Below are 144,179 nucleotides of genomic sequence, written 5' to 3'. Positions count from 1 at the left end.
AACTTCATACTGTTGTTATTTATAGATCCCCAGACTCCGATTTCACAACATTTTTGCTAAAGCTAGAGGAGGTTCTTGGTTCACTTTATAGGAAATACAAAAAGTTAGTTATATGTGGTGACTTCAATATTAATTGTATAAGTGATTGTGCAAGGAAAAGGATGCTGGTAGACCTCCTTAATTCATATAATCTTATGCAAACCGTATTCTTTCCAACGAGAGTGCAAGGGAACAGTAGAACAACCATAGACAATATTTTTGTTCATTCGTCATTATTAGAAGGGCATTCTGTTAGCAAAAAGGTGAATGGCCTTTCAGATCATGATGCACAAATTTTAAGTCTAAAAGATTTTTGTGCTGCAACACATGTTAAATATAGTTAGCAACTTTTTAGGAAAGCTGATCCAGTTGCTGTACAGACTTTTGTAAACCTTATCAAGGAACAAGAGTGGCACGATATTTATAGTGCTGATACAGTAGACGATAAATATAATGCTTTCCTCAAGACTTTTCTCGTGCTCTTTGAAAGTTGCTTTCCGTTAGAACGTTCAAAACAGGGTACTAGCACAAACAGGCAGCCTGGGTGGCTGACTAAAGGGATAAGAATATCTTGTAGAACAAAGTGGCAATTATATCAAAACGTTAGAAACAGTCACAATCTAAATGCAGCAGCCCATTACAAACATTATTGTAAGGTGCTTAAAAAAGTTATTAGGAAGGCAAAAAGTATGTGGTATGCAGATAGAATAGCTAAGTCTGAGGATAAAATTAAAACCATATGGTCAGTCGTAAAGGAAGTGGCTGGTCTGCAGAGACAGGTCGAGAATATAGAATCAGTGCGTAGTGGGGATGTCCGTGTTACTGATAAGTCGCATATATGTACAGTACTTAATAATCACTTTCTGAATATAGCAGGTGAACTAAATAGAAACCTAGTCCCAACAGGGAATCATATAGCGCTCTTAGAAAAAAGTGTTCCGAGACTGTTACCTGAAATGCTTCTCCATGATACTGACAAGAGGGAGATTGAGTTAATAATTAAATCACTAAAGACCAAGAACTCTCATGGATATGACGGGGTATCTAGCAGAATACTGAAGTATTGTTCCACGTATGTTAGCTCAGTACTTAGCCATATCTGTAACTTTTCCTTTATGAGTGGTCGGTTTCCTGACCGATTAAAGTACTCGGTAGTGAAGCCACTTTATAAAAAGGGAGACAGGGATAATGTTGACAACTATAGACCTATTTCTATGCCATCGGTGTTTGCTAAAGTTATCGAGAAGGTTGTATATACAAGGTTACTGCGGCATTTAAATTCACAAAATTTGCTGTCAAATGTACAGTTTGGTTTTAGAAATGGCTTAACAACTGAAAATGCTATAGTCTCTTTTCTCTGTGAGGTTTTGGACGGATTAAATAAAAGGTTGCGAACGTTAGGTGTTTTCTTTGATTTAACGAAGGCTTTTGACTGTGTTGACCACAAAATATTACTGCAGAAGTTGGAACATTATGGAGTAAGGGGAGTAGCTTACAATTGGTTCGCCTCCTACTTTAAGAACAGAAAGCAGAAGGTAATCCTCCGCAATATTGAGAGTGGTAATGATGTTCAGTCCCAACGGGGCACTGTTAAATGGGGCGTTCCCCACGGGTCGGTGCTGGGGCCACTGCTGTTTCTTATTTATATAAATGATATGCCTTCTAGTATTACAGGTGATTCAAAAATATTTCTGTTTGCTGATGACACCACCTTGGTAGTGAAGGATCTTGTGTGTAATATTGAAACATTATCAAATAATGTAGTTCATGATATAAGTTCATGGCTTGTGGAAAATAATTTGATGCTAAATCACAGTAAGACTCAGTTTTTACAGTTTCTAACTCACAATTCAACAAGAACTGACATTTTAATCAGACAGAATGGGCATGTTATAAGCGAGACGGAACAGTTCAAGTTCCTAGGCGTATGGATAGATAGTAAGTTGTTGTGGAAAGCCCATGTTCAGGATCTTGTTCAGAAACTAAATGCCGCTTTATTTACCATTAGAGCAGTATCTGAAATAAGTGACATATCAACACGAAAAGTAGTATACTTCGCATATTTTCATACGCTTATGTCATATGGTATTATTTTTTGGGGTAATTCTTCTGATTCAAAAAGGGTATTTTTGGCTCAAAAACGGGCTGTTCGAGCTATGTATGGTGTAAGTTCGAAAACCTCTTGTCGACCCCTATTCAATAGTCTGGGAATTTTGACATTGCCCTCACAGTATGTATTTTCTTTAATGTCGTTTGTTGTTAGCAATATTAGCTTATTCCCAAGAGTTAGCAGCTTTCACTCAGTTAATACTAGGCAGAAATCAAATCTGCATGTGGATTGCACTTCCTTGACTCTTGTGCAGAAAGGAGTGCAGTATTCTGCTGCATCCATTTTCAATAAGCTACCACAAGAACTCAAAAACCTTAGCAGTAGCCCAAACACTTTTAAGTCTAAACTGAAGAGTTTCCTCATGGCTCACTCCTTCTATTCTGTCGAGGAGCTCCTGGAAGAGCTAAAAAATTAAGCAAATTCCAGTGTTACATTCTTGATTTTCTTTATTTAAACTAACGACTTGTCGCCTGAATATGTTTCTTATATTTCATTTCATTCTGTTTCTACAATCGTGTTATAATTTCATTTATTGACTCGTTCCATGACCATGGAGACTTCTCCTAAATGTGGTCCCACGGAACAATAAATAAATAAATAAATAAATACTTTGAAAAACCCTATATGTGGCTGACATTTTTCAGGATTTGTCGTCCATACTTTCTTCCACTATTTGAACAATTAATACAAAGGAATTATAATTACAGTAAAAAAGGCGTTTTAATTTAGATAACAAATCCAAAGTGTCAACGTTAGGATCTAGCATTTTTCTGCCATTTATAACTTTTTTCGCCCAAAGCAACACTTTGTATCTGTGAAATATGACAAGCTACTCTAGAGGTTTTGGTTTTAAGTGAAATTACAGATCCGCCTCCAACTATTATACTAGCAAGACAGTCACATCCTCGTGATTATTTTACTAGCATTGCTGAAATGCTTAAGTTTTGAATGATGTATCTTCTAATGTACTCGTATACTATATTTACATTTTTCCAGCAATACTTGTTCAGCTAGCGTAGCAATACGAATTTTACTTGTTAACATAGTTTCTTACATAACTGATATTCCTCACTGTACTTGACAGAAACAAAATGAAGGATCTGTTTTTAGTGTCACTAATATTGTTTTGAGTATAAAAAAACTACCTTTGTTATTACAAAGGTGTTATTTTCTAGATCGAACTGTAGCTGTGATATAGTTGCATAAGTTAGTCAGTTCACAAATTTCGATACGTTATTATTTGAGATATTGTACTCTGGATAGCTCATAATCAAAATAGGGGATCGTCTGCACACATAGGACAACAGGAATTCTATCCAGTGCTCTATACAGGTTGAAGAAAAAATGCTGCACTTGAAGGTCGACATACGATTCGTCATTAAGACTCAAAAAAAAAAAAGCTTATCTAGCAAAATCACATCGGTTGCATTTTGAAAACACTTGCATGAAAACGAGGAGCTGGCGGTACCGTCACATCGTGCAGCCCATCAGAATGTACAGTGGAAGGTGTCTCACCCCACACGACCGTACCTACTGTCGCAGCTCACAGAACACAACGCTGGAACTATGGTTCGAGTGCTTGACGGGTTTCCTTTTTTATTTTTTACACGTCCGTTCCCTAGTTCTCGTCGTTTATACGCTGGACGACGTTTTGTCATATAACTATAGCCTATCACATGACAGTGGCAGCCATTAAACTTCACGCAGTGCACAACCATAACTTGTCCTGTCAAGTTCATGTAGGATGGCTTCCCGATGGAGTACACAAATGATGAATACGTCGATATGCTTTTGGTGTTGGGTGCATCCGATAACCAAGGTCCTACTGCTGACCGTCTGTATGCTGTACGGTATCCTCAAAGGCGCCATCCCGATAAGAATGTTTTTTGTCACCTGGGGCTACGCCTTCGGGAAAGCAGTAAGCTTAGCCCACAAGTAATGGGCAGAGGTCGTCGAAGGACTAGACCTACTCCACAAACAGAGGACACGATTCTTGAACAGTTCACCAATCATCTCGGCGAAGTATCCGTGACACTGCAAGGCAGTTCCAGGTATCTCCAAGACTAGTAGTTGAAGTGTCGCACGATGAAGAACTGCATCCATAGCATTACACTTTAGCTCAACACAAGCCGCCAAAAGACCGCATTCGACGAGTACAGTTTTGTGAACGGCTTTCGCACCAAGTGGAAGGTAACGAACATTTCGTAAATAATGCGGTATGGACTGAGGAAGCTAGCTTTACTCGTGCTGGCATTTTCAACCTCTATAACAGCTATTACTGGTTGGAAGACAACCCACATCTCACTCATGAACGTGGCTTTCAGGCACACTTTGGCATCAACCTGTGGGCTGGAATCGTGGGAGGAGTGCTTTCGGGCGCTTACCTATTGGGGTTGTTTTTGGGGAAGGAGACCAGACAGCGAGGTTATCGGTCTCATCGGATTAGGGAAGGACAGGGAAGGGAGTCGGCCGTGCCCTTTCAAAGGAACCATCCCGGAATTTGCCTGGAGCGAATTAGGGAAATCACGGAAAACCTAAATCAGGATGGCCGGACGCGGGATTGAACCGTCGTCCTCCCGAATGCGAGTCCGGCGTCTAACCGTTGCACCACCTCGTTCGGTCCTTACCTATTGCCGGACAATTTGAATGTGCCACTGTGTTGTACATTTCTTTGCTATAATTTGCCTGACGCATTAGAAAACGTTACAATTGGTGTTCGGAGACAGCATGATGGTGCACCGCCACACTTTGGAATGAGTGTGAGTAACTATTTAAATGAGGCATTTGAAAGATTGGTCACACAGGTCCAATGTTCTAGCCTGTACGTTCCCCTGACTTTAATCCACTAGATTTGCATTTGTGGGATCACTTAAAGGAACAAGTTTACTGTACTCCACCCATGGGTGTACACGACCTAATGTCTTGCGTGCATGCCACCTCAGCAATAGTGGATGCTGGTGTGTTGCGTAGGATCCAACGAAGTATGATCCACCGTGAGGGGAAGTGTTTGCAAATGCAAGGTGGTCGCTTTGAACATCCCCTCTAAACTGAATGTTGCTCGTACGTGTACGTACCGTCTCTGTGAAGATAAGCCTGGACGCCAACCATACAGAATGGAATTATTGTACGTCGCAAAATTTGCGATCTAGTGTAGCCTAGGTATTGCGTTTTTTGTGCCTCATTAGATACAGGCGATGTACTGTACCCATTGCTATATTCTATTGGCTTTGCACCTGTCATGGACGAAACAAAGTAGTCGCTTACGTCTATAAGAAGTTCACGTTTTGTCTTAATGTTTAAACAAAAGGAAGAGTAACAGAAATAAACTCTCAAGCTACCGCATTGTGGAGGTGTAACTTGGACGCAATTTGATGCTTGAACTGAAAAAAAAAAGAAAAAATTGTTTGGCGCGAACGCTATTTGAACATCGGCAAGTCCGTATACTCGTCCCCCACACCATTGCCTCGTTTCACTGAGCTAGTGCAGCGTTCATGGCGCCTACCGCTGCAAGCTGTTACAGCGTTGCCAGAGACTTGTTTTTTAAATAAAATTTCTATTAAGCTTATAGTCGGGACTAGGTGTGGCTAGATACACTTTTGTCTTGAATTGGGATGAGGAATTGTATGCCAACCGCCAAGTGGGGCATTGTTTCTGCGTCCTGTATACGCACACCCTACAAATACGGTTTCATGCAGTTAACAGTACAAACAATAGCTCATCCGTGCTATTTGAGTGAGAAGTAGCTACTCCTGGGTCTGGGAAGCTGACAAGGGCCGGGAGAGCGGTATGCCTGTCCCACGCTCCTCCATACTGCATCCGAATGCCGCCATTGGCAGAGAATTACACAGCGGCAGGGGTCGTTACTGAACTGCCCTCCAGGACCAGCAGACGGAGCGTCACATCGCATAATCGGGCAGGTAGGTTAGAAAATTTAAAGAGGGAAATGCATAGGTTAAAGTTAGATATAGTGGAACTTAGTGAAGTTCAGTGTAAGGGCGAACAGGACTCCCGGTCAGGTGAGTAAAGGGTCATAACTAAAAAATCAAATTGGGGTAGTACAAGAGTAGGTCTAACAATGAGGACGAAAACAGAAATACTGGTAAGCTACTATGAACAACATAGTAAACGCATTATCGTAGTCATGACAGACGCGAAGCCATCAGCCACCTCAGTAGTACAGGTTCATATGAAAACTAGCGCCACTGGTGATGAAGAGATTGAAGGACTGTATCGTGAGATGAAAGAAATTATTCAGATAGTCAAGGGAGAGGAAAATTTAATTGTCATAGTGGACTGGAATCCGATAGCGGGGAAAGAAAGGAAAGGAAATATAGTAATGGACTGGGAGAAAGGGATGACAGAGGAAGCCGTCCGGTAAAATTTGGCACAGGGCATAAATTAATCATAGCTAACACTTCGTTTAAATAAAGAACTACGGAAGAAGGTTATACACGTGAAAGAGACCGGGAGACACCAGAAGGTTTCAGATTGATTATATAATGGTAGGGCAGAGATTTCGGAACGAGTTTTTAAATTGTAAGGCATTTCCGGGGGTAGAAATTCTCACGACGGTTCAAACCCGCCTCCAGACATCCAGATTTAGGTTTTTCGTGATTTCCCTAAATCACTTCAGGTATATGCCGGGATGGTTCGTGTGAAAGGGCACTGCCGACTGCCTTCACAATCCTTCCTGATAACCTCACTGTCTGGTCCCCTCCTCCAACCAACTAGGGGCAGATGTGGACGTTTGCCACAATTTATTGGTTATGAACTGCAGATTAAAACTAAAGAAACTGCAGAAAGTCAGGAAATTAAGGAGATGGGACCTGCATAAACTGAAAGAACCAGAGGTTGTAGAGAGTTTCAAAAGGGAGCAGTAGGGAACGATTGACAAGAAGAGGGGAAAGGAATACAGTAGAAGAAGAATGGGTAGCTTTGAGAGATGAAGTAGTAAAGGTAGCAGGGGACCAAGTAGGTAAAGAGACGAGAAATAGTAGAAATCCTTGGATGGCACAGGAGATATTGAATTTAATCGATGATAGCAGAAAATATAAAAATGCGCCAAATGAAGCAGGGAACAAGGAATAAAGACGTCTAAAAAGTGAGACTGAAACAAAGTGTAAAACATTTAAGCAGGAATGGATAGAGGACAAATGCAAGGCTATACTAGGGGAAATGTAGACACCACCAACGGCAAAATTAAAGAGGTCTTTGGAGCAAATAGAAGCAGTAGTATGAATATCAAGAGCTCAGCACTAAGCAACGAAAGGGAAGCTCAAAGGTGGAAGGTTACATAGAGAGGCTATGCAAGGAAAATGAACTTGAAGGCAATATTTCAGACAGGGAAGATGAATTGTGAGATAAGATATTGTGAGAAGAATTTGACAGAGCACTGAAAGACGTAAGTCGAAACAAGGCCCCTGGAGCAGACGACAATCCCTCCGAACAACCGATGTCCTTGGGGGAGCCAGTCAAGACACAGTTCTTTTACCTGGTGTGCAAGATGTAAGAGACAGGGAAAACACCCTAAGACTTCGAAAAGAATGTAATCATTCCAGTTCCAATGAAAGGAGGAGCTGACACATGTGAATATTACCAAACTATCAGTTTAATAAGTCATGGTTGCAAAATATTGATACGAATTGTTTATAGAAGAATGCAAAAACTGTTAGAAACTGACCTTGGGGAAGGTCAATTTCGGTCCGAATAAATATAGAGATACACAAGGCAACATGGACCTTCTTCTTCTCTTAAAGATAGGTTAAGCAAGGCAAACCTACGTTTGTAGACTCAGAGAATGCTTTTGACAATGTTGACTGGAATTCTCTCTTTGAAATTTAGGAGGTAGCAGGGGTAAAATACATGGTGCTAGAGGTTGTTTACAGTTGGTACAGAAACCAGACGGCAGTTATACGAGTCGAGGGCCATGAAACGGAAGCAGTGGTTGAGAAGGGGGTGAGATAGGGTTGTAATTTACCCCGATGTTATTCAGTCTGTACATTGAGCAAGCAGTAAAGGAAACCAATGATAAATTCGGGAACTGAATTAAAGTTCATGGAGAGGAAATAAAAACTTTGAGGTTTGCCAATGGCATTGTAAATCTTTCAGAGGCAGCAAAGAACTGAGAAGGGCAGTCGAACGGAGTTGGCAGTGTCTTGAAAGGAGGACATAAGATGAACATCAACAAAAGTAAAACAAGGGTAGTGGAATACAACAGAAGTAATTCAGGTGGTATTGAGGGAACTAAAAGGTAGTAAATGAGTTTTGCTATTTGGACAGTAAAATAACTGATGACGGCTAAAGTAGAGGGGCAACAAAATGTAAACTGACAATGGCAAGGAAATCATTTCTGAAGAAGAGAAATTTGTTAACATCGGAGGTATTTGCCTGGAGCGTAGTTTTGTATGGAAGTGAAACGTGGATAATTAGTAGTAGAGAATAGAAGCTTTTGAAAAGTGGTGCTATAGAAGAATGTTGAAGGTTAGATGGATAGATCGCTTACTTCCTGAATTAGGGAGAAAATAAATTTGTGGCACAACTTGACTAAAAGAAGGGATTGGTTGGCGAGACACATTCTGAGACATCAAGGAAACAATAATTTGGTATTGGAGGGAAGTGTGTGTTTGTGTGTGTGTGTGTGTGGGGGGGGGGGACGAAGGTAAAAGTTGTAGGAGACTAAAAACTGAATACAGTAAGCCTACTTTGCAAGCAGCATCACAGTTTGAGAACCGTCCTGTAAGCTCAGTGCGTTAGATCCCCTTGTAACTAACAGCTTTCTTTCGATTTACTTAACGCAGAAGAGGGAATCAGTGAACATGATGCTGGTACGTCATTAGTGGCTACAGATGCTAAAAGGAATATTAAAAATCGGAGCAAAGATCTATTCTAATTAAATGTGGCAAATATTCATCTCTGAAGCGGAAGCTGTGGAGCATCAAAAGATAAAATTTTGAGGAATTGTAGAACAAACTTTGGAGATATTTTGACAACGTTGTGAGAAACGGGAGAAAATAGTAGCCCTGTCAGAAAGTTGTTACGAATGCAAAAGAAACTTCATCACAGACTGAAACAAATAAAAGCCTTGTCCACAAATAAAAGGAATCTATCAATGCTTTCTCAGAAAATTATTTTGAACAATTAGTTCAGGAGGTTACTCGAAGTGTACATGGGTGCGAAAACATAACCTGACGTGTTAGCAACAATAATACAGAGCAAACAGGGAGCATCATGACGAAAACACGGATTAGCGACCACAACGTTGTAGTAGCGAGACTGCATACCGTAACAGCCAATTCCATCAAAAATAACCACAAAATATATCGGTTTAAAAAAATCAGATGATAATTCATTTGACGCCTTCCTAAGAGACAGTCCCCACTCCTTCCCAGCCGACTATGTAAGCGTAGCCCAGATGTGGTTTAAATTCAGGTAATAGTATCGACAGCAACAGAGAGATTCAGTGTACACGAAACAAATTAATGAGAGAGAGTGCTGATCCCCCATGGTACACAAAACATGTCGTGGCACTATTGCAGAAGCAACGTAAAATCCATGCCAAACTGAAAAGAACACAAAATCACCAAAGTCGGGGAAGTTTTACAGAAGCTCGAAACTTAGCGCGATCTTCAATGCGAGATGCTTTTAATACAGGGTGATTCAAAAAGAATACCACAACTTTAGGAATTTAAAACTCTGCAACGACAAAAGGCAGAGCTAAGCACTATCTGTCGGCGAATTAAGGGAGCTATAAAGTTTCATTTAGTTGTACATTTGTTCGCTTGAGGCGCTGTTGACTAGGCGTCAGCGTCAGTTGATGCTAAGATGGCGACCGCTCAACAGAAAGCTTTTTGTGTTATTGAGTACGGCAGAAGTGAATCGACGACAGTTGTTCAGGGTGCATTTCGAACGAAGTATGGTGTTAAACCTCCTGATAGGTGGTGTATTAAACGTTGGTATAAACAGTTTACAGAGAATGGGTGTTTGTGCAAAGGGAAAAGTTCTGGACGGCCGAGAACGAGTGATGAAAATGTAGCACGCATCCAGCAAGCATTTGTTCGCAGCCCAGGAAAATCGACTCGCAGAGCTAGCAGAGAGCTGCAAATTCCACAATCAACTGTATGGAGAGTCCTACGAAAAAGGTTAGTTATGAAACCTGAACGTCAACTACCCGAGGCGATGGATCGGCCGCCAGGCAGCCCGTGACAGAGCACTTCATCACTGGCCTCCAAGAAGCCCTGATCTTACCCCCTGCGATTTTTTCTTATGGGGGTATGTTAAGGATATGGTGTTTTGGCCACCTCTCCCAGCCACCATTGATGATTTGAAACGAGAAATAACAGCAGCTATCCAAACTGTTACGCCTGATATGCTACAGAGAGTGTGGAACGAGTTGGAGTATCGGGTTGATATTGCTCGTGTGTCTGGAGGGGGCCATATTGAACATCTCTGAACTTGTTTTTGAGTGAAAAAAAAAACTTTTTAAATACTCTTTGTAATGATGTATAACAGAAGGTTATATTATGTTTCTTTCATTAAATATACGTTTTTAAAGTTGTGGTATTCTTTTTGAATCACCCTGTATTTTGCACAACGAAGTTTTGTCTCGAAATCTGGCATAGAACCCAAAGACATTCTCGTCATATGTAAAATACACCAAATGTGTACACTATGGGAGAGCAATGGTAATGTTACTGATGACATTGCCATTAAAGCAAAGTTATTAAAAACGGTTTTCCCAATTTTCTTCACCAAAGACGACGAAGTAAACATTGCAGAACTCGAAACAGGAACAACTGCCAACACGAGCATCTTAGAAGTAGATATCCTAGGTGTAGCGAAGCAGCTTAAATCGCTTAATAAAGGCAAAGCCTCCGGTCCAGATTTTATTCTAGTTAGGTTCCTTTTAGCAAGCATACACAAAAGCTCGCTCGCCGAAAGATTCGTAGCTAAAGACTGGAAAACTGGACAGGTCACATCAATCCCCAAGAAAGGAAATGGGAGTAATCCGCTGAATTGCAGACCCATGTCACTAACATCGAATTGTAGTATTAATTTGGAACATATAATGTATTCAAACATTATGAATTACCCCGAGGAAAATGAGTTATTGACAATTTGCCAGCGAGGATTCAGAAGATATCGTTCTTGTGAAACACAACTAGATCTTTGTTCTCATGAAGTAATGAATGCTGTCGATAGATGTCAAATTGATTCCATATTTTTAGATTTCCAGGAGGGTTTTGACGCTGCTGCGCACAAGTGACGCGTAATCTAATTGCATGACTACGGAGTATCGTCTCAGTTGTGCGACTGGGTCCGTGATTTCCCATCAGGAAGGTCACAGGTCGTAGTAACTGACGGAAAATCATCCAATAAAACAGAAGTAATGTAGGGCGTTGCCCAAGGTTGTTTTATAGCCCCCTTGCTGTTCCTGATCTACGTAAATGATTTAGAAGACATTATGACTAGGCCTCTTAGATTATTTGTAGATAATGTTGTCATTTGCCGTCTTGTAAAGTCATCAGATAATCTAAAGCAAATGCAGAATGATTTGGACACGATATCTGTATGGGGTAAAATGTGGCAATTGACTCTAAATAATGAAAAGTCATTCACACAAGTACCAGAAGGAATCCGCCTAATTTCTGGTAAATTATATATATCCAATGGATGCGAATTCAACTAAATACTTTGCGATTACAGTTACGAATAACTGAAATTGGAGCGATCACATAGATAATTTTGCGGGAAAAGCGAACCAAAGACTGCGATTTATTGGCAGAACACTTAGAAGTTGCTACAGATCTACTAAAGAGACACTTGTCCGTCCTCTTCTGGAATGTTGCTGAACGGTATGGGACCCGCATAAGATAGAATGGACGGTGGACATCGACAAAGTTCAAAGGAGGACGGCTCATTTTTTACTATCGCGAAATAGGGGAGAGATTGTCACAGAAATGATACGCGAATTGGGGTGGCAATAATTAAAACAAAGGCATTTTTCGTTACGACAGGATCTTCTCATGAAATTTCTGTCACCCACTTTGTCCTCAAAATGCGAAAATATTTTACAGGTGCCCGCCTACATGGGAAGAAATGATCCCCATAATAAAATAACAGAAATCAGAGCTTGTACTGAAAGATTTAAGTGTTCTCTTTTTTCCCGCGCTGTTCGAGAGAGGAACGGTAGAGAAATAGCTTGAAGGTTGTTCGATAAATCTTCTACCAGGCACTTGATTATGAATTGCAGAATAATCATGTAGATGTAGATGTTGATGAAAGAATGTAAGGTAATCAGTATCAGAGCATTTAATGAATTCGAAATGAAAATTTTTCCAACCGATGTGTCGCAAAATGCTGAGAAGTTTACGCCCTCTTGTTTACGCCGTTAATGGCTCAAATTCATCTACACAATCGCTCAAAGATCACACTGGCATCGAAATGGAATATGATACATGGATGGACGAAATACTGTATTTGGTCTTCCGGAATTGTTTCACTGCGGAAAATTGTAATATCATTCTTTCTTTCAGTCATCACTCGATCACCTAAGTAGAAGATACTGAGATAATATAAAGTCAACTAAAATTACTCAACAGAGAAAGCCAACTGGACGTTATGATATACCTGCACGATACAATGCTGATTGTGAGGAAAAGAACTTGCCACTCCTCCCCAGCGTATCGGAAGAAAGAACTCACCATCTCGTTTTTTACGGGATCGTTGGATGTAAAATTAATTCGGGAAGCACCCCAAAGTAGTGCTGTGCGTCCGTAGCTGTTTACAATCTACGTGTACATAATCCGATGGATAGCGTTTTAAGCTTGGTGAGACTGTTGGTGGATGATACTAAAGTACGCATGGAACTCGCAACGCTATTAAACTGTAGTGAAATGCAAGAAGACCTACATACTACGGACGCTTGGTCTAGGGGATAGCAGGTGGCCCTCGTCGTAAAGAAATATAACGTATTGCGCTGAATTAGCCCTAAGGCCCATTATTGTTCGAATACTCTATTAGCGATAAATAACTGGAACCAGTAACAACCGTAAAATAACTGGGAGTAACCGTGTGGAGCGATTTACAGTGGAACGATGACATAAAACAAATTGTAAAAAAGGGGATACCATTCTGAGATCCATTGGAAGAAAATGCAATTCGCCCGCGAAAGAGGTAACTCACAAAAAAAAAGTTGCTCTATCGATTTTTCTCCCTAGTCTTGGACACTTTCCGGTTGTGATTAATAGACGCTTCGTCACAGGTTCGTCCAGCTGTCGCGATAGAATCACTCAAATGTCCATAAAACTCCAATGGCAGACGCTTCAAGACAAGCAGTTTACTGTAAAACTTCCGTGTGCATATACTCCAAGCATCCAGGCAAAATATTACTTCTTCCCATGTACATCTCGCGAAAATCAAAGACGTGTGAGCTCATACGAAACCTTACTGGCACTTATTTTCCGCGCAGTCTCTTCGCTACTGGAAAGGTTGGTACCAGAAGTTCCCTCTGTCGCGACTTGCATGGCATACGTGTCGATGTGACGCAGTTATTGCTGCTGCTCACTTTTTTCTGCAGGATTCTTTTCTTCCCTCTTAGGTCGCCCTCGTGCCCTCACAATCCTATTCCATTGTGAGAAATTTAGGATATGAAAAAGAAAAAGACTTTATGCTAGTTACTTTTCCAGGATGTCTTTTCTTTTACTGCGAGGCGAGAACCGCATTTTTAAATATATTAACAATACGAAATAAAAATTCACCAAAGCAAAGGCTGTCTCGAGATATTTATGAAAAAGCGTCACATGGAATTTTACTAGAAGAGAAGCTCTGATCGTACCTTCTACTGAACTGAGATTTATTTGGGAGGCAATGGGAAAGATTAGGAACACATACCGTATTGAGTACAATAAGTGAGTACAGGCATGATAATCCAATCCGACTGCCCCCAAGCTACATCGCAGAGAAAGATTGGAGGTACTGAGCTACCGACAGAAAATATTTGGAACACCAAGGAAAACAATGGGAACCGATACTAACTAATTAGCTTAGCGTTTGCATGGTGTCATTACTTTGTTCACTGTCAAGTAAACCGGTAATAAATATGAGGAGGAAAGTTTCACTAATATCGCCTCGGGTTTGACTGTTATCGAATCCTTATTAACCACTGTTCTTCACTATTAATGTCTCTGGCTTACTCGTTTGAGTCGACTGCGGCCGGTCGTAAGCCAGTCTGTTGCTGACCACCAAGTCTCCTATTTCCTTGCCCAACGCAGCGCTCCGATGGACGAAGAGGTAAGTTGTCGCTGTTTCTTACGGCAGCAGAGCTTGTAATAACGAGGAGCAGCCTAGAGTTCTGTCTGTATAAACAATGTCATAGCTATAGAGGAAAAAAAGTTTGTCTGTGGCAGTTTGGTACGTTTGTGTTGAGGCGCTTTAGATGGACGCTGTCAAGGAAAACACTGGCTTCGTATGAATTTTATTTTTATTCGCCAGATAAGGAATGGTGATGGATGGAGGATACTTACGTATTAAATAGAATAAGTTCGGTAAAGACCCAATGTGATAAGTTAACTCGCAGTGTTAGTCCAGTGCTGTTCGTGATGGGAAATGCAACCACAAAGTAGATGCTAGGAACATGCAATTCCTGTAGTTAGGGTGTGTAGGGATGTTGAAGCTGGTAAAAAATTTAACTTTTTCGTATTTATCAAACTAGACTTCGATAAAACTGTCGTGAGATCGTTTTCATTGCACCCCGAAGTGCATTTGACCTAAGTTAGGATGCCCAAAAGTACCATAGCGTAAGGGCACATAAATCCGTGGAACACAAACCTTGACCGTTTGTTTTCATGCTTCTAATTCGCACTTGAAATATTTTTAAGAATATTCATCGGTTACTTTCCGCCGAAAAAGTTATTTTAAGGTAATTTTTGTCTTTCGGAAATCGAAGTTTCCATATTTGGGGAGCTGAATATAAAATGTAACTCATTTTCAAACTGTCTGGCGGATCCTACACCTGAAAACAAGCTTAAAACTTGATTTTTCCTAAATAGCCTTTGATCAGAATTACATCGGGAAATTACTAAATTTTACAAACGTGTGGAAGTGGACATTCCTTCCTTTTCTTGGAAGGAAAAATATGTAGTTACATGGAAAACGCACAACTGAAATCTATTTTTATGCCTGTTGATAGAGCAGCAGTCTACCTAGCAAGTCTGACAACCGCGTGAGTCACTGTTTCGTGTCATTGGGACATTAAAAATGAAGCCTAAGGGAGCTGAGAAACGCGTTCTGCAAGTTCTGTCTTATTTTACTGTAAAGATTAATTTTACACTATTCTTGTCTACGCAATTTTCTGCATTTTCAGGATGTAATATAGTGCAGATTATCTGCAAGAGTATCGAATCAATTTCATAAACATAACTACCTCGCCAAATGGAGTGCTCCGGCCAATTTAAGAGTATTGAATGTTTGCAAATTCGAAGTCAACTTGTTCTGCTTTAACGATTGACATTTAGTTGACTATTTCACAATAACCGCCTTTCCCAAAGGTGAACGGAGTTTTGCGCGCTCCTGTCAAAGGTTGTTACCGGAAAAAGCAGAAGCCTTAGAGCAACTTATTAGTTTCATATTATAGAAAGTGCGAAGGAAAGCAAGCGAAATTTCTTGAACTCCTGAAAAACTTATTTATCGCCAAACATACTAATTAGGTATGCCTTCTGTCTACGTTCTTAATGGAATAGTTTGTATGATATTTTGAGTATATCGCATTCTGGTAAGAACAGAGACAAAGCTCAAATGCAATCCTAGAGAACTAGTCTTAAGGAATTCTTTAAAACTTACAAAGAAACAGTATAAGTAACTATTGTTTGCAGTAAATTCCATTATATATTTCGCACACGTTGGGACACTTCACACGTTTTTCAGTGACCTAAACTGCAACTGCTGTTTCTGGACTTACCAGTTTTCTTGCTGGGATGCTATATTTTTTCCAGGCAAGGACTGTCAGGATACCTGCGAATACGTCCTATATTCATTTTTAGTAATGGGACGCTGGTTAACACGAGAAAACATAGTACCAGAACCTTTTAGAACCCAGAACCACCAAGCATTCAGTTGCAAGGATAATGGCGAGCGGTGAGTTTCCGGATGTCCAGGTGAGACTCGGGGCAGACTTCCTACTAATAATATCGGTGCTGTGGCTCTACAAACTCAGTTGATAAAAAAGCTATCGGTGTGCAGGGGCAGGACGGTCCTCTCCTGCACGACCTGGGTATGTCCTACATATGCGTATATTTACAGCAATGGAGCTGAGGCATAGTTTACTGTTAGCCGAAAGTTATGGTAGTACGATTTGTGTTAAACTAAGCTGCACTCGTGTACAGTGATTTTATTCCTAATGTTCTTTGGCTGTCGCTAATGTAAAGTACGCTGTAAATGGTAAACAGGTGGGACTGACTTGTTACGCTGTATGAGGGTCGACAGAAGCGTCCGATCCCACGCGTCGGCTTTTGGTTTGTGAGTGTGGCGGGTTTGTAGATGACGTCGTGTTGTGGTTTGTTGTGGTTTCTGGTGGTATGTTCAGGATTTTCGGCTGTGTGATGTAATGGGCTCAATTTGCTTTTGCTCATTATCCAGAATTGTTAGTGTGTCGGCTGTGTTAGTAGTGGCATTCGTTTCAGTGAGTTAACGATTTTGTGTGAAGGTTAATTTAGTGTTGTTCGCTGTACAGTGTGGTAATTTTAGTAAAATTAATAAATTGTTGTTTTTGTTCAGGAATGGATATGACGGATAAAATTAACAGTGCGCAGGTCAAGTGAAGTGTTAGATACCAATGTGTGGCTGTGTATGTTGATATTGGTATCGGGAGATGTTTTTGAGCTATATAGGCCAAGGGAAGTGTTGGATCCTAATTTATGGGATCGGGAGCTGCTGAGCTATATAGGTCAAGGGAAGTGTCCGATTGAGATGATACTGTGTTTAGTGGTATTTGGGGAGTTTTGTGAAGTCGGTTTTTTCGTAGTTTTGTGTGGTTTTGTATGGGGGTGGGTGTCTAAATTTGTTTATATTTAGTTTGCCCCCACCCAAAACACCCCATTATCCGCCCTTGTCCCGTTAATGTCATTAGGCTTTTTGTGGAAAGTGTGTGTGTTTGTTTTTCGATGTATTTTCGTCCTTATAACGTGTACGTACAGACTTTATGTGCGCCATATTGGAATCGTGGTTTATGGTCGTTTCCGCCATATTTGTGACGTCATGGGTCAAAGCAGACGGGTGGGATCGGACGCTTCCGTGTTTCCGCTGTATGACTACTTGCTTGGTTATCTATTAACTTTGTGTAGTGTGCACTTTGCAGGAAGTGCAGAATATCCCGTGGGATAGTAATAGAACTAAGAAAAAAGTTTGTTTAAACCATAAATAAAATTTGCCGACTGCAGACTTCGAGTATGTGGGTTTTTCTAATTGGTCAATATGCACTAATGTTGAATTCTAGTGGCATTTCATGGTTTTCCCTGAGATATTTGCTACTTACTGCTTTGTACAGAATTACCTGTTTTCCAAGTCAATCCACTTGTAGCAAACGAAATTTTGACGAAAATGTTTCCTCGTGATCATCATGACTCTGCTGGACCAGATGTAAACATGTGTAAAGGAAGATTTCTACTATATCAGCAACTTTTAAATATGAGTGCACATTTCCGGTCGTGTTGTGTACGAAATATGTTTACCAAAAGATGGTGCTAGCAAAGTGCTTCCTGTTGAATATCAACCAATTATTTGCGCCTATTCACTGTACAGTAATTCTCACATATTCATTAGAATAAATGGTCACAATTAAAATAAATTTTGATCGTTGGCATTAAAATAACATTTCTTAAATTGAAAATGGCTGTTGAAGGCATCTGCACTCACAATAGCTTTTGCTTTTGGAAATGGTCGTGAATTCATTAACAGAATGATATATGGATTTAAGAGAGCATTTCTCAAATAGTGTAAATTCTAACATGGAAGTCTGTTACATACAGTCACTTGTATGTATTTTAGGTTGCTGCTAGATACTAATTCGCACAAAGTTCATACAAACTTTGAATTTTCTCGGGTCGTGTCATAAGTGATGCACTTATTAGCAATATGAGTATGTTTTCAGTGTTGTCAGCTGTTCTAAGCAATCTAGATTACTAAGCTGCTAATCCAGGGCATAGCTCAGTTGCCTAGCTAACGTCTTCCAGGGCAAAAAATTTCATTTCAGTAGTCCATACCGTTAACAGAATTTAAAAATTTGAGATGCTGTCGTCCAGCACTCATTGAGCTGTAATCTTACTTTTAATAAAAGTATTACTCTTAGAGGTAGTGTAACTCGTGGTGCACAATTACTCAGTCTGCAAATTTTGTTTATGGTTTAAACAAACTATTTTCTTAGTTCTATTACTATCCCACGGGATATTCTGCACCTCATCCAGTATTTGAAAAGAAAACTCTTGGCGATTTTAAACAAACTTATAACTAACTTCAAACCTTTGCAAAATCTCTCCCCCCCCCCCCCCCCCGCCCAAATGGACACGAAAAGTTATCGCTTAAAGTTTCGCTGTTCATGCAATAAAGCTCTGCGTCGGGCTTGGCGCTTCTATGTATTGCTTCTTTACTAGCAACTCTATTTGCGACAATTCTTGCTGAGAGTATCCATTTATACCACCGAAAGTACCTGCAAGATTTTCATTGACTCCGTTTTGGGAGACGTTTGATGCATGGGAGTTTGATTCTTTAAAGAATCAGCGGCGGGGCATCACATGTATACGGTACATCAATCGTTAATATATGCGTGTACTTATCCGTGCATATGAAGTTTCTTCTGAGGCTTGTTTATGCATATATGTTAGCACGCTGAGAGTTAACCCTAGAGTGTAAGTTAGTAGGTATCCAACACTCCTCTTATTATTAAAACTTTCTTGCCGTTCAACTGCAGGTTAATGAAAGTTCAAATATTAACCATTTTAAGTTTACAGTGTTACTATTAAAGAATGAATGAGTATACAGACAAATTTCTTTAGTATGTGAGACTAAAATTAAGAAACATTGCTATCCATTATGGCGGTGATTCCCTTATTACACAAGTTACATTTTTGTACCAATCTCTTATAGTGTTGATTACTTCTGTGGCATGAAATGTTCTGTCAAGTTTCTGTGGCAGTTGAATCTTAGCAGTTCGTCTGCTTGTGATGGTATCCAGTTTGCTCACAAGGCACATCGGAGACACGGAATACACGCTTCGGTGCAACGAACCCAATTATCGATAAATATCACTGCGTAGGTAGTGCATAACTGACTCGATATTGGCTGTTCAGAGCAGTTCAACAAACGTAATTTATATTCGATGAAGATAGAAGCTGAAAATATAGATTAAAATTTGTGCCACGACTTGACTTGAACCAGGGTCTCCTGCTTATTAGGCAAATGTAATTTCTTTGCTGACAAATTTTTCAGAGTCCGAAAGAACTGAATAATGAAGAAAAGAAATGTAGATAGGGTGTAATAGGTTCCTGTGTCTTCCCAGGGTTAACAAACTTCGAAAGTTGGCTGACAACAGGCGCACGACGCAAGATCATGTCGTAAATGAGGGAAGTGTCTAAAGTGGATCTTAATTATTGCATAAACGATTATTTCAGCGCGTAAATAGCTCCACTGGACAATGGACGAACGGACGCCACGTCGTCTCAGCAGTTTTCGGATATCAACGCTCTACAGAGTGAGGCTGCTGCTTCAAAAACAGTTCTAAGACTGTAAGGAGCATAAGCTTCAATCTAAAAGACGGATATAAGTGTCTTTCAATGACTTTCAGCCACTCAGTTAACAAGGGTTCGCTTACGTTCTATGAATTTTTAAAAAATATATTCGTGGTAATTCTAATTAAACCATTTTTATTACGGACTTGACACATTGTTGGTGATAGCGACTGATCGCTTTACAGTGTTAATAAAGTTTGCCTGAAATTCTTATACCTTTGCAACAAGACTACGCAAAACAGATGAATAGCGACGCTGCTTGACCCTACTTACAAAAGCTGCCCTACACATTGTCTTAGTCAACATACATTCCTAAAAGTGCATCATACCTTTTCTCACTTCCATCCAGTACCAGATGTTGATCTTGGATTTGATTCATCTTCCGAAATAGTATGTAGTTTTTCGCATGGTCAGCCTGTGGGCGTTGAACTACGAATGCAAGGATTTGATGACTTGATCAGTTGGCGGCAGGTTCCTTAGCTTCTCACTACTACGCTAGTGTCATCTCCAAACACGATTTTGGCTGCAGTTTCCGGTGTATCATTTATATAAATAAGGAAGACAGGGGGTGTGAACACACTACTCTGGGTTACACCTATTTAGACTTTTCTTGCATCAGATTAATTTGATTTAACGATTAGTATGAGCTATTGTGAGCTACACAACCTGTGATCATATTTTACAAATATGAATGAAACCACTTATTTTGTTCCTTTTATCGCTGTCGCTTTCAACATATCTAAAAGAATTTCATGAACCATATCGAAAGCTTTAGAAAGGCCTAAATTAACTCAACATTGTTATCCAAATTTCTAAGTACTGAATCATCCATCGCTGTTTCTGCACTACTTGTTCTAAAACAATATTGATCATTATTCAGTAGGCTATGGTCGTCTAAGTACTCAGTGATTCGTTATTTCGTTAATTACTTTAATTGTGCCGAGAAGAGTGAAATAGGTCGATAATTTTCAACTTAATGCCTATTCGCAGTAGTCAGTGAAGGTATAACTTTACTTTTTAATATTTGGAAACACTTACATGAATGATACATTAACAATGAGTGAAGAGCTTTGTGTCTTGTGAAACAGTATGGGTAACTGACACTGGTACATCAACACCAGTTGACTTTTTCGTTTGAGGCTTTAATCACATCTAATTCGCGCTCGCTAGTTGCACTTTACCCCGTACTTTATGCTGGTGAATAAAACCAAAGTTTATCCTGATTCGTGAAATTTAAGCTAAGTGTTTCTATATCGTTTATGAAGTTATCCTTTTTATGATTCTGCAGGTAATTTTTTTTTTGCCAATAGTGATATCAGCATTTGTGCTCTTCATGTCACTTCCCTGTTTCACTTTTTGTAATACCCCATAAGGATGTTCATTTATTGCCTGATATTCTTGTTACCACTTCTAGGTAGCTTTACCTTTGCAATTACCTATCGATACCTTAAGTCCTTACATATTTTATAAACCTGGTCTGTGGATCTTTCCATTTGAGGACTGAGTATTTCTGAAGTCTTACAGGAAATATCACTGCCTGATGAAATCTAGGAACTAGATTTAGTGATCACACAGTGGGCCAGTCAATCTATTACGGAAAGTAATTTCAGTATTGGACATAAATATTGAAAAGTATCTTAAGGATAGTTCGCACTGGAACGTGAAAGCACTTCTAACTGGGATTCATTACTCAGGCTACTAACAACTCACAATTTTCTGCAGAAAAAATTCTTATAGAAGAAACTCTTCTTTCATAGGTACAACTGGAATTATAAGGATGAGGGAACTGTGATTAGATAACCCTAAGTCAGTATTATTAATACGTCTCTGTGGTGTAAACATTTGAAAGTACAGCGTCTGACTTAAATTTACGCTTGTGGGGCTATTTATGAGAACGCATGTTTTTGTGCGATATATTAAACATTTTCAGCAGATTTATGCGCAAGGTCTATATTGAAGACCCCATATACAATTACAGTCGCTCTTTCAGTATAAAATACGTCCAGCAAACTACAATTTATAGTGAACTAGCAACCTGGTACGGTTTCGCAGGATTCCCTAGGGGGTTCACGGTTCCATCGCGAGTTTGTGTGGTGCACACGGGGCCCTGAGCCGCTACAGCCCATTCTTCTTTCCTGGGCTGCAGTTCCTTTCCCATGGTTCTGCCTCCCTCTCCCTGCTCCTTAGCTTCTGCCTCTCCTTCCATTCTGTGTTCTTATTTAGGTCGACCTGTATATCCACCTGGATTCTTGTATTCCTTTTAATTTTTGTTACCCTTGCCTTTCCCTTTTTATCCTTCGTTTTTGGCATTTTTAGTCTCAATTTGGGGTCTACATCTACTTCTAAATTTTCTTTGTAGTGTCATTTTGGGATAACTCCCCCTAGCACATATGGCGTGGATTTCTCTACCATTCCTCCTCCCCCCCCCCCCCCCCCCCCCCCTACAGGCCTGGGAGTTGGAATAGGTCTGAAGTATTCCGGCCTGTTGTAAGAGGCGACTAAAGAGTCGCACCTTTCGGCCTTTGTGTCGGTCCCCTGTAGGGTTTGACCTCCATTTTTCAAAATTTTCCCAAAGAGCGAGCCAATTGGGAAGGGCGCCTTACATAGTGCATAGTGTCTATCGTGCATAAAGATCTTTAGCCTGCTTTCTCGCAGAGGCATTGTAGTCCCGCTCATCATCAATCTCTTGGGTGAGGACACCTTCCTGGGTGTTTCCCTCCACCCACTATGCAGTGTCGTTTTCTGCACCAACGATGACCATGGAAATCTTCGCACCTCATATCCAGCACGTTAGTTTGTTGTGGTGGGGCCACCATGTTCCCTTTGGGTCATAGCCCCCTGACTACACAGGGATTGTACTGGTGATGCCTGCACTGTTAACTCACTATGTATGCCAAAGAGTAGATGCCAACCACGCTGGGGCATCGGGACTCCTGGCAATGGGCATCCTGCCAGGTGGCCTTCGCTGTGGCTGGGTGGTGACCATGGGGGAGGGCCTGTGGTAAGAGTGGGTGGCATCAGGGTGTATGTCTGAAGTGTACCATGTCATTACTTGCTGGTGATCAAACGCCAGCAGTCTCTAAGCGTTCAGTCTCAGTACAATGCAAGGAAGTATAATCCTAAATTGTTTCCCCCCTGGCCAAAAGATGGGAGGAATGCCAGGCTAAGGTTGCCAGCGAAGCTTACCCGCCTGGTACCTTGTGTGTACGAGAGCTGATAGGGACTCAATTGTCTTGATAAAGCCTCATGTGGTCAGGGTAAGTCTTGATAAAAACAGCATCCCCTGCCTGGTCATGGGCATTACTCGCTTGTGACAATGTGGGGGATGTTTGTTACCATTAAACTTCATAAGAGCTTAAATTTGGTCAAGGGTATTATTTCACAGGGACCTTCTTTTGCAGTCTGACGACGAGCTGCGCGCCAACTTAGTGACGAGGAGTTGGTTTCGTCTGGCACGTCCATCGGCGTCCATTGTTGCCTTAGAGGGTGACATTACCTGAGGTCAAGGTGGTCTACTACTGTGATGTCAAGCAATATATCCCTCGCCTTATCCAGTGCTTAAAGTGCTGGAAGTTCAGCCATGTCTTCCCACTGTAGTCACATGTCAAGATGGACTTCCATCCCATCCCAATACTCCATGTGCCCTTCCTCCCATCTGTGTCAACTGTGGAGAACATCATTCGCCCTTCCCCCTGCGGGTCCAGGGGTTAGAATAGGCCCGAGGTATTCCTGCCTGTCGTAAGAGGCGACTAAAAGGAGTCCATCCCCCTCAAGGGGGTAGTTAGCGCCTGCGTCCGGAGACGGACGGTTCCACGACCTATATTTGTGGTCTTTTTGGTTTCTCACTTCTCGTTTCGTCCTTCCTTTGGTTGGTTCCTTTCTTTGTTCTTCTCCATCTCACTGTCTTCCTTACTCTTTCCGTGTGCCTTCTTCTCCGTGTGCCTTCTTCTCCGTGTGCCTTCTTCTCCGTGTGCCTTCTTCTCCGTGTGCCTTCTTCTCCGTGTGCCTTCTTCTCCGTGTGCCTTCTTCTCCGTGTGCCTTCTTCTCCGTGTGCCTTCTTCTCCGTGTGCCTTCTTCTCCGTGTGCCTTCTTCTCCGTGTGCCTTCTTCTCCGTGTGCCTTCTTCTCCGTGTGCCTTCTTCTCCGTGTGCCTTCTTCTCCGTGTGCCTTCTTCTCCGTGTGCCTTCTTCTCCGTGTGCCTTCTTCTCCGTGTGCCTTCTTCTCCGTGTGCCTTCTTCTCCGTGTGCCTTCTTCTCCGTGTGCCTTCTTCTCCGTGTGCCTTCTTCTCCGTGTGCCTTCTTCTCCGTGTGCCTTCTTCTCCGTGTGCCTTCTTCTCCGTGTGCCTTCTTCTCCGTGTGCCTTCTTCTCCGTGTGCCTTCTTCTCCGTGTGCCTTCTTCTCCGTGTGCCTTCTTCTCCGTGTGCCTTCTTCTCCGTGTGCCTTCTTCTCCGTGTGCCTTCTTCTCCGTGTGCCTTCTTCTCCGTGTGCCTTCTTCTCCGTGTGCCTTCTTCTCCGTGTGCCTTCTTCTCCGTGTGCCTTCTTCTCCGTGTGCCTTCTTCTCCGTGTGCCTTCTTCTCCGTGTGCCTTCTTCTCCGTGTGCCTTCTTCTCCGTGTGCCTTCTTCTCCGTGTGCCTTCTTCTCCGTGTGCCTTCTTCTCCGTGTGCCTTCTTCTCCGTGTGCCTTCTTCTCCGTGTGCCTTCTTCTCCGTGTGCGACAGTCTATCCTCTCTCTTCCTTCCTCCCTGTGCGCGCCTGAAGGCCGACCCACGCGTTCGCACATGTAGTCGGTGACGGGGTAAAGTGTAATTCCCCGCCTTGGGTAGACAAGTAAGGCATGCACGTACCCCGTGGTAAAGGCCAGGCCCAGGGAGGGGTGATTGCCTGAGCTGATACCTTCTGACCATGCCGATTGGTCCCTCAGTCTGTTTCTCGGGAGGTGTGACCTGAGGTGTAACCATTCACCTAAGGCGGGAGTGCCCTCTGAGAGGGTCTCCATAAGGAAGGAGAGCGCCATCGGAGACGCTGGCAATCATGGGGGATTCCTCTGCAATGGATTTCTTCTTCTCTCGCGACTTCTGCCCACAAACTGAAACATGACCAGCCACCAGTGACAAAAGTACTACCGCCTGCCCCACAGTTCCTCTTCGTTTCTCGATCTGAGGACGGAAAGGATTTTTCCCGTTAACCCTTTCATTATCCAGAAGGGCGTAGATGCCATAGCCGGTACTGTAAAGTCTTGTACAAGGTTGCGTAATGGTACCTTGTTACTAGAAACTGAGAGCGCCTTTCAGGCACAGAAACTGCTTCGAGCCACAATCCTGTACATATTCCCTGTCCGGGTGGAGGCTCACCGAACATTGAATTCGTCTCGTGGTGTGGTCTATACTAGATCCCTCGACGGATTGACTGACGAAGAGATTGTCTTTCCTCGCTGAGCAGGGCGTGACGGCTGTCCATAGGGTCATGAAAAAGGTCAACAATGACCTTGTACCGACACGGACACTTTTCTTGACCTTTGATAGTGTTCAGCTGCCATCGCGCATCAAAGTGGGCTACGAGGTTATTTTTGTTCGCCCCTATGTCCCGACACCTACGCACTGCTACCAGTGTCAGCGTTTTAATCACACTCGCCAGTCTTATTCCAATGCGGCTAAATGTGTCACTTGTGGCAGGGATGCCCATGAGGGTGACCGTCCACCTCCGTCTCCTCGTTGTGTGAACTGTCAGGGTGACCATGCAGCGTCCTCCTGCGACTGTCCCATCTATAAGGAAGAACGCTGTATCCAAGAAATTCGGGTCAAAGAGAAAATGTCCACCTCGGCTGCTCGCAAGCTATTAGCTAGTAGGAAGCCCACGCTGCTCCCAGCGGGGAAATACAGTACTGTCTTCGCCTCTCCTCAGACTACCAGGGAGGTGGCAACCCAGAGATGCGATCTGACCTTCAGCACCACGGTCGTCCGTTCGGCCAGTGCTGAGATCGCGCGGTCGACGTCTCCTCTTCCTCCCATCACCCCACAGACACAAGCCCCTTCATCAGCTTCTGCTAAGACGAAGACCCAGAAGTCAGATACACGGGCCTTCAAGAAGGAACTGTCCCGTGCAGACTTCCTACGTACCTCGACCTCCCAGCCATCGACCAGGACTTCCACTAAACGACCTTCCAAGAAGGCTCATAGGAAGCACAGTTCTCCTTCTCCGCCACGGCGCATTTCTTCTCCTGCGCCACCCAGCGGTTGCCGCCCCAGGCCGTCATCCGTTTCGCCTGGCCGCACCGCTGGTAGCCGAACATCTGGCCGTTCACCGGCGGAGGAAGCTCCCCCTCCCGGCCATCTTACCAAGATGGCCGATGAACCTATAGAACCAATGGACGATGACTGTCCGCCTACTGAAAGCGGCGGCAGTGCTCGCTCGAAGCCAGGCCCTCAGCGGCCTTCGAGGTGACCCCTCCTTTCATCTTCCTTTTCTTCTTACGATGGCACTTATTCACTGGAATATTCGCAGCATTCGCTCCAACCGAGAGGACTTGAAGTTGCTGCTCCGCTTGCACCGTCCGCTCGTCGTAGTCCTCCAGGAAACGAAGCTACGCCCATGCGATCAAATTGCCTTGGCACACTACACCTCTGTGCGTTTTGACCTACCCCCTGTGGTAGGTATTCCGGCTCATGGAGGGGTTATGTTGCTGGTCCGGGATGATATTTACTATGATCCCATCACGTTGCACACCGGCCTGCAGGCAGTTGCCATCCGAATTACTCTCCCCACTTTTACATTTTCCATTTGTACCATTTACACTCCATCGTCGTCTGCCGTTACCAGGGCAGACGTGATGCAACTTATTGCTCAGCTACCTGCACCATTTTTGTTAACTGGAGACTTCAATGCCCACCATCCCCTTTGGGGCTCTCCAGCATCCTGCCCCAGGGGCTCCCTGTTAGCAGACCTTTTCAACCAGCTCAATCTTGTCTGCCTCAATACTGGCGCCCCTACTTTTCTTTCGGACACATCTCACACCTATTCCCATTTAGACCTCTCTATATGTACTCCCCAACTTGCACGCCGGTTTGAGTGGTATGCACTTTCTGATACATATTGGAGCGACCACTTCCCGTGTGTTATCCATCTCCTGCAGCATACCCCCTCTCCGTGCTCATCTAGTTGGACCATCTCCAAAGCAGACTGGGGGCTCTTCTCTTCCAGGGCGACCTTTCAGGATCAAACCTTCACAAGCTGCGATCGTCAGGTCGCACACCTCACGGAAGTCATTCTCACTGCTGCTGAATATTCCATCCCTCACCCTACTTCTTCTCCACGTCGCATACCTGTCCCCTGGTGGACCGCAGCACGTAGAGACGCTTTACGTGCTCGTCGACGTCCTTTACGCACCTTTAAACGCCACTCTACAGTGGCGAATTGTATTAATTATAAACGATTACGTGCACAGTGTCGTCGTATTATCAAAGAAAGCAAGAAAGCCAGCTGGGCTGCTTTCACAAGCACCTTCAACAGTTTTACTCCTTCTGTTGTCTCGGGTAGCCTGCGCCGGCTATCTGGCACTAAGGTCCACTCACCAGTTTCTGGCTTGACGGTCGCGAATGATGTCCTTGTGGCCCCTGAGGATGTCTCCAATGCCTTCGGCCGCTTTTTCGCAGAGGGTTTCGAGCTCCGCTCATTACCACCCTGCCTTCCTCCCCCGCCAACAGGCAGAGGAGGCTAGGCCACCTAACTTCCGCTCCTCGAATCGTGAAAGTTATAATGCCCCATTCACCATGCGGGAACTCGAAAATGCACTTGCCCAGTCACGGTCCTCCGCCTCAGGGCCTGATTCTATTCATATGCAGATGCTGAAGAACCTTTCTCCTGCGGGTAAAGGTTTTCTTCTTCGTACTTACAATCGCATCTGGATTGAGGGACTTGTTCCCGCATGCTGGCGCGAGTCTATTGTCCCGATTCCTAAGCCGGGGAAGGACAAGCACTTGCCTTCTAGTTATCGACCTATCTCGCTTACCAGCTGTGTCTGTAAAGTGATGGAGCGAATGGTTAACTCTCGTTTGGTTTGGCTGCTCGAGTCTCGACGCCTACTTACCAATGTACAATGTGGATTTCGTAGGCGCCGCTCTGCTGTTGACCATCTGGTTACCTTGTCGACCTTCATTATGAATAACTTCTTGCGGAAGGGCCCGATCGCGGCTGTGTTCTTTGATTTGGAGAAGGCTTAAGACACCTGTTGGAGGGCGGGCATTCTCCGCACCATGCATACATGGGGCCTTCGCGGTCGCCTCCCTCTTTTTATTCGTTCCTTTTTAATGGATCGACAGTTCAGGGTACGTGTGGGTTCTGTCCTGTCAGAGACCCTTTTGCCAGGAGAATGGGGTGCCACAGGGCTCAGTTTTGAGCGTCGCTCTCTTCGCCGTAGCGATCAATCCAATAATGGATTGCCTCCCAGCTGATGTATCAGGCTCCCTTTTCGTGGACGATTTTACCATCTATTGCAGCGCGCAGCGTACATGTTTCCTGGAGCGCTGTCTTCAGCGTTCTCTTGACCGTCTTTACTCCTGGAGTGTCGCCAATGGCTTCCGTTTTTCTGCCGAGAAGACGGTCTGTGTTAACTTCTGGCGCTACAGAGAGTTTCTCCCACCGTCCTTACGACTCGGTCCCGTTGCTCTCACATTCGTGGAGACAACAAAATTTTTAGGTCTTACATTTGACAGGAAACTTAGCTGGTCTCCACATGTCATATTTGGCTGCCTGTTGTACCCGTTCTCTAAATGTCCTCAGAGTTTTCAGTGGTATGCCGTGGGGAGCGGATCGAACCGTCCTACTTCGCCTATATCGGTCGATCGTCCGCTCCAAGCTGGATTATGGGAGCTTCGTATACTCCTCTGCACGGCCATCCATCTTACGCCGCCTCAACTCCATACAACATCGGGGTTTACGACTTGCGATCGGAGCGTTTTATACTAGTCCCGTCGAGAGTCTTCATGCTGACGCTGGTGAATTGCCACTCACCTACCGGCGCGATATACTGCTTTGTCGGTATGCCTGTCGGCTACTGTCAATGCCCGACCACCCGTCTTATCGTTCCTTTTTTGACGACTCTCTCGACCGTCAATACGGGTTGTATGTCTCTGCCCTGCTACCCCCTGGAGTTTGCTTTCGTCGCCTCCTTAAACACCTTAATTTTTCACTCCCTGCAACCTTCCGAGTGGGCGAGAACCACACGCCACCTTGGCTCTAGGCTCAGGTTCGCGTTCACCTTGAACTCAGCTCGCTCCCAAAGGACGTTACCCCCGGTTCGGTCTACCACTCCCGTTTTGTCGAACTTCGTTCGAAGTTCATTAATATGACCTTCATTTATACAGATGGCTCTGACCAATGACGGGGTCGGGTGTTCTTTTGTCGGGGCACAGTTCCAAATACCGGCTCCATGGCCATTGTTCGGTCTTCACAGCTGAGCTCTTTGCCCTCTACCAGGCTGTTCTTTACATCTGCCGCCACCGACATTCTGCTTATGTCATCTGCTCCAATTCCCTGAGCGCCATCCAGAGCCTCAGTGATCCATATCCGGTTCACCCTTTCGTGCACCGGATCCAATGCTCTCTTCAGGAGGTGGTGGACGTCGGTTCTCCGGTTAGCTTTATGTGGGTTTCTGGCCATGTCGGTATCCCTGGGAACGAAGCTGCAGATGTCGCGGCCAAGGCTGCGGTCCTCCAGCCTCGGACAGCTTCTTGTTGTGTCCCTTCGTCAGATTGTAGCAGGGTCGTTTGTCGGCGCATTTTATCGCTGTGGCATGCCGATTGGGCTGCACTTACGGACAACAAGCTTCGGGCCTTGAAACCTCTTCCCGCGGCTTGGACGTCCTCCTCCCGCCCTTCTCGACGGGAGGAGGTCGTTTTGGCCCGGTTACGAATTGGACACTGCCGGTTCAGCCATCGCCATCTGCTGACGGCTGCGCCGGCGCCGTTCTGCCCATGTGGGCAATTGCTGTCGGTCTGCCACATTTTAACGTTCTGTCCGGATTTTAACACACTGTGTCTTGATCTTGGCCTGCCATGTACTCTAGATGCCATTTTAGCGGATGACCCACGCGCAGCTGCTCGCGTTCTTCGTTTTATCAACTTGACAAATCTCTCTAAGGACATTGATTATGCGTTTTTTAATCCTGTGCCTGTCAGTCTGTCTTTTATTGTTTTCCCTTTTAGTTGCTGTTTTAAACTTGTGCCTCGCGGTGCATTCCTAATGTAGTCTGGGCGCTAATGACCATTGAAGTTGTGCGCCTTAAAACCACAAAACACATCATTCGCCTTGCTCACTAGACTGCAGGATATTACAGTGAATAAGGAAAATAATGGAGTAAAAGAACCTGGACCGCCTGACCTACACTGAGGCTAAGTGGAAATTCAAGGCCTACGTCCTGTGGCTATGACCTCCCCTTGTGCCCCTGCTCTGAGAACAGTTGTTGCCACATCATTTCAAACACGTTCCAGTTGGCTCTGAGCTGAAAGACTACACCTGCCCCTTGATGGTGAGGGCACTTCCCTCCAGTGCTCCTGCACCACCTACCTCAGAAGCACTGTCCCCATAACCATTGGGGACACCAGTCCCCACTTCTCAGCCAGAGAAGTCTTCTTTGGCTCATCTCGCTAGTAAGGGGTCCCTTGGGTCACTCCCTTCCCAGGTTTCTGCTAGTGGGAAAGATGAGAGCTGCCAGTGGCTGAAGTGCCCAAAAGCAGCTTTTTGTAGGGCTTCATAATCCTCAGTCCTAGAGACTGAATCATTGAAGTCCTCTGAGCCAGAGAAACCCAACGATCAGAGCAATCTAGAAAGAAGACCATAAGACCAAGGGAACTGCAGTGGCACCCACACCGCTGCTGCCTACAAGCTCTGCGTCTGAGGATGAGGTGAAGATTCTGGCATCTGCTGAGGATGTGATCTCGGGAGACCCTCAGACACAATGTATATAGCCTGTTTAGGAAATAAGTCGGTGGCAGTAGGTGACTGGAGGTGTAGACTGCCTCATGGATTGTTTCATGCCTTCCCAGTCTCACAAACACGTCGTCCTCCAGTGGAATTGCGGCGGTTTTTTCCACCACCTGGCTGATCTATGGCAGCTATTAAGCTTTACACCTGCTTTCAGCATTGCCCTCCAGGAAACCCGGTTTCCCAGCAATGCAAACCCCCTGCCCTTCATGGCTACAGGGGATATTAAAAGAACTGTATCGAATATAAGTGTCAGGTGGAGTTTGCGTTTGTCCTGAACTCTTGACGATGTGACTGTTAGGGTATGGATGATGCAGGTAATGACTGTCTGCAACATACCTCACTCCAGATAGTGCAGTACTCATGAATGTATTATCTCCACTGATCGACCACCTTCCTAAACCTTTCTACATTTGATTTTAACGCCCATAAAACCTTGCAGGGTAGATCCGTGCTTACTGGCCATGGCAGGGATGTCGAAAATTCACTGTCCGAACTCGACCTCGATTTCTGCCTCTTAAATACTGGGGATGCCACATGTTTTAGTGTTGCTCATGGTAGTTACTTGGCTATTGATTTATCAATTTGTAGCCCAGTACTTCTCCCATATATCCACTGGAGAGCACGTGACGAACTGTGTGGTAGTGACCACTCCATCTTCCTGTCACTCCCCCGGACGTAATGCCCATGGTCGTCTATCCAAATGGACTTTAAACAAGGCAGACTCACTGTTGAATGTCCCACACGTGGTGCCATCGATGTTGTGATTGAGCAGGTCACTAGAACGATAATTTCTGCGGCGGAAAATGCGATCCCTCGTTCTCTAGGGTGCCCCTAGCGAAAGGCAGTCCCTCAGTGGTCGCTGGAAGTTCCTGAAGCAATTAAGGAGGGTCAGAGAGCTCTACAGCAGCAAAAGCGGTACGCTTCTGTGGAGCACCTCAGTCTTTAAACAGCTCTGTGCCCATGTTCGCCAACTTAACTGATGGAAGCAGGAGTGTTCAGAGAGAAGTCTCGACCACTGGGTGCCATACTTGACCTTACCAAGTCTGGGTAAGGATCAAACGTGTTATTGGGTACCAGACCCCCCCCCCCCCCCAAAACAGATGTTCCTGGTGTTTACATAAATGGCGATTGCTGTGAGCACTTTGCTGAGCACTATACTCGAGCCTCTGTCATAGAATTATCCCCAGCCTTTCGCACTCTCAAATGGTGGCTGGAAGGGAAAGTCCTCTAGTTTACTACATGCCACAGTGAATCCTATAACGCCCCATTTACAGAGTGGGAACTGCTAAGTGCCCTTGCAAATTTCCCTGAAACTGCTCCTGGGCCAGATTGGATCCAGAGTCAGATGATTAAACATCTCTCATCTGACTGCAAACGACATCGCTTCGTTATCTTCAGCTGGATTTGGTGTGACGGCATCTTTTCATCGCAGTGGCGGGAGAGCGTCAATCTGGTGCTCAAACCAGGTAAAACCCACTTGATGTGGATAGCTATTGGCCCATGAGTCTCAGCAATGTTCTCTGTAAGCTGCTGGAATGTATGGTGTGTCGGTGGTTGGGTTGGGTCCTGGTGTCACATAGCCTACTGCCTCCATGTCAGGGTGACTTCCACTAGGGTCGCTCTAACAATGATAATCTTGTCCCTTGAGTATGCTATCAGAACAACCCTTTCCAGACGCAAACACCTGGTTGCCGTCTTCCTTGACTTACGTAAAGCTAATGACATGACCTGGTGACATCATATCCTTGCCACATTGTATGAGTGGGGTCTCTGGGCCCAGCTCCTGATTTTATCTAAAACATCCTGTCACTTCCCCCAAGGGATCCACAACTCTTGTGGATACGTGCGTGGTGAGCATGGGGCCCCTAGCTATTGCAGCCTTCTCTCCAGGGCTGCATTTCATTCCCCTTCCCCTCCTTTCCCGTCCTTGCTCCTTTCCCGTCCCCCTCTCCCTCTCTTGGTGTCCTTGCTTATGTTGGCACCCGCTATCCTCCTGGTTCCGTTGGTTTTACAATTCGGCTTTGTTGTGTAATCATCTCCTCTGGGCATTCCTTGGTCCCCCTCTGGTGTTTGACTTCCATTACAAAATTTCTCCTCCGTAGTGTGAGCCATTTGGGGCAACCGAGCGAGGTGGCGCAGTGGTTAGCACACTGGACTCGCATTCGGGAGGACGACGGTTCAATCCCGTCTCCGGCCATCCTGATTTAGGTTTTCCGTGATTTCCCTAAATCCTTTCAGGCAAATGCCGGGATGGTTCCTTTCAAAGGGCACGGCCGATTTCCTTCCCCATCCTTCTCTAACCCGAGCTTGCGCTCCGTCTCTAATGACCTCGTTGTCGACGGGACGTTAAACACTAATCTCCTCCCATTTGGGGCAGAGCACCTTACCTAGTGTCTCAGGCGTGCGCCCTCCTAGTACATTATACCTCTTTCACATAGTTTTCTGATGCTAGGGTGCATAGCCAGCACGGTAGCCAGCCTGTGTGGTGGGGTCGCTATTTACCCTTTTGGTTGAGCCCTGTGAACACACAAGGATCACACTTCAGATACCAGAGCTGTGACCACCTCATGCATGCCTAGGAGTGGTTGCTCGTCATCCTGGAGCATCAGAACTCCCGGCAATGGCCGCCATGCCAGACGGCCCTTGCTGTTGCTGGGTGGTGCCCGTGAGGAGAGTCCCAGATTGGAATGGGTGGTATCAGGCGGACGCTATGCACATGAAATGCATACAGGTCCAGAACTCTGGCCGTTCTTCTGCGGCTGTCTCTCTGTGTGGAACTGATTCTTAAAGTGCTGCTTCTCTTGCCCCTTCGGCCTTCCCTTCCATGGCTACCCTGTGGGAAGAGGGTCAGGCCCGTCGGCTAGGGGCCAAACCTTTCCCCCGTTATCTAGTTTGCACCAGGACTGATGGAGATACTTTCACCAATATCAAACCTTTATTCTTTGTGGAACAGATTGAAGACAAGTTTGGCGAAGTGGACTCCCTGAGCAAGATGCGGTCGGGTTCGTTGCTGACCAAAACTGCTTCAGCTGCCCAATCTGTGGCCCTTCGTGCCTGTACCCATCTCGGCACAATTCCTATGTCCATTACCCCCCACCAGTCTCTAAATATGGTACAAGGTGTGATTTTTCACAGGGACCTCATCGTTCAAACTGATGAGGAACTTCGGGACAATCTCGGATGGCGGGGTGTTCACTTTGTTCGGCGTGTTCAGAAGGGTCCTAAAGACAATCGTATTGATACTGGTGCCTCTATCCTGGCCTTTGAAGGGATACCCTCCCTGAGAAAGTTAAGATTATGGTTTATCGCTGTGATGTAAAGCCGTACATCCCACCTCCTATGAGGTGAGATGTTTTAAGTGCTTGTGTTTTGGACACATGTCTTCCCACTGTTCACAGGCCCCTCTCTGTGGTGACTGTGGACGTCCACTCCACGAGGGGAGTCCCTGTTCCCCCTACTGTGTGTAAATTGTCATGGTAGTCATTCTCCACGTTCACCAGATTGCCCAGTATATAAGAAGGAAAAGAAGATACAGGAGTAAAAGTCCTTCGATCGTTCAACCTACACAGAGGCCTGTAGGAAGTATACACGTCTTCACCCTGTGTCCATGACAACGTTACGCCTTGGTTACGTCTTCACCCCTTCCTTCCTCCCTCCCTGCGGGTCGGGGGTAAGAATAGGCCCGAGGTATTCCTGCCTGCCGTAAGAGGCGACTAAAAGGAGTTTAAACTGTTTCGGCCTTCCATGTGATGGCCCCCCCTTGGGGGTTTGACCACCATTTTTCAAAATTCTACAGAAGTAAGAGCCTTTTGGGGAAGGACGCCTTACGTGGTGTACCACTGGTCCTCAGTGCACTAAGACCTTGGCACTCAGCATTGTACTGGCGTTGTAACCATACCCACTATTCAAGTTGGGCCTAAACGCCTGATGGGTTGTACAGGTTACGCCCATAGTGCGTCCCCATCTGCACCTACGATCATGGACTTTCCATGGCACCAGAAATCCAGCACGGTAGCCAGCCCATTGTGGTGGGGTCGTCATGTACCCTCTAGGTTGTAGCCCCCTGACAACACAGGGATCGTACTGCCGATACCTGAGCTGCACCCTCCCCACGTCGGCCAAGGAGTAGAAGCCCATCTCCTTGGGGCATCAGGACTTCCGGCAACGGTCATCCTGCCAGGTGGCCCTTGCTGAGGCTGGGTGGCGCCCGTGGGGAGAGCCCCTGGTCGGAGTGGGTGGTATCGGGGTGGACGTTTCGCAGACGAAACGTCAACACGCATCAGGTCGCTCTGCGGCAAAGTCTTTCAAACGGAAAGGTACTGTCTCTAGTTCTGGTTCTCCTGCCCTTTCCCCCTTGGCCACTCCCTGGGAGGAGGGACAGGCCCACCAGCTTGGGGCGAAGTACTTCCCCCGCTATTTAGTCTGTTCTCGAGCCGATGGGGGGACGTTCGCCACCTCCAAGCTCATGTTCTTTGTCCAGCACATTGAGGACATCTTCGGGGAAATCGAGGCTCTCAGCAAAATGCGTTCGGGGTCCATTCTTATAAAGACCACCTCTGCCACACAGTCGGCGGCGCTCCAGGCGTGCGACCGCCTAGGGGATATCCCAGTGTCCATTGTCCCGCATCTGGCACTAAATAGGATGCAGGGGTTATTTTTCATCGGGACTCCCTGCTGCAATCTGATGAGCTCAGGGCCAACCTGGAGCGCCGAGGCGTGCATTTCGTCTGGCGAGTTCAGCGCGGCCCCAAAGACCGTTGCATAGACACCGGGGCCTTTATCCTCGCCTTCAAGGGGGATGTTCTCCCGGAGAAGGTAAGGGTGATGTACTACCGGTGCGACGTGGACATTACGTCCCGCCTCCTATGCGCTGTTTTCGGTGTTCGCGCTTTAGGCACATGTCGTCACGGTGTGAGGCTGAGCCCCTATGTGGCGATTGTGGACGTCCTCTTCGTGAGGAACATACATGCACCCCACCACCTCAGTGCGTTAATTGTCCTGGCATCCACTCGCCTAGATCTTTAGACTGCCCCGCGTATCAGATGGAGAAGAAGATTGAAGAATTAAAAACTTTGGATCGCCTCTCTTATTCTGAGGCCAGGAAGAAGTATGACCGCCTCCATCCCGCGCCGTTGACCACTTCGTTTGCTGCAGTTGTGTCCCCTCCTTCTGCGGTATCCTCACCCCTATCCTGTCCCCCCTCCGCCTCCTCCCCCCCCATCCGGGGTCTATGCCTCCACCTCCCAAATCCCTCCCTTCCAATCCCTCCCTTCCAAATCCTCCTCCCCGTGACCCCCGCCCCCTCTGCCCCAGGGGCCACCATTCCTCCTCCTCCTCCTCCTCCTCCTCCTCCTCCTCCTCCTCCTCCTCCTCCTCCTCCCCCGCCGGCTGAGAAGCGATCCTCTTCTCAGGCATCCATCTGGGAAACGTTCTGGACCCCAGTTTCCGAGGTCCGGCGTTCCAAAACGGACCCCGCGCGTGAGGACCTTCTTCGGGTCCAGCCCACCACCCCTGTGCCTCATCGGACTTCCAAGAAGGCCTCCAAGAAGAAGTCTCTATCCCCCTCTCCACCCCGGCGCGTTTCGTCTCACGCTCCATTCGTGAGTTGCTGCTCCCAGCCGCCCTCAGTTTCGCCGGGACGTTCTGCTGCCAGGCGCTCAGCTGGCCTCTCGTCGGCGAATGATGCTGCCCCTCCTACGCAACCTGGGAAAGCGGCCGCAGCTGGCAACGACTCGATGGAACAGGATCCGCCTTCCGCCGGTTGTAGCGTTGTTCTCTCGAAACCTGGCCCTCCGCGGCCGTCGAGGTGACCAGCTCTTCCCCCGTCTCGTTCCCTCTTTTTTGACTAGCGATGGCCTTGTTACAGTGGAACATAAGAGGTATTCGATCTAATCGGGAGGAATTACAACTGCTCCTCCGCCTGCACTGTCCGCTCGTCCTTGGTCTCCAGGAAACCAAGTTGCGCCCGACTGACCGTATTGCCTTCACCCACTATACCTCGGAGTGGTATGACCTCACCCCTGTGGACGGTGTCCCAGCTCATGGTGGGGTCATGTTGCTCGTTCGGGACGATGTCTTACCATCCCATCCCATCCCATTGACCACCCCACTCCAAGCGATAGCTGTCCGTATTACTCTTTCTGCCTTTACTTTTTCCGTTTGTACAGTCTACACTCCGTCATCCACTGTTAGTCGGGCTGACATGATGCACCTGATTGTTCAGCTTCCCCCGCCGTTTTTGTTTGGCGACTTCAATGCCCATCATCACCTTTGGGGCTCTCCTGCATCCTGTCAAAGAGGCTCACTCTTGGCGGATGTCTTCAACCATCTCAATCTTGTCTGCCTCAATACTGGCGCCCCGACTTCCCTCTCGGACTCTACTCATACCTACTCCCACTTGGACCTCGCGATCTGTTCTACCACTCTTGCCCGTCGGTTCGAGTGGTATGTCCTTTCTGACACCTATTAGTGACCACTTGCCCTGTGTCGTTCATCTCCTGCACCACACCCCATACCCACGTGCTTTGAGATGGAACATACCGAAAGCTGACTGGGGAGTTTGCTCCTCCCTGACGACCTTTCCGGACCAAGATTTTCTCAGTTGTGACAGTCAGGTCGAATACCTCACGGCTGTTATCATCAATGCTGCCGAACGTTCCATTCCTCATACTACCTTTTCTTCACGTCGCGTTTCCATCCCATGGTGGAACGAGGCTTGTAGGGACGCTATCCGTGCACGACGAAGTGCTTTACGCACCTTTCGCCGCCATCCTACGTTGGCGAATTGTATTGGATACAAACGACTCCGAGCGCAATGCCGTAGGGTCATCAGACAGCAAAAAAGCTTGTTGGGCCTCTTTCACCAGCTCCTTTAACAGTTTTACTCCCTCTTCTGTCGTCTCGGGTGGCCTGCGCCGGCTGTCGGTCATTAAGGCCCACTCCTCGGTACCTGGCCTGACTTCAGGTAATGAGGTCCTTGTTGATCCTGTGGATGTCCCCAACGCCTTCGGCCGCTTTTTCGCGGAGGTTTCAAGCTCCGCCCATTACCACGCTGCCTTCCTTCCCAGGAAAGAGGCGGAAGAGGCTCGGCGACCTTCCTTCCACTCGCTGAATCTGGAAACTTATAATGCCCCCTTTACTATGAGGGAACTCGAACGTGCACTTGCACTGTCCCGGTCCTCTGCTCCGGGGCCAGATGCCATTCACGTTCAGATGCTGGCCCACAATCGCATCTGTACTGAAGGTCAAGTCCCCATGTGTTGGCGTGACGCTGTCGTTGTTCCTATACCCAAACCCGGGAAGGATAGACACGTTCCTTCTAGTTACCGCCCCATTTCTCTTACAAGCTGTGTCTGTAAGGTGATGGAGTGCATGGTCAACGCTCGGTTAGTTTGGATTCTTGAATCTCGACAGCTACTTACCAATGTTCAATGCGGCTTTCGTCGCCGCCGCTCCGCTGTTGACCACCTTGTGACCTTGTCGACATTCATCATGAACAACTTTTTGCGAAAGCGCCAAACGGTAGCCGTGTTCTTTGATTTGGAGAAGGCTTATGATACCTTTTGGAGAGGGAGGTATCCTCCGCACTATGCACAGGTGGGGCCTACGCGGTCGCCTGCCCCTTTTTATTGATTCCTTTTTAACTGATCGAAAGTTTAGGGTATGTGTGGGTTCCGTATCGTCCGACGTCTTCCTCCAGGAGAACGGAGTGCCTCAGGGCTCCGTCTTGAGCGTAGCCCTTTTTGCCATAGCGATCAATCCAATTATGGATTGCATTCCACCTAATGTCTCGGGCTCTCTCTTTGTCGATGACTTCGCGATCTACTGCAGTGCCCAGAGAACATGCCTCCTGGAGCACTGCCTTCAGCGTTGTCTAGACAGCCTATACTCATGGAGCGTGGCAAATGGCTTCCGGTTCTCTGAAGAGAAGACGGTTTGTATCAACTTTTGGCGATATAAAGCGTTCCTTCCGCCATCCTTGCATCTCTGTCCCGTTGTTCTCCCATTTGTGGAAACAACTAAGTTTCTAGGGCTCACGTTGGACAGGAAACTTTGGTCTCCTCATGTCTTATTTGGCTGCCCGTTGCACACGTTCCCTTAATGTCCTCAGAGTTCTTAGTGGTTCATCTTCGGGAGCGGATCGCACTGTCCTGCTTCGCTTGCATCGGTCCATAGTCCGATGGAAGCTGGATTGTGGGAGCTTCGTCTGCTCGTCTGCTCGGCCATCCCTCTTACGCAGTCTCAATTCCATCCACCATTGGGGGTTACGTCTTGCGACTGGAGCCTTCTTCACTAGTCCTGTCGATGGTTTTTATGCTGAAGCTGCCGAATTACCATTGACCTACCGGCGCGACGTACTGCTGTGTCGGTATGCCTGCCGGCTGTTGTCTATGCCCGACCACCCGTCTTACCAGTCCTTCGCCGATTCTCTCGACCGTCGGTACGGGTTGTGTGTGTCTGCTCTGCTGCCCCCCCCCCCCCCCCCCCCCCCCAGGAGTCCGCTTCCGTCGCCTGCTTCGACGATTGGATTTTGCCCTCCCTACCACCTTCAGAGCACCCCCTGCGGGTCCGGGGATTAGAATAGGCCCGAGGTATTCCTGCCTGTCGTAAGAGGCGACTAAAAGGAGTCCATCCCCCTCACGGGGGTAGTTAGCGCCTGCGTCCGGAGACGGACGGTTTCACGACCTATAATCGTGGTCTTTTTGGTTTTTCACTTCTCGTTTCTTCGTTCCTTTTGTTGGTTCCTTTCTTTGCTCTTCTCCACTTCACTGTCTTCCTTACTCTTTCCCTTGACTCCTCCTTGCCTTCTCATTGCCTTTTTCTCTTTGCCTTCTCATTGCCTTCTTCTCCTTGCCTCCTTCTCCTTGCTTTCTCATTGCCTTCTTGTCCTTGCCTTCTCTGGTCTCCGCCTCGGCGTTTGAGACAGTCTGTCCTCTTTCTCCCTCTCTCTTCCTTTTCCTCTTCTTCCTTCCTCCCTGTGCGTGTCTGAAGGCCGACCCACGCGTTCGCACGCGTAGCCGGTGACGGGGTAACGCGTAAGTCCCCGCCCTGGGTAGACATGTAAGGCACGCGCGTACCCCCTGGTAAAGGCCAGGCCCGGGGAGGGGTGATTGCCTGAGCTGATACCTTCTGACCATGCCGATTGGTCCCTCCGTCTGTTTCTCGGGAGGTGTGACCTGAGGTGTAAACATTCACCTAAGGCGGGAGTGCCCTCTGAGAGGGTCCCCACAAGGAAGGAGCGCGCCATCGGAGACGCTGGCAATCATGGGGGATTCCTCCGCAATGGATTCTACTCCATCGCTTTCGACTTCGACCCACAAACGGAAACGTGACCAGCCAACAGTGACAAAAATACTACCGCCTGCCCCACAGTTCCTCGTAGTTTCTCGATCTGAGGACGGAAAGGATTTTTCCTCTGTCAACCCTTTCGTTATCCAGAAGGGCGTAGATGCCATAGCCGGATCTGTCAAATCTTGTACCAGGTTGCGTAACGGTACCTTATTACTAGAAACTGAGAGTGCCTTTCAGGCACAAAAACTGCTTCGGGCCACACTCTTGTACACGTTCCCTGTCCGGGTGGAGGCCCACCGAACTTTGAATTCGTCTCGTGGTGTAGTCTATAGTAGCTCTCTCGACGGATTGACTGACGAGGAGCTTCAATCTTTCCTCGCTGAGCAGGGCGTGACGGCTGTCCATCGGGTCATGAAAAAGGTCAACAATGACCTTGTACCGACCCGGACACTTTTCTTAACCTTTGATAGTGTTAAGCTGCCATCGCGCATCAAGGCGGGCTACGAGGTTATTTCTGTTCGCCCCCTATGTCCCGACACCTACGCGCTGCTACCAGTGTCAGCGTTTCAATCACACTCGACAGTCTTGTTCCAATGCGGCTCAATGTGTCACTTGTGGCAGGGATGCCCATGAGGGTGACTGTCCACCTCCGTCTCCTCGTTGTGTGAACTGTCAGGGTGACCATGCCGCATCCTCCGACTGTCCTGTCTATAAGGAAGAACGCTGTATCCAGGAAATTCGAGTCAAAGAGAAAGTGTCCACCTCGGCTGCTCGCAAGCTATTGGCTAGTAGGAAGCCCACGCTGCTCCCAGCGGGGAAATACAGCACTGTCCTCGCCTCTCCTCGGACTACCCGGGAGGTAGCAACCCAGACATGCGATCTGACCTTCAGCACCACGGTCGTCCGTTCGGCCAGTGCTAAGATCGCGCGGTCGACGTCTCCTCTTCGTCCCATCACCCCACAGACACCAGCCCCTTCATCAGCTTCTGCTAAGACGAAGACCCAGAAGTCAGATGCACGGGCCTTCAAGAAGGAACCGTCCCGTGCAGACTTCCTACGTACCTCGACCTCCCAGCCTTCGTCCGGTACTTCCACCAAACGACCATCCAAGAAGGCTAATAGGAAGCACAGTTCTCCTTCTCCGCCACGGCGCATTTCTTCTCCTGCGCCACCCAGCGGTTGCCGCCCCAGGCCGTCATCCCTTTCGCCTGGCCGCACCGCTGGTAGCCGAACATCTGGCCGTTCACCGGCGGAGGAAGCTCCCCCTCCCGGCCATCTTCCCAAGATGGCCGATGAACCTATAGAACCAATGGACGATGACTGTCCGCCTACTGATAGCGGCGGCAGTGCTCGCTCGAAGCCAGGCCCTCAGCGGCCTTCGAGGTGACCCCTTCTCTCATCTTCCTTTTCTTCCGATGGCACTTATTAACTGGAATATTCGCAGCGTTCGCTCCAACCAAGAGGACTTGAAGTTGCTGCTCCGCTCGCATCGTCCGCTCGTCGTAGCCCTCCAGGAAACGAAGCTACGCCCATGCGATCAAATTGCCTTGGCACACTACACCTCTGTGCGTTTTGACCTACCCCTGTGGTAGGTATCCCAGCTCATGGAGGGGTTATGTTGCTGGTCCGGGATGATATTTACTACGATCCCATCACGTTGCACACCGGCCTGCAGGCAGTTGCCATCCGCATTACTCTCCCCACTTTTACGTTTTCCTTTTGTACCGTTTACGCTCCATCGTCATCTGCCGTTACCAGGGCAGACATGACGCAACTTGTTGCTCAGCTACCTGCACCATTTTTGTTAACTGGAGACTTCAATGCCCACCATCCTCTTTGGGGCTCCCCAGCATCCTGCCCGAGGGGCTCCTTGTTAGCAGACCTTTTCAACCAGCTCAATCTTGTCTGCCTCAATACTGGCGCCCCTACTTTTCTTTCGGACACATCTCATACCTATTCCCATTTAGACCTCTCTATATGTACTCCCCAACTTGCACGCCGGTTTGAGTGGTATGCCCTTGCTGATACATATTGGAGCGACCACTTCCCGTGTATTATCCATCTCCTGCAGCATACTCCCTCTCCGTGCTCCTCTCGTTGGACCATCTCCAAGGCAGACTGGGGGCTCTTCTCTTCCAGGGCGACCTTTCAGGATCAAACCTTCACAAGCTGCGATCGTCAGGTCGCACACCTCACGGAAGTCATTCTCGCTGCTGCTGAATATTCCATCCCTCACCCTACCTCTTCTTCACGTCGCGTACCGGTCCCCTGGTGGACCGCAGCATGTAGGGACGCTATACGTGCTCGTCGACGTGCTTTACGCACCTTTCAACGCCACCCTACAGTGGCGAATTGTATTAATTATAAACGATTACGTGCTCAGTGTCGTCGTATTATTAAAGAAAGCAAGAAAGCCAGCTGGGCTGCTTTCACCAGCACCTTCAACAGTTCTACTCCTTCTTCTGTTGTCTGGGGTAGCCTGCGCCGGCTATCTGGCACTAAGGTCCACTCACCAGTTTCTGGCTTGACGGTCGCGAATGACGTCCTTGTGGCCCCTGAGGCTGTCTCCAATGCCTTCGGCCGCTTTTTCGCCGAGGTTTCGAGCTCCGCTCATTACCACCCTGCCTTCCTCCCCCGCAAACAGGCCGAGGAGGCTAGGCCACGTGACTTCCGCTCCTCGAATTGTGAAAGTTATAATGCCCCATTCACCATGCGGGAACTCGAAACCGCACTTGGCCGATCACGGTCCTCCGCTCCAGGGCCTGATTCTATTCATATTCAGATGCTGAAGAACCTTTCTCCTGCGGGTAAAGGTTTTCTTCTTCGTACTTACAATCGCATCTGGATTGAGGGACATGTTCCCGCATGCTGGCGCGAGTCTATTGTTGTCCCGATTCCTAAGCCGGGGAAGGACAAACACTTGCCTTCCAGTTATCGACCTATCTCGCTTACCAGCTGTCTGTAAAGTGATGGAGCGAATGGTTAACTCTCGATTGGTTTGGCTGCTCGAGTCTCGCCGCCTACTTACCAATGTACAATGTGGATTTCGAAGGCGCCGCTCTGCTGTCGACCATCTGGCTACCTTGTCGACCTTCATCATGAATAACTTCTTGCGGAAGCGCCCGACCGCGGCTGTGTTCTTTGATTTGGAGAAGGCTTACGACACCTGTTGGAGGGCGGGCATTCTCCGCACCATGCATACGTGGGGCTTTCGCGGTCGCCTCCCTCTTTTTATTCGTTCCTTTTTAATGGATCGACAGTTTCGGGTACGTGTGGGTTCTGTCCTGTCAGACACCTTTCGCCAGGAGAATGGGGTGCCACAGGGCTCAGTTTTGAGCGTCGCTCTCTTCGCCATCGCGATCAATCCAATAATAGATTGCCTCCCAGCTGATGTATCAGGCTCCCTTCTCCTGGACGATTTCACCATCTATTGCAGCGCGCAGTGTCCACGTGTCTTGGAGCGCTGTCTTCAGCGTTCTCTTGACCGTCTTTACTCCTGGAGTGTCGCCAATGGCTTCAGTTTTTCTGCCGAGAAGACGGTCTGTATTAACTTCTGGCGCTACAAAGAGTTTCTCCCACCGTCCTTACGACTCGGTCCCGTTGCTCTCCCACTCGTGGAGACAATCAAATTTTTAGGCCTTACCTTTGACAGGAAACTTAGCTGGTCTCCACATGTGTCATATTTGGCCGCCCGTTGTACCCGTTCTTTAAATGTCCTCCGTGTTCTCAGTGGTATGTCGTGGGGAGCGGATCGAACCGTCCTACTTCGTCTATATCGGTCGATCGTCCGCTCCAAGCTGGATTATGGGAGCTTCGTATACTCCTCTGCACGGCCATCCATCTTACGCCGCCTCAACTCCATACAACATCGGGGTTTACGACTTGCGATCGGAGCATTTTATACCAGTCCCGTAGAGAGTCTTCATGCTGACGCTGGCGAATTGCCACTCACCTACCGGCGCGATATACTGCTTTGTCGGTATGCCTGTCGGCTACTGTCAATGCCCGACCATCCTTCTTATCGTTCCTTTTTTGACGACTCTCTTGACCTTCAATACGGGTTGTATGTCTCTGCCTTGCTACCCCCTGGAGTTCGCTTTCGTCGCCTCCTTCAACACCTTCATTTTTCACTCCCTGCAACCTTTCGAGTGGGCGAGAGCCGCACGCCACCTTGGCTCCAGGCTCAGGTCCGCGTTCACCTCGACCTCAGCTCGCTCCCAAAAGAGGTCACCCCCGGTTCGGTCTACCACTCCCGTTTTTTGGAACTTCGTTCGAAGTTCAAGAACATGACTTTCATTTATACAGATGGCTCTAAGACCAATGACGGGGTCGGGTGTTCCTTTATTGTCGGGGCACAAAGTTTCCAATACCGGCTCCATGGCCATTGTTCGGTCTTCACAGCTGAGCTCTTTGCCCTCTACCAGGCTGTTCTGTACATCTGCCGCCACCGACATTCTGCTTATGTCATCTGTTCAGATTCCCTGAGCGCCATCCAGAGCCTCAGTGCTCCGTACCCGGTTCACCCTTTCGTACACCGGATCCAACGCTCTCTTCAGCAGCTGGTGGACGTCGGTACGCCGGTTAGCTTTATGTGGGTTCCTGGCCATGTCGGTATCCCTGGGAACGAAGCTGCAGATGCCGCGGCCAAGGCTGCGGTCCTCCAGCCTCGGACAGCTTCTTGTTGTGTCCCTTCGTCCGATTTTAGCAGGGTCATTTGTCGGCGCGTTGTGTCGCTGTGGCATGCCGATTGGGCTGCACTTACCGACAACAAGCTTCGGGCCTTAAAACCTCTTCCCGTGGCTTGGACGTCCTCCTCACGCCCTTCTCGGCGGGAGGAGGTCGTTTTAGCAAGGTTAAGAATTGGACACTGCCGGTTCAGCCATCGCCATCTGCTGACGGCTGCGCCGGCGCCGTTCTGCCCATGTGGGCACTTGCTGACAGTTCGTCACATTTTAATGTCCTGTCCCGATCTTAAAACACTGCGCCTCGATCTTAACCTGCCTACTACTTTAGATGCCATTTTAGCGGATGACCCACGAGCAGCTGCTCGTGTTCTTTGTTTTATCGATTTGACAAACCTCGCTAAGGACATTTGATGTTTTTTAATCCTATGCCTGTCAGTCTGTCTTTTATTGTGTTTTCCCTTTTAGTTGTTGTTGTCAACTTGTGCCTCGCGGTGCATTCTTAGAGTAGTCAGGGCGCTAATGACCATTGAAGTTGTGCGCCCGAAAACCACAAAAAAAAAAAAAAAAAAAAAAAAAAAAACTTCAGAGAGGGTGAGAGCCCGACACCACCTTGGCTCCAGGCTCTGGTTCATATTTATCTCGACCTCAGCTCACTCCCGAAGGAGGGTACTCCGGCTGCAGTGTATTGCTCACGGTTTGTCGAACTTCGTGCTCGACTTGCCGGCCACACCTTTATTTACACCAATGGCTCCAAAACTGACGATGGTGACGGCTGTGCCTTTGTCGTTGGGGCCGCCACCTTTAAATACCGGCTCCTCGACCAATGTTCCAGCTTTATGGCCGAGCTTTTTGCTCTCCATCAGGCCGTTCAGTATGCCCGCTGCCACCGCCATTCATCGTATGTACTCTGCTCTGACTCGATCAGTGCTCTTCAGAGCCTTGGAGCTCTCTATACGGTCCATCTGTTAGTTCAACGGATACAGCAGTCCCTCCATTCTTTCGCTGATAATGGTTCTCAGCTTTCTGTGGGTTCCCGGACATGTAGGAGTGCCTGGGAATGAGGATGCGGATGCTGCAGCCAAGGCTGCAGTCCTCCTGCCTCGGCCAGCCTCCCATTGTGTCCCGTCATCTGACGTTCGTGGGGATGTTTGTATGAGTCTTGTGTCGTTGTGATTGGATGCTTGGTCATCCCTCCAAGGAAACAAGCTCTGGGCAGTAAAACCGTTCCCAACTGCTTGGACAACCTCCTCCCGACCATCTCGGCGAGAAGAGGTCCTTCTGACCAGGATGCGGATTGGGCATTGCCGGTTTAGCCACCGCTAGCTGCTCTCCGGTGACCCAGCCCCACAGTGCCCTTGTGGTCAGGCATTAACAGTGCGCCATGTTTTATTGTCGTGTCCCCACTTTAGTCAATCTCGTGTTGTCCTGTCCCTGCCATCTACTTTACCGGATATTTCAGCTGATGACGCTCGAGCAGCTGCTCGTGTTCTGCGTTTTATGACTTTGACTGGCTTGTCCAAAGACATCTAACCTTTTTACTTATTTTATCTACATCTTTGTCAGGTCTTTCTGGTTTCCCCCCCCCCTCCCCTTGAGTTTTACTAGATTCCAAGTGCTCTAATAACAGTGACTGGGCGCTAATGACCTCAGTAGTTGAGCGCCCTTAAACCCCACCAAAAAAATCCCCCTTCCTTAGCCCCATCCTGGACCCCTCTCCTCCCCCCCTCCCCTGCGGCTCCAACACCACTTCTGGGCGCTGCTCCCCCTCCCCAGCCGGAGAAGTGTCCCACTCCTTCGGCGTCTGCCGGTCAAGGGCGCCTCTCCCGGGATGCCCCTTCCCGGCACCTTCCAGGCCAAAGGTCTGCTGCCGCTCGACGACCGCGAGAGCCGCGGTCTGTCGGCCACCAGGTCGCCTGGTCTCTTTCTGCTCCTGATCTTGATGCAGCTGGCTCCTTTATGCCACACAGCCCTCCTCGATCTCAGCCTGAAAAGAGGAAGAAACAAGTCCTGGGACAAAGAGCCTCTGGTGTCACTGGGGGTCCCATCCCCGACTTCACAACCGGATTCTGACCTGCCGTTTATGGATGTCGCCCCCTCCTTGTCGGTGACGGGTGGGGACCTGGCGGTATGACTGGATTTAGCGTGTTCAGCCCTCATTTAAATTATTGTGCTGTGGTTCTCCAATGGAATTGTAATGGATACTATCGTCACCTTCCGGAATTGAAATCCCTTCTTTTTTCTTACTATGCAGCTTGTGTGGTTCTCCAGGAATCTCATTTTACTGATGCTCACTCACCGACCCTCCGTGGGTTCCGTGTTTTCTGTCGAAATCGGGTCGGACCCCTGCAGGCTTCTGGTGGCGTTTGTACGTTCGTCCGTACAGACATTGCTAGCACGTGTATTCCTCTTCAAACTACATTGGAAGCGGTTGCTGTTTGGGTCCACTTAGACTCTGCGGCCACAGTTTGCAATCTTTATCTCCCTCCTGACAGGACTCTTACACCTGCTGCCTTAACTGCTCTTCTTCAGCAACTTCCTCCTCCCTTCCTCCTCCTTGGGGATTTTAATGCTCGTCATCCCTTGTGGGGCAGTGCCTTTCCGTCTAGACGAAGTCTTCTTATAGACCTATTTATTGCAGACCACGACCTGTGCCTTCTTAATGATGGCTCCCCTACTCATTTCAGTGCCGGTCATGGTACCTTTTCTGCCATTGATCTTTCTCTTTCGTCTCCCTCTCTCCCCCCTTAATTACACTCATCGCCACACGATGACCTTTGATAGTGACCAATTCCCGTTGATTAGCACGCTCCCTTCCCGCTCCCTGGTGGACAGGTTACCTCGTTGGTCTTTCCAACGTGCCGATTGGCCTCTATACACTGCACAGGTCGTGTTTTCTCCCTCTTCGTCGGGTTGTATTGATGACGTCCTACGTGACGTGTCTGACGCGATTGTTCGCGCTGCTAGCCTTGCTGTCCCGCGCTCATCTGGACCATTTCGTCGCCGGCAAGTCCCATGGTGGAGTACGGGCATTGCCATTGCAATCCGTGATCGCCGTCGAGCTTTGCAACACTTTAAGAGGCACCCATCTATAGCCAGCCTTACTACCTTTAAACGCCTTCGCGCTAAAGCCCGTTATTTAATCAAACAGAGCAAGCGGATATGTTGGGAACGATTAGTTTCTTCCCTTGGTTCCACTTTCTCTCTGTCACTGGTATGGGCTACACTTCGCTCTCTCCAAGGTTGCCATCGGCAGTCCACCCTCCCAGGCCTTCACCTACCAGATGGCCTTTGTATGGACCAATTAGTTCTTGCAGAACATCTTGCGACCCATTTTGCAGTGGCATAAGCGTCAGTCTCCTATCCAGCTGCTTTCCTTCACCAGAAACAGCGGGCTGAAGCTTCCACCTTATGTTTCACCCCTTGTGAGTCAGAATCTTACAACGAACCTTTTACTGAATGGGAATTTTTCTGCTCTATCTTCTTCTCATGATATGGCCCCTGGCCCAGATTCGATTCATAACTAACTGCTTCAACATCAGTGCTCCACAACGGCAACATCTTCTTTGGGTGTTTAACCGTATCTGGCTCCAGGGTGAGTTCCCTTCTCAGTGGACGGATAGCATTGTGGTTCCTGTCCTTAAGCCTGGTAAGAACCCCCTATCTGTTGACAGCTATCGGCCAATTAGTTTGACCAATGTTGTTCTTAAGTTGCTTGAATGGATGGTAGCCCGTAGGCTCAATTGGGTCCTCGAATCTCGGGATCTATTGTCCCCTTACCAGTGTGGCTTTCGAGAGGGACGGTCTCCAATTGATCATTTACTTCGCTTGGAATCTGCAGTTCGGCAGGCTTTTTCCCAGAGCCGCCATTTGGTTGCAGTGGCTTTTGACCTTCGCAAGGCCTATGACACGGCCTGGCGCCATCACATCTTACTCACCCTTCATCAGTGGGGTCTTCGGGGCCCACTCCCGATTTTTATCCGCCAGTTCCTGTTCCATCGGTCATTCAGGGTTCGAGTTGGTACTGTTTTTAGTTCTCCATGGACCCAGGAGACGGGCATCAGACAGGGTTCTGTCTTGAGTGTCCTTCTTTTCCTCATTGCTATCGATGGACTTGTGGCCTATGTCGGTCCCTTGGTCAATCCTGCCCTGTATCTGGATGATTTCTGCATTTGGGTTAGTTCCTCCTCGATGGCATCAGCCGAACGGCAGCTCCAGGTAGCTATACGGCGTGCCTCTGCATGCACCCTCTCACACGGGTTTCAATTCTCTCCTTTAAAATCGTGGGTGGTCCACTCCTGTCGCTCCCACTGCGGGTCTGGGGTAAGAATAGGCCCAAGGTATTCCTGCCTGTCGTAAGAGGCGACCAAAAGGAGTTTCAACCATTTCGGCCTTCCATGTGATGGTCCCCCTTGGGGTTTGACCTCCATTTTCAAAATTCTACAGAAGTAAGAGCCTTTTGGGGAACGACACCTTACGTGGTGTCTCACTGGTCCTCAGTGCACTAAGACCTTGGCACTCAGCATTGTAACGACACCCACTATTCCTCAAATTGGGCATAAACGCCTGATGGGTTGTACAGGTTACGCCCATAGTGCGTCCCCATCTGCACCTACGATCATGGACTTTCCATGGCACCTGAAATCCAGCACGGTAGCCAGCCCGTTGTGGTGGGGTCTTCATGTACCCTCTAGATTGTAGCCCCCTGACAACACAGGGATTGTACTGCCGATACCTGAGCTGCACCCTCCCCACGTCGGCCAAGGAGTAGATGCCAGTCTCCTTGGGGCATCAGGACTCCCGGAAACGGTCATCCTGCCAGGTGGCCCTTCCTGAGGCTGGGTGGCGCCCATGGGGAGAGCCCCTGGTCGGAGTGGGTGGTATCGGGGCAGATGTTTCGCAGATGAAACGTCAACATGTATCGGGTCGCTCTGCGGCAGTCTTTTAAAAAGAAAGGTACTGTCTCTGGTTCTCCTGCCCTTGGCCACTCCCTGGGAGGAAGGACAGGCCCGCTGGCTTGGGGCGAAGTACTTCCCCCGCTATTTAGTCTGTTCTCGAGCCGATGGGGGGACGTTCGCCACCTCCAAGCTCATGTTCTTTGTCCAGCACATTGAGGACATCTTCGGGGAAATCTAGGCTCTCAGTAAAATGCGTTCGGGGTCCGTTCTTATACAGACCACCTCCGCCACTGTCGGCGGCGCTCCAGGCGTGCGACTGACTAGGGGACATCCCAGTGTCCATTGTCCCGCATCTGGCACTGAATATTACGCAGGGGGTTATTTTTCATCGGGACCTCCTGCTGCAATCTGATGAGGACCTCAGGGCCAACCTGGAGCGCCGAGGCGTGCATTTCGTCCGGCGAGTCCAGCGCGGCCCCAAAGACCGTCGCATCGACACCGGGGCCTTTATCCTCGCCTTCGAGGGGGACGTTGTCCCGGAGAAGGTAAAGGTGATGTGCTACTGGCGCAACGTGCAACCTTACGCCTCCTATGCGCTGCTTCCGGTGTTTGCGCTTTGGGCACATGTCATCATGGTGTGACGCTGAGCCCCTTTGTGGCGATTGTGGATGTCCTCTTTTTGAGGAACATACATGCACCCCACCACCTCGGTGCATCAATTGTCCTGGCATCCACTCGCCTAGATCTTTAGACTGCCCCGCGTATCAGATGGAGAAGAAGATTGAAGAATTAAAAACTTTGGATCGCCTCTCTTATTCTGAGGCCAGGAAGAAGTATGACCGCCTCCATCCCGTGACGTTGACAACCTCGTTTGCTCAGTCGTGTCCACTCCTTCCACAGTATCCTCACCCCTATCCTGTCCCCCCTCCACCATCTCACCCCATCCGGGGTCTATGCCTCCGCCTCCCAAATCCCTCCCTTCCAAATCCTCTTCCCTCGCGGCCCCTGCCCCCTCTGCCCCAGGGGCCAATCCTCCTCCTCCTCCTCCTCCTCCTCCTCCTCCTCCTCCTCCTCCTCTGCCGCCTGAGAAGCGATCCTCCTCTCAAGCGTCCATCGGGGAAATGTTCCGGACCCCGGCTTCAGAGGTCCGGTGTTCCAAAACGGACCCCGCGCGTGAGGACCTTCTTCGGGTCCAGCCCACCATCCCCGTGCCTCATCGGACTTCCAAGAAGGCCTCCAAGAAGTAGTTTTATCCCCCTCTCCACCCCGGCGTGTTTTGTCTGACGCTCCATCTGTGAGTCGCTGCTCCCGGCCGTCCTCAGTTTCGCCGGGACGCTCTGATGCCAGGCGCTCAGCTGGCCTCTCGTCGGCGAATGATGCTGCCCCTCCTACGCAACCTGGGAAAGCGGCCGCAGCTGGCGACGACTCGATGGAACGGGATCCGCCTTCCGCCGGTTGTAGCGTTGTTCCCTCGAAACCTGGCCCTCTGCGGCCGTCGAGGTGACCAGCTCTTCACCCGTTTCGTTCCCCCTTTTTTTTGACTAGTGATGGCTTTGTTACATTGGAACATAAGAGGTATTCGATCTAATCAGGAGGAATTACAAGTGCTCCTCCGCCTGCACTGTCCGCTCGTCCTTGGTCTCCAGGAAACCAAGTTGCGCCCGACTGACCGTATTGCCTTCACCCACTATACCTCGGAGTGGTATGACCTCACCCCTGTGGACGGTGTCCCAGCTCATGGTGGGGTCATGTTGCTCGTTCGGGACGATGTCTTACCATCCCATCCCATCCCATTGACCACCCCACTCCAAGCAATAGCTGTCCGTATTACTCTTTCTGCCTTTACTTTTTCCGTTTGTACAGTCTACACTCCATCGTCACCCACTGTTAGTCGGGCTGACATGATGCACCTGATTGTTCAGCTTCCCCCGCCGTTTTTGTTTGGCGACTTCAATGCCCATCACCACCTTTGGGGCTCTCCTGCATCCTGTCAAAGAGGCTCACCCTTGGCGGATGTCTTCAACCATCTCAATCTTGTCTGCATCAATACTGGCACCCCGACTTTCCTCTCGGACTCTACTCATACCTACTCCCACTTGGACCTCTCGATCTGTTCTACCACTCTTGCCTGTCGGTTCGAGTGGTATGTCCTTTCTGACACCTATTAGAGTGACCACTTGCCCTGTGTCGTTCGTCTCCTGCACCACACCCCATACCCACCTGCTTTGAGATGGAACATACCGAAAGCTGACTGGGGAGTTTACTCCTCCCTGGCGACCTTTCCGCACCACGATTTTCTCAGTTGTGACAGTCAGGTCGAATACCTCACGGCTGTTATCATCAATGCTGCCGAACGTTCCATTCCTCATACTACCTCTTCTTCACGTCGCGTTTCCATCCCATGGTGGAACGAGGCTTGTAGGGACGCTATCCGTGCTCGACGACGTGCTTTACGCACCTTTCGCCGCCATCCTACGTTGGCGAATTGTATTGGATACAAACGACTCCGAGCGCAATGCCGTAGGGTCATCAGACAGCAAAAAAGCTTGTTGGGCCTCTTTCACCAGCTCCTTTAACAGTTTTACTCCCTCTTCTGTCGTCTCGGGTGGCCTGCGCCGGCTGTCGGTCATTAAGGCCCACTCCTCGGTACCTGGCCTGACTTCAGGTAATGAGGTCCTTGTTGATCCTGTGGATGTCCCCAACGCCTTCGGCCGCTTTTTCGCGGAGGTTTCAAGCTCCGCCCATTACCACGCTGCCTTCCTTCCCAGGCAAGAGGCGGAAGAGGCTCGGCGACCTTCCTTCCACTCGCTGAATCTGGAAACTTATAATGGCCCCCTTTACTATGCGGGAACTCGAACGTGCACTTGCACTGTCCCGGTCCTCTGCTCCGGGGCCAGATGCCATTCACGTTCAGATGCTGGCCCACAATCGCATCTGGACTGAAGGTCAAGTCCCCATGTGTTGGCGTGACGCTGTCGTTGTTCCTATACCCAAACCCGGGAAGGATAGACACGTTCCTTCTAGTTACCGCCCCATTTCTCTTACAAGCTGTGTCTGTAAGGTGATGGAGTGCATGGTCAACGCTCGGTTAGTTTGGATTCTTGAATCTCGACAGCTACTTACCAATGTTCAATGCGGCTTTCGTCGCCGCCGCTCCGCTGTTGACCACCTTGTGACCTTGTCGACATTCATCATGAACAACTTTTTGCGAAAGCGCCAAACGGTAGCCGTGTTCTTTGATTTGGAGAAGGCTTATGATACCTTTTGGAGAGGGAGGTATCCTCCGCACTATGCACAGGTGGGGCCTACGCGGTCGCCTGCCCCTTTTTATTGATTCCTTTTTAACTGATCGAAAGTTTAGGGTATGTGTGGGTTCCGTATCGTCCGACGTCTTCCTCCAGGAGAACGGAGTGCCTCAGGGCTCCGTCTTGAGCGTAGCCCTTTTTGCCATAGCGATCAATCCAATTATGGATTGCATTCCACCTAATGTCTCGGGCTCTCTCTTTGTCGATGACTTCGCGATCTACTGCAGTGCCCAGAGAACATGCCTCCTGGAGCACTGCCTTCAGCGTTGTCTAGACAGCCTATACTCATGGAGCGTGGCAAATGGCTTCCGGTTCTCTGAAGAGAAGACGGTTTGTATCAACTTTTGGCGATATAAAGCGTTCCTTCCGCCATCCTTACATCTCTGTCCCGTTGTTCTCCCATTTGTGGAAACAACTAAGTTTCTAGGGCTCACGTTGGACAGGAAACTTTGGTCTCCTCATGTCTTATTTGGCTGCCCGTTGTACACGTTCCCTTAATGTCCTCCGAGTTCTTAGTGGTTCATCTTCGGGAGCGGATCACACTGTCCTGCTTCGCTTGCATCGGTCCATAGTCCGATCGAAGCTGGATTATGGGAGCTTCGTCTGCTCGGCCATCCCTCTTACGCCGTCTCAACTCCATCCACCATTGGGGGTTACGTCTTGCGACCGGAGCCTTCTACACTAGTCCTGTCGATGGTCTTTATGCTGAAGCTGCCGAATTACCATTGACCTACCGGCGTGACGTACTGCTATGTCGGTATGCCTGCCGGCTGTTGTCTATGCCTGACCACCCGTCTTACCAGTCCTTCGCCGATTCTCTCGACCGTCGGTACGGGTTGTGTGTGTCTGCTCTGCTGCCCCCCCGGAGTCCGCTTCCGTCGCCTGCTTCGACGATTGGATTTTGCCCTCCTTACCACCTTCAGAGAGGGTGAGAGCCCAACACCACCTTGGCTCCAGGCTCTGGTTCATATTTATCTCGACCTCAGCTCACTCCCGAAGGAGGGTACTCCGGCTGCAGTGTATTGCTCACGGTTTGTCGAACTTCGTGCTCGACTTGCCGGTCACACCTTTATTTACACCGATGGCTCCAAAACTGACGATGGTGTCGGCTGTGCCTTTGTCGTTGGGGCCGCCACCTTTAAATACCGGCTCCTCGACCAATGTTCCAGCTTTACGGTCGAGCTTTTTGCTCTCCAGCAGGCCATTCAGTATGCCCGCCGCCACCGCCATTCATCGTATGTACTCTGCTCTGACTCACTGTCCTCTTCAGAGCCTTGGAGCTCCATATCCGGTCCATCCCTTGGTGCAACGGATCCAGCATTCCCTCCATTCTTATGCTGCTGATGGCTCGGTCAGCTTTCTGTGGGTTCCCAGCCATGTCGGAGTGCCTGGAAATGAGGCTGCTGATGCTGCAGCCAAGGCTGCAGTCCTGTTGCCTTGGCCAGCTTCCCATTGTGTCCCGTCATCTGACATAAGTGGGGTTGTTTGTAAGAGGCTTGTATCTTTGTGGTGGGATACTTGGTGATAACTTCAAGGAAACAAGCTCTGGGCAGTAAAACCGTTCCCAACTGCTTGGACAACCTCCTCCCGACCATCACGGCGAGAAGAGGTCCTTCTGACCAGGTTGCGGATTGGGCATTACCGGTTTAGCCACCGCTACCTGCTCTCCGGTGACCCAGCCCCGCAGTGCCCTTGTGGTCATGCATTAACAGTGCGCCATGTTTTATTGTTGTGTCCCCGTTTTAGTCACTCGTGTTGTCCTCTCTCTGCCATCTAGTTAAAAGGATATTTTAGCTGATGATGCTCGAGCAGCTGCTAGTGTTCTTAGTTTCATTACTTTGACTGGATTGTGAAAGACATCTAACTCCTTCACTTATTTTATCTACATCTTTGTAAGAACTTTCTGGTGTCGTCGTCCCCCCCCCCCACCCCCTTGAGTTTTACTAGATTCTATGTGCTCTAACAATTGTGACTGGGCGCTAATAACTTCAGTAGTTGAGCGCCGTTAAAACCCCCAAAAAAACCTGTTTCTTGTGTTTCTGTGTTTTCTTCTCCCCTTTTTTCCATTTAAGTGTTCGTTGCAATTGCGTTGTTCTTGTGGTTTTTACTTTCTCTCCATTTTGTGTCAGTCTTGCTTCTTTATTCTCACTATTACAACATTGTTTTATTCAGAACAAGGGACAGATGTCCTAGCAGTTTGGTGCCTTCCCTCTCTTTTAAATGAATGAACCAACCAACCATTGTGGTGCCAGGTACTCCATATCATTGACCTCAGTTGGCACTAGGCATCGTGAGAGAGCAGAATGGGGCACTCCACGAAACTTGTGCACTTCAAACGTCAGGTGATTTTGGTGTCACTTAACATATATTTGTACACGAGATTTCCTCACACCTAAACATCTCTAGGTCCATCAAATGATAGTGAAGTGGAAATGGAAAGGGACACGTACAGACTTACATCTTCTAATTGACTTACAGTTGAAGAGGGTTGTAATGTGTAATAGGCAGACATTTATCCAGACCATCACACGAGAATTTTGAACTGCATCAGGATCCATTGCAAGTACTATGACACTTAGGTGGGAGTTGAGAAAACTTGGATTTCATGTTGATCGGATGCCCATAAGCCACAAATCACACTGGTAAATGCCAAACACTCTTGGTGTAAGGAGGGTAAACAATGGACAATTGAACGGTGGAAAAACATTGTGCGAAGTGACAAATCACTGTACACAATGTGGTGAACTGATGACAGGATGTGTGTATGGTGAACATCTGCCAGCATATGTAGTGCCAACAGTAAAATTCGGAGACACTGGTGTTATGGTGTAGTCGTATTTTTCATTAAGGGGGCTTGCACCCCTTCTTGTTTTGTGTGGCACTATCACAGTACAGGCCTACATAGATGTTTTAAGCACCTTCTTGCTTCCCACTGTTGAAGAGCAATTTGAAGATAGCAGTTGCATCTTTAAACATGATCAGGCACCTGTTCATAATGCATGACCTGTGGCAGTGGCTGCACGACAATAACATCCTTGTGATTGACCTGCACAGTCTTGACCTGAATCATATAGAACATGCCTGGGGTGTTTTGGAATGCTGACTTCATGCCTGGCCTCGCCAACTGACAGATACCTCTCCTCACTGCAGCACTCCATGAAGGATGGGCTGCCATTTCCAAAGAAATCTTCCAGCACCTCATTGAAAATATGCCTGTGAGAGGGAAAGCTATTATCTAGGCTAAGGGTGGGCCAACACCATATTGAATTCCAGCATGACTGATGGAGTGCACCACGAACTTGTAATTCATTTTCAGCCAGGTGTCCAGACACTTTTATCATAGTGTCTATGGACCAAGGGATTGATGGCTTCACTGTTTAGTCCATTAATCCCTAACCCACCAACCAACCATGACCTGGTGGAGGGCCACCACCTGGCCTCCCCTGTAAACACGTGTATTCTTTGCTTGTAATGTTTGTGGATAATATACACAAGGTTTTGAACTGGTTCTTCAGTTACTCAGTGTTTTCTATACTTAAGTGCTTTTGGGTTGGGTGGTTTAGGTTGTTGTCTTCTGCTACATGCCAAGTCTGGAGGCCACAGGCTATACATCCTCCAGCAGCTGCTCTGGTAATTCATCTTTCTGTTTTTAGTAGTCTATTCCTGTCTTTAATGCACAATTGGATTTGGTGAGAGATAGAAGGGGTAGACATGTAATACTGCCTTCTAGGCTACACCAAACTCCATCTGCCAACTTGATTCTCATATCATTTGTCAGTTCTTTCAGGCTTCCCTCTTTTACTATTGCAGGAATCACTTCCACCCAACTAGAAGAAATGCTTTATTCCAATTTTCCTTATCCTTGTGCTGGATTGATGCGCAGTAAAGTCAGGGAATAATCCTTGGTGTTGATCGCACAGTGGTGGTTCATCTGTTCTGACACGTGTGCCCCTTTCTTGCCCTGTTCTTTGTTGTCAATATTGCCTTCAGTGGGTCAGTTTCATCACTGCTATATACTATAACTGACGTCTGGCTGATGTCACTAATTGCATCTGGACTATCATATGAATGAGGGACTGATGATACTGCTGTTCAGTCTCCATATACCCAACCATTCACCTTCATGTTGAATCTCAGAAAATAGTTGGAACCTTGAAAGACCAATCGGTGTTAGACATGTTATCAGACAGGGTAACTAATCTAAAATTTGCACTCCAAATATTGCAGAAATGTAGTGTTCCTAATCTGTGGTTTTTTCAGTAAATGCATTGGTAGTCAGGAGCTTGTATTGTTAGCCAAAATGCAGATTGTAATATTACTTAGGAAGTGTGTTATTTGTGCAAACGTCTACTCTTTAAATGGAACAATACCTATTGAGACAAACAAACTAAAAGTAGGGTAAATTGGAATGTCAGTGATGTTTGTTGCAGGATTCTAGTCATTTACAAGATTTTGTTTTGGAAAGTTCCCACCCTGATAATTATACAATACCTGTGGTAGCACACACTAAAGCCAAACAGGAGTGCATACACTAGTTATGTGGATTCTAACCAGTAATGAGATCAATACACAGAAGTTGTGTTCAAAATGACAACCAGCAGTGGTAATACATGCTTCCAGTCTCATATGGAAAAACTGTTGCACAATAACTAGCATTTTGGTGGAGATGTCCAAGCAGGCTGCAGTAATACATCATTGCATATCAGGTGTAGTTGATGTTTTTGTAGACCTCTTTCAGCTTTACCCACAAAAGAAATCTACAGTGTCCAATCTGGGAATGGGCTGTTTAAGGTAAGTCCTCTGCATCCAGGACAATGACTTGAAAACAATTCATGAAAACATGCTGTAGTACCTTGTGTGCTATAAGCTAGGCAGCAATCATATTGCTATCACAGGTTCCTCCTAGTCTGAAGAGGAACATTTCCTAGCATCCCTTGAAGATGGTCTGTTAGATGGCTGGGATGCTTGGTCAGTGTTCAGTCCATGAAACACTGACCTTTGGGCTGATGGTTCCCTATTGCACATCACCTGTTTACACTAGATGGACACTGATGTTCCATCTGATGAAGGCAGTGGGTATTGTAAACAGTGTGTGTCTGTGCAGTTTACCTGGCCATCACTGGTAAATGTGGCTTCATCACTAAAGATACATGATACAGCTGGAGTACTGCCGCTATGCCCATGTACAGACGTTAAGATGATTTGCATGATTATTTACATGCAGCTCAGATATGAGGATTACCAACTGTGATAATCAGTTGGTTTGCAGGTTGTAGCCTGCCTATTTGTATCCACACATTCAGTTGTGTACAGCTAGGGTACAGTAAGCAAACACAACCTTTTAAAGAGAGACTTGCAATGCATTCTAGCAGAGCTATGTGAAAAGGTTCAAATAGTCTTTCCTGTAATGTAAAAACTTCATTTAATCATCTATTAATTTTGCTACAGAAAGTTTCCATATGCTAAAGGAAACTGGACATAATCAAAATTAGCCATTCTAGCACTATCTAAAGAAGGAACTTCACAAATACTGTCGTTCTCAGAGCAAAAGGTCTCTGGGAGAGCTTGGTCATGTGGTCTTTCCAGTTTGTCTTGGTCAATGTACATTCCTAAAAGTTTTGTGCATTGTACCCTTCCTTAGGTCTGCTCAGTATCAGTATTAAGAACTCGTTATCTTAAGCATTATTTTCATGTGAGAACAATAAAATTATTAAAATATATTAATTCAAGTGTTGAATTTGTTACTTTTTCATTAACATCTACTGTTTTCCAGTAATGTTGCTGTTGTACACATTATTCAGAAGGTATTCTTTTGTCTGTTTATAAATGTATTTTTCTCTTTAATCTTCTTGGGCAAGTTGTTTACGGAGTTAATCTGGCAGATATTGTTGTTTATTCCTTAGTATGAAAGTCTAAATTTGTTCTTGTTCCATGATTGTGTATGGAATGAATACATTTTCCCTTATGTGCACAAGTGATGAATGAAATCTTTTGCTACTGTAAGGAGATGCAACTTTTAAATTTCCTTAAAATAAACATTACTTCTACTTTATTATTCTGCCCTATTTCTGCAACTTGAAAATAGTATTCGGTATTTGATATACAGAAAAGAATCACATTGCTAAGAATTGTGTGCATAGGAGCAGTATCACCACAAGACACTGGGTGTTACACATTGATACAGGACTAACACAACAAAAAACACCTTTGTGTTGATTCCTTGCCAGTTGGGAAACAATATTCATCCTTAGAAACTGTCTGCTATAGTTTATATATGTTGTTCATTGAATAAAAGTTGTACTTATTGTTTCCTTGTTGACCTATACTTGATGCCACTTAAAAGCTGTTTATCATACATCCAGTACTTATATTTGCAGTGCTGCTCATGTTGAAATTAGCTTTGTTCATTTGAGAAATATACTTTTATGTTTGAAGGGTTACACTTGGTCAACATGTAAATTTCAAATGTGGTTGACCAAATATTTGGTTAATTTGGATTTGTTTCAATGCTTTGTTTTAATATGCACTTGGTACTTTCATCTGCATGCAGTGATGAATGTCTGAGAATTGTATGCTTTAGTTATGTTCAGTCAGGAATCAGTTATGGTATAAATTTCTGGGGAAATAATGCTCAAAATTTACAAATGGAATTTAAGATGCAAAAGAGAGCAGTAAAAATTATAATGAAAAGCAGTAAGTGGGCTCACTGCAGAGAACTTTTCAAAATGTTAGAAATTCTGTTCCTTATGAATTTACATGCCAAAACATATTGTATATCAAGAAAATACAGAAAATTATAGTACAAATAGTTTTCATAACTATAGTACAAGTCAGTCTTCAAACTCACTGAAACCTATTTTTCACTGCCTCATATAGTATGTTTGAGTTTTACGTGATTGAGCTACCTGATGGCCAATGTATGGTGAAGTGTTGTGTAATGCTAGCATGTCATGTTCCACGGTTTTGAAAAATTACCTATAGTAAATAAATTTTATCCTTTCACCAGAAAATGGCTGAACATCCAGGAAAGCATGTGCCAGATTATGAATCAAGTGGAGAGTCTATGCAAATTAGCAGTCCGAGGTAAGAAAGTTAAAGAACTATTAAAGACCTACATAAATAACTCAAAATAGCCCTTAAGTTTTGATCTCCACTCTAAAGGGTGTTTCTGTTTGGTGTTAGATTGAAAGTATGTAACAGATACTCTTTTTTAGTAAGAACTAAAGTTGGCCATACCATGTGTAGTTGTTACAGTGCCACATATGGCCTAGAAGAAACAAATAGAGCTAGGCAATCATTAGAAAATGTTCATTACCTAAAATAGAATTTTAATAGTAATAGTGTTTTATTCATCTCAGTCCCGTGGTTAGCGCGAGCAACTGTGGAACGAAAGGTCCTGGGTTCAAATCTCCACTCGAGTAAAAAAAGTAGCATAATATTTCTAATCATATGATTAGTGTACAGGAGACACGTCAAAAAATGGATAACACAACTTAGGCCTAATCGGTACAAAGAATTTTAACATTGATATAAACTTTTTTCTTCCCTCCCTTTTGTGAAGGACAGCTACATTTACACAAAGGACTATATGTAAATTTATCCTGCTCAAATGTTCAGTTCATTCTTCATGAACTCCTCAACAGTGTAGTAGCAGCATTTGACAAGTATATCATATAGCTTTGTTTTCAGTGTGTCTAGGTTCATACTCGGAACATTCTTTCCTTCTAGCTTGTTATGAATTTTCATTGCCATATACTGAGGAGACTGCGCATATAGGTTTAAGTGATGAGTGGCAAGCATAAAATTGTTTCTCGTGTTATATGTGTGATTGAAACAGTTTTCTCTAATAACTCTAAATTGCTGTGTAGAAAGATATCCTAGATGTATAAGGAGGGAACTGTTAATAACTGTTTTTCCAATAGTGGGCGACATGATGTCCTTAGATAAGCAGTACACATGTTCCTTATTCTTTTCTGTAACTTTAGTATGCACAATATATTGCTTGAATTTCCCCAAAAAAATACCATACCTTAAAACTTGATTGAAAGTAGCTGTGGTATGCAATTTCCTTGTATTCATCTCTGTTGCACCAGCTAATATTCGCATAGCAAATGCAAAGCTACATAATGTTATTGGGTTATTGTACATTTCAGTAATATGCACTGAATTTAAAAAAAAAATGCAAATTATAACCAAAAGTCAGTGTCAGGTGGCTTAAACATTGTTTTAAAATACCAAATACTTTATTAGGAGTTTCCTATAAACACAAGTAACAGATAAGGTTTGCTGTGGGGTCTGCATTTAGGTGCAATGTTATATATGGCTCATAAACAAACATTAATTTCTCTTGGTATGAACATCTGGTCTTACAATCTTAGTGTGTGCATTGAGATGATACTTCATTTTTTTGCTACCAGTTCTAAAACAGATCACCTGCAGGAGAAGGCTTCACTAAATATGAAAAGTGGAAACAATTATTTCAAGAAAAAGATCTCTTTATAAATGGAAACAAAACATCATATATGCAGATACATGCAAACACACACTTTGGACAATGTCAGGCAGGCTTGGAGACCTAAAACTAAAGGAGACAGACAGCTATAAATTTCTAAGTGTAATAGTGGATTGGTATGACATGGGAGAATCACATAACATGTGCAGCAGAAAGGTTAAAGCATATTTCTGATGAGAAAAATGTCAGTCAGTAAACACACACTCTACAATCAATGTACTAAGAACTAGTCCATTCACACCTTTCATATGGCATCCTGGCTTGGGGAAATGCTGCAAATGTGCACACACAAGATCACAAGAGTCATACAATGCATTGCAAAAGTATCACCTAGAGAATTCTGCAGATATATTCAGGCAGCTAAAAAGTTCAACAGTCAGTGTCCTCATCTGCTCACACATTGTGGTTGAAACTGTTCATATGAAACAATTATCACTTTAAAACTGCACTGCATTGCCAAACAAAGAATATCATGAACATAATAGAAGAATAAAAACTATCATATAGAATGAAGTAGGCTAAAATTAACAAAGAACCTGTAAATGCTAGGTGCATTCTGTAAAACAGTTTACCACAATGTATAAATATTATAGAAAGTGTCCCATATTAAAAGAAAATCAGACATCTGATCAATATTTGCGCTTAGTGTTAAAGAATCTTGAAATAAATTAGTGTCGGTATAAATTTTTATAATGTACTTAAATAACATTTTCTGTGAAAATTCTATAAAATAGATGTACATGTACTACCTTTTTGTAGCTAGCAAATATATGTAATGGACTGACTATAAATGCAATCATACATATTGATATATATCACTATTTTTTCACTATGTAAATTCGATATTTGTTAACATGAAGTGTCAAATATCACTGCATGAAATCATCCACAGACAAAGAACAAAGAATATTTCCATTGGCTCCATAATCCCTATTGACAATGTGATAAATTAGAATTATAATTTAGGAAATTTACCTTCTAGATTAACATTGACAGCCATGTAGCCACTAGCAGCAACAGGTAGCTCTGCTGTGTTGCTGCCAGTCTCATGGCAGTCAGTTAAGATTGGACTCCAATTGAATCATTTGATTAAAAAAAATGTTGACAGTGATTTACCAATGGCCGCCTTGGCAGCTTGGAATGATCTTCCTGAGAAAATTAAGAAGGATCCCTACTTGGCACCTTTCCGAAGAGGCTATGAAAAACACATTGCAAAAACATCTCACAGGTATGTGCCTTGGATATTACCGGCCTTCAAAATTTGAGAATTTGCTGAGAAATTGATATCTGCATAGTCATTTTAGACAATTGTCAAATTCTAGTGTCTAGCTACAAAAGTTTAAGTTCAAAAGAAACAGAAAAAGATAATTAAGTTTGTGTACTGGTGGTTAAAATTATTTAAAAATGTGGGATATGACTCTGTTAATCACACAGCTTTGAGGATGTTTAAGATTTGTAGAAGCATTTCTTGCTTTTCCACTCCATAAAATTTGGAATTTAATGATTGCATTGTTGCTTTTATCAAAACCATACTAGTGGAAGATATTTCAAAAAATTCTTCTTTTACAAGTCTTTAATGTGAAAACTGTTCAAAGATGTCTGAAGCTATATGTTTGAAGGCAGTCAGATGGATAATAATAGTAAATTTTCAATAATAATTGAAGTAACACACTGGAACTAAATTGCACAAACGAATTAAAGGGCAACTTTTGAAGTCATTTTATCATCACCCTTAGGCTTGGAAAAACTTCAAACAGCAGGGTGTCAACATGAGTGAAAAGTCAGAGCTCTGAAGTTCATGTGAGGTTTAAGGTGAGAATTTACTAGCACCAAATTTCACAATTCTGCTTAACTCCACCATAGACATGTGATAGGTTGTTACTTCCTGTAGTCCACAATTCACACTCTTGATGCCTCTGTGATGGTCAGAACTGTAACACCCATGGTTGAAATAAACCAATTTTGTTACTGGCAGCAGAGGAAAAAAAAATTAGGATAGTCACTCATAATGGACACAGTCTCAGGGTGGTACAAAGGGTGTAAATGAAACAACCCCTTGTCTTGGGGTGTTCATTTGCACACATGCACACATTGTGGTTCAAAATAAGTTTCTAGTGTCATTTGCAACAGAACGAAATCAGTTAGCAGGAAGCCCAACATGGAGCGAAGTGGGACTGTTTGTTGCGGCGGAAGGTCAAAGTGGTCACGGCGGTTGCTTGACAGGTTATTATGCAATTGGTCCTCCACATCTGTAGTGAAATTGTCCACCACAGAGTAACTAATGAGCTTGGTGGAACCTGACTCGCTCAAATTACTGCACTCAACACTCGGAGTCACAGGCTGGTGAATGTCATTCACGTAGAGTGTGGAAGTGGCATGGAGTGATATACATGTGGAGCTTGCACATTATAAAAGGCGTCCTGTTGTGATACATTATGAAAACTATGCTCCCCACTATTTACAGTACTTGCATTAAAGTTCGGTATCAGTGTGTAGTGGTTTCTTGTACAGGTGTGTGGCGGAAACTGAAGCACTTCAGGGCTAACAAAGCTGGAGTCAGACCGCTGGTGTCATGTTAAAAACCACTGCACCTGATGATGTTGTAGGAAGCAGCCTACTCACGCCGTAGTAAATTCACATAAGTCTTTCCATTGTGTGCCAGCCAGTCTGCTGTAACTAGCTCTTACGTCATAAATGTTGCGCAATACTTTTAAAATCAAGTAAATAACCTGAAACGGTTCTAGCATGTCAGGAGTAATACTAAATTGTGTTGAATATCAGTTCCATAACTTTAATCATTTTCAAAATTTGGACGTTTTTCTGTAAAAATCATTGGCGCAACACAAAAAAGCTAGAGACTTAAAAATTTATATGTAGATTCCTTTTCCATAATAATTTAATAGAAACAGTACTTTGGATCTCACAAATTAAAAATTTTGTTGAAATTCATAATTTTCTGGTTTTGTCTTAAATTAAGGAAGCAAGATAAAGTAGGCTAATAAATAAGGCTAGGAAGTTTAAGTAGAATGGAGATCCGCTATAATCATAAAGATGTGAGAAATTTCAATTGAATAACTATAAAACTATAGTGATAGCGTATATCTAAAGGGCAAGTTCAGAGCTCGTCTACTGCGTGTAGTGTAATTAAATTAATTCTCTCGCCCAAAATATTTAACTTAGCCGCGTCAAACTTTTATTAAGATGACTTACCTGTGTGCTGAATGCACATTTAAATTGAGAGCTTCATCGGCCATCAGAAAAAGAAGCTATGATTCATTCAATAACTTAATGTGGTGCATTACTAGCCCAGTGCCAGTTGGGAGAGCCGATTTGATCAGGCGTTCCCTTAGCCGTCCGCACCGCGGCTTTATATATAAGAACGCTGCGTGAGGAAGCAAGGCCCCAGTTCTCTCCAGACGCTAAATAGCAGACCATCTGTGTCGGGAGTCGCGTCGCGTCGGTATCATTGCTATAAACAGCCTCGGATGCCGTATTAAGTTACTCGGGATACACGTAACCATGAAATCATTTTCGAGAAGTGTTAATTCTGGGATGACTTTATCTTCAGTTTTCATATGTCGTATTTTCACGTGCCGTCGCGGGACAGACATTCTACCATTATTTAGCATGGTGTTTGATGATCATCATCAAATTATGGCGAGCATTCATTTAAATATTTAATGTAGACAGTTAGTCACCCCAGCGCATTAGACTCAACTGCTCTGGCAGTTGGATTGTGTGGATTCCTTTTTTTATCTGTGACTTTCAGAATATACTGAGCAATTTTTAGAAAATAGTTTTTTGATTATGAATCCCAGACAATATCCTAATTTCTCAGAGCTATAAGCTGCAGCTATAAGTGTTTTTCTCAGATGAAGTGGGCACTAGGAATTCTAATTACAGGCTCCACGTTTTGCTAATCACGTTCTGGTTGCCAATATTGTAGTTAGAGAGCCAGTTTTGAGAACGGCAAGACAGCATAAATAATAGGAACATTAAATAACAATTCCACTCGCCACCCGACATGGTTAATCGTCTGTGAAGTGTTTCTACATTACATTTAAACAACATAATTCCACCCGCAGCCCCACATACGGTTAAATGGCAGGGAATTGTATCTTTTCCCCATACAAAACATTTTCATTGAATAACATCATTAATAACCACCTGCTGCCCCACAATGTCCCTGGGTTCTTGAGGCTATAAGACTGCTAAAATTCATGATGGGCACAGGCTACAGTTAGCGTGCTTGAATTTAGTTGCTGTTGCTGATGAAAATGGGGCAGTGGCGGTGGCGGCATGTTGAAGGCCATTGTGTAGTGGAGAAAGGTCCACGTGGAACGCGGAAGCTGGCGCGGTCGTCACTTTGTACTCGGTTCGACAGATTATTCAAACTTCGGGGTCACCACTGAAGGAGATATCAAGGTGGTAAGGTAATGACCACAGTTCTCTCTTCTAATCATAAATACTTTCATTACACGACAAACGTGCGGGTCGATGACTAGGCCAGAACTGAGGTCCCAGAGGGTGTACAAAGATCAACTCGAATACATAATACACATACACTCCTGGAAATGGAAAAAAGAACACATTGACACCGGTGTGTCAGACCCACCATACTTGCTCTGGACACTGCGAGAGGGCTGTACAAGCAATGATCACATGCACGGCACAGCGGACACACCAGGAACCGCGGTGTTGGCCGTCGAATGGCGCTAGCTGCGCAGCATTTGTGCACCACCGCCGTCAGTGTCAGCCAGTTTGCCGTGGCATACGGAGCTCCATCGCAGTCTTTAACACTGGTAGCATGCCGCGACAGCGTGGACGTGAACCGTATGTGCAGTTGACGGACTTTGAGCGAGGGCGTATAGTGGGCATGCGGGAGGCCGGGTGGACGTACCACTGAATTGCTCAACACATGGGGCGTGAGGTGTCCACAGTACATCGATGTTGTCGCCAGTGGTCGGCAGAAGGTGCACGTGCCCGTGCCCGTCGACCTGGGACCGGACCGCAGCGACGCACGGATGCACGCCAAGACCGTAGGATCCTACGCAGTGCCGTAGGGGACCGCACCGCCACTTCCCACCAAATTAGGGACACTGTTGCTCCTGGGGTATCGGCGAGGACCATTCGCAACCGTCTCCATGAAGCTGGGCTACGGCCCCGCACACCGTTAGGCCGTCTTCCGCTCACGCCCCAACATCGTGCAGCCCGCCTCCAGTGGTGTCGCGACAGGTGTGAATGGAGGGACGAATGGAGACGTGTCGTCTTCAGCGATGAGAGTCACTTCTGCCTTGGTGCCAATGATGGTCGTATGCGTGTTTGGCGCCGTGCAGGTGAGCGCCACAATCAGGACTGCATATGACCGAGGCACACAGGGCCAACACCCGGCATCATGGTGTGGGGAGCAATCTCCTACACTGGCCGTACACCACTGGTGATCGTCGAGGGGACACTGAATAGTGCACGGTACATCCAAACCGTCATCGAACCCATCGTTCTACCATTCCTAGACCGGCAAGGGAACTTGCTGTTCCAACAGGACAATGCACGTCCGCATGTATCCCGTGCCACCCAACATGCTCTAGAAGGTGTAAGTCAACTACCCTGGCCAGCAAGATCTCCGGATCTGTCCCCCATTGAGCATGTTTGGGACTGGATGAAGCGTCGTCTCACGCGGTCTGCACGTCCAGCACGAACGCTGGTCCAACTGAGGCGCCAGGCGGAAATGGCATGGCAAGCCATTCCACAGGACTACATCCAGCATCTCTACGATCGTCTCCATGGGAGAATAGCAGCCTGCATTGCTGCGAAAGGTGGATATACACTGTACTAGTGCCGACATTGTGCATGCTCTGTTGCCTGTGTCTATGTGCCTGTGGTTCTGTCAGTGTGATCATGTGATGTATCTGACCCCAGGAATGTGTCAATAAAGTTTCCCCTTCCTGTGACAATGAATTCACGGAGTTCTTATTTCAATTTCCAGGAGTGTATGTTGTGGCCTATCGATCCGTGGATCGACACCATACACGTAACAGCTTTTACATAGACAAGAATTTCTTTGTGTTCTGTGAAAGATCATTTATCATTCTTCTACAGTAGTCAGAGAAGGCATCATGCCTTGCTCTTGACAACCAAACATTTTTCATTCAGTGTATCTATAGTCCTACATTTTGTTTGAAATCTGTTATGCAGTATTCCATATCTTCAGAAGTTCCTTTGCAGTGACTGTATACTATAGAGGCTCACTCGTGTTATGAACTGTTCTACTGGGTATATATATATCCAGTGCATAGTTAGCTATCCTTTTAAACTTGAGCCATACTTCCTCTAGCTGAACTGCTGACTTCTATTAAGTTAACTGAACTATTTTTCTACTTGATTTCATTGTCCTTTGTACTTCAGCCATTTTTGTCACAACTGCAGCATAGTCACTGATACTAGTTTAGCTGTAGACCACCTCAGAGGTCAGGTCTATTTGTTGCCATTAGAGCCACCATATTTCAATCATGAGTGGGGTTCCTTTCTACCTGTTGTAGGTAACTTTCTGAGAAGTTAATGTTCCACAGGATGTTCCACATCCACCACTAACAAACTGAAATATTCACAGTTAATTGTTGAATGAGTAGAGACACCACTGATGGTTACTGTATGATTGGGGAACTTAAGTACAACTAAACTGAAGTTTTCTCTAAAGTTTTCATTTACGTCAGGAGCAGAGTCTGATGGGTCATAAAAGTACCCAATTATTTTCTGCTCACCACTGATAGTGAGACCCACCCAATCAATCTCACAAGAAGTTTGTGTGGATCTGAGTTTTACTGTGAGAAATACACCACCTCCATCTTCCATTTGCCTGTTCTTTTGATATACACTTAGTTTGCCACAAAATCTATAAATTTCAGGCTTCAACCAGCTTTTTGTACCTAGTATTATGTGAACTTCAGTGCTTTCCAGGAGCACTTCAGACTCTGACACATCCTTGGAAATGTGTTGACTGTTAAACATTAGGATTTTAATACTCAGCTGTGAGAGGCATGTCCTTTAATCTTACAGATACTTCTGGTTTCCTACAGCTGTTGTTATCTGGGTAGGATGGAGAGCTGCCTAATCAAAAAGACCCTTGTGTACACCCCAGTCAGCTACCTGAGTAGTAGTTTCTGATGTGTAGTGCATACCTGACTCATTTAGGGGACCCTATAATTTTCAACCCTACGGCACAATTCCAGAAAGTTGTGTCTTCACTTGTCATAGAACCTTGCCTTTAGTTCAGTCCTTCCACTTGACTCTGAACCAAAGGGCCATGATCATTTCTGAGGACAATGCTGCAGATTGTAAGTTTTGTTGAACTACCATACATAAGGCTTGCCTTCTGTTCATGCCTTCTGTTCATGCACATCATATACTGTATCACAGAGTTCTCTCAAAGCCATAAAATTGACATAATTACTGGTTAGTACTACTAGTTCTGAAAGGGAGGCTTGTGTATGTACTTTAGTTTGTATTGGCAGTAATAACATGATGCACTGTGAAATTTTCTTACTTAACCATTAAAATGTTTGAACATATTTTATTAAATGTTAAAGTAGGAGTAACATACATTATTTCTGCAATTTAGGAGTCTGCCTCTTTTTCCTGAAGCTGTTGCAACAAAAAGTATCATTGTACCTGGACCAACAATGCTCACAGTCCCATCAACAAGGTAAGAAATTTCTAGAAGTAGTTACAGATTTGCTTTGTTAGGTTATGTTCTCAGTTTTACCAGAGGGGCATATGTACAAATTAGTGTACAATAATGTGGTGGTGGTGGTGGTGGTGGTGGTGGTGGTGGTGGCAAAGTCAAGGGTAACAAAAGCATACATTCGTCAGTGTATTAAGCTGAATCTTTCCTTTATTTATATTAATGATTTCGCAGTATCAAATGTGAAGGCAAAAGTTTTCATGATGACAGCAACATAAGTTAAAACAATGACAGAGAAAGCTAATGCAGCCCTTAAAGATGTCCACAACTGTTAATTCAAAAATTTTAAATATAAAGAAAAGGTTTGTGCTTGACTACCACAGGACATCTGCCTTTGCAGCACTTTTTCTCTTCCATGCTGCAGGTCTATAGTCTTTCTGTTCTTTTCCTCCCATGGGGATAATGTCTGGGCTGGTTTTGGAAATGTAGTGTGCATTTTCAGTTGTAAATATCAGAATACTCTTCAAGGTTTTCATTCTTTTTCTTTGTTCATCTTCTCCTGTCCTTCCTCCGTTTCAGCATTTGAGGTTCCTCTTTCTCCTCCCTGTGTGCTCCTGAAGGCAGGCCATGTCTGCTGTGTAACAGGTGAGTGGGTAACACAATTCCCAGGCCTGGGTTGACAGGTAGGGTTCGCACATACCACCAGTACGCATCAGGCCCAGGGAGGGGTGATTGCATCAGCTGTTACCTTCCCAAACTGCCAATTGGTTCCTCTGTCAGGTGTTTGATAGGTGTGATCTGAGGATGAGCCCTTTCTGAAGTGGGTCTCCAGTTGGAAGGGCCATGCTATTGGAGACGTTGGCAATCGTGGGATTTTCTCACAATGAGCCAATAACCTTCATAGCCAATGGCTACGAAACAGAAAGAGGCTAATGATGGGAAGATTCTCCCAGCTGCACCATAGTGCCTCATGGTTTCATGTAATGAAGATGGTCAGTCCTTTGCAGCAGTAAATCCATTTTACTCAGAAAGATGTTGATGCAATTGCTGGCTCTGAAATTCTGCTCTCATTTATGCAATGACACTTTGCTTTTGGAGACTACTTCTGATTCTAAAGTGCAATTGCTTCTTGCAGCTTTGCTCCTCCATGGCTATCCTGTTAGAGGCCCATCAAACACTGAATTCTTCATGTGGTGTTATTTACACTAAGCTGCTTGATGATCTGACAGAGGTAGAAATCCAAATGTTCCTCACGGATCAGGGTGTCATTGCAGTCCATTGGGTGAGAAAAAAAGTAGATGCCTCCTTAGTGTCCACAGGCACTCTACCTCACTTCTGATAGAGGTTCTTACATCAAAGATCAAAGCAAGTTATTAAGTTATCAAGTTATCACTGTCAGACCATATATTCTGAAGCTGATGCACTGCTACAAGTATCATTACAACCAGGCTAGTGTCCTGTTGACACCCAGGAAAATGAAACCTATGGTACAGATGCTTAGGATGATTGTCTGCCTCCTCCTCCTCCTCCTCCTCCTCCTCCATGCTGCATCAACTGCAACAGCAACCATGCTGTCCTCTCCTGTGATTGTCCCATGTATCTCGATAAGTGGGCTGTCCAGGAGATCTGGGAAACCTTACCTGGTCACTCGCAAGTTGTTGGCTAGTCAGAAACTGCGCATTATACTATCTGGCACCTACAGTACTGTTCTTGCTACATCTTGCTCCACAAAGGACATGGCCTTGGCCATGCAGATGTGCAACCTCAAATTTAGCACCACAGTTGTGAAATCACCCAGTGTTGTGGCAGAATCCCAGTCTCCTCCCCAACTGTGTAACATTTTACCAGACTTTTACCTCACTGTGCAAAGTTACCAGCTACACAACTGGCAGGCTGGAAAGGACAGAAGAAACACTCCCGTGAAGATTTCCTACAACCCTGCAGCCAAAAAACACCTGAGTCTTCCTCTACCAAGTGAAAAGGCTCTAAGAAGTCAAAGGCAAATGGTCTTCTTGTTCACTGACTTGAAGATCCTCCTGGAGGGTGTTGCCACATGATACCCTTGTCTGGCCTACCTCCATGGCACTGGTGCACACTACCGTGCCACTGCCCTGGACTTCATAGGGTGACAATGCTTCTGTAGACCTCGTGGTGCAGGATGCCCCTGCCTCTACCCTGTATCAGCGAGTCTTTGAAGGCTGGCACATGGCAACTGTGACAACCTTTTTTTTTTTTTTTTTTTTTTTCTCCTTAACTCTCCTCCAATGGAACATTCATGTTCTTAGATCCAACAAAGATTATTTATGGCCGCCCTTAGACTCACAACATCCACTTGTTCTCTGCCACCAGGAAACAAAATTGCTCCTCATAACCACTTTCAGCTCACATTTCCTCCTGGCCGCATCCCCCCTCCCCCACACTGCCGTTGACGGTTTTTATCCTTTTACTGTTTATATCCCTCCATCATTTGATGTCACCAGGGCAGACTTCCTCCAGATTCTTTGGCAGCTACCTCACCCCTTTCTGCTGCTTGGTGACATTAACGTGCACCTTTCCCTTTGGGGTTCTCCCAGAACCTTTCAAAGGTGCCCTCTTGGCTGACCTCAATCAACTTAACCTCTCCTGCCTTAACACAGGAGCACTCACATTCCTTTGGCTCCTCGCACACCTGTTCCCATTTGGACCTATCCTTCTGCTCTTCCCAGATTGCCCATTCTCTGGAGTGAGTGGTCTGTTCTGACACATACTTAAATTTCCTGTGTGGTATCTGTTTGCTGACAGTGACCCCACCTACATGTACACCCAAATTGCAGTTTACTAAGGCAGAGTGGAGGCTTCATGCCTCCCTGGTGACCTTTGATGAAAATTTCCCGAGTTGTGATCAGGTAGAATATCTTACAAATGTTTCCCTTACCACTGCAGAACATTCCATTCCTCACCACTATGCTGGTGTCGAGTCTCGCAATTTACTATCCACTGCACAGTGTGGATTTAGTGTGCTGTTCTGCAGTTTCTGTGGAAATCCCAGACTATGGGAATGTTTTTCTATTTGGAGAAAACCTAAGATACCTGTTTTAGGACTAGTATCCTCTCTACTCTCTAAATGTAGGGCTTCCATTGCCACCTGTCTCATTTCCTTCAGGAATTTTTGAGACAGACTTTTCGAGGCATGTGTGGGTTCTGCCTTGTTGAACACCTTTATCCAGGAAAACAGTGCCTCAAGGTTTCATCCTGTGCATTGTCCTCTTTGCTGTTGCCATTAACCCCATTATGGCCTGTCTCCTGTCAGGGCTATCTGGCTCCATTTTTGTTAACGACTTTGCCATCTATTGCAGTTCCCCATACTAGTCATTGAATGGCACCCTCAATGGTGTCTTGATAATTATTACTCATGGAGCATTGACAATGGCTTTAATTTTTCCACTGACAAAAGAATTTGAATTTCTTGTGTGCAATTGGTTTCTTCACCATCTTTACATCTTGGGTGTGTTGCTCTTCCATTCATTGAAACTATGAAGATCCTGGCGCTCCTGCAAGATAGGAAAGTTTCTTGGTCCTCGTGTGTGTGTGTGTGTGTGTGTGTGTGTGTGTGTGTGTGTGTGTGTGTGTGTGTGTGTCCTGGCAGCCCACTGTATGCAGTCCCTCAATGTCCTGTGTGTCCTTAATGGTACATAGTGGGCTGCAGATCAAACCACCCCGCTCCTTCTGTATTGGTCCCTTTTCCATTTGAAATTAGACCATGGGTGTTTTGTTTGTGCCTCTGCACATCCATTCCTCTTACACTGTCTAAATACTATTCACCATCATGGAGTCCATTTGACCACTTGTGCATTTTACACTAGTTAGGTTCTGTGTTTGTATACAGAAGCTACTGAACTTCTGCTAGCTTACCATCTCAGCAGATATGCATGCTGTTTGTGTGCCATGCATGGCCACCCATTCTATTCCTCCTTCAATGATGGCTTTGATCACCAGTATGGGGTGCATCCCTCTTCTCTGCAATCTCCTGGAGTTTGCTTTTGACTCTTGCTCCGGCAGCTTAACTTTGTGCTCCCTGTGACTTTCCTGATGAGTATGAACACTTCACCACCTTGGCTTCATATGGTCGCGTGTGTTCACCTTGGCTTTCATTCAGTTACTAAGGACACTACTCCACCCTTGCTCTATTGCTTTCACAACCTTCGCACAAAATGTCACATAGTATGTTTGTATACACTGATGGCTCTTGGATTGACTGGTGTCAGGTGTGCCTTCATCATTGGTGCCAGAATTTTTTAGTATCAGCTTCCAGAACACTGCTCAGTATTTATAGCAAAGCTCTTTGTCCTGTATCGGGTCATGCAGTACATCCAGTGACACAGGCTTCTCAATTGTCATCTGCTCGCTCTGTGGCCTTCAAGATCTCTGCTGCACACTGTCCATCCCTTAGTGCAATGGCTCCAGAAAAGCTGTCACTTGCACACTCTTGATGGAGCCACGTTTGTTTGTGGGTTCCTGGTTGTGTTGATCCGACAAGAAATGAGGCTGCTGACACTGCTACGAAGGGTGCAGTCCTTGTACCTCTGCCTGCTAGTTTTTATGTGCTATCTGATCTCTGTGTTGTCTGTCAGCAGATGTCACTTTGGCATCACCACTGGTCCTCCCTTCATGGAAACAAACTGCAGGCTATTAAGCCTCCCCAATGGCTTGGACAACCTTCTCTTGGCCATCTTACTGCAAGTTGATTTTTAACTAGGTTGTATATAGGGTATTGTTTTCTTAGCCATCACCAATTAATTGGTGCTCCCCCACCACTTTGCTCTCACTGTGATCAACCTTTGATCTGTCACTTCCTGACAATTCACTTTTTAGCCCCCATATGTTCTAATTTGTTTGCTGTTATTGACTGTTTTAGTGAATGATGTGTGGGTTGTTGGTTGTTTTTTACTTTGTATCCATCATAGCACTGGCATCTAATTTTTAGTTCAGGACCTCTGTTTCTCTAGTGTATTTTATACAGCTTTCTCCTTGTCACTGTATTTAGCTGTCTTCTCTACTGTTGATAGGGATTGATGCATAGGTTTATTCCCCCCTTTGTCTTAGTGTTGTAGTTTCAACATGGACATGTGACCCTATTTGTTTTTGTGTCACAAAACAAAAGTCCTTCATTATGGAATAATGTCAGATCCAGATGATACATAATGTGTATTCTACATAGTCAAGTATTGATCATGAAACTAGACACAAGATAATATACCTAAATGAAAAATCACACACACAGTAGTATGCTATGTCATCAGCCAGTTCTATCACTTAATGATGTAGTTTCTTTGAGTCAACATGTAACAAAGCATCCCACTAAGATCTTCCATTTCTTCCAATCCTGAGCTTCCCACTCCCTTCCTTATATCTCTGTCCCATCTGTATGGTGGTCTTCCTCTAGGTTTTTTTATATAAATTGGACTCCAGTGTAGGACTTCTTTAGACCACCTACCATATTTTGTTCGAGCAACATGACCAGCCCACTGACATTTCAATGCATTCACTCTTTCCATTATGTCAGTGATCTTCAATGTTCATCTTATTTCAACTGCTCTCTCTCTCTCTCTCTCTCTCTCTCTCTCTCTCTCTCTCTCTCTCTCTCTCTCTCTCTCTCTGTGGTGTGTGGTGTGTACATGGCTTTTTCTAAGGAGATACAGAATCACCGTGCTTTACACCCTTTTCAATGGAAAATTCATAAGTATTATCAGCAACTCTCACAAAGGCTGTGGAGGTTTTGTAAATGTTACATAGGATTTTGATATATGCTATATAAGGGCCTAAACTGCAAAACAGGCTGCCACAGTAAACTAAAGATGTGAAAACTGTAATGTCAGCCAAGCTATTACACTGTAAATATATATTTGAAAAATATTCCTTCAATAGTGATGACTATCCCATGTATTAACAAATGGAATGACATAATATTGCAAGACTAAGAGCTGTAAAATTTGTGAAAATGTGTATGTTTGGTAAGAAACATTGTACCAACAATTAACATCTGTACAAATTGTTGCTCTATGGCTAAATCAAAAAGTATAAAAAAATTGTGAATTTGAAATGCTTATCAGCCTTAAGTTTCAGTATCTGTACTTCAAAATATCAAATCCCAATAGCTTACTTAAAGTACATGTCGTAGGCACCACTGCAATGTGAAGTTAGTGCTACAGAAAAGTTTCATAAATTTCAATATGAAAGAAAACTTGGAATTTCCTGTGACTCATCTTAACTTATTGGCCAGAACAGTCATTCTGTCAATTTTCTGGTTCTATACAAAAATTGTTACTGAAAGGAAAAAATTCCACAATACTTAAACTATAAATGCATACATGAAATTATCAAAAAACCTCCATGTTCCCTTACTTCACTATACATGTACCTAAGCATAGAATACTAAAGAAATATTGGTTGTAAGAAGTACACACGAAAGTGTACAATGTACTAATAAATACTGGTATTACTTACTAGATTTTATAGATGTAACACAGTAGTGGAAGATACATTTAGTGTAATGTAGTATAAATTAAAAATATTGTATTCTAAAAATCAGGACTTCACTTTAATCAATTAGGTTTTAAATAGCTGTTTTTTAACACAAATACTTACAGGTTTCCTGTACCTAATATTTTCTGTGTAGTGGGCCAATAAATTTCATTTCTCCACTATTTGCAGCAACACAGTTGGTTGTATTCATACGTAAAAGTTTTTTTAGCCAATGCTAAATTTTGAGGACTGGGGTAACCTTCATAATACTCAGAAATTGCAGAGGCTATTAAAGATCTTGAGCACGCACTCCAATGCTGTTAAGTGGTGCCCATCAATGGATCACCATATTGCTTTTAAGTGGCTCTGTACATGGGTCCACTGCCTAATAAAAAGATGGAAGTGAAAATGCTGGGAACAGTATGTTTAAACTATAGGCCCATGTACCTCTCCTCTGCAGGTTTGGGCAAAGATGCCATGTGTCTGTAGATACCAGACAGCTGCAGGTGTACCTGGTATTAACTCGAATGACACAGTCAACACTGACCCAGCCACCATCACTGTAAATTTTGCTCTGCACTTGATAATTAACACTGACTCTTGAGCAACATGGCTTTAGAGTCCTAAAACAGAAGTTAAAGTGAAAGCAATTATATTTAAATAATTGCTACCGGGAGCCATACAATGCTCCCTTCAGTGAGTGGGAATTGGTCGGTGTCTTAACCCACTGTTCTGATACAGCTCCAGGGCTGGACTGCATCTGCAACCATATTGACAAAGTACTTACCAACAGACTGTTGGCATCATATCCTTGCTAGTTTTAACTGCATCTGGAGCAAGGGCAAATTCCCATGGCAATGCTGAGAAATCATTTTCGTCCCAGTACTGAAACTGGGTAAGCACCATCTAGAGATACAGAGAAAATTAGTGATACTTATTGAGTGATAACTGTAAGTTGCTTCAATGCATGGTGAGGGGCTGCTGTGTTGGTTCCTTGAATCTTGGGTCTTCTGGCTCTTTCCCAGGGTGGTTCTTGCCAAGGCCATTCCACAACTGATCTGGAATACCTGGAGGCTGCCATCCAAACAGCTTTTGTTTAGTGTCAAAACTTTATAGTAATCTTCTTTGACCTGCGAAAGGCTTGTGGCAACACCACATCCTTGCTACCTAGCAAGAGTGAGGTCTCAAGTGTCTGCTCCAGATTTTCATTCAGAATTTCCTGTTGCATTAAATGTTCTGGGTTAGAGTTGCTGCTTCCCACAGTACCTCCATGTCCAAGAGAATGGGGTCCTGCAAGGCCCTATACTGAGTGCCCTCTTTCTAGTAGCCATCAATGGTCTAGCAGCAGCTGTGGGGTCCTCAGTACCTCTCCTTGCATGCTGATGACTTTTGCCTCCAATATTACTCCTCTAGTGTGGGTGTCACAGAATGTAGACTGCAAGGCACCATATGAAAGATGCAGCCATGGGCATGACTAGGTTTCCCTTGCCAAGACTAAAATTGTACACTTCTGTTGAGTCATACCATTCACACCAACCAGAACTTTACCTCAGCGTCCAGTTACTCAATGTGGTGGAGACTTACCACTTTTAAGACTTGCCTTTATTTGTTGATTCCCCATCTTTGCCAGCTTAATTAAAAGGGATGGCTGTACCTTAACACACTTAACTGCCTGAGTAACACCAGCTGGGGTGCAGACTGCACTACCCTTCTGCAGCCTTACAAAGCCCTGATAAAATTCCACCTCGATTATGGAAGTCTGGCATACAGTTCAGCATCACCCTCAGCATTGTGGATACAGAATCTGATAAACTGCTGTGGGGTTTAACTTGAACAGAAGCCTTCTGAACTAGCGCTGAGAGAAGCTTAATCGTGGGGGCTGGGATCCCTCCATCGTGGATCAGGCACCAAGAGCAGCTTGTAAATTATGCTACCCATGTTCACAGCTCCCCTAAGCATCCAAACTCAGTAATCCATCTCTTGCAATGGTGGCCTTGTCCATAGCTTCATCTTGACCTATCACAAGGTCCTGAAGCATAGATTTATCCTGAGGCTCTCTACTGCTGAGTTTTCTCCATCCTTCGTGTATCTCAGGGTTCAGAAGTCATCTACACTGGTGGCTCAATTGTTGCTGGTCATGTGGATTTTGCTTATATTCTTACAGGACATACAGAACTGTGCTCTTTGTGAATGGCTGTAGTGTGGAGTTCATAGTCATTTCTTGTGCCCTGGAACATATTTGTTCCTACACTGGTGGGTCCTTTCTCATCTGCATGGACTCCTTGAGCAGGCTGCAAGCTCCTGACCAGTGCTACTGTTGTCATGCCTTGGTTATTGCTATCCAGGATTCCCTGTATGCCCTTGAACAGTGTGGATGCTCAGTGACCTTTGTCTGGACCATGAGCAACATCTAGATTCCAGAAAATGAACATAGCCTAGCCAAACAGGCTACCAGTAAAGACTCAAGATCAGTAGTCTGGAAACAGACCAATTGTTACTATGCCATCAAGTTTTAGATGTCTGGAATACAGAATGGCTCACTCTGACTTCACCAAACTAAAAGTGATAAAGAACACTATGAATCTGTGGAAGTTCTTAAAGCAGGCCTCTCACAAGGATTATACCACTCTCTACTGGCTCCATATTAGCCATACTTGCTAATTCATGATCATCTCCTCTGTAGTGAGGACCCACCGCCCTGTCATTGCGGTGCCCCTGTCACAGTGGTCCTAATTTTTCTGGACTGGCTCAACCTAGCCACCTTGCAGTGGACTCTCAATCTTCCTTATAGAGAGAATGCCCCAGTGGCTGACCTTTGCGTATTTTTGTGAAGTGGGTTTTTACCACAATCTTAAAGAATGGGCCACACAACCATATTGGCCCATTGAGGGGTTGGCAGAAAACTGTTGCTGCCTCTGCTCAGACTGGGCTGTGGTTGTCTGGGTTTGGTGGTCCAGGTTGATCTTCACCCTCCCTGCTCTTTACTCTTCTCCCTTCCTCCTCATGTAGTCTGATTTATCTTCTCTCTCTGTGATTCTCTAGCTGTCCGTGTTGCTAGTCTTTCCCAGGCAATCTTGGAGTAGAGTACCACTGGTAAGTAGCAGGGGCTGGGGGAAGTATGTCCCCTCCATGTACTCCACTTTGAACTTCTGGCTGTTCCTTAGAAGTGGCATGTTGCTTGGCTTTCTTCCTGTCTTCTGTCTCTTACCTTGGTCACTGACATTGGTAGATGTTTTTCTTTTCCCCAGGGGTTTGTGTTGTAAGCTCTCTGATCTAGTCATGTAGCCCTGTCTGTTCGAGGGCAAAAGGAATGATTACCTAGTAGTTTCACCCTTTTCAGTGTCCAGCCACTGAAGATTTGAGGGAAAACAACAAAAGAAAGTGAGCTCAGTGTATGCAGGGATGTTTAACAAATTGCATGCTGAAGACAATTTTCTTAATAAAATTGTTCAATGAGCTGCCAGCAGTCCCAGCAGTAAAGTGAATTGGCATAATGTTTTGATGTGGGGTGAGCAGAAACTGTTAATCAACCATGTATTGGAATCACTTAGGGTAAATATTTTCTGTGCTGTAAGCTGTAAGATATTTTAGTTCTTATTTTTTCTTAAAGTCAACTGGCATATTGAACCTGGATGTACTTGAAAATTATCTAATGTCTCAATTAAGACAGTATATGGGCACAGAATTTATCAGCAAGATGGTGCACCACCACAATTCCATTGTGAAGTTGTCATTTATCTCTGTAGGAATATGGGTTAGATATGATGTAACAGTCTCTTGACCACCACAATCACCTTATTTAACCAAATAGATGTCTGTGTATGGGGTTATGTTAGAGTATTTGGTCTTCCATTTCTGGAAAATGTTGATGAGCTGTGACAATGGGTAGCAACAGTTGCTACCATACTTAGACTAGCTTCATAAGATTTGGTGGGGAACTGAAAACAGATGGGAAATTTGTTGTTACAAAATGTAGCTGTACTGGACATTTGGAAAAATGAACTTGAAGATACACTGCACTTAGTGATGCAGGAAACATTTCTGAAAGTTCCTTAGTGTTCATTAACAATTGTCAGCAGTTAAAATATTTTATTAGGTGACCAATTCTGAACCTTACAGGTTCACTTTCATGAATGTCCTAATGAGGCTGTATTAACAGTGCCTAATAACAAACGCCCAAGTGGCAACACATGATTTACAAATATTTGCAGAATAAATGTCACAATCTACACACACCTCTGTCAAACTTCTGTACGTTACTTTCTTTCACAATTAAGTCACTTTGTATAATTTCTAAACACAGTATTCTTTCAGCAACTGATAGTATGAAATCTCTAGTTTAATACCACATCAATCTAAGAAACATTTGACAGACTATTTTAGCTTGTACATCCAGAAAGTTTAACATTTTTCTCCATTTATTTGCAAAGGCTCTGAAACACACTAAACATGAATTTCCATAATGTCTTAATTTTGAATTAATAAAGCAATTTTTAACTAGAAATGATTAACAGTCTGAAGACTTTCCACTTATTTTATTTGCTATATGAAAGCTTTTAAGGCAAAAACAATTGTAAAAGACTTTCCCAGTATTTTGCACATAAACATGATGTGCACATGTCTAAACTATTCTGTGATGTTAGAGCTCATCTATATTGTCCATAAATTTTGTTGTAAAGTAAATCATATTTACTGCTAAACTTATCATTAGTGACAAGTGTTACTTTTGTCTTGTTCCAGTTCAAAAGTGCAGTATAAAGAAGAAGATACTGAAGAAACTGAAGAAATAAAGTGTGATGCACCAGCTACACGTTGGATACGCTGGCTGAAACTTTGTTGCCTTGTTGCCATCTGGGCAACCTTTACGGTTTGCTCTCTCTCTCTCTCTCTCTCTCTCTCTCTCTCTCTCTCTCTCTCTCTCTATATATATATATATATATATATATATATATATATATATATATATATATATATATATAGTTTTTGGTAATAGTTACCTCAATGTTGTACTATATTTTCCACATTTAGCTTATTGCAAACCATTTTTAGGGTCAAAATAAGAATGATCTGTGATCCAAATGTAGCAGTTAAGATATTCTGAAATCTGAATATGGTGAAAAAGGAATATTTTCACTGTGTAGGTAAAAATTAGTACTGTTAACGAACTGATCCTTGGCAGCAATTAAGTCATTAAAGGAAGCAAATCAAAGTTGAAATTGAATAACTTTTAAACTTAAATCATATGAAAATTAAGAAATATTTTACAAATAGTGCTAAGTATTATAAAAGTTACTGAACATTTTCACTGAAGTACTGATCTTTTTTACAGATGATACTCATGATAAAAAGTGAGAAAGTATTAAACACTTACCAAATATCGGTACCTCCTAGAGAAGCAAAAAGTATCCTTTAAAATTACATATTAGTGTGTATAAATTAAGATTTTTGTTTCTCAGCCTGATATACTTCTGCCAGTGACCTGAAAATTTTCCACTCAAGCACATAAAACATTACATACTTAGTGCACCTTCATTTCACCAAAGTCAAAACATAAAGTTGAAGTACAGGGGTGGACAAAGATATGGTACAAGAAATACTTTCTTAAACATACGTGCAGATGCTAGCCCTTTATTAATGGCATCTGTGCAAGTCAGAGATCAGAACAATGTTCTTTTAGTTGAGGGCATTGTTGCTCAGTGCATTTGCACATGGACAATTTTTTTTTTTTTTTTTTTTTTGGGGGGGGGGGGGGGGGTGTCTGAAAGATAGCATTACTGCCAAACACTTAACCCTCTTGGCTGATCAGGCCATTCCCGTGGTAAAAGTTTGGTTATCCAATGGCAATACTATGTCAAAGGTCAACAGTGCCCCTCTTAGCACAGCTTCCATCCTCCACGAGTGGATTTGGTGTGCATGGGGATGAATGTGCACACCTCCCCTGTTTATACTGAACCTCTGATTCTAAAGAGAAGAGAGCATAAACACTATCCATCTCAATCATTGTTAGCTGAGCTTGCCATCCTCACATGGGAAGAATGGTAAGATTCCCTTGAACCATAATGGATCTATATTTATATATTCAGACTGGAACCTGTTTAGAATGCCAATAAGTTTCCTAAACCATTAGGCATGATAATGTATTGTCTCCATTTTTTTTGTAAAACACCTGTATTTTGTAGGTCAATTGGAAGAGAACATCTTCAAAGATAAGTTTCCTGGCTTATCTTAGTCTGCAAGTGTTGACATGTACACATATTGTAACACAAGCTGACAGTTTTTTTACTATGATCCCTTGCCACCAAAAGGGAGAGGACATTGGCATACAAATGGTATGAAGTAATTTATAGTGCTCAATAACAAATCAGTGGTAGCTTATATTCTGTGCAATCATTAGAATCTGCAGTGATACTGGTAAAAATACAGTAGAAAACTGTACTTGTAATTCACACTGCTGGTGGCTCATGTCTCTTTCATGGGTCCATGCATGGTGCATAAGGGGCTCAGACATTGCAGCCCATTCTTCCTTCCCATGCTGCCCCTCACCCCCCTACTACTTATTGTCAACCTGGCTATCCACTTGATTTCTTGTGTTCCTTTTAGTTTCTCCCCTTGCTGCATTTTCTTCACTTTTCATGTTTGGTATTAGTGATTCTCCTATGGGTTTTGGTGTCCACTTACTAATTTTCTCTGTAGTGTGGGCCATTTGGGGAAGAACTCTCTCCTTGCATCTGTGGCATGGACTTGTCTTACTCCTCCTTCCCTGGTGTAGACCTTCCCTTCCCCTCCCCTCCCACACCACACTATATTTGTAGCCAGTCTGTGGTGAGATTGTAATTTTCCCATCTGGCTGAGCCCGCAGACACCACAGGAATCAAACTTCTGATACCTGAGATGTTTCCTCCCCATGTATTCCAAGTAGTGTTTGCTTGTCATTTTGGGACATTGGACCTCTGAGTAATGGCTGCCATGCCAAGTGGCCCTTGCTTTGGCGGGGAGGCACCCATGGGGAGAGCCCCTGAGCAGTCAGTGATATTGGGGTGGATGCTTTGCATAAAGAATGTATAAACCTCCAAAAAACTGGCTGTTCCATTGTCAGTCAAATATACAGAACTATAGGATCATTTAATGCTGCTTCTTATGACCCTGTTGCCTTCCCTTATCTTGCTGCACACTCAGATGAGGGCAAGACTTGCTGGTTTGGGGTGAATCACTTTCCCTGCTACCTGGTCTGCTGTAGGATTCTGGAGACACATTCACCACCACCACCACCACCACCAAGATGTTAAATGTTGTGGAAAATAGGAATGTCACTGCTGTTAAACATTCCAGCATATAAGGTCATCGTCCATGAAACTCTTGTTCCGAACATTTCATCCAGAACTGTGCAGGACATCTTCAGAGGGTTTGCTGCTCTGTTGAGTCTTGCTGACTGAGTCAGACATCTGAGAGTGACCAACTTACTGTAGAAAAATGATGTGGCTGGAGTTACAAATAAGTAGTGATAATTCTTGGGGAACTGCGCGACTGCTACGGTCACAGATTCGAATCCTGCCTCGGGCATGGATGTGTGTGATGTCATTAGTTAGGTTTAAGTAGTTCTGAGGCCATCAGTCCCCTAGAACTTGGAAGTTAAGTCCCATAGTGCTAGGAGCCATTTGAACCAATTTGATAATTCTTGCCAACGATGAATTTTAACTATCGTCATCTTGTCAAAGATAAACTGTTTAGTGATTCTGCATAGCTACTATCCATGTTAAGTTTCAAGGTATCTTCTTTCCTATTTTCCCTGTGCTTACATATTTCATTGGCTTCTCTGCATAGTCATGCATAATATTTGGTCATTGTAGATAATTTTTTTCTTCAGTAAAATTAAACAGGTCTAGTACCTGGGCCATTGTCATGCATATCCAGTAAAACTTTGGTCTCCTTGAAATGTATAACATTGTGTTAAATGGTACCTCAATTTGAGTAAGCAGTTTTTGAAAAATCCCATCAGTTTCTGTTTGAGCCAAATAATCCTTTTAGAATGGGAAGAGTTACCTAAAATATAATACCATATGACATAAGTGAATGAAAATAAGAAAAGTAGACTAACTTTTGTGCTGAGCAATCACCTACTTCAGATAATGTTTGAATAGTAAAAATGGCAGCATTAAGTCTTCCAACAAGATCCTGAATGTGGGCTTTCCATGACAGTTTACTATCTGAACTAGAAATTTGAACTGTTCAGTTTCGCTAATTATATGCCCATTCTGTGAAATTAAAACATCAGGTTTTGTTGAATTGTGTGTAAAATCAATAAAAACTGAGCCTTACTGTGAGTTAGCATTAGTTTATTTTCTACAAGCCATGAACTTAGGTCATGTACTGCACTATTTGAAAGTGTCGGTGTTTCAAATATCCTTTACTACCAAGCTAGTGTTGTCAGCAAACAAATATCTTAGTTACCTGTAATACTGGAGGGCATATCATTTACATAAATTAGGAACAGGAGTAGCCCCGACACTGATCCCTGTGGTACTCCTCACTTGACTGTACCCTACTCAGACCCCACATCACAGCCATTTTCAACATTGTGAATAATGACGTTTTGCTGTCTGTTGCTAAAGAAAGAAGTTAACCAGTTGTGAGCTACTCCCTGTATTCTGTAATGGTTAAACTTCTGGAGCAATATTTTGTGATAAACACAATCAGCTGCTATAGTTAAATCAAAAATATGCATAGCATTCAAAATCTTTATTTTAACCCATCCAGTAGCTCACAAAAAGAATACAGCATTTTCAGTTAAAGGACTTCTAAAGTCGAGTTTTACATTTGATAGCAAATTGTGTGATATAAAATGATAAATTACCCTTACAGACAAAGCATTTTCAATAACTTCAGCAAACAATGATGGCATAGGTCTTACATTGTCTACATTGTCCCTTTATCCCTTTTTATAAAGCATCTTTACTACTGAATATTTTAATCCTTCATGAAACTGACCATTCCTAATGAAAAAATTACAAATATGGCTAAATACAGGGCTAACATGTGCAGCACAGTACTTTAATATTCTTCTAAGCACTCCATCATATCCATGGGAGGCCTTAGTCTTCAGGGATTTAATTATTGACTCAATATTGCCCTTGTCTGCATCAGAGATGTATTTCAGACATCTCTTGGAGAGGCATTTTCCAAGAGAATTAAGATTCCCTGTAGAAGGTAACTTTTTAATTCACCAGCAATGCTCAGAACAGGTTGTTAAATACTATACATATAGATAATTTATTAGCTAGCAAGTGAATGAAGAACCCTGTCTAGCTTAAGCAGAAATGCTCTGAAGTCAGAGGACCTAGAAACAAGAAGTTGTTTCACTAAATTCAACTGCTGCTGCACAACATTCAAATATCTGTTCAGTGCCGTGAGACATCCAGACTTGAATGGAAGACTGCTTTTTGTGTACACAGCCACTCTCCACCCCACAAGGAACTCCTTGAAAAAGTTAGCTAATCTGTATAATGGTAAAGGAAGCCTCTGAATTGTCAAATTATTTAAGTGGTGCTCCAACATACAAATAATTTGAGTAAACATCTATAAGCTGTTCACTAAATTTCTCTAATACCTCTTATATTTTGATGCACTATGCTAACTACTTCTCTACTTGGAAAAATGTTCTCGGAAAGTAATTCCTTAGTTATATATCTAAAAACAAAGATGATGTGACTTAACGAATGAAAGTGCTGGCAGGTCAATAGACACACAAACATACACACGAAATTCAAGCTTTCGCAACAAACTGTTGCTTCATCAGGAAAGAGGGAAGGAGAGGGAAAGACGAAAGGATGTGGGTTTTAAGGAAGAGGGTAAGGAGTCATTCCAATCCTGGGAGTGGGAAGACTTACCTTGGGGGGGGAAAAAAGGACAGGTATGCGCGCGCACGCACACACATCCATCTGCACATACACACACAGCATTAGTATTATATTTGTATCACTAACTCCTTAGTTAGGTATACCTGCTTAAAGGAAGTCCCTCTATCAGCTGACTTCAATCTAAGAAAGATGCAGCTCTAACACAAACTACTACAAGAATTTTTCCATGAGTTATCCCACCACCACCCACTATGCTGTTACCTATGAGCTTTGCCAGCATCCCCTTCCCCTTATTCATGCTTATCTTAGTTGTTCAAATAGAAACTTCACCACATGTGGAATTTTATATATGCAACATCCTGATAGAGGAAGGTGTTTACCCTTCACAGAACAGGTGACTGACCTATTGGTGTGTCGGTCTAAAAACTGGTCTGTCATGTTTTTCTAAAATCTGATTTGATTTGTTCCTTATTTAATAAAAGAGGATTGAAGGGCTTTTCTGTGCTCCTGAAGGTATCCTTGTAAGTTCTGGTGTGTCTTTATTCACTAAGACCCCAGTCAACAGAGTAAAGATTTTCATAAGAAATTTTTCAAAGAGATATGTATGTTCTTTCCAGACACTGCCTTATCTTCAGTCAGTTCCAGTGGGATGAGTTTTATGAACTTCATTTAGCTACAGAAATAGCTAATTTCTATATGGAAAAATTCAATAAACTTCTGTAAAAGCAAATAAGAAATAATCTTGCTGGTATCAGTTTGTGGATGACACATTTGTGGTCTGGCTGCATGGTAAAATAGCTTTAGATGAATTCTTTGGTTTTCTAAATAATATAAATCCAAACATCCAGTTTACTGTGGAAATAGAAAATAACAAACTGAATTTATTGGATGTTTATTACCAAACTGACTGCTGGAAGTTTCAAACATAAAGTTTTCTGAAAAGAAACATACAGATATTTACATAAGAACTCTAAGCACCATCCACAACAAAAGAGGTGTCATTGAGTTTTGCTGATAGAACCAAAAGGATCTGAATGCTGGGATAGCTGGATGCTGAATTGTAATGTCTAATGCAGGCTTCCAAGGAAAATGGCTACTTGGAGAAGGAAAGGAACAGAATTCTATGACCAAATAATGGAAGGCCTTAGGACAAGCATGAAAAACAATAATGGAAGAGCAGTTTCTCTTTTAATAAAAAAAATTAATATTAGATTGGGAAGATTTTACAGAAACATGACATTATTTTTAGCCCAACAAAGAAAATTTCACATTCGGGTATGTAAAGGATAAATGCCTTTGTCAGCATCTGTAGTATAGAAAATTCTGTGTACATACATTAAAGTTAATATTAGAACAACCAAGACAAGCATGAATACATGGCTAAAGGAACAAGTCTTTGCAGACCAGAAAAATAGAAAAATCAGCTGTTGCAGTGTGCACTCTCAGATAATTCTAATAGGAAAGAATAGACTATAAAACTTAGACTTATGGACAGTAGCTCTGCAGAATTTCTAAACAGTTAGTGTGACAATAGATAAAATTTTCTTTTCACAAGGATTCTCTCTGTTTATCATGTACAGCTCTGGCCCTGCCCTTTTTCTACAGTGTATATGTTACTAACATCTGACCTGTCAGTTGGCAAGATTCAACATAGCAGTGCCTCAGATGTCCAGTGCAATTCTGGATGAAATGTTGGGAACCAAAGAGTTTTGTGGATCATGATCTTACACCACAAACATTTCACCAGCAATGGTGTCATCTGATCATGAAAGCCTTCATTGCATCAGTGGAATCTCTTGGTAAGATGTGGTCAGGTTTGTTGCTGATCAAAAATTATTCTGCAGCCCTAAATGTGTGACAATCTTGATGATACCCCAATGGTCATTACTCTTTACCAGTCTTTAAACATTGTTCAGTGTGTCATTTCTAATAGCAACATTATCCTTCAAAATGATCAGGAACGCTAGGCAAATCTGAAATGACAGGATGTTCATTTTGTTCGGTGTGTTCAGAAAGGTTGAAAAGACAATTGCACAGACATTAAGGCCTTGATTCTGACATTTGAGGAAGATACTCTCCTAAGGAAGGTCACTTCCTCCTCCTCCTCCTCCTCCTCCTCCTCTTGACCTGTGAAAGAGGAGAAGAAACATAAGTCCCAGGACAAGCCCCTTCCAGTACCCCAAAAGGTACCATCCCCACCCACTCACCCCTGCTCTTAGCAGCCATTGCAGCATCTTCTCCCTTCAATACTGCATGTCTATCTTCCTGCTGTTCTTTCTCCCTCCCTTTGGAAACTTGTCTGGCATATTTTTAAGAATGTTCTGAATTTTCAGTAGCCTTATCAGTCTCTCAACTGTTTATCTTCCTTTTACTTCCTTGCGTCCTTTTACTTCCCTGTGTCCTCCTCCTGACTGGATAAAGTGTAATTCCCAGACCCAGGTTGACAATAGGGTTTGCATGTACAGGCCAGGCTCAAGGTGGTGTGTATTGCCTGAGCTGCCCAAATTGATAACTGGTCCCTCCATCAGGAATTAAGGAGATGTGACCTGGGGTGTGAAGTCACCTAAGGTGGTGAGCAGCCCTGAGGTAGAGGTCCCCCTTGTTGGAAGGAAAACATCATTAGATGCTGCATTATCTGTCTACTAAATATAAACAGAATGAGGGTAAGGATTCAGACTCTTACAGCTTCACCAGAGTTCCTTTCTGTTTGATACACTGAAGATGGTCAGTCCTTCGCTATGGTTAACCCATTTATTATTCGGAAAAGTGTTGATGCAATTATAGGCCCTGTGAAGTCGTGCTTGTTTCCACTTTGGAACATTGATTTTGGAGACTAGTTGTGATTTTCAAGTGCAACTGCTTGCAGCTTCTCCTCCACGGCTATCCTGTTAGTATCAAGGCCCATAGCATCCACTTGTTTCCTGCCTCCAGAAAACAAAATCATGTCCTCACAACTGCTTTGATCTGTCATTTAATTTCGTTTCATTCCATTCCACCTGGATCTTTCCCCCCCCCCCCCTCCCCCCCCCCCCCCCCCCGAGGATTGCATTTCGTCTTGAGGGAGTCATGCTGATCATCCAGGATGATTGATCATAGTCAAACCATCTCACTGAACACCTGGCTGCAAGCTGTTGGTCCACATTTTCCTTCATCCTTTCACCTTCTCTCTTTGTACTATCTACATCCCCCTGTCATTCAGTGTCACTAGGACAGACCACCTCCAGCTTACTTGGCAGCTCCTTCACCTCTTTTTCTGTTCGGTGACTTCAATGCACACAATCCCCTTTACAGTTAACCCAAAATGTCAGATGTGCCCTCTTGGCTGACCACCTCAATCAATTCACCTTCATCAGGCTTAACACTGAGGCACCCATGTTCCTTTGACTCCATGCACACTTATTCCCATTTGGATCTCCCCTTCTGCACTGCCCAGCTTGCTCATCATATGTAGTGATCCCTTCTGACATGTACTTCAGTGACCATTTCTCACATGCTATCTGTTCGCTGACTACTACACCACCTAAATGGAGACCCAAATGGCAGGTTTCAAAAACCAACTGGGGCTTCACTCTTCCCTCGCAACCTTCGACAAACATTTCCCCAGTTGGGATAACTGGGTAGAATACCTTAGTTTTTCTTATAGCTGCAAAAAGTTCAATTTCTCACAATACATCTTGGCAGTGCCGTGTCCCAGTCCATTTGGATTGAGGCAATCTATGATGCAACTGGTGCTTTAATCAAAATTCTATGATGCCGAACTACATTTGTTGTTAAGTTGTGCATTGTCACATTCTTAGAGATAGCAAAAAGCTAGCTGGGTTTCATTTACCAGTTCTCTTAACAATTCCACTCCCTCTTTCATTGTTATCCAACCACCTATGGCTCTCTGGGACCAAGGTCCATTAGCTGGTTTCACCTGACCATAGCAGATGTCATTGTGGACCTCATTGCCATCTCCAACACCTTGGCTTACTATTTTGCAGAAATTTTCAGCTCCACCCACAATAGCCTAGTCTTCTTTGATTGGAAACAAGCGAAGCCATCATGGGTGATAGTTCTCCTCTGAGTAATGAATGCTATGCAGCTGCCTTTACTATGCAGGAGCTAGATTTTGATCTCAGTTAATTCCAGTCTTCCACCCAAGGGCTGGGCAGTAACATTTGTATGTTGCATCACCTCTATCTTGGAGGCATGCAGTTTTTCCTTCATATGTACAAACCTGTGTGGGTGGGTGGATTGTTTGCTTCCCAGACACTGGTGTGAAGCCTCTCATATCCACACCTTAGCCTGGTAAGGAGACACCTTCCTTCTAGCTACTGCCCAATTTCTCTCATCAGCTGTGTTTGCAAGGTGATGGAATGTAAGATTCATGCCCAGCTGGTATTGTGGCTTGTCTCAAATTTTACTAACCACTACACAATGTGGACTTCAAGCATGCCATTTTGTAGCTGACCATCTTGTCACTTTGTTGACCCATTTTGTGAATAGTTTTCTGCAGAAATACCAGACTGGTTGTGTTTTTGATTTGGATTAAGCCTAAGACACCTGCTAGAGGACTTGTATTCTCCATAATTTCTGCACGGGGGCTTTTGTGGCCACATGTCTTATTTCCTTCAGGAATTTTTAAGAGACAGTTTACAATATATGTATGGGTTCTGAATTGTTGGACACCTTTATACAGAAAAAGTGTGCCTTGGGGTTCAATCCTGGGCATTGTCCTCTTTGATAAAGCCATTAACCCTGTTGTGGCCTGTCTCCCATTGGGCATCTCCAGATCCCTTTGATTGATGATTTTTCACTTTATTGCAGTTATCCATGGACTTCTCTCTTTGAGCAGCATCTTCAGTGATGTCTAGATCATCTTTGCTCATGGAGCATCAACTATGTCTTCCACTTTTCCACTGACAGAACTGTTTGTACAAATTTCTGGCAGCACAGTTGGTTTCTTCCACCATCTTCACATCTTAGGCCTGCTGCCCATCTGTTGGTTTAAACTACAAAATTCCTGGGCTTATGCATGACAAAACTTTCTTGGTCCTTCCACATGTTACCTGGCCACTCACTGTACCCAATCCCTTGCTGTCAAGTGTCCTCAGCAGTACTTTCTGGAGAGTGGACCAGACTGCCTTCCCCCATTTGTACTGATCCCTTGTCCATTTCGAACTAGACTACAGGTGTTCCGTTCTTGCATCTGCACATTTGTCCAGCTTACGCCATCTAAATACAATCCACCATGTCTTTGGTTTGGCCACTTGTACCTTTTACACTAGTCTGGTTGAGTTTTTATGCAGAAGCTGCCAAACTACCACAGTCATTCCACTGTGATTTTTCTCCTCACCAGGTATGCATGTCATTTGTCTCCCATATGTGCCTTCCCATTGTGTAGCCTCCTTTGATGACTCCTTTGACTGCCAGTATAGGGTGCATCCTCAGTCTCTTATCTCCTGGAGTTAGCTTTAGACAATTGCTCCAGCAGCTAAACTTACTGCTACCTGCCACTTTCCTGATGCCCTCATGGGGCTTGCTACTCTTTAGCGGGTTCATGCTTGGCTACCACAGGGAACAAGCCTTTGCTGCACTTGTTTCCTTCAGTGCTGTAGGTCTGTGCCCTTATTATTTTTCCCCTCCCTTGGGGAACATGTCTGGGTTCTTATTGGGAATGTTTCGCATTCTGTCGCTGACCTGCAAACAGTATAAACTTTCTTTTTGCCTCCCTTTTCCTTTGTTTTCCTCCCTTTTCCTCTTTCCTCTGCTTCAACATTTGAGGATCCTTTCTCCTTCCTCCCTGTTCAGTTCTGAAGGCCAGCCCACATGTCTGACACACAAAAGATGACTGGGTAATGAGAAATTCCCAGCCCCAGGTAGGGTTTGCACGTAACACCTGGTACAGGCCAGGCCCAGGGAGGGGTGATTGCCTGAGCTGTGACCTTCCAAAATTGCCAATTGGTTCCTCTGTCAGGTGTTCAGGTGGTGTGACCTGAGGTGTGAAGAATCACCTCTTGTGAAAGGGGCCTAAGTTGGAAGGATGGAAGGAGTGTGCCATTGGAGTTGCTGGAAATCGTGGGGCTTTCCTCACAGTGAGTCAATCATCCTATCGATAGATATTGACGAAACGTAAACGTAATGAGGCTACGGGTTTGAAGACCTTTCCCACTGAACCACGGTTCCTTGTAGTATCGGATACTGAGGACGGTCAGTCCTTCACCACTGTCAATCTGTTCATTATTCAGAAAGGTGTTGATGCCATTGCTCTGCTCTCGTTTATCAAATGGCACTTTGCTTTTGGAGACGGCTTCTGATTCTCAGGCACAATTACTACTTGCTGCCTCGCTTCTCCACATCTACCCCGTTTGTGTCGAGGCACATAAAACTTTGAATTCTACCTGTGGTGTAATTTATACCAGGCTGCTTGATGGTCTAACTGAGGCTGAAATACAATCTTACCTCTCTGATCAGGGTGTCATTGCCGTCCATTGTGTAATGAAAAAGGTAGATTCTTTGGTGCCCACCTGCACTCTTTGCCTCACCTTTGATAGGGTGGTGCTGCCATCAAAGATTAAAGCAGGCTATGGAATCTTCACAGTCCGGCCATACATTCCAAATCTGATGAGCTGCTACCAGTGTCATCATTTCAAACACACTTGAACGTCTTGTCCACACCCAGCCAAATTGGTGCCCATGGCATGGATGCATACAAGGGCAAATGTCTAACACCTTTTCCTCACTGTATCAACTGCAGTGGTGGCCATGCCGCCTCCTCCAGGATTGTCCTGTGTATCTAGATGAGTGTTAGAGATTTGGGTAAAGGAAAAAGTGCGTTAGCTAGTAGCTCTCAACTTACTGGCTAGTTGCAAACCTTGTGTTCTCCTGTCTGGCACCTATAGTTCAGTTCTTGTTACCCCTCGCCTCATGAAGGACATGGCCACGTGGACATGTGACCTCAAATTTGGCTCTGTGGTCGTGAAGTTGCCCAGTGTCAGGGTAGCATCGCTGTACCCCCATTCAACTGTGCCACAAACTGTCAAACCCTCACCTAAAGGGGCAATGCTACCCACTACACAACTGGCAGGCAGGAAAGGATGGAAGGAGTACCCCTGTGAAGACTTCCTATGCCTGTCCAGCCAAACAACTCCCAAATCTTCCTCTAACCAGGTGCGCTTGAAGTAGTCCACTAAAGACAAATGGTCTTCTCCTTCACCAACTCGAAGATTCTGCTCAACGGTGTCTCCACGTGGTCACTTAGCCTGGCTGGCCTCAGTCTCGCATGTGTGCACCACCAACCGTTTTTCAGTGTTGGACTCTACAGACTGGCCACACAAGCACATTGATGCTTCTGTGGACCCCATGGAACAGGATCCACCAGCTTCTGCACTCTGTAGTAGCAACTACACCGGCTGTCTGTTGGCCGTAGAGTTGACATGCCTACATATCTTCCTCCTCATGACTTTCCTCCAATGGAATGTTCACAGCCTTCGGGCCCACAGAGGATTTGCAGCTGCTTCTAGCATCGCAGCATCCCCTTGTACTCTGCCTTCAGCAAACGAAATTGCACCCTCAAGACCTCTTTGAGCTTTCACATTACTGCTCATACAGGATGGCCTTCATAGTCAACCCATCTCCCTGACTACCTGTCTTCAAGGTGTTACCATTTGCTTTTTCCTTCCCCACTTGACTTTCTCCCTCTGTACCATTCATGTACCTCCTTCATTTGATGTCATCAGGGCTGACTTTCTTCAGTTTACTGGGCAGCTACCTCCCCCATTTTTGCTACTACATGGCTTTAAAGTGCACCATCCCCTTTGGGTTTCTCCCAGGACCTGTCAGAGGTTTCCTCTTGGCTGACTTTCTTAACCAACTTAACCTCTTCTGCCTTAACACTGGAGCACTCACTTTCCTTTGACTACTCACACACCTATTCCCATTTGGACCTATTCTTTTGCACTGTCCAGCTTGCCAGCCATCTTGAGTGGTCCACCACATGCACGCCCAAATAGCAGCTTACTAAGGGTGACTGGCAGCCTTACTCCTCCCTGGTGACCTTTGCAGAACAAGATTTCATCATCAAAATATCCACAGGTGTACTGCCGTTCTAGTGTCCAATGGGCACAATATTTCGGCGATCATACCTGTCGCCATCATCAGGTGAACTGACGGACTGAGCTCCTGTGAATGTGCAAGCACGGAGATCCGTACGCTATGGCTGCTCAGAGGAACTGGGTTCGGTCGTGGCGGCAGCGGCAGATTTAAATACCCTCCGCCCGCGGCGCGCTCCCTCCGCCGTCCACGCCCCGCGACACGGTCGCGCGGTGGAACAGATTGCGACGGAGTCTGAGATGACGCCGGAGTGATGGGTCTGTCCGCCGTGGTAGTCACAACTATGTTTGCTCGATTTACTCTTGATTAACCTAATCGCTGGTTCCCAAGCCTTGCTAAGACTATAGCCACAGTCACGGTTTATGAGGTCGTCATTGGTGCGAATTTCGATGGCCTCTCTAACAATGCTGTCCCAGTATCTCGACGTCTGTACCAGAATCCTCGTGCGTTCATACTCCATAGCATGATTTTCTGACAATGTTCAGCGACTGCCGACTTGCTCAGATACATCAGTTAAGTGTGCCTCTGGTGTTCACGGCATCGATCCTAGACAGTACGCATCGTCTGACCAATATACGACTTGCTACATTGACACGGAATCTGGTACATGCCGGCCTTCCTCAGAGATAATCTTTGGCGCTCCCCACCAGTGCAAGAGTTTTATTCGGAGGACAAAACATAGTTCCGACCTGGTGTTTCTTCAAAATGCGGGTGATTTTTCCCCGAGAGTGCGCCTGTATATGGAATAAACGCAGTGCCTACCTCCTCCCTCGTGATTTCATCCATCTCCACAGGTTTTGCTGTAGTGGTTGGGCAGAGAGCATGTTGAATCTGTCACTCTGAGTACCCATTTTTTCGAAATACAGTTCTCAGATGTTCCAATTCCTGGGGTAGACCTCTGCGTCAGAGACAGTGCGTGCCCTATGTACCAGAGTTTTAAGTACCCCATTCCTCTGATCTGTATTTGCACGCAGACAGCTGCCACCACCCTTCACAGTGTGTATTGTCTTCCGGTACACCCCATGACCTAGGGTGCCGTCAGCCCTTCTCTTGACCAAGACGTCAAGGAAAGGTAATTTACCCTCCGATTCAGTCTCCATAGTGAATTTGATGTTGGAGTGTATGGAGTTTAGATGTGTAAGGAAGTCAAGGAGTTTATCCATACCATGTGTCCAGATGACGAACGTGTCGTGCACGTAACGGAAAAAGCAAGTAGGTTTCCATTCGGATGACAACAGGGCTTCCTCCTCGAAGTTCTCCATGTACAATTTCGCTGCCACCGGTGAGAGTGGGCTACCCATGGTGACTCCCTCCATTTGTTCGCAGTATTCTCCATTAAAAAGAAAATATGTGGAAGTCAAGACATGCCTAAAAAGTTCAGTGGTCTTCTCGTCAAACTTCTGACTAATCAATTCTAGTGACTCTCGCAGGGGTACCATCATAAACAAGGAAACGATGTCAAAACTCATGATGATATCTGACTCATCCTACTTGAAGCTATCAAGGCGTTTAACAAAATCCACGGAATTACGGATGTGATGAGGGCCTTTACCCACATAAGGACTTAACATTCCTGTCAGGTATTTGGCCAACAAATATGTAGGTGCCCTGATGTTGTTGACAATGGGGCATAATGGTACCCCCTCTTTGTGAACCTTCTGGAGTCCATATAGTCTAGGTGGTACCGGACCTTGGGGTAACAATTTCTTAGTGTCACCCTCCAGTAAATCTGTGTTCTCGAGAAGTGACCTCGTCTTGTTCTCCACGTTCTTTGTAGGGTCAACGCTGATCTTCCGGTAGGAATCGTCATTTAGTAGGCTCTGCATCTTATCAGTGTAGTCCTTATGGGAGACAACTGTAGCATTGCCTTTGTCAGCCGGTAAGACAACAATCTGAGCGCTCCCTCAGATCACGAATGGCCGCACTCTCTTTACTGCTGATATTTGACTTCATCGGCTTGGCGACATGTATGATCGCCAAAATATTGTGCCCGTTGGACACTATAGACCAGCAGTACACCTGTGGATATTTTGATTATCAAATACGCCGGGAGAAACTCGAGAATCAAAAGATTTCCTCAGTTTTGATGACGAGGTGGAATATCTCACAAATGTTATCCTTACTGCTGCAGAACGTTTCATTGCTCACACTTCCTCTTTACCACGTCCTGTCTCAGTCCCTTGGTGGACTGAGGCATGCCACAAAGCAATTCACGCATGGAGATGTGCTCTCTGCATTTTTAACCACCACCCTAAACTGGAAATCTGCATTCATTATGAACAGATGCATGTAAAGTGTCGTAGAGTTTTTTGGGATAGCAAAACAGCTAGTTGGATTTCGTTCACTAGTTCTTTTAACAGTTCCACACCTTCCTCTGTTATGTGGGCCAACCTCAGATGGCTCTCTGGAACCAAGATCCATTCCCCAATTTCCGGCGTGACAGTAGGTACTGCTGTCATTGTGAATCCTATTGCTATCACAAACACCTTGGGCTGCCATTTTGCTGAAGTTTAGAGCTCTTCCCACTATCACTCTGCCTTTATCCATCAGAAACGAGTGGAGGCAGCTCAGGTGATACCCTTTTCTCTGAATCATGAGTGCTACAATGCTGCCTTCACTATGAGGGAGCTAGCTCATGCTCGCAGTTCATCCCAGTCCTCTGCCCCAGGGCCAGACACTATCAACATTCAGATGTTGCAGCACCCCTCTTTCAGGCAAGCACTTTCTGCTTAACACATACAACAGCATCTGGGATGAGGGCACAATTCCTGAACACTGACATGAAACCAGTCATATCCATACCTAAGCCTGGTAAGGACAAAAACCATCCTTCTAGCTACTGCTCCATCTGTTACCAGCTGCATTTGCAAGATGTGATGTACAATTCATGCCATTCTGGTGTGGTGGCTTGAGTATCGCCATTTACTCAGAAATGCACAACGTGGATTTAGTGTGTGGTGTTCTGCAGTTGACCATCTCATTACTTTGTCCACCCATGTCATGAATGGTTTTCTGCAGAAATCCCAGACTGGCTGTGTTTTTTCGATTTGAAGAAGGCCTAAGACACCTGCTGGAGAACTGATATTCTCCATACTATTTACACGTGGGGCTTCTGTGGGTGCCTGCCCTATTTTCTTCAGGCATTTTTCAAGACAGAGTTTCCAAGGTGCATGTGGGCTCTGCCATGTCAGACACCTTTATTCAGGAAAAATGGTATGCCTCTGGTTCTGTCCTGAGCATCATCCTCTTTATCACTGTTAACTCTATAATGGCCTGTCTCCTGCTAGGCATCTCAGGCTCCATTTTTGTCGATCTTGCCATCTATTACAGTTCTCCATGGACTTCTATCTTTGAGTAGCATCTTCAGCACTGTCATCTTCTCTTGGAGCATCGCCAATGGCTTTCACTTTTCCACTGACAAAACTGTCTGTATGAATTTCTAGTGGCACAAATGGTTTCTCCCACCATCTCTACATCTTGGGCCTGTTGCCATTCCATTTGTTGACGCTATGAAATTCATGGGGCTCATGCTCGATAGAAAACTCTTGGTCCTCCCATGTCTCTTACCTGGCAGCCCAGTGTAAGCAGTCCCTCAGTGTCCTACATGTCCTCAATGGTACTTTTTGGGGTGCCAATCGAACCACCCTCCTCGGTTTGTACCGGTCCCCCATCTGTTCAAAACTCGACTATGGGTGCTTTGTCTATGCATGTGCACACCCATCCATTTTACACCATCTCAACACTAGCCATCATTGCATTTGTTTGGCCATGGGAGCATTTTACACCAGCCTGGTTGAGTCTATACTGAAGCTGCTGAACTACAATTGTCCTACTGCTGTGGCTTTCTCCTCAGCAGATATGCATGCCATATGTCTGCCATGCATGGCCACCCCTCCTATGATTCCTTAGAGCATCATTATGGGGCTCGTCCCTCTTCTGTTACCTCCTGGAGTCTGCTTTCACCACTTGCTATGGTGGCTTAACACTACCTGCAACTTTCACAGTGGGTGTGAACCCTTCACCACCTTGGCTTTGTGAAGTGGGACATGTTAGCCTTGGTCTTCATTCACTTCCAAAGGACACTGCTTCAGTCTGTCTATTGCCTTCAGTTTCACAACCTTTGCATGGAACTTTGCAATAGTACCTTCGTATACACTGATGGCGCTTGGACTGACCATGGGGTCCGGTGTGCCTTCATCATTGTCACACAAGTCTTTCGATATCGGCTTCTGGCACACTCCTCAGTATTTACAACCGAGCTTTTTGCCTTGTATCAGTCCACAGAGTACCTCCAGCATCACAGCCTTCCCTACTGTGTCCTCTGCTCAGACTATCAGCGCCATCCAAAGTATCTGTGCACTGTACACTGCTCATCTCTCAGTGCAGCAGGTCTAAGAAAACTGTCACTTGCTCACTCTTCATGGTGCCAATGTCATGTTTCTGTGGGTCCTTGGTCATGTTGGTCTGCCAGGAAACGTGGCTGCTGATGCTGCTGCCAAGGCTGCAGTCCTCGTAACTCAGCCCACGAGTGCCCATATTCCCTCTGATGATCTCTGTGTTGCCATCTGTTAGGAGGTGGTGTCCCTTTGGTATCACCAATGGTCCTCCCTTCATGGGCATAAGCTTAGGCTCATTAAGCCTCTCCCAGCAGCTTGGTCAACCTCCTCTTGGCCCTCGTGCTGGGAGGAGATAATTTGAACTTGGCTGCATACTGGGCACTGCCTTTTGTCATCGTCATTTGGTCAGTGGTGCTCCCTGCCACTTTGTACACATTGCGCCCAAATTTTAATTGTCTGCCACTTCCTGCTGGAATGCCGTTTCTTACAAATTTGTTACTGCTAGTTTGCCATCTGATTTATGAACTGTTTTAGCAGATGACATGGGGGCTGTAGACTGCATCTTATTTTTATCTGCCAAAGCAATATGGCGAAGGCCATTTAATTTCTAGTTTGAGCTCAATTTTTTTATGATGTTTCTTAGCCCTTAGCCCTTTTTCCTTGTGCATTTTTAGCTGTCTCCTATTCTGTCCATTGGGACTGACAGTTGTTTCCCTCATCTGTGTTTGTGTTGTATAGTTTTGACTTGGGTGTGTATTACCCCAGTTGTTTCTTGCACAACAAAACACTTTCCTGATGGGTGTGAACTGTTCACCACCATACCTTTATGTGGCAGCTAGTGTTCACCTTGGACTTAATTTGTTCCTAGGGACACTACTATATGTTCGATCTACCACAGTAAGTTTCTCTACTTTCACATAGAACTTAGTGATAGTGCCTTTGTGTACACTGATGGCTCTGACTGGTGTCGGGTGTGTCTTTGTCATTTGCACTGACTACTTTCGGTACCAGCTTCCAGAATACTGCTCAGTGTTCACAACAGAGTGCTTCACACTCTCGGGCCAAGCTGTACATGTGACAACATAGGGTTTTCAGTTATCTACTGAGTCTCTGTGCTGTATACAGTCCATTCCGTAGGGCAATGGGCCCAAGAAAGCTTCTACTTAATCTTCACGGAGCCACTGTGATGGTCATGTAGGTGCCTGATCACGTTAGTCCGGTGGGAATCATCCTATGTCGGCCCGCTAGTTCTTCCATTCTGTGTCCATCTGTCAGCAGGTGGTGTCACTGTATCACCACTGCTCTTTCCATAAGTGGAACGAGTGTTGCAGTTCACCTTTTCTTTCCCCACTTGTTTTTTTTCCCTCTCCACCATTTTAGTCCCTCCATCATTTGATGTCACCAGGGCAGACTTTCTTCAGCTTATTGGGCAGCTACCTCCCCCATTTTTGCTACTCGGTGACTTTAATGCGCCCTTGGCTGACTGCCAGTATGGGGTGCATCGCTCTTCTTTGGTGGTGGAACAGTGTGTCCCTGAGAGGAGAAAATCTCCTACCCAGCTGGGAATTGAACATGGGCCCCTTTGCATAGCATTCTGTCAAGATGACCCTTCAGCTATTGGGTGGTCAATATATTATATCACCATCTAGGAATAAAGTTCAGGTATTGAGAAAGAGCAAAATTATTTAGAAATTAGGAGGGAATGATTTAGATAATAATTCAGTAACAGCTTTGTCCGATGGTTATCAGCTTTATTTAATAAATTTATTTTTTAAAAATTGATTTAATAATGGAAAATTTGTGTAAAACATTTTGGCCACTTCTGCAGATAGACTGGAGTAGAGGCTTGGGGATTACACATGTTTGACACAATGTTGAATTTCGCCGTATTGACAGTGTCTTGAAGAAAAAAAAAAAAAAAAAAAAAAGCACGTGCACCCTTTTCTCCCTTTTGAATGTTATTTACTTAATGGTGACAGGTTACTTGATTTTGGAAGAACCAAAGCAAAATCATTTGGGTGTGAGTTTGACAGGAGCATTTTTACCAAAGTATTACAGAAATTTGTCTACAAAAGCTCTGACAGCAAGGGTGCAGCTAGTTTCCTACAGACACAAAGAAAAGTTATTAAGAAATGTAACATCGTTCAAGAAAACACATGTTTCTTCTGTTCAGGTGGGTAGTTAAATTTTTTACTTACATAACAAATTTTTCTGTGATACAATTTTTTGTTTTAGTGATAAGTTCAGTAAAAGTCAAAAGTTCACTAAAACATTAAATGTAGGAAAAAACTGATGAAACACTAAGTTTGGTTGTTGTTTTACTGGTATTGGAAATTACATGTGAAAAGTGTACTGTTATTTAGTCTAAAGTCCATTAAAGGAAATATTTGAGGCATTAACATTTCCATGGAGGTTCATTTTAACAATGTTGTGTCCAGGAAGAGTTTTGGTGTTCTATCATCAAATTAGATACTTAGATATATGGTGGTGTCTGTAAATGCAGATAGTAAGCTCAGTGCCAAGAAATTGATGTAAATGTCTGTGGGAACTTGGATCTAGACTTTGCTGCCCTGGGGCTACCAGGTGCTAACTTCGTTGTTTCTGTGTGCTGTTCTGCAAATAGCAATTCTGGTAACTTCACTTGCAAATTCAAAATCTGCCTGTGCCATCTAGTGTGCCTAGGAGTAGACATCCATATTGGGAATGTAGTGAGAGAAAGAGCTTTAGTGAACTTAGTAAGCAGCTTTGGACCATTTGTGGCACTTTGTCTAGCAACAAGAAATGTCTGCCTTGATACAGTTCTCAAACTAAATAGTTGGGAGTACAAAGTGTGGTTTGACCCTATGCTTGTAGATCACAGTGCAGTAATCATACTGTTACGAAAAAACTCAGTAAGTATTCAACAAATTCTTGCATTCAAATTATCTCCAGAAATAGCATTATTACAAAGGAAAATTTAATTTAAAATCTGCAGTGTTTTCTATAGATTGACATCAAATGTATGAAAAACTGGCACTAAATGATACATTCAGTTCGTTCTAGATTCCTAAAGCCAAATTTGATGGATATCTCTTGGGTTTTAGTGGAAAATTTTCCAGTTGACAGACAAAACTACACACAGAAAACTGTCAGAGCTGGTATACCTCAAGATTAGCTAAAATAAAATGCATTGCATAACCACTGTATGACAGTCAAAGCCACTGAAGATACTGACATTAAGGACAGACTACACTAAAGTTATTTACAGGCCAAAAGGGTGTACAGGAACGCAGAGAAAGCAAAAAGGAAAAGTAATGCCAGATATATGGAAGCAGTTCACAATCCCTACAAAGCAGTGTAGGATCTAGTTAATACACATAGGCAAAAATCTGACTTCTTGTTCTAATTCTTGCAGGCCAGATGAATTTAATGAGTATTTTATAAACTTAGTGGGAAGCACAGTAGGAGAAATTTCTGACTCTGGAACAGATCTTGCAGTTGCTCTGAAATGCAGCATGGTAATGTAGAGGATAATGTTAAAAAAGATGCAATAAAAATAGTAACACTATAAACACTTGGTAACCCTGATATTTATAACATGTCTTTTACTATATTAAAAGCTATAATCTGTAAATTACTCAGCCACTTTCAGTAGTAATAAAGAAATGCCTCCATGCTGGGAATCTTCTGATTTCCTGAAAGTAGCATATACAGTACCAGTTTACAAAACAGGTAATTAACATGTGAAGAGTTGAGCTGCAGGCCTAGAATACCAATGCTAGGTAAGGTGGTGGAATCCGTAAGGAAAAATCAGCTGTTTAGTTACTTTCAAGAAAATAACCCTGTTTATGATACACAGAACAGCTTTCAGAAGAACAAATAAACTAAAACAGTATTTGACTTGGTTACAAATGTCAGGGTTTTGAAGACAGTCTGTACACTGGTACTCTGTAACCTTAGTAAGGCATTTGATATTATCCAATGTAATGCCCTGCTCAGTAAGCTAAAATACAGCATTAGCTGTTACACAAATTCCCAAATCCTGCCTGAATAACAGATGTGTATCAATGCATGGAGCAATTCTGGTGAAATGAAGGCAAAGCTGTGTGCCACAGGAATCTGTAATACTCTGTTAATTTTTGTTAATGACGTAGCCTCCAATGGCACATGCTGCAGTTTGCAGATGACACAACTTTGTTCTCAAAGGGAGAATGTATTTAAAGCTGTTTGAGGAGCAGAAGTCCTATTGAGTTTGGCAAAGGCCTGATTCATCATGAACAAGACTAAAATTAATGGAGACAACAGAGGATGACATGCTGCCTGAGTGATACTGGAGCATTTGGTGGCATGGCAGCTATTAATCTTCTGGGCTATCTTAATAGATATGAAGTTAACCTGGCAACAGCACATCAAACGTGTGTTCAAAACTCTGTTTTCTCTACCTCTTGTGGAAACTAAAAAGGGTTATTTCACAACAGTATAATGTGAAATATTTCACAGCCTCATCATATGAGTTGTTACAATGGGGTTAATCTGTGGGCTACAAGGTCTTTTTATTGCAAAAGAAAGCAATGAGGATTGTAACCTTGTGCAAAAAACTGACCATTGCAAACCAATTTTCTCCAGATTAAGAGTTCTGTTTTCAGCCAATATATTTTCAGCTGCTTTGTTCATACACAGGTCATGGGACATACAGAACAAGAAATGAAGTTAAGCAGCAGCAATCACTGTAGACAGTACAGACAGATGAAGATGTCAAGACACAGAACCACTTCCCAGTAATGGACCTAAAACTATTTAATCCTTTACTTAAGGAAATAGTCATTACAAGTTGAACACTTCAGAACTAAAGTTTTGTGTATACTGAAAGACCAACCTTTTTACTGTATACAAGAATATTACTTTGATATGTTTACCTCAGCTGCAACTCCATTTTGCTACTATTCTGATTGTCTCATTATTGTAAAGTATATTGGAATATAGTTATTAACTTTGAATAAAATATTGAAATTTAAACTGTGATGTCAAAGCAGGTAGTATAAATCATTTTATTGTAGTTATATTAGTGTAAATGTAGTGTTACCTGTCCAGCTGTGGCTGGTGAATGACATAAATTTATAATAAAGATAATATAAATCTGTTTTTAAGACATTAAAATTAAAGTAATGCACTGAATTAGCCTACTGAAATTACTTTTGTAATTGCCAGGATAACTATTTGCATGCTACAAAACTTTTCATTTGTAACTGGGTTTTGATGTAGAAGGTAGTGTTTGGTAAGATAATGCATGGTGAAGGGTAATATGCAAGATTTGAGGAAAAAAAATTCTGAAACACTAGAGATATTTAAATTTAAAGTCATTGTAATTGTCAAAAGAATTTAATTCTGTTAAATCCTGCTCTGAAAAGTTTCAGTAAAATGTATAAGTATAGGAATCAGTTGGACAAATGTGTAGTGACGAGTTATTCCTGGATTACAGTAGGTTTCCTGTACTCTAATGTGGTGGTGGTGGTGGTGGTGGTGGTGGTGGTGGTGGTGGTGGTGGGAAATAGTCAGTTATTACCTTCCCAACCAATGACTTCTATACTATTCAAATATTGTAGGGTTAGTAAAAGCCTACATAATAAACTGTGGAATATTACCTTAGTACAAAATGAACATTAAATATACACTGCAATGTAACTATATATTGTTCATTGTGTGAAAGCAATGAATGTCACTACAAAAGCCATCTGTTTATCCAAAATATATAATACTGCTCATGAAACTTTACAGAAAAATTGTGCTGGATTGTAATAAATGGAGCCTATCAAACTAGAATAAATGCATAATATACATATTCATATTTAATACATAAAAACAAGTAACATTATTTCTAACAAAATAAAAGCAAAAAGTAACTGTGATTTGAAATAGTGATATACTTTACAGAATGTATCTGCTGAATGGAAAGTGCCCCTTGTCTCAAGCAGAGAATTAATAGAACTTGTTCCAGAAGTTACAGTTGAAAAAGTTTTACAAATAGATGTCAGCAAATAGTAAGTACAAATATTGCATTCAGTGCTAACAATCAGGGTTATATTGTTGACAAATTCTATGTGTTCCATTTTTCTTTGATAGCAGTGACAGTCACAGTGTACTTCGTCTACAGTTAAGGACAAATCTTGATGCTAGTGTGCCTGTTGCTATTGGTTACAATTTAACTCCAATAGATACACATGGTGGAATCATTTTGGCAGCTCTGGTACTCCTTGGTCTCTACATATTAATTGTGTTTGAGGTATGTAGCACTGTTTCTGTAAAAAAGTACCCAGAAATGTCAAACCATTACTTTTTAGGAGTGTTCTTCAGATACAATAAACTTTATAAAATGCATTTCATAAGCGTGTAAAAATTTACTTAAGACATTATTTTGTTAGAATTTATATACAGTAACATTTGTTCTTAAACTTAACTATTTATGCCTTGCAGATTTTCCCCCTTGTACATAAATTCATCACTAAAGAATGAGAAATGGACATAAGCAGAATTTTGTTTTCCAATTGTTCACAAATAAGAAAAGGCTTTCTGTGAACCATCCCTCATTTCCCCTGCTGCACTTTACATAGTGTTATTAAACAAAGTATTCATTAAAAACTCAGAAAAACATCTACAAACACATTCATAAAAGATTATCAGCAAGCACTCCAAACTAAAAAAAGGAAATGCACAAAGAAACTTAGTGTTATATCAGAAAATAAGTTGATTCAGAATAGCAGTCATAAAAGTATATTAAAGTTATTATCAGTTACTTCCTACCATTAAGCATAGTGGCTTTATAGTAGTGGGAGATGCAGTTCCACATAACTTTAAAACTCTTACCCATGTAAGTTTCTTCATTAAAAATTGAGTCTTTTTGGGCTAATTTTCATTTCACATGAAAGAACTCTTCTACCTGTCAATGAGGCACTGCAAGCCAGTTACATTTGAGAATGAGGTTTTAACTCTGCAGCAGTGTGTGCGCTGATATGAAACTTCCTTGCAGATTAAAACTGTGTGCTGGACCGAGACTCGAACTCGGGACCTTTGCCTTTAGTGGGCAAGTGCTCTACCAACTGAGCTAACAAAGCACGACTCGCGCCCTGTCCTCACAGCTTGCCCATGTGAGGCGAAGGTCCCGAGTTTGTCTTGGTCCAGAACACAGTTTTAATCTGCAAGGAAGTTTGTTACATTTGGCTTTTCACAGCTTAGTGTTAATTTACACAATATTTTGAAGCTGTAGGATGGATGGACAGAAGTGTGTACAAATTTGGATCCTAAATTACCATGCAGACTTCAATGTGCACATGTTCAGTTGTCCTAATTTTGACTAATATCCAATGTTGTACTAATGTAATGGATCAAAGCAAACCAATGGGATATTATTTGCAAAAGGTCCCAAAATATAATTATTATAACTAGTGTAACCAAAGATAAAAATTGTACATTGCCATAGTGTAAGAGGTTTAAACAATTAGTGAAATTGTTAAATGTTCCTTCAAATTGTGTTATGAAATAAACTAATTGTAATATAATTTCTATAGCATTTTATTCAGTGTCTTCTGAAATACTTCCTCAGTAATACATATGCAATGTAATGTCTGCAGTATTGCACCCTAGTCAATGCAAGTAAATTTTTTTACAGGTTGTTCATCGTACATTAGCTGCCATACTGGCCTCAACAATGTCTGTGGCCATTCTTGCCTACTTTGATGAGGTATGTTGTCAACAACAGTAGTAGTATTGGTAATGTACAGGAACCACATTTCATGAAAATAATTATGTAGACTTTCTTTGTAACTAATATAAATGTTGCTTTTAAAGAAAACTAAATTTTTGTTGGTAATAACTTTGCATTGGCTATAAAAATGATTTATTAATCAATTACTGGGGACAGGAATTGCATTAATCAGAATATGTGCCAAGTCTCTTAAGTCTGATAAATCTTCAGTTGAATATTTGAACATGAATGGTCCCAATTGCAATGCATGAGAATAAAAGCACAAAAATCTGGTTGTAAAGCATATCCTGTTCAATGGATGTAACACCAAAAATGAAGTACCAAATGTCCAGAGCAATCTTTTGCTAACAGCTAAACATTTGTAGTGAAACAGTGTACTTAATTTTTTTACAGAAACTGTTAAACTTTCATTCACTTAAGATTTCATCATTTCTAGCACACTTTCTTTTTCAGAGACCTTCCATGGCAGAGCTTGTCTCATGGCTTAATGTTGAAACACTGCTGCTGCTATTTTCAATGATGGTTTTGGTTGCTATTTTTGCTGAAACTGGTGTATTTGACTATCTTGCAGTATTTGCATTTAAGGTTAGTGTGCGTAGATTTTACATAAATGAGCTCATTTTATAGTTCATAGAATTGAGGGAACTTCTACTTTAAATATCTTTGAAATTCTTTTATTCACAGGTGACAAATGGTAAAGTATGGCCACTTGTCAATGTACTTTCTATCTTCACAGCTACACTGTCTTCATTTTTGGATAATGTCACAACAATGATGCTTATGACTCCAGTAACAATCAGGTACACAGATTATCTTAAAATATTTTTGAACTTCTCGGTACAGTAAGTACTTTTCTTAATGGGATCTTATGCCAACAAGGAACAGAATGTAACTAGTGAATGTCATCTTAAGCAAATAGAACATTAGACTTCTTGAAACAGTATCACTCTATAAAAATTTTGTTTAGTCAAAGAGTTCATTCTGCCAATGTAGCATTTCTAACATTAAAGAGTGAAAATCATATTAAAAGTATATGTTGCTGATAAGACATAAAACAACAAAGTTTTTATTTAATTCGTGTTAAGCTCCGTAGTGAAACTAACAAGACACACTCAATGGCTTCTTGTAAAAGTAATTTGTGTACAGTGGGAAGACAAGGGTTAATTTTTTCGAGAATTGGTATAGAATGGTCTTAAATTTGGAAAATTTCAAAATTAAATGGGTGAGATAAGATTATTTTATAATTTATCTCCAACAAAATACCGAAACATTCTCAAAAGAATTACAAAGAAACATAACTTTAACATACTTGGAAACTGAGTCTTCAATGGAGTCTCCATACTTAACTCAGTTGGAATAAAAGATTCAGTTTAACTATCTATCTCTACTGGCATGTCTTCTTCCTCTTTCCAGGTTGTGTGAAGTGATGCAGATAAATCCTGTGCCAATATTAATGGCACTTATCATGTATTCCAATGTAGGGGCTGCCTTAACCCCTGTGGGTGATCCACCAAATGTAATAATAGCATCGAATTCAGACATACAGAATGCAGTGAGTAGTAATTTGAGAACCTGAAATAACTTTATCCTAAAATTTTCATTGAATATATTGTCTACAATGAATTACAAAGTAAAGTATCGAACATTAAATGTAATTATAACATCCTGTACCCTAAGAGGAGCTTGTAATTTCATTTACTGCTCATCCATTTTATTATATACAGTGATATAAAACTCATAAGAAGTTGATGTATGAGGGCTGTCAAGAAAGTGATGCACCACATCTTTTCTTCAGTAATTCTTTGCTGAACATAATGAGAATTACACATGAAAGAATGGTGTTTATCTACACACCCTATTTTTCCACCTAATCTCCATCCCAATCTATGGCCTTCCTCCAGTGCAAAAAAAAGTGAGTGTGACCTGTCTATACCAACCCTTGTCCTGGTGATGGAGCCAGTGTTTCATTGTTTGTATCACCTCCTGATCATCCTCAAAACGTGTTACATGAATCGCATTCTTTAATGGCCCAAACAAGTGTAAATCAGAGGGGGCTAGGTAAAGTGTGACAGCCATGGGTGGTCTGCAGATCTGTGGAGCTCTGCCAAATCGCCTTCCTATGACCTCGCCTTCCATGCCCAGTGACTAATTGTTCTTCTGCTGACAGCAGATGTTCCATAGAATTTGCACAAGCATTTGAGAATATTTCCCACAGTTTCTTTCTCTACAGTGAGAAATCAAATGGTGGAACTTTGCATGTAATGTAAATTGTCTAAAAATGCCATCTTGAAACTGTCCTGCAGGTATGCTATTGTTGGCAGTGATGGAAACTTGGCAAACTCACTCGGACTTCAAATAACACATACGTAACATTTTGTGTTTGTAGCATTGTTTTTGGCTGAGGAAAAAATGTAGTGCATTACTTTCTGAGCAACCCTCATAAAACACTTAAATAGGGATACTAGTAAGTAGTCATTAAATTACATGTGAGAAACAGATTCTTTAAATTGTCAGTTACCAAGAAACAAAGCTGGAAATAGTGATGAAGTCCTAAACAAATGACTTATATATATGCCATGCTTCATGACTCAAATCACTCCCATCCTGTCTACAACTGTTTAGTGGTGTTGCTTCATCTTGATAACAGAAATACATGACTTATGTTTAGCTGGTCAGCCACTGTGTAAGTCATTCTATTTAACTCCCTATGCAATTATTGTACTAACTGGACTGCTGGTAATACTTCAGAACTAAAAAGTGATTCCTTCAGATTTCTGGCAATTTTTTCAAGCATACTTTGCAATACCAGATAGTCCCTGTCGGTATGTATGCCTGGTCTTGGTTTAGCTGCGATTGTTCCTTCATTTTACCATGTCATAATCTCAAAATAAAATAAACTTAGGCAGCTTCAGAGGGCTTCAAATTACTCTTGTGGATATCTCAGGTGATGTCTAATGACCAGTCTGTTAAGTCACAAGCCAAGCTCATCTGACCCATTCTGGTGATACTGATTTTCTATTGAGAATGAAATACTCCCTGCCTCTTTTTATACTTGCCAGTACAACCCCTTAAGACACATAGTGGTAAATTACAGATAGTGTTATCCAGATGCTTTTTAATTGGATAGTGTAAACCTAGATATTTTTACTTTCTCTGTGTCCATTTAACCCAATGTTAGAGGACTGGATGTATGTGCTGATACTTTCTATATTCCAATTAATAATTCTTGACACCAAGTGTAACAAGAACATATAAAAAGGATGCTCTGTTTGCCAGTAGGAAAAATTGAACAGTTTCACCACATATAAAGGTCTTTGAAATAAGCATATTTCCCAAAAAAAAAAAAAAAAAAAAAAAAAAAAAAAAAAAAAAAAAATTGTGGCCTTATATTGAAAAATTGATAGTTGGCAAGTACATAGTGGACACGACACAAGCTGTAAAAATGAATTGGGTGTAAATTCAGGTGATGCACAATTTAAAATGGACCACCAGTAATTAATTTCCACCAGTGAAGTGTTCTTTCCAACTTAAGACAATCAGCAAATGCAGAGAACTATTCCAAGGTAAACTGAATGAAGAAAATACACTAAAAATCATAAATAGTAGCCCATACAAGCCTGCAGGCCATTTCCTTAGAGATGCTAATAAGATAATTTACCTGTTGTAATTGTACTAAAAGAAATCATGAAACTTAAGTATTTTGACTATGCTATTTCCCTACTATTAGTATAGTATGTCAAATATGCTGCCCACGAAATGTTTGTCACAATTGTGAATCTGAAACAAACAGTGTGACAACTTCTTAAATATAAAAACTTTCTCTCCAGGTATGCCTTCTGGAGTTTATTTCAAATGGAAAGCTAAAATAAAATACCTGAGCCCAAAATTTCAAAATATGATAAAATTGTTAAATGATTCTTGCTGTGGATCAGTGAAATTAAACAGCAGCTGTTCTTTAAAATTAGACACAACCCATGACGTATCAGGAAAGAACAAACTGTGTTGTAAAATATTTGCATTCAGATTTAAGCAAATCATATAGAAAGTAATTTGCAGTAAAGCAATAGTTTTATTCTATGAAGTAAGGGGCCATGATGTTGCAAGTTTTGAAAAAGAAATAAGACTTAAAGATGAACATAAAACTGCATAAAAGCAGAGGTCAAAGATATGACGGTGCTGCACCCGAGAGGCAAATGACATCTGCAGTCAAGACTTAACGGAAGTGTCCCAAATGTTGGGTTTCTGTTAAAAAGAATTTGACTAAATGATTGACATGAATGTAATGTAACTGAAACAATCTTATGAGAAAATACAATGTATTTGTATTCTTTAGTGTTTCTGCTGTGCAACATAACATAAATAAAATTGTTACAACTGATAAATGTGTTAAGACTGACAAAACTGTTTTCAAATAGATGGTCTACCTGATTTATTACCAAACAAAATTTTGTACAAATTTTGCAGTGTCCATCCAGTATCATTTTAGAGGAAAAACAGAGAATCAGCTTCTAATTTGATAAATATCAAAATGTTTAACATTGTCCTGCCTGTTGTACTTAAACACTGAGAAATATTAACCTATTTACAAACTGCAAGAAAAAATCACCACCATAAACAACTTTGAAGCTGTAGTAAGAAAAGTGAAAGTACTATTGACAGTTTAGAGCACTGATACTTAGTTGACCTCAAAACATAACCATACAGTGAATAAATTTTATATGCTTTCTGCAGATCATAGAATTGTGGATAGATTTCTTTTCATGTCAGTTTTTAATAATTTTTGTGAATAAAATATCAATAGTTAACGTTTTGAAGGCTCATAAAACATTAGTTTAATGATGTCGAGAACGCTATTTACACCTACATTGAAATGTACTTAATTCATTAAATAACAAATTACAAGCAGCAGGTATTTTCTGTGATTTGTCAAAGGCATTTGATTGTGTGAACCACAACATCCTTTTAAATAAATTAGAATTCTATGGTGTCATGGGCAGTGCTGCAAAATGGTTAGTCATACCCCACTAACAGGAAACGAAAGGTGTTAGTGCAAGGGACTAGTGAATTAAGTCATCAGTCATCATCAGAATGGGAAGAAATTACATGTGGTGTCCCACAAGGATCCATCTTAGGGCCATTGCTTTTTCTTGTGTACATTAATGATCTCTCATCAGTTACACTGCCAGAAACAGAGTTTGTTTTGTTTGCAGATGACACAAGTATTGCAATAAATAGTATGTCAAGTGTAGTTCTAGAAAGATCTGCTAATGATACTTTCATGGATATTAATAAATGGTTTAAAGCCAACTCACTGACATTAAACTTCGAAAAGACTCGCTATATGCAATTCAGAACCTGCAAGAGGTTTCCACCCAGCATATGCATAAAATACGAAAAAGAGCAGATAGAAGAGGTTGACAGTCTTAAATTCCTGGGATTACAACTTGATAATAAATTCAGTTGGGAAGAGCACACCACAGAACTGCAGAAACGCCTTAACAAATCTGTATTTGCAATTAGTGTTAGCAGACATAGGCGACATAAAAATGAAAAAGCTTGCATACTTTGCCTACTTTCATTCCATAATGTCATATGGTATAATATTTTGGGGTAACTCTTCCAGTCAAACAAAAGTTTTCAGAGTCGAAAAGCGTGTAATACGTATTATTTGTGGAGTAAATTCACGGAAGTCCTGTAGAAACCTCTTCAAAGAACTGGGTATACTAACTACTGCCTCTCAGTATATTTACTCATTAATGAAATTTGTCCTAAATAATATCTCTTTTTCCAACAAACAACTCAGTTCATACATACAATACCAGGAACAAAAATGATCTGCACAAGGACTTAAAAGCACTTACTTTCGTTCAAAAAGGGGTCCACTACTCAGGAACACTCATCTTCAATAATTTGCCAGTAAACATAAAAAATCCAGTTACAAATAAAGATCAGTTTAAAAGGAGCCTGAAAGACTTACTAGTGGCCAACTCCTTCTACTCCATTGACGAATTTTTTAGTAGAAACAAATGATGTATATATTCATACTATTAGTATTGTAATTTCAGCTTAAAAAAAGATAAATTGACATGTTCCACATCCATGAGGATCTCCTCAGCATGGATCTATGGAATGAAAACTAATCTAATCTGATTATTTTTCTAACTTATATCCCACGGATATTCTAGAAATTGAAAAATTCAGAACAGAGCAAAGAAAGTCGGTTGGAAATGACATTTAACTCTTTCACATGAACTTATTAGCTAAACAAACTCACGTTGAAAGAATTTGGAAAGAAAGGAAACATTCTCGGTTAAAGATCTCTCAATGTTTGTTGAAAGCACTTTACTTGCAAGTGGTATCTCTGATGTCTACACAGCTCTTCAGCTGTACTTGTCTATGCCAGTTACATCTGCTGGTGTGGCAAAAAGTCATTTTCTAATTTCAAACTATTTAAAATGGTTTTTGGAAATTCGATGCCAGTCAAAATGAAGTGCTTTAGCAAGTGTGCATGAACATGTCGCTTTCTTAACTTGAATGTGGTCACTTTTTGGATCTTTAACATAAGAGAAATGGAAAAATGTTTACTTTAAGCAATGCCTTAATTTACATAATTTGAGGCTACATGTTACACTAAAAGGAGTGGATCAATTTGTCAGTTTGTGGTGTGTGTATATGTTTCAATATTTGTTCTTCAAATGCAAATTAGTAAGACACACAATATTTATTTGCAGGTGCACCCCCAAAAGCTTAGATACACCACTGATTACTGCATAATCGTAGCCATGATACACAAAGCCAAGAGCCATGACGGTAGTAAAAATTTATATGCCCAGAAGTTCTAAAGATGAAGGTATTAGAAAAATGTATGATGAGAAAAAGAAATTATTCAGATAGTTAAGGAAAAGTATAAATTGATGTGTTGGAAATTGATAACAGGAAAATGAAGGGAAAGAAAGAGTGGGTGCAAATGTACTGGGGAAAGAAATGAGGAAGGTGACCAGCAGAATTCTGCACAAAGCAATTGAATCACTGGCAATATTTGGTTTGACTCATGTAAGAACACTGTACATGGAAGACACATGGGGACACTAGCAGGCTTTAGACATAACTTAGGACAGAGATTTTGAAACCAGGTTTTGAACTGACATTTTAGGGGAAAAATGTGAATCCTGATTTTTGGTTTTGAGCTGCAGACAAAACTAAACAACATTGCAAAATTGTAGGAAATTGTGATGGGACCTAGATAAAATGAAGGAACCAGAGCTTATTGACAGAGCATTAGGCAGAATTTGACTGAAACTGGGGAAAGAATACAGAAGATAAATCGGTGGGTCTAAGATGTAGTAAAGGCTACAGAGGATCACATAGGTAAAAATAAGACATAATAGAAAGCTTTGGCTAACAAAGGAGACAGTGAATTTGACAAAACAAGAAAATATAAAAATGCAGTAAATAAAGTTGTCAAAAAGGAACAATATCCAAAAAATGACTAAGTGCAAAAGATAAAGCAGGAAGGGGCAGAGGACAAAAACAAGGCTGTAGAGAAGAGGATGTGTACATAAGTAAGGATGAGATGCAAGGCAAAATGGAAGAATTATTAGACTGTGTGCTGAAAGACTAAAGTGGACATAAAGCGTGTGAAGTAGAGGATATTCTCTCAGAATTATTGCAATTATTCAGAGTCAGCCATGACCAAATTGTTCTACTTGTTCTGAAGATAACACAGGCAAAATACACTAATTCTTCTGGAAGAATGTAATAATTCCAGTTCCAAAGGTGGCAGGTGCTGGCAGGTGTAAGTACTAACATATAATATAAAAGGCTGTTGAAAAATGTTAACAGGAATAAATTACAGAAGACTGGAAAACTGGTAGAGGCTGACCTTGGGAAACAGTGTGGGTTCTGGAGAAAAATAAATACCCAAGATGGTGGTGCCAATACCATTTATCCTAGACTATAGGTTGAAGAAAGGCAAACCTACATTTACAGCATTTTTAGATTTAGAAAAAACTAATCTGGAAAGGACTATACTGTTAAAGATTTTATATATAGCAGGGTTGAAATATAGGTATTTAATGGTTATTTACAACTTCGAGAAATGACATAGCTATTATGAGTCTAAGGAAATGAAAAGGCAACAGTAGTTGAGCAGGGAATGAGACAGGGATGTAGCTCATTCCTGATGTTACTGAACTTGTATACTGAGAAAACTGTGAAAGAAACTCAAACTTCGAAAGGAATTAAATTTAAGAAGAAGACATAGAAACTTTTTGGTTTACTAATGATGTTGTAATTCTGTCACAGCTAATGACTTCAAAGAGTGGTTAAATGGACAGGATACTGTATTGCAAAGAAGTTATAAGATGAAAATTAATAAAAATAAAATGAGGGAAATGGAATGTAGACAAAGTAAATTGATGATGCTAAGGGAAATACATTACAAATGACACACTAGTAGTAATTTTATTATCTGGGCACCAAAATACATTGACTGGAATAGAGTATTTAAAGTGCAGATTAGCAATAGCAATGTAATTTTTCTGAAAAAGTGGAGAATATTAATGTTTTATAAAATCCTGTGGATTAGGAAGTCTTTACTGAACTTTTTTTTTTTCTGACATTTGTCTGTAGTGTAGTCTTGTACAGAAGTGAAACATGGATGAAAGGCAATTAAGACTACATAGCTTTCGGGATATCTTCATACAGAAGAATGCTGAAGATTATATGACTAGAGGAAATAGCTTATAAATTGAAATGGTGAAACTATATTAAAAGGGCTCAGCTAGTAACTAATTCCTTGAGTCAAGGCATTATGTCTGAAAATAGAAGCAGGTGTTTGAGTAAAAACTGCAGAGGAAGACACATTACTACAGAAAGATGGTACAAATATCTCGATAGCAGTACTAACAGAGATGAAGAGGCTTTTACAGGACAGACTAGCATAGAGGGCTGCATCGAACCAGTCTTTGGACTAAAGACCACGACAAAAGACAAATGTTGTAGACAACTAATTAAATACAAAATTTTAAATAAAATAGATTGTGTAAATTTCTAAACTGGTGAAGGCAAAACAAAATATCTTAAAATTGTTGGCTACTGCACACTGATTTTCCTATGATGTATAATTTTTATTTTTCCTCATAAATTATAAATAGTGCAGAAATTGACTGTAAATAGAAGAAAAGAAGCTATAATTAAATGGTGAGAAAATAATCTTCCCCAATAATTTTGGTAAAATTTTATTTTTCATATCCTTCATTTAAGTGAACCAAACTTATCAGTTATGTCACTAAAGTCAAATTTAGCAGCTGTTGTATTCTATTGAAAATTTAGTTGAATTATATTCTGGTTCATGTAAACTTGACCCTAAGTTGTTCAGTTCCAACAAATAAAAAATGATTAAGATGCTGCAGTCCCTAGAAGTTTCATAAATATCCTCAAAGCTATTTTAATGTTTCAAATGTGTGTGTGTTCTCATTGAACATATTGGTGACTGGAAACATAGTTGAAAGTGTCAGATAAGTTTCCCATCTAACTTATTTGATAAAATAATTTGAAGCAATCTGTTTCATTCCTGTCCTTAAATGGCAGAAATTGGGAAGCCAACAGTCAATTAGCATATTTGCTTAAGCACCCATCTGCCAACCTTTGATATTCTACAAAAGCTTCATTGTTGAGAACGAGCTAGCTGTATAATCAGCACAATCCATGTGATACCTGTTCACTTAGTCACTTCTTTGATGCCACTTGGGTGAAATGACACTGGTAACAGCATGCATTTATGGTACTGGGCTGAAGGAAATGCCGTGAACTGTTGCTGGTTATGTCTTAAACTTTTTTGTGCCCCTCGCCCCCTGCCCCTGAGATTTTATAATCTTAAAAATACTAAATATTGCCAAGTACATACCACCTTGTCACTGTGTGAAGTTGTACACTTTTATACTAACTCGTTTGTAACTTAAGTTTTCATTCCTTCTTGTAAAAAAAATAAAGTAGCATTTATTTACAGGGTGTCAATTTTGGGTCTTTCATACTGCATATGGGAGTTGGATTAGTATTTGTCATGTCATCACTCTACATCCTGCTGCGTTTCATATTCTTCAGAAATATAGAGGATCTGCGTTACAATGAACCACAAGAGGTTCAGGGTAAGTACTTTTCTCCAGATTGGATTTTCCTTAAATATGGTTTTTAAAATTTCAGTTAATCATAGCTACAACCTTTGGGGGGCATCTCGGTGGCGTTCCTCTGGCTCCCGGGGACACGCTGGTATCTGTGGGAATGAGGCGGCCGATATAGCGGCCAAGGCTGCAGTCTCTCTTCCTCGGCCAGCTATTCAATCGCTTCCCTTCACCGATCTACGGAGCGGTTTGTCGCAAAGTTGCTCATTTATGGCATGCGCATTGGTTAACACTTCCCAATAATAAATTGCGGGAAGTGAAAGCTCTTCCTTGCGCTTGGACTTCTTCCTCCCGAACGCGTCGTCGGGAGGAGGTAATTTTAGCTAGACTCCGGATAGGGCACTGTCTTTTTAGCCATCGACATCTTTTAAGCAGCGATCCTCCCCCACTCTGTCCCCACTGCTCTCAGCTGTGGACGGTAAGACACCTTTTAATTGAATGCCCCTATTTTAATCCGTTACGCGCCCGTCTACAACTATCGCCTGATCTATCGTCGATTTTAGCAGATGACACGCGCTCAGCCGACCGCGTTCTCCAGTTTATTAGTGGTAGTGAAATGACGTCAGTCATTTGAAGCTTTTTTTGGGGACATCCAACCCCTTTCTGTAGTGGATTTTTAAGCCTTCCTTCTGCTTTTAGCTTCTCCAATTTTATGACTTTGTTCCCATTGCTGCTGATTTTCAGTTTCGGTTTTTTTTACTATTTCCTAAGTCACAGGCTGGGCGCTAATGACCATAGCAGTTTTGCGCCCTAAAACCAAACAAAAAAAAAACAAAAAGCTACAACCTTTCTACATTTATCTTAAAGAAAATAAATTATAAGAGACTTAACACATTGTGTGAAATTTTTCTGTGTGTTTACTAATTAGTTTTTACCTGAAAAGGATAGAAAACATAAGGAATTTAACATGTGTATCTTCAAAAACACATATCTTGCAAAATAGCCCTCATAATATAGTGATTATTCCACACAGTTACACATTGGCTCTCTGAATATCAGTTTTCACAACGTTGTTGTTGTTGTTGTTGTTGTTGTTGTTGTTGTTGTCACAACGTTGTTGTTTTCTCGGAGAACACAATGTATGGTATTTCAGTTTCTTGTAAATGCACTGTATTTAATGGCAAATGGGGAAATTGGCAAACTCAAATTCTGTGTGGGGCTCCACAGTTAAAATTAAATGGAAAATTATACAGGAACCATATGATAGCATAATTATTTTGAGGTAGAAAAAATTCTTATTGTTAACTATATCAAAAGTATTGAATCTAAACAGCTTCAACTTTCCAGACAGCATACAAAACAGGAGTTCATTCATTAAATGGAAAAATTGGACCTGAAAGTGGTCTACAATTACTTTATGAAAGACTAAGCTTCCCTGTTTAGACTTAATGGAATTAACAATTTTTTCTTTTTTGGAACTATCTTGCTGGCTCTTCCATCAATGTATAGGAATCCAATCATTAGACTTAATTATTCTAAGAGTGCACATGTTGATTTTTTTATTCCATATCACCATTTCTATAGGCAACACACTTCTATCAGTTACTGTATGCTTATTTTCCATCTGTGTTGTGGTTCATAAGCATTATAACCATGTGTCCTTTCGGTTAGTGAATACATAAGTGAATGTCAACAATATTGGGAAAAGGAGAGATTGCTACTGACTGTAAAAACTGACATGTTGAGTTGCAAACAGATAAAATGAAAAGATTCTTGCACATTGAGCTTTCAGCCAACTTTGTCATTGGTTCCATATTAACTGTATCAATTTAACATGTTAAAGTAATTGTTCAAACATCTCATGTCACAAATTGGCCAAAAAGTGATTTATCAAAGGAATTCTATGGATTTCAAAATTTTCACTGAAAATATATTAAGTTCTTAAACAAATTTGTAGTGTTACATGGCATGTTGCCTAGCAATGGTTTCACTTATACAGAATGTTGCAATAAAAGCAGTTACCCAAATTCTGTAGAGTAATGTAATATTCATATTTAAACAAGGAAGCAATTGCCAATTTTAGCAATTTCAAAGTTAGTTGAAATCTATCAAATAATAATACTTAATTGAGAGATCAGTAAATCAATACAAATCCATCACAATATAAAATTATCGAAATAAACATTTTGTATGTTCAGACCTTTACTGGCAACAAAATCCTTACCTGTACAGATACAGGCATGTAAAAGACAGTGAACCATTCAGTTCTAGCATTTGGTATTAACACTAGTATTCATATTTAATCTTAGATGGTCTGTAACATAAATCAAAGCTACCATATATGCTGATGTGAATATTTAACTTATTTCCTACATATTATGTAATACAGAAATAAGCTTCTGCTTCAGAATTAATTCCATAAATGCTGTCTTAGATTTACGGCATGAGATTGGTGTCTGGCAAAGAGCAGCTGCATCATTAACATCATATTCAAAAGATGAAGATATTGTGAGAAGAGCACTACTGAAAAAGGTGAAACACCTTACAAGAGACCTTACAGAGCGAATAAACAATGAAGGGTAATTATCTTCTTGAAACGTAAGTCATTGCGTAGTTTAATGTGAAATCATTCATACAGTGAGTTTCATCTGATTAGTTCTTTATCCACTTACCATATTCATCCACAAACTTTATTAAAGCTATTGCATAAAATTAAAGCTTCTAGGAGTGTGCTGGAAAGTAAAGCTGCTGAGTTTATTTGAAAACACTTAAAGCTTTTTAAATAAAACAAATGTGTTAACACTCGACATTTCTATCCTTTGTGCCTATATATCTGCAGTCATCTCCCACCTGTGGATGACATCTGCTGTGAGAACCCCTTCCCAGTATGTTGAAAACCTCACAAAGGCCTTCAGACAGACAACACCCCTTAACCTAATCCACAACAGAATTACGCCATTTCCCCACATACCTCCAGTCCTCCCACAACTTTCCCTCCCCACACCAATTGCTTTTTGTACAAGACTCAAGGCTTCAACTATAGACCCTTTACAATCAGATACACTACTGTTGAAAAATGGTTATTGAAGATATTGGACACTATATCATCTACCATGCTTTCATTATGACACACTTCCCTACTGTCTGTATATTCAGCAGTTTTTGTCTCCCTTTTGACCTCCTTCCAGATAATTATTTTATTATTTGAATTGTTAATTTGATCTGATAAAAATGCTCTTTACTTTTTAATGACACTTTCTAGGATGCTATTGTAAAACTTGTCTTGCTCCCTATCATGTGGTTTATTAGAAATTCTGATTGAGACACACAGCATTCTCTTTCACAGGATTTTAGATGTCCTTAGTGAGTCATTGTTGCCTGTAATCACTAATCTGGGTGTTTTTGAAATTCTCTTGGGAAATACGGTTTCAAAAATGGTAACATTCATTAAGAAATATGTTGAATTTGTCATAGACATCGATAGCCTGATACACTGTGTCCCATTTCAACTGCTGCAAATGTCTGCTGAAGGTTTCCAGATTCTCGCTATTCATTAGTCTAAAAGCTCTAATGGTAAAACTACTCTTGCTAGTCGGGTTCACACCATACATTTGTAACAACTGCCCATCGTGGTCTCAAAGATCATTTAAGATTTGTGTTACAATTGTTATCAATTGTGTCTACAAAAATATTGTCAATCAGACTTGTGGGAAAGTAAACTACTGCCCTCAGTTTAAAAAGCTCATTACATTCTCAAAATCAATTATATCATTATTACAGGTAAGGAAATTTACTTAACCTCCAGTATGCTGTCATGATGTCTAATTCAAATTTGACATAGCAAGAAAGAAATGGTTAAAGATAATTCAGTTTTAGCATTTAAAATTCTTCAAAACTCATAATGTCCAGCTGTGTTTATAAAATAAAGTAGTTGTATAATGCTTCTGAGAAAGACTTCAGGAATTTATCAAATGTTGGTTACCATAATATGATATTGATTGCTTTAATATTTTTTTCAGGGAGGACAAGCCTGATTATTCTACAGAACTAGATCGTTTGCAGAACATGGTCAGTATTTTAGTGTAATTCATTTTGACATGTAGTATGAAAAAGCCTACTCTTTTGACAATAGTTCAGGCTTCCAACTCGTTTGAAATGAGATTCTAAGACAAACTGCAAAGCCACAGTTATCTAAAAATGCCAAGTTACGGTGGATAAAATTTGTATTGAAATTCTCAGACTTCAGCAGTTTAATTTGATCATTCTGAAAAAAATTAAAGTGAAAGACTTACTTCATTTGTCAAATTAAAAAAAAAATTTGACAGCCTATATGATTAGATGTGGAATATTTTCAGTTTAGTAGTAGTCTGCAGCAAATTTTGTGTAACAAAAAATTCTAAAGAATAATACACAAAGTTAACTGATAAAATAGTTTGGTTACTGATAAATCTGCTTTAAATATTTTTTCACACATATTGGTTAGTACTTTTGAAATTTCATAGGAAAAAGTGTTATGAATTAACCTGATGCTGTGAGGGTTAAGGGCTCTTATATTTTCATGAACAGTTTGGTTAAAGAATGCACACACTATGAAAAAATTAGACTTCTGGATACTAAAGTACTTGGACCTAGCTACACGTTTGTCCATATTCAATGTGTTTAATACAACTAAATTTCCTGTAGTGAGGAGGTGTTAAAATGTGCTGAAACATTTTTCCATTTTCTCTTGATAAGATCTTACACCAAGTGAGGTGATCCAGTGTTTAGCACACTGGACTTGCATGTGGGTAGAAAATACTAGACTGTAAACATAAAAAATTAAGCAGTTGCTGAACTTCTCACATTGTCTGAAGGATGGGATATGTGAAAATTTCTAGATCTGTGTAATATGTTAATGATACCAGTACATTTCTTCCACTATGCAGTAGAATGTGCAGTCTTGAAATTTCCAGACATTTAAAGTGCTGCTGCTGCTACTACTACTACTACTACTACTACTACTACTACTACTACATTTATCATAATACTTATTTAAGATTTAAATAAAATACACAATAGTTGAAACCTTTCTGATCAAAATATTGAGATCATAGCAAACATTTAACTGATATTATTGCCACTGACTATGGCATGTAGTGTCAACATAGTAAATTAATATATCAACTAATTATAAAATCTGGTCTAAGTGCCAAAAATAAATTTCATCTTACTGTCAATATGTGCCTAACCTTAGTCAGTAAAAACTGGTCTATAAGTGTGGAAGTGGTTTAAAACATTGCCACCAGAATGCATCAGGTAATAAGTGCCACTTGTTCTGAAACAAGATCTGGCTATGTGCCCTTGGTGTCGTTCCAAGCAGATCCACTACAGGCCAACCATGTGCTGTCTTGACCTGTTGAGGAATAGAAATCTATCACACTAGCCTGAGGAAGGCCTAATAGCCATCCTCAAAAGAATGTCGGCAGAAAAGCGAAGCACACCTACCCAAACCGAAAAACGGTAGGAATAGTGCACCAGGTGCTTAACTTGCTGTAAAGCCCAGGAAAGACTTGTCATTTTGAGTGAGAGCAGACTGACCATTCTATCAGAACCACCTGATGATGGCGGAAGGGTTATTCGCCAAAATATTGTGGGGCTGAAACAGTTGCATCCGACTGGACACCAAAGACCCCTGGAAACAAAACACACACCTGAAAACCCTCCAATCACTAAATATGCTGTCAGGTTTCCTCCAAATTTTATATAACAGTACATACATCTAGATGCTGAATCACAAAATTTAAGCCTTTTATTGAATTTGTTGATTGGTTGTGAAAGCCTTGTACATTAAGCACTTGGTTCCAACACTTGACATTTAAAAAATATAATTTAATTGTGCCACAGAAGTATTGCCTTAGTCTCACAATTAACATAAAGCTCACTGGTTTTAATGCCCTTACTATAACTTACATGTTGTTCCAAAATTTAAGTTTGTGGAATTCAGATAATCTTAGCACACTGTATTTGGTAAAAATTTGACAGATGCCACTGTGATAGAAAACTTCCTCAGTTGCAGCATTATTGTCTTGTATATAGTGGCAATCAACATTGAAGAAGAATCAAATAAAAAAAGAACCAGTTTGCATTGAAAATGTGCATTCAAGGTTACACAAGCTGTAATTATAATTGAAGATATGATTTAAGAGACTAGTGCTACCAGAGTAAGAATTTCATTAAAACTAAAGTTTAGATCAGTCTTTCATATTTTGCGGATGACTGTTCTCTTTCTGTGTGCTTGACACCGATGATAGTTCCAGGAGCTTTCTTGACGACTCCCTTATTGTGGTGGTGCTCCTTAATTTTGCTTTTTTCTCAGATAATTCATCATTCAGTACAAATATAAAGTTACTGTTTCATAGTGTCTAGGGTTGCTGTTCTAATCAGTGACTGTTGCACCATGATACATTACTTAGTACACAAACAACTGGCAAGTTTATCTGATCCCTTTATAGCAGTGCTACTTCACAATTTTCTTTTGTCAAAGATTTTACTTTTCAAAAGTAAATGTTCAGGATGCATATGATAACAGTAACCTTCATCCATTTTGCTTCAGATTTTTGTTCGTTCAGTAGAACTTAGTTCTTTTGATAGACTTTGTTCTTGTGTTCAGTTAAGTTTAATCATCAGCTGTAGTGTGCACAGATGCTTCTTGAAAGTGATCTGATGTGTGCTGAACATGGTAGACTGAAGTTACAAAATTAAAATTATCAAAAATATCGTTTGTGGCCTTCTGTAAACTTCAGAAATATAAACATTTAGCATGTGACTTCCATAATTTTTCATTTAAATGAACAAAGGCTTTTTATCTTAGTTACCTGTGTTTACACAATCAGGCACTTGCATTTTATAGAACTCTAGAGGCTGTTACATACTTAAAATTGATTTGTTATGGAAATGTTTAAATGCATTTAAGTATCTTTTTTTTTTTTTTTTTTCCAGTATCCTATCCGTGACAAGGAATTGCTGTGGAAGTCAGGAATCACATTACTACTTGTGATTTCAATGTTCTTTTTGCATTCAGTGCCAGCCTTGAAACTTTCTCTTGGTTGGACTGCCCTACTAGGTGCAATGCTGCTTTTGCTTTTAGCTGATAATGAAGATATAGAAGGTGTACTAGCTCGTGTTGAGTGGGGGACACTGATCTTTTTCGCTGCACTTTTTGTTTTAATGGAGGTATTAACATATTCTTAATTCAGAAGTTCCTTAAATATTACCTTAACAGCAATATAAATGTAACTTAAATAAAAGTAATATAAATATTTGTAAATTTCAATGTAAATATTGGAAAGATGTTGAAATTTCATATTTCACTTCAAATCAAACTTGAAACTATGTACTTGATTAAACATTTTTTTTTTTCAATCAATGTTGCAAAAGTTAGACAATTTACAAATCAGAATAAAATCAGGAAAAGTGGGGCCTATATAAAAAATTTGTAATTCATACAATGGTTTCCTAAAATTGAAGTGGAAAGCTGGTATGTTTCCATAATGAAAAGTTGCTTGTTGCTCTACTCTGGATTGTTTCCAGGAACTCTGCAAGATTTTGTTTGTCCTGATATAAAACCCTTCCTTAGTCGTTTATGGCACAACTTGGCTTATACTAAGTTCAGAGAGAAGAGGTGCAGTGGTTGAGATGGTGTCGATAAATTTTGCCGTTTTACTCCCAGTATTTTTAATGCACCATGATCTAACCACTGTGCCTGCCAAAATGCTTACTGTTGTAGCTGCCACACACAGGGCAGCTTGAAGATGTAATTCTGACAAATACATGAGAGGAACAGCTGCTCTTTCTTTTCCTACATGTGTGGATCAGAGCATCTGTTGCTGAATAATCAGTACTCTCTCCTCAGTAGACACTACAGATTTTTTGTTCTAGATTAAACCAGTTAAGTCATTAGTGGATCATTAAAAATTTTTCCATCCAGTTCAATCTATGCTCACAAAAATTAGATTCGCAATTACAAATTTTCATTACTGTCCTTTCAATACCAACTTGTCAGAATAATCTCCTACATAAAATATCAAAGAACTTGTTCATGAACTTGCAGTTCATATGAAAAGTTTCCAGAATGAGATTTTCACTCTGCAGTGGAGTGTGCGCTGATATGAAACTTCCTGGCAGATTAAAACTGTGTGCCCGACCGAGACTCGAACTCGGGACCTTTGCCTTTCGCGGGCAAGTGCTCTACCATCTGAGCTACTGAGGCATGACTCACGCCCGGTCCTCACAGCTTTACTTCTGCCAGTATCTCGTTTCCTACCTTCCAAACTTTACAGAAGCTCTCCTGCGAACCTTGCAGAACTAGCACTCCTGAAAGAAAGGATACTGCGGAGACATGGCTTAGCCACAGCCTGGGGATGTTTCCTAGTTCTGCTAGGTTCGCAGGAGAGCTTCTGTAAAGTTTGGAAGGTAGGAGACGAGATACTGGCAGAAGTAAAGCTGTGAGGACCGGGCGTGAGTCGTGCTTCGGTAGCTCAGATGGTAGAGCACTTGCCCGCGAAAGGCAAAGGTCCCGAGTTCCCGTCTCAGTCGGGCACACAGTTTTAATCTGCCAGGAAGTTTCATATGAAAAGTGTTCAAACATCAGTATCCAACCACATAAGACATGCTCATTAAAGAAACATTCCTATAAATTCCATAAAGTTCCATATACTGAAAAATTCATAAAATATATGGCACACACCTAAAACCTTATATTATACAAATTTTCTGAAAATTGTTAGACATTTCACTTATACACATTTGTATACATATGATACATTACATCATAACTGAACAACCACCTGTCACACATAGAAAAGCCATTCTTGTGTTAATGTTTTGTTGAAAATTTACATAATTTTATCATATAATGTTTCTCATGAAGGTGTTAATCCATGAATGATGATAAAGGTGTCTGTTTTCAGGCACTTTCAAGACTGGGTTTAATAGAATGGGTTGGTCAGCAAACAGAAAATGTAATTCTGTCTGTCTCTGAATCTGCTAGACTGGCAGTGGCAATTGAGTTAATATTGTGGGTATCAGCAGCAATGTCATCACTCGTTGACAACATTCCTCTCTCAACGATGATGGTAAAAGTAATCACTTCACTTGCGAAGAAAGAAGAATTGAATCTGCCATTAAGACCTTTAGTGTGGGCAATGGCTTTTGGTGCCTGTCTGGGAGGTAAGATTAGTGTATTAAAGCTTCTTTGATGTTTCATGCCGCTATTCCAGTGTACAAAAATTAGTTCCTGTTTAATATTTGGAGCTTAAAATTCCTATATTCATCAATATAAGAAATTTTGAACTTCTGCCACATCCCATGTTACCATATGTGCAGTGCTTTTGTTAGGTGCAAAGAGTGCTACCAGAAACACTTACACCAAACCCTATCTTTATACATTTTATTGCAGTCAATAATAATGAAATTTCATGAGTGCAAGAAAGTTTCCTCATGACTATAGTCTACAGCTACCTTGGTGGTTAGTCTTAGTTCCATTTTCATCGGAAGGCCTATAGGTGAGATGCAAGATAGATCAGTGTTCCCATAAATTTTATTTAAACTAAAGCACTGGGTATGTCAAGATGGTAAAAACTTGGTTTATACATTGTTACATTGTTACTAGGTTATACTGTTGCATGCAGTGAGCAAATATTTTCAATATTTCAGTGTGATGTAAATGGTAATTACAGAACTATATGTAACGTGCAGAGGAGTTACAGTGAGCATAAACAAACATGAGCTATACCACCCAACTTGTAGAGCCAATACAATACATTATCATCAAAGATGAAGATGCACTGTTGTCCCTATCTTAGTGGCTGTGCACCCACTGTTAAGGCAGTGTTGAAAAGTTTTTCATCCCATTTCACAATTTTATCAGCTTATTCCTTATAATGTAAATGTTAAAGTGCAGTCATCTGCCAAGTCCTGTTGTCGCATAACTTTGCGTACATGTCTACAAATTTGACTGTTTCTGTAACAGTCCTGTAATGCAAGGACCTGATATTTTCCAGGATGTCATTTTGAGCTAATAGTAGAATGCACTCATTGTAGAAACTATTTACAAATCGCTGACATGAATCACTGGCCATTTCGTTATGAATAAATTTGGTATTATACAAAATGCCTGTGCAGAGCTTGGACCACACACTAGCAACCTTGTGACCATTCACTGAGCTTAGCTTAAAGTGAACTTGTTTCCAAGGTTTTCAGTTTGAAAAATAAAATACCACACAACTCACTTCACAAGAAACTGCTCAGTAGTGTGTTTGCTTGTGTCAAACAAGTTAATAGCAAACTGTGCTTATGGCAAGAGGAGAAAGAAGAAAATAGTACTGGCCATGGGATATACTGCATGTCGAGCAACAGTAATCCTTCTCTCCCTCCTCCCCCACTGCTCCAACCTGCCACATGCCACTTCACTAGGGACATTATGCCACCAAATCTTGAAGGAATAAAAGGTTCCACATCAGCCATGAAACTTAGTTATCAAAAGTGCTGGCAATACATAAAAGTACTGCAATAAAGGAAAAGTAATATTAACAAAAAGCAAACTATTGTTGGGAACAGTGCAGATATTAGTGCTTTAATAGAGACTTGTCTAACATTAATCAAAAATTACTTACAAATGTGATTGTGTGGATATGTTTCATAACAAGTCATAAAATTACTCTAAGATTGCAAAGGGTACAAAATTGTCATTAATAAATCAATTTTATTTTCTTATCATAGGCAATGGTACATTAATTGGTTCATCATCAAATGTTGTCTGTGCTGGAGTTGCTGAGCAACATGGCTACAGGTTCACATTTATGCAGTTTTTCAAGTAAGGAAAAACTTTATTTTATAGATTCATTTAAAACCAGTTCCTCAAATTTATTTATGCTATTAAAAAGACTAAAATTTGGTTAAGTTAGTAATTGCTGGTAGCATTCTAGCGAATCCTGTAAAGGTTTTCTCAAAAGACCAAATGAAAAGTGTATTTGAAGGGAAACAGATCACCAGAGGAGAATTGTCAAACGGTGTCTTTCTGAAATCAGGATGTAGTAGTGCAACACATCTAATTCTCAAAATCTATGAATCATTACTTCTGGGCAACTTTGTGAGTAGCTTGTGATAATTATTAGCTTAGCAAATCCACACTGAACTCCACTTCCTAACCTACCTTGCACTATGGATAAGTAATAAAAAGGAAGTCACCATAAAACAAAACTGACATATTGTTAACTGTCTTTATCTTAAAGCAAATTAAAGTGTAAATAATTTAAAGACCACTGACAATGCTTTACCTCAAAGTGAAATGTGTGTAGTGAAAACCGCGCATTTTTTGAAGATGCAATGACTGAATGAAAATACTATTAAGAATATTAAATTTTAATGCTCAAAATAACCTGTTTTCTCCCATTGTTTGCTTAAAATTGTACTCTAATTTGCTGTGAGAAAATATTTCTGACCTATATAATACTGCAACATGCATGTTGTGATAATTTCCACCAGACACTGTTTAGTCATGAAATGGCTACAATTAAAGTGGTTCTTAATTGGCAAAGATAAATTATTCACCTGGTTAGTGCTGTGATGAAATACAGTAAATTCTCAAAGTAGGTTTGATATCACACTCCTTGCAGGCTGCCTTTATCACTGTGATGTCTTAAAATATCCTTTTAGTAGAAATTAAAACTTGACTAATAGGCATTTCACAACAGATGTAGTGCACAAATTTATCTGCAGTTATCATCTGACAGTTACCACTGAAACAGTTATTACAGAAAATTTTACATTTATGGGTTGAGAGGGCACTATATTAAGTATGGTATTTGTAAAAAGGCTTATAGAGGAAAAATTATGTGATGGCTTATCTATTGTTACCTTGATTACCTCATTGTAAAGATTTTGATGACTGACTAAAAAATAAATGTTTCGGTTAGCCAAATTTTAGTGTTTGGAATGTGAATGGTAAAAATGAATTGGATTTTATTTGATGCTGTACAGTGAATGTACATGCAATACAGGGCATGTCAAAAATAGAAAACTTTCATTATCACATACTTCCTAACCATTTTTTGTTCAATTCTAACGCCATTAACACTAACAATACATATAAATTTAATGTGATAAGTACTCCTCAACACTGCAAAATTCCTTTTCCACCAGACAGTCTGTGAGGTTCTTTGAAAACTTAGTGTTGTGTACATTGCTGTGTAGTTCTTCAGCCAGACTACTTACTAATTGTGTGTGTGTGTGTGTGTGTGTGTGTGTGTGTGTGTGTGTGTGTGTGTGCGCGCGCGTGCTGCAGGTGTAGTTTGAAAAGTCCTTGGTATATTGTGCACAGTAGATGTTTGCATACTGTGGAAGCTGCCTCATTATGAATACGATTGATCAGAGTTTCTTACAGACATAATTAATAGTTGTCTCTATTTCAGCTTGTTAGCCACAGTAATAACTAAGAATCTAGTGAATTCTACTTCTTAGTCATCCATTATTATGGATTTAGAATCGATGTGCACAGCCTTGTCTTCATTTCTGAACACTACATACATAGTCTTCCTTAGGTTTGTAAAAAGTCTATTTTCCAGGAGCCAATGAGCTGCAGTGTTCAGATATGTATGCTCTTCTCTCCAGCTGTACCACATTTTGGTCACAGTTCAGTAATATCATGGCATCTGCATACAAAATTTTCTTCTCCTTCGCTTCAGCACCTATGTAATCAACAAATATATTAAATAGCAATGGCCCCAGCAGCACTTGATATTTGATGCCTTTTGTTTCTGATAGATATGCATTCCCTATTGATAGATATTGTTCCCTGTTGCCTAAGTACAAAGTGGTCATGACTGATGTTGACTTTTTTACCTTCCACTGCTACTGTAAGTTATTTGTTATATATTTTATGCTAAGACAGCACAGTTTAGCATTAGCTTGAAAAATATTAAAAATGATGAATGACTAACAAAATACTTTCCTTTCCACAGGATTGGGATGCCAGTCACAATTGTCACTGTAATAATATCCAATGTGTACCTTATAATATGCCATGTTGCTTTAGAATGGCATTAAATATTGAAACTTTAAGGAGACCATTCCTTTGTTGACCAGAGAAATGCAGGGAAATTGCATTTTAAGGTTTTTGAAACTAAGAATTATTCTGAGTTGTAGGTGATGCTCTGTGATGAGGCAAGTACTGAATGATAGCCACCAGTGTAAAATTAATGTATTTCATGAATGAAAAATCTCAATGTGAAATCTTATTTATTCTTAAAATGATAATATTTTGTATATGTGGAAAATGAATGCTGTAAGATTTTTAAAGTTTGCTGTATATAAAATACTGATTTTATCTTTACATTTAACACTTCTAGAACTGTTCCAGATTCTGGTTGATGATTTTTTACCAAGCACAATACTAAAAAATTAACAGTAGTTCCTGTAATCTACTGTAAAACTATAAATTACTTCATAAGACAATTCCCTTGTCAGCTTTAGACAACTTCAAAACCCCCCTTTTTTGAATTTGTTTTATCCTAATAAATTAAACAGAGAATTAAGTATTGAAAGGGCTGTGCAAGCTCTATACATAAAACAAAAAACTTTAAACAGGAAGTCTAATTTGTTATTGCAATGTCTTGTGAACATGTATTTTATTCACAAGCTCATTCCAAATAGATGAATCATTTGCATTCATATTTCCGAATGAATCAATGAAAATGTGCTGTAATGAATTAAATAAAAAATTGATTGTCAAATTTTTTGTCACAGCCCTTAAATTTAAACATACTTTGGCAATGATGTTTTTAAACTTTTAATGAAATTTTTGTGCATGAGCCACATGTTTTTGATGGTATGAGTTACTTCCTGTAACTTTGATGGAAATGGTTGAACCATGGCTATTTTACTACACTGGTTTGTAGGTAAAACAGGACATTGCAAGGTGTACCTACAAAATTCAGATTGTGCATTCTGTTGGTGCAGACCATTTTCACAGACTGAACAGAGACAAACTCAACTTGGAAATAGGGTTAGACCAGAAGTTCTGCTAAAAGTAGGGGCTCCAGAAAATTATAGACACACAAGAATAACAATTGTTCTGTCTAAAACATAAGCAGTGATTAAACATAATTGAAAGTATATTAGAGAAACAAAATGATTTTAGTGAAGTGTAACATGGGTTCAGAAAAGGAAGACTGTGCTGACCAATTTCATAATGCTCATTGAGGCCCTACATCATTAACCTCTAGCGACCCCTTGTATCAAATATAATACATCTGTTCAAATGCTGTTCCTACACAGTGTGTGCCTTTTTTGTAAAAACACTATATCCTATTAAATACAATATGCAGAACAAGCAGGCAGCCTATTCCTAGTTCTCAGAATGACCACTAGGTGTCAGGAGCAGTCAGTAACAAGTGTGTAAACATGGCTTCAAGAAAGAAAGGTTAGTATTGTTAATCCATCATTTATATACTTCTAAAGAAGTACAAAAAAATATTTGTAACAGTTCCCTGACTAATTATCAAAGTGACATGAAAGATGAGTTTACTTTTGAAAAATTCTTAATTTAGTAGATGTATCACATTTGATACATTGGGTCTGTGTCACTACATTTCATATGGATGTGAGCAAATGGCAGGCGGCTACATTTTATATTGTTCATTCATTGTTTCAACATTATTATTTTTAAGGTGCGTTTCACAACTTTAATAATGGTATAGGCATTTCTAATGATTTCTGTACGAATAAAACTTCGCAAACGTGATTTAAAAATTCAAATATTATTGACAGGTACATCAGATTGAAAAAATATTTTCAGCCAGTGATAGTACAGTAGTGCCAACACAAGCTTATGAAACTCCATAACCTAGAGATCGAACACAATGCTGGTACCACAGAGACATTGTCAGCCACAGATAACCTGTTCATCAAATAAACCGGGGAGGCCCTACGATCGGCCCCTCAGAAAATTTTTCGCTGCCTGCCAGACTTCGGAATGATCTCCCTCTCGACCATGGGTGAGTGGTCAACCTCAGTGCAGGCAGTACCCAGGGTGGTCATAGCAGTGGACTGATCGGAGGATATGTGGGATGTGCTCAATGTCCCTCACATCCACACGTCCCATCCCCCACAGTGATGCCCCTTGCCAGCAGCCTCAAGCTGTGTGACGGAAGCCAAAGCAGCCTGGGACTGTCAGCGAAGGGTCGCCAACTCGGTTCGCATCTTTACACAACAATCACATTTCCTATTCATTGAAGCTCGTAAAAATATATAACAAGCGAACAGTGTATTCGCTTTATTAGTAACAGGAACTAGAGGTGCACTCTCAGACGGTGAAAGTGTATGATAAGAGGGTCGAAACAACGGTCGATAGCAATGGCGGTACTGTACACCACACTGTTATTCAAATAAAATGTTGTGCCTACTAAGTACTCAAACACACAAGAAATTACAAAAATAAACTAGTAACTACCCTGATAACTGAAAATAAGTCGCTCCTGTTTGAAGCTCGTAAAAATATGTAACAAGCGAATGGTGTACTCGTCTTATTAGTAGCAGGAACTACCAGTGCGCTCTTGCTGACTAACACACTTTATTTACTCTTTTGTAATCCTGAAAATATTCGTAGTGAATTCTGTTAAGTCAAGTCTGTTTTATTGTAGGTTAATCATTGGTAAACGTAAAGTGACTTGAAATCCTCTGAAGGCCTTTAAGAAAAGGAGAAATGTTGGAAAGCTAAAGAAAGTGTTATTACTGTAAGCAATAAAGATGATGTGAACCTAACTTTGCTGGTACTCCTGTCCACTGCAATGAAAGTGGGGAAGAAAGTACTTTTCAGAGGAAGCTTGGTTCAGTTAGTGAAAAATGTCTTTGCTGTGTCAGTTCTCAACAGAACATTGGCAAACAGTGTAAGATGTATTCAGTGTGGTGAAGTCAGTCTGGAACGCTTTATAAAAATCACACATGACATGCCAGTGAAATGAAGTATAAGTGTTCATACCTGACCTCCTTTGGGACAGTATTGCCGTAACTCCAAATGAAGAAAATGGTAGCAAAATCTATGTACACATTAGATTTGCTTATGCCTTGCATATAGTTAAGGATGCTACTGCCAGTGCAGTTTTCTGTGGCATGATGAATATTCCAAATCCCCCAATCAAGTTTACAAACTACAATAGATTTAGAGACTCTATAGTAGATGTCTGTACAGAATCTATGAAAAAGATGTGGAAGAGTCTAACGGAAAACAATGGTAATAGAGACTTGACTTCAGCATTCGATGGTACCTAGCAGAAATGGGGACACACCTCTTCATGGTGTAGTATCTGCCACCAGTATGGACACGGGGGAAGTTTTAGATGTAGCAGTAATATCTAAATATTGTAGGTGTCCACAAAAAATAAAGGTACAAGTGAAAATAATTGCACAGCTAACTAGAGTGAGAGTAGTGAAGGAATGGAAGTGTCTAGTATATTTCAACGTTCTGTTGCATGTGATAGTGTGATATGTGAATTACCTTGGTGACAGTGATTCTAAAAGTTTCAAACACATTCAGAAACTGAATCCGTATGGTGATGTTGTACTGCAGGAATTTGAGTGCATTGTACATGTACAGCAACAAATGGAATCAAGAGTTTGGTGACTGAAAGCTTCATACAAAAACAAAAATTGTGATGGTGAAGGGTCAGATGGGAAGGTTAACTGACAGGTGTTGTTGTTGTTGTTGTTGTTGTTGTTGTTGTTGTTGTTGTTGTTGTTGTTGTTGTTGTTGTTGTTGTTGTTGTTGTTGTCTTCAGTCCTGAGACTGGTTTGATGCAGCTCTCCATGCTACTCTATCCTGTGCAAGCTTTTTCATCTCCCAGTACCTACTGCAACCTACATCCTTCTGAATCTGCTTAGTGTATTCATCTCTTGGTCTCCCTCTAAGATTTTTACCCTCCACGCTGCCCTCCAATACTAAATTGGTGATCCCTTGATGCCTCAGAAAATGTCCTACCAACCGAACCCTTCTTCTGGTCAAGTTGTGCCACAAACATCTCTCTCCCAATCCTATTCAATACTTCCTCATTAGTTATGTAATCTACCCATCTAATCTTCAGCATTCTTCTGTAGCACCACATTTCGAAAGCTTCTATTCTCTTCTTGTCCAAACTATTTATCGTCCATGTTTCACTTCCTTACATGGTTACACTCCATACAAATACTTTCAGAAATGACTTCCTGACACTTAAATCTATACTCGATGTTAACAAATTTCCTTTCTTCAGAAACGCTTTCCTTGCCATTGCCAGTCTACATTTTATATCCTCTCTACTTCGACCATCATCAGTTATTTTGCTCCCCAAATAGCAAAACTCCTTTACTACTTTAAGTGTCTCATTTCCTAATCTAATTCCCTCAGCATCACCCGACTTCATTAGACTACATTCCATTATCCTTGTTTTGCTTTTGTTGATGTTCATCTTATATCCTCCTTTCAAGACACTGTCCATTCCATTCAACTGCTCTTCCAAGTCCTTTGCTGTCTCTGACAGAATTACAATGTCATCGGCGAACCTCAAAGTTTTTACTTCTTCTCCATGAATTTTAATACCTACTCCGAATTTTTCTTTTGTTTCCTTTACTGCTTGCTCAATATACAGATTGAATAACATTGGGGAGAGGCTACAACCCTGTCTTACTACCTTCCCAACCACTGCTTCCCTTTCATCCCCCTTGACTCTTATAACTGCCATCTGGTTTCTGTACAAATTGTAAATAGCCTTTTGCTCCCTGTATTTTACCCCTGCCACCTTCAGAATTTGAAAGAGAGTATTCCAGTCAACATTGTCAAAAGCTTTCTTTAAGTCTACAAATGCTAGAAACGTAGGTTTGCCTTTCCTTAATCTTTCTTCTAAGATAAGTCGTAAGGTCAGTATTGCCTCACGTGTTCCAGTGTCACTGACAAAATACAGAACTATTATGGAATGCCTATTAGACAAAACACACGCAGTGTTGATGAAATGAAGAAGACTGTAGTAGTGGAGCAACAGGGACATCACCCCGCTCTCCATTGTTGCCAGATCTATTTAATATGGCGGCGATGACGTCATCAAAGATGGCGGCCTGAAGACTTGGCAACAGTGCATGATGTCATCCAAGATGGCGGCTGTGATGCCAGCTAATGACATGAGTACAGTTATCCAAGATGGCATCTTTTGCCGAGAAGTTTGAATTTTAATAAGAAGATAGGTCGATTGGGCTACCTCCAGTAACCTAACACCCTCCCCTCGCCCAGAAAAATGGACAGAAGTACATTTTCTATCAGGACAATACAACACACCACAGCTACCTCCACTAACTTAAGAAAATGGCGGGAAAGTAGGTAACTTGGGCTACCTCCACTAACCTAAGTCTCGCGGTTCTAGGCGCGCAGTCCGGAACCGCGCGACTGCTACGGTCGCAGGTTCGAATCCTGCCTCGGGCATGGATGTATGTGATGTCCTTAGGTTAGTTAGGTTTAACTAGTTCTAAGTTCTAGGGGACTGATGACCTAAGATGTTAAGTCCCATAGTGCTCAGAGCCATTTGAACCTCTAACCTAAGTCAACCGACTGTCACCTCTTCTCAGCCTGTACTGGTCATGTCTTTATTTTGCATGCAGTCTTTATTTAAACAATTAGAGACAGTACCACTATCAAGTGTGTTCACCTTGAGGTCAGGAGTCCAACTAACATAGTACATAGTACTGCCACCAGTGATGTAATCCAATATGGCGGTCTGGAGGGGGGAAAATGGGGAAAATCACTCAGCCTGTGCTGGGCCCCTGGAGAGAGGAAGGAGTGTACTTTGTTTCGGAACAATTTATTTAGGGACAGATTTGACATAGTATATTTATTACACTGATACAAAACACTTTCCCTGATGTGCTTGGGATCACCATACAGTCTACAGACTACTTACAAATAATGCAGTACATTGATGTGCATACACACAAACAACTGGAAAATGACCGAAATAAAGCAACACATAGCATACAGACCTGTAAACCACTCGTAAATCACCGAAATAATGCAGTACACTGAAGTGCAGTCATGAAAACAACTCCTAAATTATCAAAATAACCACATATAATGCATATATAATGCACTGCAAATGCGCTCTCTCTCTCGCAGACATTGCAGAAATCCGTTCCATTGCTTCCCAGAATAATACACGCTGTTTTCTCTTCCTCGCGATAATAATGGGATATTCGAGCTGCATCTAGCCGTCCACACATGCATACCTGCCAAGCGTGGCTGACACATCGCTACGAAATGCGCACGCATAGCTACACACCATCGCAAGCACATCTAAAAAGTTATCAATGATACACTGATGTCACATGGCTATGTAAAATAAGAACAGTCGACCTCTCGGAAATTGTATAGTGTCCCAGAAATAGTTAATACACGTTGGAATTTTACTGTAGCAGATAGGTGACTCATTTCGAGATGAGTGTGCCAGAAATATGATTCACTAGTGGCTGTAATCATTGAAGGACTTCTCCATAGGATCCAACGCAGGCATGTGGTTGAATGGGAAGACTTGATTCCAAATCCCAGACAGCATTTCTACTGAAAGCGTAGCACTAGAGATCTGAAAAGGTAGTGTACATTTATGACTTCAATCAGCACACCATCTACTACTGTTTGTGATTCTTCTCAATCAACCATCGCCTATAACCCAGTTGATATGTCACTGAACCTCTGATATGGCATCGATACAGAATACATTACAAATACTGGAGAAATGTCTAGTGACGGTGGTGTGAGGGAGTTGCAAATATCGGTTTCATACCTCAGTCCTTAGCCGAATCACTTTCAAAATTCGGTAATTTTATTAAAAGGTTGCACCATCAGCGACGTGTAATGGCACTGTTGGTGTGATACTACAAACTCCGGCAATCACCGTCTATGTTCAGTGTCACGGTATTTGTCTGGAAAAATACACTTCATTCAGAGGTAATGCCGTAAGTAGATTTATAAGGGCAGTATAGCTTTTAACATGGGTACTTGTATGCACCTGTTGAACAAAGACTGCCTGTAATGGTAATACAGTTGTTTTTTAACATCTGGCGTTTGTAAGACGATTACACCTCTCTTTTTAAGACAGTGGTGCCACTTGCAAGAAAAATTTAGGAGACATGTCCACCCATCGTCGATTCTCAGTTTGTATTTTGTATTGCTGGCGTTCATTTATTGGTGAAGTACTATACTTACTAGTAGTGGGTGCGTGATAGATTAGCCTTGTGCATCAGGCTTATAAAGTACATGCTTGTGTTATGTGTGCAAAGTAAATGACTATGTCCAGTCGTATGGAAGGTGTGGATTTGATGTGGAATACTGTCATAGCAAAGGGAAGATTGTCAAGTCATAAGAATGGTACAGATATTTCTATTTCCAGAGCCACAGCCATCAGCAGGGTGTATTTCCGATACTTCACTCATTGTCACATGTCGTTCAATTGAGACCATGATCATAGCATTTAATCGTAAGTATAGCGATCAAATGTATATGTGACCGATTTCCTAGGATAATTCTGTCTAGGGGTGCTTGGCGTGCAGCGCCAGTGGCCTGTGGCGGGAATGATTAAAGTTTCACGTAAACGGCAGAAACTGTCCAAATGGAAAAGTCTGTTGGGAGGGTAGGAATATAGCTGACTAAACTGTATTGTCCTCTAGACGGCCGAATAGCGAACTAATACCTAGTATGCGTTGGGTAGCTTTCGTGATCGCGTGGAAATCTGAGAATACTCAACATGGACATGTTTGCACTGGGCCATTATTCCCTCCCATGTAAATCATTTGGTTGACTGCTTCACATTTCGCGTCTTTATTTAGTTCATAGAACATAGATTGTGGTGTGTGCATCTAACAGGTGAAAGACAGATGGAAGACACGTTTGCTGGTTCTCTAGACATGAGAAACACCTTAGTTGACTTTGTAAATTAGAGGGATGATTTGGAATCTGTTACACCACCGACATCAATATTCGCGAGTGGAAATATCAGTTTCCTCTATTTTTTCCAGTTCTCACGTAAAGGTCTTTGCAGACGGGATAAGTTTCTAGTTACTCAGTGGTTTACAGCACGCTCCACCTCGCTTAAGTTTCGGGTTTATAGAGAAATAACTCCCAAGCTATATCTTTGGAATTATGTTGTGCGAGCGATGGGCAGGATACGGCTCTGTGCTTGATCTCGAGATATATAGCGTAAATGGTATAACATTATATACCAATCATAATGCTCCATTCATTCACAAGACATCCTTTGTGCTGGGATATAGGAGGCTATACACAGCAGTGAGAACATTTTGCGTATGTTGAAAGCAGGAAGGGTAACACGTGACGGACTGGTGCCACGTAAGGACTGAGAAGAAGAATGCATTCGACGTTATTCTGCGCTATTTTTCGTAAACAGGTTCTGTAAGGGCAAGAATTTCCATGCAGACAAGCTGAGAGATCACGAAAGCTCCTACAAAAGCGAGTGTTAACTATTTCTGGGCCACTATACAATTTCCGAGAAGTCAACTTGGTTCTTATTTTACGTAGCCATGTGACATCAGTATAACACTGAGAACCTTTTTAGATGTGCTTGCGATGGTGTGTAGCCACATGCGCGCCTTTCCAGTGGACAGCGGGCAGCGGGCGGTGCGTGCACGGATTGTTTGTGTCTGTTGCGTTATTTTGCGAGCAGGTCTGTAGGCCATGCTATGCATTGTTTGGACAGTTTACGAGTAGTGAGCGTGTCTGCAGAGCGTTTTACATGCGTTATTTTGATAATTTAGGAGTTGTTTTCATGTCTGCACTTCAGTGTACTGCATTATTTACTAGTAGTTTGCAGGACTGCAAACTGTGTATTGTGACCCCCAAGCATGTCAGGGAGAGAGTTTTTTACGAGTGTAATATAGTATGTCAAATCTGTCCCTAAATAAATTGTTCCAAAATAAAGTACACTCCTCCCTCTCTCCAGGAGCCCAACGGAGGCAGTCATTTTCCCGCCATTTTTCAACCTCCAGACCGTCATCTTGGATTACATCATGGGAGGGGTGACGTGCCTCTGGTGGCAGTAGTGTGTACTAGGTCAGTTGGACTCCAGACCTCGTGGCGAACACACTGGATGGAGGTACTGCCTCAAATTGCTTGTATAAAGACATACATCCAGCACAGGCAGAGTCCTTTGCCCACCATTTTCCCCCACCCCAGACCGCCATTTTGGATTACATCGTGGAAGGGACGAAAGAGCCCTCTAGTGGTGGTACTGTGTACTAGGTCAGTTGGATTCTGGACCTTGTGGTGAACACACTTGATGGTGATACTGTCTCTAATTGTTTAAATAAAGACTGCATGCAAAATAAAGACTTATGCCCAGCACAGGCTGAGTCCTTTTGCCACCCGTTCCTAGGAAGAGGTAGCGGTCAGGTGACTTAGGTTAGTGGAGGTAGCCAAAGTGACCTATTTTCCCGCCATTTTCGTAGGTTAGTATAGGTAACATTGTAAGGTGCAATGTATTTCGAAATATGGGACCGAAGATAGGTTTCAGAATGGTATGAACGATGCTTGCTTTAGACAAAGAATGTCTTCAGGCTGCTGACAGTGCTGTACATAGCCTAGAAATACAAGCCAGAATAAACAGTAAGAGGACAAAGAAGAAGCTGGAGGAGGAGTTTGCAGAAGATAATCCATCTGATGGACTTGGAATACACTGAAAAGGTAATCCAAACTCTGTCGCCAGATTTATTTTTTCATACAAATTACTAGTTTTGTCAGGATCTACCAAACCAGTTTGGTTCAAATTTTCAGGAAATGTTACACAGTTCCTTCTGCGTAATTCAACACAGCCTTTTCCCAAAAATCTGTATATTGTTGAATTTATAAACAAAAATGGCACAAAAAGTAGTGAATTTTCATTGCAATAGAAAAAATTAATCTCTGACAACTGAATTCAAATTTTTTAAAATCCATCTTTTATGTTGTAGCCAATACTTCAATAACTAATCTGTAAAAATTTCAACTTCCTAGCTCAAATACTTTCTGAGAAAATATGTAATTTATAAGCGCTATTTTAACGTTGGAAACATAGAGCTTTCTGGAGCACCTTCAGTCAACAACTTTGGTTGTACATTTAAAATATACAGAAATCGAACTCTTTAGATTGCGTGTCATGCTACCACAGACTGCAAAACTTACTTCTTCTCGAACCCAGCAGTGTGCAGCAAAATAGCCACAGATGGCCAACTGATCCTGTCTCTGATGACTAGCATCTGCACCTCTAGATACTCCCTTTCTGTTTTACCAAATAGTTCATTCCTACGCCAATCTTCCAACTTCTCACAAATCACAGATGAAGGGGCAAACACTATATTGTTGCCAACATGATGGCCAAGAGATGCCATAAAATTTTCGAAATATCGGGGAAAAGACACCAATTTTCCCCTCTTTGGATACACGAAGCCCGTTTAACATTCATGAGGTTGGTACTGGACTAAACCAATTTATCTTCGACTGGTCAGTTTGCCCACGCCCTGTGCTCAGCGAACCAATGGAAACTCATTGGCTGAATCAGTTTCAGAACGAAAAATAATAGTGCCCCACCAACGCATCTACTGGCGCTCGTGTAGTGGTCCTCTGGACACAGGTGGAAAGGAGCTTAATTATGAAACTCTCAAATCACCAGGGGGTGATGGGGTCAATGGCGATGGGTGTCCATTGGAGTCACTGGCCAAAATCCTAAAGTTGATAGTGAGGATCGTTCAGACTGATACCAAAGCTAAGCAACCCACAGGCTGGGTGTGGTTCATGCAATGAGATTTACCAATGGCTCTCTGTTGCTACCATAGGATCCTCAGCCCCCATTGTGTACACCAGCCAGATGCAAAGCTTCTTTCCAACATACAGTCCACAGATCAACAACACAAAATGGAAAAATATGATGGTCCTGAAGAAATTACCTGTCACATAGACATATGTGACTACTGTCATACTACAGAGACTGAGATAACGAAAAAATACTGATTTGTATTTTTGATAAGAACATATAATCTGTCAGTCATTGGAAAACTGAGTTACACTGCTTTGGCTCACTCACTTAAGATGTAGGCTTCCTTAAGTCCAGTGCGACCTGCAATCTTTTAATGTTTGCTGGAGGTCATGAATTGGGTTTGGGTACAAGCAAGTCGTATAACATTTTACGAGCATCTGCTCTGGAATTATAATGAAATCAAACCCTATGTTGGCTGTAGTTGGAACTGTGAGTCATGTTGGTCATATTCTGATCCACCACACACAACTGATGACTAGGATTCCTGTGAGGTGGCTGTTGTTGAAACGTGGCAGTAACATCGTGTTCCACCAGGCGAGGTCGTCTCAGTTTGGCTGCCAGTCGCTGTGACGGGAGTGTAATGTTGGCCACCGTCATTTAAAGTTGGTGTTGTCCAATTCGTAGTAATGACATAGATGTGGGAGTGCAAAAATCTAGTCAGTGATGCACAGTTTTCTCTCTCGCATATCGCCCTCACATGAAATCAAGGAAATTTGTATTTTAGCAGGTAATTTGCCTGACCATATAGCCCACAATGCATCCTCAGGCAGAAGAATAGTGCCCACTAACTCTTGCAGATTCCTACAGAAGTGGGATGGTGTTCTGCCATCTAGATTCTTGGAATAAATTGCCTCTTGTGCTTGTTGCTCTGCAGATTTGGGCAACCATTGCAGTAAGGCAGATTTGGTGCTTCAGATCTGGGTATGATAGGAAGTGACTGGATCATGTCACAAATGAGAAATGTTTAATCACCAATATTGCTTAGCAAGGCAGAAAACCTCAACACTTTGTCAATGATGTCATGGTAGTCAGAACACTCTCTGCTATAGCGAACCATGTCTGTGAAGGTTCGGGTTAAAATAAATGCACTTTAGGTAATGAACACTGTGGTGCAGAAACATCATGAAAACTGTGTTCTCATGACTCTAGTTTCTGTGAGCTGAGGACGTCAGGGTATGGAACCCCACTGATCATGTGTAGCATGGGAGAACAACTGATTTTTCTCGTGCAACCTGGGCTGCCAGATTCCATCGGATGGGGGTGGGGGGGGGAGGGAGGGGGCGGCACAGATTCATTTGCTTAATGTCCAGTCAGTCATATAGCTTATTCGGTTTCATCAGTGAAGTCAATAACATCAAAGGGCTGTGCCACACTAAACCAGTGCAAGTTGTTCATACGGTGTTACATCCATGTTACATCTCACTATTCGCACTGCAAATTGTGTGCTCCATATTGGCCATCACACATTGCAATCCATTGAAAATATCACTTTGTAAAGCTAAAAGTCCTAATAACGTCTTGTCTGATTGAACAATTCATTGTTTGGCAAGAGCACTCCGTTACATGTTACATCCATATTGATAAATCAGTGTGTAGTTGTCATCAGTGTGAGGAATTCTCTCCAAATTGGTATGCATAATATTTGCAGATGGGTGAATGAAATTATACCACATTACAAACAAAGATACGAGATGTCAATAGAAACAAGTTAAAATTAGCGAGATACAAAGAACAGACTAAAGAGACAAAAAACTTGATAACGATAAAAAACTTACACACTGTTCCTTTCTTTATGATCTAAAACACACAATCAATCTTTCATAGTGTGTTGTCCTCACATGCATCACTTCCAATAGCACTGTGATAATTTCGACTTTCTGTTCATTGTATTGACTTTTTGGCTCCATGTTGACTTCATGATCCATGTCTGATTTAATTATCGCATTTTTATGTTGGTAGATTTTTTCTGTCAGTCACTTTGTAGATGGTATAACTTGACATACATGCTTTGTTATAATACACACAAATTTTGTTCTATATCGAACATTTTTCTTCGCTTTTTTTTTTACATTTACCCACTGAACTTGAATCAACCATGTGCACACGCAATTTTTTTTCCTGTGGAAATATAGCTTAAGAAGTTTCCAATGACCCTGAAACTGTAGGTATACAATCGATGTATGTTATTAGATGTGACATGACAAAGAGACATGGACACTTTCGTGAATAATATTCAAAAACAAATTGCAGAGCGACCAGTGGGGAGTCACTGATGGGACTTACTAAGAGAAAGAGAAAAACAAACAAATTAATCAAGCTGGAGTGGGAAACATGATTGACTATCATCAAAATAAAGTGGACGTGGGAGGGACATGCAGCCAATTAAATGGATGGTAGATGGATCAAGGAAGATATCTGTGAATGGGAAGAGATGACCACTTAATCGAAGGTCTATAGATCAGAGTATAAAAAATACAGGTACAATAACATCAAGGATGCATATACACCTTTCTGCAAAACTTAAGGACGAGATGGATGGAGTCAAATAAAATATAAACAAATCAGTGGAAATCAATGTAACTGTTGGAGCATATAGCCAGATAGCTCCCAGCTGTGCACAGAAAGCTGGATGTAACATGGCGTGAGATCAGCTTGACTATAGCACCAAATGGAACTGACTGCACAACATAAGGCATTTAAAGCAATGAGGAAAAGACAGTGTGTGTGTCGTGTATGTGTCAATCATTGAGCAGTTATAGTGCACTGTAGCTGTGTTATTCATTGCAGCATGACCCAGAGGCACAATTGGATAACTTCACATGTGGAACAATCATCAGAAAACTGGAAGAAAGATGAAGCACGACGAGTGTAGCTCAGGAGTTTGGTATTGTGCACAACATAGTTTCACATGCAAGGAGAGTGTTTTGAAGCACATGTGCTGCTACCTGAAGGAGGTGACTTCATCGATCATGTTCAACTACAGCAGCCAGTAACCACTACCTCGTGCAACAGGCAAGAAGGAACTCATGTCAAACATAGGGTGCAATTGCAACCACATTTAACAAGACTCCAAGGCGCATAATCTCACGCCCCACACTAACATGGCGACTGCATGGAGTGGTCTCCTTGCCTGGCAACCAGTGTTTTGTAAACGCTCACACATCGGCACCACCATTTACGATGGTGCCAAGAGCATAGGGATTGGACCAATGAGGACTGGGTGCTGTTCTTGGACGTGGCATATTCAGTGTGAATAGTGATTGTGGAGGTACCCTCATATGAAGAGAAATTGGAACACATAATTCACCCAGGAACATTGTCAAACATGACCGTTTTTGTGGTCCAAGTGTTATGGCGTGGGAGACGTAATGTTGCATGGGCATACTGACCTCTTTGAACACAGTACACTATCAGTCAATGTCATATGACACTGTACTCCTTCCCCATGTGCTTCTTTTCATGGATGCATCTGGCCCTGGCTTCATTTGTAAGGATGGCAATGTCCATCCATAATGAACAGTGTGTGTGGAGGAGCTCTTGGAATGAGAGGATATTCAGCAAATGGACTGCCTGCCCATTCTGCTGACTTCAATCTCATCGAAAACATGTAGGAGGAGATGTATTGCAGCATGTGCTCATGTATCAAGGACTGTCCAGCAGCTGTCAACTATGCTGCTGAAGGAGCGGAAAGCCTACCACCAGAACTCCTTCCCAATCTTGTGAGCAGCATGACAGTACGTTTCAGAGCATGCATTGCCATCATGCTAATAAGAACCATATCCTGCCTTTTTTAACGCCAGGAGACCATCATAAAGCATGGTGACTTCAGTGTAATTATTCTATTTTAATGAAAGTGTCATTTCTGTTCGTTTCATTGCATAGCTTCTTCAATTACCTTCGGTACTAGGCTGCAGAAATTCCTTCCAAGTATGGTACAAGTTTCATCAAGCTATGTTACTTAGCAGAGACACATCCCGTAAAAGTTACTTTTGTCCTCAAATTTTGTACATCACTGTAATTGAAGACAGCAGTGTAATATTTTATTTAGTCAGTAAATTTCACATGTCGAGTACAACACATAAGCTAGTGGGGAAGTCATTACTTATTATTACATGAAATTTTACAGATAATTACAGTTGAATATCTTTTACATACACATGATAAGAGTGAATTGTAGCATTTACTGCGTATCTTTGTAATAGGTTGGGGCCGGGAGCTTACTCTGACAGAGGCAAAGGAATCCACCATTCATAGGTCAGGAAAATGTGCTGCTTCCACACCTGGACATGCTTTGTGGAGGTGGTGGTGACTGAAATCGTAGAGCCAACCTTTAGCCAAACATCTTTGTTTGTAACAATCCTGTGTTCATTTTAATACAGAGATGGGATTGCAGCAGGTGGGACTCTGACATAG

General features: G+C 42.6%; 1 protein-coding gene across 1 annotated transcript; it reads left to right on the top strand.

Moving 5' to 3' along the window:
- The first annotated feature begins 60,085 nt into the window (after positions 1 to 60,085).
- LOC126249441 (P protein) lies at positions 60,086 to 128,997 on the top strand. Its single transcript, XM_049951095.1, has 18 exons — positions 60,086 to 60,159; positions 62,697 to 62,816; positions 80,511 to 80,637; positions 81,100 to 81,172; positions 100,035 to 100,228; positions 103,966 to 104,072; positions 104,155 to 104,314; positions 105,698 to 105,769; positions 106,247 to 106,378; positions 106,478 to 106,593; positions 107,207 to 107,345; positions 115,803 to 115,941; positions 118,349 to 118,493; positions 119,934 to 119,982; positions 122,893 to 123,126; positions 124,863 to 125,121; positions 126,673 to 126,766; positions 128,913 to 128,997. Exons 1-18 carry the CDS (start codon positions 60,086 to 60,088, stop codon positions 128,995 to 128,997), a joined length of 2,319 nt encoding a protein of 772 aa, XP_049807052.1.
- Positions 128,998 to 144,179: the final 15,182 nt, after the last annotated feature.

The sequence above is a fragment of the Schistocerca nitens genome, chromosome 3 (genome assembly GCF_023898315.1).
Source record: "Schistocerca nitens isolate TAMUIC-IGC-003100 chromosome 3, iqSchNite1.1, whole genome shotgun sequence".
Classification (NCBI taxonomy): domain Eukaryota; kingdom Metazoa; phylum Arthropoda; class Insecta; order Orthoptera; family Acrididae; genus Schistocerca; species Schistocerca nitens.
This window is presented reverse-complemented; position numbering and strand designations above follow the sequence as displayed.

Coding starts and splice junctions, on each gene's coding strand:
- LOC126249441 (XM_049951095.1), top strand. CDS start 60,086: ATGGCTGAACATCCAGGAAAGCATGTGCCAGATTATGAATCAAGTGGA. Junction 104,073..104,154: donor CAAATAGATGTCAGCAAATA/GTAAGTACAAAT, acceptor TTTCTTTGATAG/CAGTGACAGTCACAGTGTAC. Junction 123,127..124,862: donor CACTTTTTGTTTTAATGGAG/GTATTAACATAT, acceptor GTCTGTTTTCAG/GCACTTTCAAGACTGGGTTT.